Source organism: Cibotium barometz, chromosome 6 (genome assembly GCF_041138505.1).
Source record: "Cibotium barometz isolate CiBa-2024 chromosome 6, ASM4113850v1, whole genome shotgun sequence".
Lineage (NCBI taxonomy): Eukaryota > Viridiplantae > Streptophyta > Polypodiopsida > Cyatheales > Cibotiaceae > Cibotium > Cibotium barometz.
Window position 1 is genome coordinate 2,485,669 of NC_141051.1, and position 144,179 is coordinate 2,629,847.

The 144,179-nt window shown below is 42.2% G+C and overlaps 2 protein-coding genes across 2 annotated transcripts; one reads left to right on the forward strand and one right to left on the reverse strand.

The window, feature by feature from the left end:
* Positions 1-33,991: 33,991 nt before the first annotated feature.
* Positions 33,992-82,260, reverse strand: LOC147637342 (APO protein 2, chloroplastic-like). The gene is made up of 2 exons (XM_086799125.1): positions 81,664-82,260; positions 33,992-35,196 (listed from the first exon to the last, which is right to left on the reverse strand). The coding sequence occupies exons 1-2, from the start codon at positions 82,071-82,073 to the stop codon at positions 34,224-34,226; spliced, it is 1,383 nt and encodes a 460-aa protein (XP_086655251.1). The 5' UTR covers positions 82,074-82,260; the 3' UTR covers positions 33,992-34,223.
* A 50,775-nt stretch (positions 82,261-133,035) lies between these two features.
* Positions 133,036-134,148, forward strand: LOC147637343 (F-box/kelch-repeat protein At1g22040-like). Its single transcript, XM_086798851.1, has one exon. The coding sequence runs from the start codon at positions 133,241-133,243 to the stop codon at positions 134,096-134,098; it is 858 nt and encodes a 285-aa protein (XP_086654977.1). The 5' UTR covers positions 133,036-133,240; the 3' UTR covers positions 134,099-134,148.
* The last annotated feature ends 10,031 nt before the right edge of the window (positions 134,149-144,179 follow it).

Consider the following 144,179-nt stretch of genomic DNA (forward strand, 5'->3'; position numbering starts at 1 on the left):
TTTTATGATGCCCACAATATCTCTCAGTAGGCCATGTAGCCCTCAAGGGGGGATTGATGGGGAGTTGAGTCTCCATGAGCAACAAATGATGATGATGCCCATGGATATGATGATGATGATGCTATGATGATGATGGGGTATGGGAGAGGAATGTTTTTATGTCATGCTATTTTCTTTTCGCAATATAGAAGCTATGCTCCCTATGAGCGATGCTAATTTCTTTTATATACTGTAGAGCTATACTCCTTATGAGTTAAGCTTTTTCTTTCATGTAATGTTAGAAGCAAGGAAGGGCATTATGATATGCCATGATCAAGGAAGGGTGTTAGAAAAAGTGATCTATGTCATATCATAAACAAGGTCAAAGGGATGTGGATGAATATGGTGAAGGCTAGGAGTTATCCCACATGCAAAGGCAAAGCCCATATGGTACTTGGACCTATATAAAGGGTCATTTCAATGTAATGTGACACAACAATTCATTCTCAAGCACACAATCTCTTGGTCAAGTAAGTGCATCTTGTGTTGCTTTGTATTGCTTTTTGTCATTTGTTTATAATCATGTTTAGCATTATGTTTGAGCCTCCATAGGCTAGTCTAGCCCTAGATCCATGATTTCCAACAAGATTTACTCGTATATACTGCCAGTAAAGAGCTGCAGTTATACCCTCGGTATATACGGGTAGTCACGGTCCTTGGAATTATAAGGTAAATACTATCATGTCTAGGCCTCAAGCAAGTCAGGGACTCCATACAATTGCGGTACTTCCACATCTGAAGACCCAATTACCAAATTACGAATTTCAGTTTGAATAGCAAATTGTATGAATTTTATCACACAATTACAACCTTTTAGTGCCTCTTGATAAATTTTTGACATTTTTGGCTTCTTGGTTGATCCTCATTAGCCAAATAGCTCTGATACCAACTGTAAGATCCCTGTCCCCACCGTGCAATGGATTCGGGGTGCTAGCAGCGGAAGTAGCACATCTTGCGCGGAGCAAGGTCCCACACTCAGGGACTCACCCATGGATATCCGGACAGGTGTCTAATTCCTCGATTCTTCCAAACCGAACTCAAAAAAACTTCTCTTGCCCAGAAAGCACGTGCGATTCCACCAGGATAACTTTTCCCTAACATAGTCAAAAGCCTTAGCAAATTGAGCTCATCTGACCGAACCCATAAGTCCCATAGTCACATCAGGGAAAAAGACTGTACTTGGATCATAGAGATCAACGCTTTTTTCCTCATTTGAGAGGCACAGCCGTTGATTCTTTTCCATAGAATAATTTTTGTCTGGGATTTATTTCATCTTTCGAACTAAACAGAAATTGAGTCTCGATTTACGGATCCATCAGTCCAGCCTAACCCCATCCAGTCCCATGGGTTAGCCAACCGCCCAACCACTGTAGTGATGGGATCCAATTAGGAATTTGGTTAGGTTTTGTCCCGGGTACCAGGGAAAAGAGTTCCCAAGCCCCCTAGCTGGATGTTCATGCAAACATAAAACTAGTCACACCACTTACACACCCAATATGAAATTACCTTTTTCATAGATTGAGTCATCTTTAAAACAATCATTTCATGAACCCATAGTATCACTGATCACAATCCTCCAAAATATCCGGTTGAATCTTAATTTCCAATCATTCCTTCATCAGAGTATCTATGGCATCATTGGCAACCAGAACGCCTCACCACCTGTTCACTCAGGGGCCTTTTCAATAGTTCCTAGCTCATAGTACTCGGCAATATAATCACTTATAAAAATCAAGATGGAATCTCCGTTGAAGATCAGCAAGATCAACCAATAGATCCATATAAAAGAGCCATGGACTCATCCGTTGAGGACTAGCAAGGTCAATCAACCAGATCCATGCCCGGTTTTATAAAACAACTCTTACTCCTTGTTTCAATATCTTCCATGATGCACGTGTGGGTATCTTCGGCGACCCAGAGCCCGAGCACCGTATGGTCAGCATCCTCTAGGATCCTTCGCGCAGGTCACCTAGAGCTTCACTCATAGGCCGCTTCCTTGGTCCCTCATCCACCGTACCGAAAGCTCACCATTTAAATCGAACCGAGGCTAGTCAAGACCTCGGCCGACCTTGCTACGCGAGATGTCCTCCATTGACTCTCCGTACAACAGTTGCAACTTTATCAGGTAGGTCTTTCACGACCACATTCTCAAGATAGTCAAAATGCTTTCCCAACATTCTTGACATAAAACAGTCATTTACAAACAGATCACAAATACAGTTTCTATAATGAATTCACATCTTTCCAGTTTGTTCCACATCAATCCATATTACTTAACCCAAACCCAATTCATAAGTGTATCCATTCTTGACCAGATACATCATTTTCCATCCCATCTCATCAGATTCATTCACTTCACATAACATCCATTCCTATCTTTCTTAATTTACATTACGTCTCATCACATCCATTTCTCATTACTTCTCATTCGTTCACATATTATACTATTCATTTCACATTCTGATTCACTTGACATCTCGTCTCATCCATTCGTTCATATCAACTTCATATCCATTCACATTCATATTCGCATTCATATGTCCACATCCACATCCACATCCACATTCATATGTCCACATCCACATTCATACATCCACATCCATACATCCACATCCACATCCATACATCCATTTCCACATCCACATCCATACATCCATTTTCACATCCACATTCATACATCCATTTCCACATCCACATCCATACATCCATTTTCACATCCACATTCATACATTCACATCCACATTCATATTCACATTCATACATCCACATTCACATTCATACATCCACATCTACATCCACATCCACCTTCATATATTCACATCCCCATTCACATTCATACATTCATATCCACATTCACATTCATACATCCACATCTACATCCACATTCATACATCCGCATCCACATCCACATCCATACTTTCATTTTCACATCCATATTCATACATCCACATCTACATACACATTCATACATTCACATCCACATCCACATCTATATTTCCATTTCCACATCCACATTCATACATCCACATCCACAATCCATATCTATATCATTTCTTTCACATACATATAACAACATCCATTCTTTCATATACATACATCTCCATCTATTCATCGTTCATTTCCATCTATCTGATTCATTTCACATCCTCATATCTATTTATAGAATACAAGAGAATTCTCATTTTTGATATAAGATTTCTTTACGCTTCTATTTATGCATAAATTCTATTTTAAGGAGAATAACACTTTCGAAATAAAAATCAATCTTTTATGCATCTTCCTATGCATAAATTCATTTTAAATGAGAATGACACTTTTGAATTTTTTGGCAATCATCAACAAAGTTACATGTGCTTTTTAATAGTGGGGACACTAAGAGATGTTAATAATGGGAGAGAAGGATCCAGAGGAACGTAGACTTAATCATCAAAACAAGATGGTGATTCTCAATTCCTCATTTGATTCATTGAAGTGACATTCACCATTTGAAGTAATTGGCTTGTGATGATGTCCCTTTGTGTGGCGTAGGATTCTTGTCAAACGTTGTTGATGAGGACCTGATCCTGTCTTCTTCTGCCCATGTGCTTTTTATGTTTTTATGCATAATTAAGTACTCTTAGAAGCAGATTTTCATGAAGTACAAGAATTGAGTCATATAGACTCCTATTGAACTGCTATGTGTTGAAGTAGCCACTTGTTGGTGAGGATTGAAATAATTACGTCGACTTGTGAGGCTAATACAGATATCTTCAATAAGGATTAAAGATCATTGATTTGTGAAGATGGTGGCGTCGTTTGAAGAGGTTTGTAATTTGAAGAGAAATTCCAGGTGATGGGTTGTACCATTGACCAGGCTTTTGCCCACCATGGCCCCCCCATCTAAAGATGTACCTGGCAGTTGTTGACAGTGAGGCTTTGGTGCAAATGTTCTCCAGTGCATGAGTATGGATTCGTACTCACATGGAGCAGCTTCTACATTAATTTAGCCACAAAAGAATAGTAAGCGATAAGCTCAACAAATATATAGTGGCTATTGTGTGATATGGCTTAATTCGTGATGAGGCTTAAATGTGAAAGTGCAAGTTCTTAAGCCGTGAGATGGAACTCCATGAATTGTAATTCCGTGAGTTGATGAGGCTTAAATGTGAAAGTGCAAGTTCTTAAGCCGTGAGATGGAACTCCATGAATTGTAATTCCGTGATATGGAATTTTGTGAATTTGCAGCTTTTGACCTGGAGGTGTTTTTTTTATATCTTCTAGGTCATATGAGACTTGCAAGCAACAGCTTCTTGTGCGCTCATTTCTCACTACCAGAGGGCTGATAAGAGCATTGTTATTCTATTCTTAATGTGCTCCTAAGTCTCCGTGTTGATTCTTGAATTTGTTTGCTGAAATGATGTTGTGGCAATAGGGAAGACTGGTGATTATTTGCTTGAACAGACAAGCTCTTGTGTTGGTGCTAGATGCACGAGAGTGGTTGAGTGATTTTCTTGCTATTGCTTGGGATTCATTCTTGTCGAACTATAGGTGAAGTTGTTGGGGTTGAAGTCGGTGGTGAGGTTTTCTTCATAGTGTTCGATTTTGGCAACAATATGATGGAATTACCATCATAGTATTATCCTTGTTGTTGAAGTACATTCACATGCACCCATCTTTGATGAACACTGTAATTTGATTGTTGATGTGCTTGTTGGTGTTGAGGCTTTCTTCTTTGTGCAAGCTTAGGGGACTTTGTGATGCGCTTGGTAGGGACCCAAGCTTTGGTATTTGTTTGGTAGTACCCTTGTGCTTGCAGCAATGCTTTTGGTACCCACACTTGTTGCATTGGTGGAGTTCTTTGAGGAGCTCATATAGGCTTTTGTGGACAGTGTTGTGAGACCCTCGCCCCCTCCGTGATGCCTCCTCCAAGGGCACTGGGGTTGCGGAAGTAGTGTCAGCCTCTTGCAGTCGGGGTAGGGATCCACTTTCGGGGCCTCACCCACGGATATCCGGACAAGAGACTAGCTCAGCGGTTCCTCCGAAACCGAACCCGAAATTCCACCAGGGAAATCATCTAACGGGAGAATTGATCTAACGAGTGAAAGTCTTAACTATCCAAACTGATCCGACCAAACTCGAAAGTCACATGGTCAGATCAAAGAAGAGACTTGCACTTGGTCCATAGAATCATCGCTTTTTTCCTCCTTTAGCAAGGCACATCCGCGCCGCTGATTCCCTCCCACAGAACAAGGGCCTTCCTAGGACTTAATCTAACTAACGTAACTTAATCTGTAACTATTTGTATCGCAGGAATCCCCCAATCCAGCCTATGGGGTTAGCCAACCACCCAATCCCAATCGGCCCATGGGTTAGCCAACCGCCCAACCACTGTATTGGTGGGATTCTTTTATAAAAGTTTGGTTATGTTTTGCTCGGGTACCGAGGAAAAGAGTTCCCCTGCCCCCTAGCCGGCACTTCAAGCAAAATTTAAGGTAGGCATACCACTTATACACCCAATATGAAATTGCCATTATAATAGATTTGGCTGTATTTAAAACAATCTTTCAATGAAAATCATAGTATTACTTATCATAATCCTCCAAAATATTGAGTCCATTGTTTTACAAAATCTATCATCCGGACTCTCCAAAGACCATCTGGTCAACCAACGAGATCCAATATCAAATTTCAGTTCACAAAAGTAATTCTTCTCAGTTCATCCGTACATTCCTTAACGTATGCATGGGTGTCCTAGCAACCGCGAGCCCGTGCATCACCTGGTCAAAACCCTCTAGGATCCTACTTAGGTGTCCTAGCACTTCACTTAGGGACAGCTTCGTTGGTCCTCGCCCATCATATCGGAAGCGCACCACTCTTGCGATTAAAACTACAAGACAATCTTAATAGAGTGAAGGTAATTGTTAACCACTTTTTATCAAATCTTACATAAGGTATTTTTTGGATTACCAAGCATAACGTGTGTGTGTGTGTGTGTGTGTGTGTGTGTGTGTGTGTGTGTGCACGCGCGCGCGCTATAGGTGGTGAAATCCACTTCTTTGCTACCTATTCCCTTGTGCAGACTTGTGCCTAACCCTTCTATACAAAGAGTGTAGTTTAGGTACAAGAAGCTCGCAAGAGAATTTTATACAAATGGCTATGTTGCCAATAGATGCAGTATCATTTGCTCTATCTCCTCATCCCATAATCCTGTTAGAGAAGTGACTCAAGATGATGTTATTACATGGGATGACATCTAGAAATTGAAGAATGAGGAGTTCAAGAATATGATCAAAGGCATGTAGTGGGAATTCATGAGCAACAAGATGTATATGTGGGGTGATAATCATTGAGTTGTGGCATGGATGGAGGAGATTAATAAATGTGAGTCTACTTAAATTTACTACTTTTTGAATGCAGTCTTTTGTTTTATAAAACAGTTTTGGGACTAATTAGATTTGCACTATCTAATGGTAGCATTCAAGAATGTCGTATCAAGACATCCTTATGTTGATGTTATTCTTTTTGAATTCAATGAGGATAGCAAGGTGAGGTCCTCATAGTGATAGCTTGCTTAAATAGGTAAGAGAATATATACCTTAAGTCTCTTTGAATTTAGAATTTTTGATGTACTATGTTTCAATCTTTCAACATAAACTTAACTCGTATCTTGTGGAAAAAGTGCACCTCATTAGGGTGTTTGGGCTGGCAAACAAAGAAACAATTATGAAGCACACTAGAGAGATAAACAAGGCATGGATGGACAAGCATGCCTTCACACAAAAAAAAGGGCCGTTTTTGTGCCTAGCAGCTTAGTTGGTGACAAAACGCTCAGTCAGACCATCACCTCAATACTACACGTGTGAAGGCGGTAGGCTATAACCCCACCAGAGTAGCCATTTCCAAGATCAAGAAGATAAAGCGTAAAAGGATGGTTGATCACTACTGCAAAGAACTCGCAAGCACACAAGTTCACACAAGGGATGCATGAGTTTGAAGGTTGCAAAGTTGCATGCTGCAACAATTAACTCACAGCTAGTAATGTGAAGCCTAACATGGTTATAGTTCTTAGGAAGTAGTAGCCTTTGTGTTGAGGAGTTGCTATGTAGTGATCATGTAATGATTCTAGAAGTAATGCAGTAAACAAAGAGCAATGTTGCTATTCATTATGTCTATGTGTTACTATGTGTAATGTGTTGAATAAGAGTGCTATGTCTCTATTTTAATAAACATGTTGTGCACCTGAAAGAGAGTGAGAGAGTTACGTAGCGGAGTGAGAGAGCAGAGTGAGCATGTGTAAAGTTCTAAAGAGGAGCGGTGTTTTGAGTGTTCCCATGACCACTCTAGAGTTGGTGTTTGAATCCATAAGATCTAGTGGGTGGCTATACGCCTCCCCCCATGACATTGCCTGACTGGTCTATTACTTCTACCCACCGTCTTGCCATTTCGTGACAGGAAAATCGGCGAGAAACACCTAGTGACCTTGCTAGGGAAAACTCTACTGCAACTCCACTCTGGAAAAATTCCTACTAGAGGAAACTCTACTACGACTCCACGAGAAAACTTCCTACTGAGGAAACCTCTATCGTAACTAAGCTGTAAATCTCTCCTTTTTGGAAAATTGCGACGAAGTAGAAAAATCTCCACTGAGCAGCATTCTACACCTTCATGCAAAAAAAAACTTTGAAAAATAAAGTTCTAGTTCCAGTCAAACTAATCTTGCTAGAAATAGATCCCTAAAACAAGACTGTGGGGAGATGCCATAGCATAGAGGGGCTTTTTTGGGCAAGCTAGTGTGGAGAACCTTCCAACACACAACCCAACCAGCAAAAATGGAGTCAGGCATGCCTTCCGCATGATTGTGAACCTAAGGATAGAGAAAAGTAATGCCTTCCAAGAAACCCTCTAGGAAGCTTGCCTGGGAGTGTCTCGCACCATTCCAACCAGGAAGATAGTGCGAAAACTTCTACAACCCCACACGAGCAAGAGGGAGCATTAGATTTCAAGAACAATTTGGACCAAGAAAAGGAGTGCCAAGAGCTCAAAGTTGTGCACAATCTAGTCCAAGAAGCCCAAGAAGGGTGGAGCAATAAAACTAGGAAGAACAACCACAATAACAAAACCCCTAGAAAAGGTTCAAGGGAGCCATGGCATCATTAGCCAAAAATTTCCCGGTGTTCTTAGGAGAGAAAGGGGAAGATACAAATCTGCATGTAAGGAGGTTTGAGCAATACTAGAAAGTGGCCAAACCTTGGGATGTGGAAGAACTAGAGCTAAGTGAAACCTGCAGAGATGCTTTCATGAACACCTTCAAAGGCATACCCCATGGAGTGGGTGTCAAGATACCAAGACAACCATTTCCAGACTTATGAAGAGATCATGACTACTTTTTTGGGGAGATTCCGCAAGATAAAATCTACAACTCAACTCTATGTGATCAAAATGAGAGAACTTCGACAAGAAGACATGGATATAGAGGCCTATGAAACAAAACTATTGATCTTGAGGCAGAGAGTGGCAGAAAAAACTTGACCCTCAATGCAAATAGTTGCGGAATTGTTTGTCCAAGGGCTTAAGTTGGATATCCATGCACCATTCATAGGCAAAAACTAAAGAGGAGTTTGAGGAACTGGTCAAGCTGGACAAAATGTTAGAAAAAAGAAGCCAAGAAAGAAGACAAAAGAGGAAGCTAAAGAAAAGTGTGACAACTAAGGAGGATGATTCAAGTGACACCTCACATGACACTCCAATGGCAGTAAAGAAATGGAAGGACAAAAAGAAGAAAATCGCAAAGGAAAAAATGAGCCTCGGAGAACTTGTGCTGCAGGTGAAGCAGTTGATGCAAGAGATGAAAAAGAGAAAAAGCTCAAAATTCCGTAAAAATGTGTTCTGCAACAAGAAGACCACCTCAAGGAGGAATTCACAGTGCCACCAATGTGTACCATTTATAACATGTACAATCATAGTACATGGAATTGCACGTACAACATGAAAAATAGAGCTCCCATGGTGAACAGCATGGAAGGAGCGGCCCCAGGAATGGGGAGGTATGGGAGCGGGGGCCACAGAAATTACTCAAGAAGAAGAAGCCAACCAAGGACATGCTAGTGGATCTACAACCTTCACATGCTACTATTGTCAATAGCCTGGGCACACCAAGGAGGAATGTGCCATGAAGAAAAAACATGATGGAGAAAGATAGGTGGAATTAATGAAACTTTTAAAAAAAATCTGCTAAGTGCTAACATGATGTAGGGAGATGACATACAAATGGAGGTTCAAGATATCTTGGCAGTCACAATGGAAAAAGAAAATAAATCTGGTGTAGTAATAACTCTGCTAGATAATCCGAACTCACCCAAATCCCTCAAGAAGGCAGCTGTGGACTGGGAACAGTAAGAGAAGGTGAAGATCCAAACCACTAAGGAAATAAAAAGAAGGCAAGGTAAGCAAAAGGAGGGTGTATCATGCGAAGTCATCGCAAATCATTGGGAAGTAGGTAGAAATCTGCAGCACAAGATGCATGCAGAGCACAACAATGGAATCTACTTGGAAGAAAGCAATAAGGATGCTCATTGGTTGTAAACCAATGTAGTATCAATGCTATTAGATAGACAGGTTCTGTTGAGACAAGTGCTAGACTTATGTACAAGATTCAATGCTAAAATCTTGATGGCAAGCATTGAAGGACTAAGCAAGGAACTAAAGCACTGAAAAGAAGAAACCCCAATATGCAATAGAATGCAAGCTGAGGAACTCCTAGCATCCAGAGATGATGAAGTGGGCAAAGTCACAATCCAACTGAATAGCGTACTCATCCATGATGCAATACTGGATGATGGACCTAGAGTAAATGTCATTACTGAGGAAACTATAGTGGGATTGGGTCTCAAATGGGAGCCCATTCCATTCAACATAAGAATGGCAGATAATAGAATGGTTGTTCCTAAAAAGAATTGTCAAGAATGTCCAAATGAAAATCAAACAAGTAGACTTCAAGGTCAACCCTTGGTGGACATAACCAATGAAAACCACATCGGGACTTACGAGGTATTATTGGGAGGGCCCTGGTTGAGACATGGCAAAGTAAAGCAAGATTGGGGAAAAATAGAATCTCTATTAAAAAGGGGAAGCGGAAAGTCCATGTTGATCTTTCCAATATAAGGAGATCAGTAACACCTCCTCAAAGGCCAGTTCATGATGCAGAGACATTCAATATGTCAAAAGACTTCAATGATGATGATGAAGACAAAATACTCTGCGAACATCCCAACCTAGTGCTCTTGTACATGTTACATGTGGATGAAATGATGGGGCACTATGTAGAAGCAAAAGATGAAAGCGCGGAAGAAGCAACCAAAGAAATGAAGAAAAAAGTATTAGATTCCACAAAACTAGAGGGCTCAAAAAGAACAAAACTGAGCAAAACCATGCAAGAGAAAGCCTCGAAAGAGATTGAATGGGCCCGGAATCTGGAGCAAGAGGAAGAAATTCAAGAGATCTGTGATTGGATGCTGAAGCAAAAAGAGAACCAGAAGAAAAATGTTGCAAAAGTAAGCCTGGACACAAACTACAAGAGGTGAATGTGGGAGATGAAAAAGAAGAAAAGCCTGTAAAGATTAGTCTGGAACTAGAAGAAGAATTCAAGCAAGAGTTGGTGTCCTTACTAAAAGAATACCAAGATGTCTTTGCTTGGTCATATGAGGACATGGAGGGCATTGACCCTAAATTCTTCCAGCACAACATCAATTTAAGAGGAGGAGCCATACTAGTCAGACAACAGAGATACAGAATGAACCTAAATTATGCTAAACAAGTCAAAGAAGAAATTGACTGACTACTAGGAGTGGGTTTCATTGTGCGAGTAGAGAAAGCTGCTTGGATATCCCCAATCATGGTAGTTCCCAAAAATAACATAAAGATTAGAATCTGTGTGGACTACCACAAGCTAAATGCCGTAACTACCTCGGATCCCTTTCCACTCTCGTTTATAGACTCTTTGCTAGATGAGGTAGTTGGGAAGGAAATGTACTCATTTTTGGATGGATTCAATGGTACAACCAGGTAAAAGTGGTGCCAAAAGACATGGAGAAAACAACCTTTATCACTGAATGGGGTGTCTATCAAGATGTTTGTCTTGAAAAATGTGTTGCCACTTTTCAAAGAATGATGCAAGAGATCTTCTATGATTACCTGACATACTTCATGGATTTTGTAGATGACTTCAGTGTCTCTGGAGATAAGGCAAAGCACGTCTATTAAGCCAAGTGTGCTTTTCCAGTAAGATCAAGAACATTGTTAGGTCACATAGTATCAGCCTAGGCTTTTGGCCATAGATCATGTAGCTAAAGTGGAGACCATATCTAAAATGTCTCGTGCTCAGAATATTAAGCAAGTAGAGAGGTTCCTTGGTAAGGTTAAGTGGCATGCAAGATTTCTAAAATATTTAACACATATGGCTAACCCATTGTATGCGCTTACCAAGAAAGATACAAATTATGAATGGAATCCGGAGTGTCAAAAAGCATTCCAATGGCTAAAGAGAATGGTGTCAACTGCACTAGTAGTAACCACCCCAGACTAGACTGAAATGTTCCATGTGTATGTTGATGCTTCAGACAACGCAGTGGTGGGTAGTGCACTCATACAGGAGAAGCAAGAGTGGTATATGAAACCCATTCATTATGCTAGAAAAGCCCTCACAAGGGTGGAAAGGAACTACAACACAACAGAGCGGGAAGCTCTCTCAGTGATTTATGCTGTGAACAAGTTTTGGCACTACCTCTTGGGAAACAAGTTTGTTTTCCATGTGGACCACCAAGCACTGATTTATCTAGTGAACAAAGCCTTTCTTGTGGGGAAGATGGCAAGATGGATGCTTCTACTACAAGAGTTTGAGTTCACCATCTACCGACAAAAAAATATGATGGGCGGACTTTTTGTCCAGACTGGATTCAGGAGAACCTGCTCTAGATGGAGTGGATGACCAACTTCTAGATATCAACCTATTCATAGTAGCAGATGCAGAAGTGGGGGATCTATCTGCCGAGCTCAAGCTAGGTTCAAGAGCTCCACTGTAGCCGCTCGTCATCGCCATCCTCCCGCACTCGTTATCACCGCCACGAGGCAGTAATCTAATGGGTGATGCAACCTCTCTCACGAAGATTGTGTGGGATATTTGTGGGAGATGATCGTGTTGGTAGCCTAATCACTTGTGCAAGAGGGAGAGAGAGGAGAAAGAGGGAAGCATAAGAGAACAAGTGATTAGCACTAATCACTCCAAAACCCTAACCCTAAGCACACCACACATGCTATATTAGAGTTGCAAGAGAGAGGGAGAGAGAGAACACTCCATTTCTATTGTGCACAAATGGGAGAATTAGTTACAAAAACAAGAGAAATTGGATTTTATAGTTACAAGACTTTTCCCACTAGGCCACCCAAGAGTAAGTGACTTGGGGTGCCCAAAACATAGTTACAAGGCTTTTCTCTATGGATTGGCCAACTGACCAAGATCCTCTTGTCCGTCCTTTGAAGTTCAATACTTAGGAGTGTCTTTAGGGTGTTTCCCTCATCATCAAATGATAGGATTTATAATATATAGTGCCGGCCCCAATTCCATAAGTGTGCAAACATAATTGTCATAGGAATGTGTCAACCAATATGTGGTTAACATACACCCCTTCCTCAAGTTGATCATGTCCTCGTGATCGGTAAGAGGTTAGTGAGGCACGGGGGGAAGTGTCACACTTGTTGGTTGGTTATCATGTCTCTTCGAAAATAAGAGGGGGTGAGGGATTTAGTAAGACATAAAGAAGTTAGTGGAGTACCGTTAATTAAGTATCCAGCTAGTCGTATATGGGCTCTTATGAGTTTTCTTTTTTGTATGTACCCAGTAGTATCTTTATTTTATTTTTTGGTTTTTTCTTATTTTTGTCGCCTTTGCAACGGGACACCCTCATTAGAGGTGTCAGAGTACTTGAATGGGTAGACTAGCATGGAATACTTAATGACCAGTATCCAAGTGGGAGGTGGTATTATTAAGGAGGGGTTAGTAAAAAAGTGGTGTTAGTAAGCAAGTGGTGAGGGGGGAATTCGAGAGGGACAAGGAGGCAACATGCATGGAGACTGCTTATGCTCCAAGATGTTGTATGTCGATGGTGAGGTACATGAAGCTCAAGCATTTATGTCAAGACACCGTGATGGGTATATTGGCTCTTGTGGATGTTGACTCATCACGTTGCAGTGTTCTCTCTATTTCTTTTTGTGCTTTATCTTCTTCTGTCATTGGAGCTCTAGGATCTTGTGTTGATAGGAGTGGTAGTAGATGATGAGGATCCATACATGTGGAGCCGAAAAGAAGAAGTTAAGGATAGGATTGATTAGGAATGAAGCACAATTATTCGGGTGAAGCAGGATTTATGTCAAGACACCGTGATGGGTATATTGGCTCTTGTGGATGTTGACTCATCACGTTGCAGTGTTCTCTCTATTTCTTTTTGTGCTTTATCTTCTTCTGTCATTGGAGCTCTAGGATCTTGTGTTGATAGGAGTGGTAGTAGATGATGAGGATCCATACATGTGGAGCCGAAAAGAAGAAGTTAAGGATAGGATTGATTAGGAATGAAGCACAATTATTCGGGTGAAGCAGGAGTGAATAAGAAGATCCAGGCGATGGGTTGTACCATTGACCAGGCTGATAAAATGCAAGCAAAGTGATGAGCTATGGTGGATCAAATGCAAGAATCAACATAATAGCAAGTGATTAAATGATGATTAAGATGAGATTAGTAAGCAATTAATCTAATACGATAATGTAGGCATGGGTACTCAAAAACTAGCGTTTTTTGATTAGGCCAATGCCTCAATTTATAGATTTTACATCCACAAGATGCCAAGCATCTAATCCCACTGATTTCTCCTTGATTTTTGTGCCACCTCCCCTACATCTGGGGGCACCTTTTCCTAGAATCTTTCCACACTCCTATATTCACTCATGATACCTCTCTCATCAGTAGATTCCTCTCACCTTTTCACTGCTACCCACTTAATTACAGACTTGCTTTTACAGTCTCTTGCTAAGGGCTTGTTCCCGCACACACCCATTCACTTGTATATTTTAACACCTCCCCTCAAGTGAATAATCCTAGCACACCTGGACCCTATACCAAGTTTCCCTCTTACTTGGTAGCCTGCCGACCAGTGCCTCAAGTCCCTAACTCATAGTCCTTGGACACTCTCTCTCTCTCTCTATGTGTCCAAGGCTACTATAAGTGTCCGTGACCTTGACCAAAGTGCTCACACATACATCTACCACATGGCCTACATCATCGATGGCTTAGAGGTGGTTTTACTCTATTGGGGCAGGTTACATTGGGTTGTGGGGTTTCTCTCTCTTTCTCTCGCAGAAAAGATGTCCTGACTCCTCTTCCTTTAGGAGTCTCCATGAAGTTTGCCGATGTCGATCCTTCTTCATTGGGTTTGTTGTAGCAAGGGTTTGATTTTTTGCAAGCTTTATTTAGCGAGCTTTTTGGAGATAAGATAGTTTTATGCGAGCTTGTAAAAAAAATGATACATTTTGGTGAGCTTTTATATATAAGTATTTATGAAAGAGAAATAAATACATTCACATACATACATACATATATACATGTATATTCTCAAACACACCTACCTATCTACCTACCTACCTATACATACATATATACACACATTTGTACAATACATACATACATACATGCATGCATACTCCCAAGCATATACATACATACATATATACACACATTTGTACAATACATACATACATACATACATGCATGCATACATACCTACCTACCTACCTTCCTACATATAAACACACATTTTATGTCACAGAAACTTAAATATAAGCACAAACATACCTATCTATGTACCTTTCTTCCAATATTTATTTCAACACAAGTAAAATCAAGTATACCCGACTCATATTTTCTTACAACAACCACTCAAGATTGAGTAATCATGGACTGAAAAGTTAAATCGTGGGCAGTTTCTAGTCTACATAGCTATAAATGGTAAAAGAACCAACTAAATGGGGAGTTATGTTATAGTTACTATGATTGAATCCGACAAAAGATATTGAGGGACTCACACGAGCATCCAATTGCTTAAAAAGACCAACAGTAGTAGCCGTCGTTAGTATGACTAGTCGTTGTACAGACCAATGCAAAAGAGCTTTGGTCTCCCATTGACAATGGTGAAGTTCAATCATTTACCAGTTCAATCACCAAGAAGTGTAATCCTTATTAGGAGTTAATCACCCACAATCGGTCTAGCCTAATCATCCGATCGGAGATTCTAGGGATAAATTTTCAAGAACCTCCTGATACTCATTTTTACAATTTTCGAGATCTATGTGAGACCTACGGACCTCCTAAAGACCACTCATTCATAAAAACTTGAAAAATCCTTAAAAATCGTAAAAATATAAAACCTAAAAATATCAAAAAAAAATAAGGAAAATCATAAAAAGAACCTCACCAAGGGATTCTGGTGTTGGACCAAGTGCTTATGCATTTACATTTAGACCAAATCATTTTGTGACTTTATACTCAAACCTAACGTTGAGCATTGTCATACGCGCTAATGCTAGGGAGTGGAACAGGATCAAGAGTCATTCTAACCACCCTAGTAGCTCCAGATTCCATTTCCATTTTGGAAGTGGACCAAGAATCCTTTAGCAAAGGATACCAAATCAGAATTGTGGGCATGAGCTTGATCGAACAAGTTAGGAGCCAATCCAGCAACACTAGAACCAATGAAGCGTACATCTTTTAATGTTATGGCTTCCACACAACTAACCACACCCCAGTCTTCATTGATGCAAACGAAATACTCTTACACAGATGTCCAGAGATATCAATGTGCGAAATTGAGCTAAACCTCTAGAACAACCCATGACAAGCGGAATTGAACAACCCACGACAAGTGGTATTGTCAGCAAGAGGAAACCAAGAGTTCTATCTGGACTTCGACGACACGATGTATATCCCAACAACGGACATTGAAAAGATTAGACCCTTGGCTGGCCATGGCTGATGAGATAAAAGGCCCAAAAGATTGCAAGAAGCTACCAAAGAAAATAGAGTTGGTAAGGACTCATCTCCCTAATATCATTGATAAATTCTTCTTGAGAAGGCTTAAAGTTACAAGAAGATATATGGTTGGTACAACTCCTTTATTATAGCGTCGCAAGCTATCTACAATAAGGCTTTAGAGTACATGACAGTATACTCCATCCCAAAGCAAGACAAAAATATTGGGTTCAAATTTTCTTACAAAAAGATTGACTTCACATTTCCTTAACAAGCTTAAGTAGGCACAAACATGAGAGGCTTGATTAAAGCTTAAGTATAGGCACAAACATCCTTGCTTCGAGGATGTGATAGTATATTGCCCACTTCCTCTAGTGATAGTGTCGGTTGATGCATTACCATATCCTCATTCTTATGTAGTCCCAAAACTCGCAAGAAGACAAAATAGATATGCTTACATGCAACGTAAGACTTTCCTCTAGATTCTCTTTGCATGAAATCAGGACATGTACACCAAGGTTGTACCTTGATGTGTAAAAAATAGTCCTCTCCACTCTCACATGCCAAATGAAAAATAGAGTAGGGGGGCGACTGCATTGCACTCTCATTAAGGACTGTCGTTGTCATGGCCTCGGCACTACCAATCCTCTTTTCTGCTTCTTTGGAAATCCAATGCCTCCACTTGGTTGATCTCTTTGTATTATGTGTAGCAACATGTGGCCTCTTGTCACTTTCTTTGTTGCCCGCTGCTTGTGTGGACGTTTCTCCCACCACTGACACAAAAGGTTCTTCATGAGTAACATCTAACTTGAACCCTGCCTTTACTAATTTCTCTACCTCTTGGCTGGTTATGTTGGTCCCAACATCCACTTTCCACATATTTGGGTATGATGGCTTGTATATTATGTTTGGATCTACATGCCATGTGTGTGAGACATCTGAAGGACAAAACCACATCATTTGAGCCTTTGGCCCTCCCGTACCAGAATGTCGTCACTCTGAGTAGAAGCTAGGGGCAACAACTCCAATAGAGCTTCACTGTATGTATGAGTTGCACTTAAGTCTTCCATCAATACCTCCCAAACATTTGACTTTTGAGTTCAATGGGGTTCGTCTAATGGCCCACATTGTGCGTCCAACGGCCTCGTCCTTTACATGCATTTGTTCTCCGCTCATTGTGCCATAATGTTGTTTAGGCTCTTCATGTCCGACATCTTTGTTTCCTCCAATCATTGGACTTTTTGGTCCTCCCCTTGAAGCATGACTTGCTGTACTGTTTGTTCTAGATCTATCTCCAAAACTTACTCTTCTTGCTGTTCCCCGGTTTTGAACGATGTTTACTCTGCATGACATAACCTGGACGATGTGAGCATTGGTCTACTTCCGTTGTCCTCACCCTCTTCCATTGAATAGTCTCCTTATCTCCATGTAGAGGCCTTGATTCCTCATACATAGGAGTATTAGCTGTTTCATGGACCATGCGGTGGTGTCGGTCTTGACCTTGCTGCACCCTATCCAGCAACTTGCTCAAGCTTGGTCCCTCACCTTTGTGCTTCCCCATCTGATATGCATATTGCTTTGCACTTTGTAGAGCGTTTGCCATATCTGCAATGCACGCATCATACAAGCTAACCTTTTCCTTGTATCCTTCACCAGCAAGCCAACTCCCATGTGTACACTTTCAGATAAGTTTGTTCGAGGGGTTTGTGCTAAATCCACCGAGCTTAAGACCACCTGCACACAAGAGGTTTCATACATGAATTCACAAAATTGACTCCAATGCAAATACATCCATACAACATATCATTTCTACATAAAATTTCTCACCCTTGACATGAGGTCGTCCCAATGTGCTATTCGTACTTCCCACCAACTCATCCACGTATCCATTTTACTGATAGTTTTCCCTCATGAACATGTCCATTTCTCCACCACTCATGAATCTCTTTACTTTTTAAGAAAGCTGACTCCTTATTGGTTGCCAATCTCCATTCTTCACACAAATCAATATGGTGGTGTCGACTTTTAGCCTTCACGCATTGTTTAGCATGCTTCATCAAACTTTGTTTCCAATGGAATAAGCACGTTCGCTCCCTGTCCTCCATAATGTTGTGCGGACCCCAATTGAAAACGGTCCTAATTGCACACCAATTTGACCCTGCTTCATCAGCCACCACCATAAACCCATAGAAGTGTGCGAGTGCATAACCGCATTGCTCCATTGTGCTATTCAAATAGTACTTGGCTTTTTGTATCCTCCTCCTTCATTTCACATGTGGCAATTGTCAACAGCTCTTGAACACTATAGGAGTTTGGAGAGAGAGAGAGAGAGAGAGAGAGAGAGAGAGAGAGATGAGGTGTAATTATAAGATTACTAAATTAGAAACACTCAACATAGATAAAGATAGGCTTTAAATGTGCAACATACTAAAAGGAGTATCCATCATGAACATGAGAGCCATTAGTGTCTTACCTTGGTAATTGGTTGGGGTTTCTGAAACATGGAAAATTACTGACTTTAATCCTGATGCTCAATGGCTACATGAATCTTGCCTCTTTCTTCTTCAAAATCTTGGTGTAAGCAGTGTTGGAATTACCCACACACACACACACATACATGTATATCTATATACATGTATGTAATTAATTAATTAATTATATGTATATCTATATACATGTATATGTGTGTGTGTGTGTGTGTGTGTGTGTGTGTACATACACACATACATGTAGTGTGTGTGTGTGTGTGTACATACATACATGTATGTATGTATGTGCCTCTTGTCCTAGCCCTTTCTTGGCCTCTAGGATCTCTGTTAGCTGCCTTTGTAGGTTTTCCACTTGATCGGCTTATGCTCTCCTCAAGATTGTGCAGTTCTTCCTATAGTGGTTCTTGCTAGCTCCTCAATTCTTCTAGGACTTTGTGCTCTAAGAACATGCCACATCTTTTTTTCCTTATGATTGTTTGTAGTTTGGACATTTATTTGGGGACATTTGTCATACATTTATTCAAGTAATCTAATACTCCCTACATCCAGTCCAATTCTATGGTTGCCAAAAAACTAGATGGGCTTGGCACTATTGGGGCTGGTTTGGGCATGGTGGATCCAGCACAGTGGGGCCCATTAGTTGATGATGGGTGAATGTTTCTTTCCTAGAGGTTTCTTTGAATAGGGCCTCGAGATACGGCCCGCCGATCTTGGTTTTCGTCTCTTATCTGTCATTCAGCTCAAACTTTTTGCTACTCATATTCAGGGCAAAAGAGAGAGAGATGGCTCCAAGAAAAGTAGGAAAACAACAGGCAAAGACTAAGAAAAAGATATATGATGTGAATAGCCAAGATTCTACTGAGATTGTGTTTTAATATTTTTAGATATGTTTACTTGGGCTTGGTGTGTGTGTCTTACAGACAACAGGGGATACTCACTTAGATCTGGGCGTGTTTGTTTGACTCTTAGGGAGGAAGCTCAATCACGGACACCTGTGTCCTCACATGTATCTCCTCCTGTTAGAGAGGAAACAGAAGCGCATAATTCTCTTGTTCATGAGAGGAAGAAGCGCTTGTGTTGGAGAACAAAATGAGCTCACCTCCTCCAACTCACACGGAGATGCCTGAATCTAGTACTGGTCAAGGGGAGACCCATAGAAGGCTTCTTGGAAAATCTATTGAATTGGGATTGCTTGGTGATGTATTCACTAAGTTTTTTGTGCAACACAATTCCTCTACCCCATTGGTCCCTTTATGCAGGCTGATTCCAAATGAAGCCGTCCGTACAGTTTCTAGCCAACTTGAGGTGTTTCGTGATTCCTTTGACTGCCATGGCTATGTCAAAGCATCTCCTCCTTTTTTAGTTTCACTTACACGTCTCGGAAGCTCTATGTATCTCGCGGTCACACAAATAGACTTGCAAGAATGGGGACCATATTGGGTGGTACAACATGACAAATTTGAGGATGAAATCAGAGGAACTGAGTGGGAGGATCTCAGTGGTAAGAAGTTTCTTGTTTGGGATGGCAATCATCGTGTGAAGGCATGGATGTCTCAAGTGCGTGAACGTATGTTCTTTTGAATGCCATAGAGTGATTTTATGTAACATTAAAAGTAATATATTGTAATATCTTTATTTTGTTTTCTCTAGCTTGGTCTCATAGCCCCTCACGCCATGTCCGGGTCAAATGTCAATTTTTGGTTGTGGACAAGTAGCAAGAAGGAGAATTGCTATTGGCTTTGCGATCTCAAAATGAGTAAGTGATCTCTCTCTACTTAATTACGGACATTGTGAAGTCATTGTTAAGTTCTTGGCTCATTGTGACTCTTTACAATAGATTGGTGCGCACTAGTGTTACACCCACATTGTCACAAGATCTTCATGTTTCAACGATTTGGAATGGTAGACAAATCATCCATATTGGACTACCTTGGTGAAGACGTAAGGAGGTGGGCTTTAATGGAGCTTAGTTTGGAGCGACGAAGTGAAGAGCAATGGTACAATGCTCCAGCGCTACAATCTTGGCACAACTTGTGTGGAAGGTAGTGTTTGCATTTCCCATCTTTTATTAATAAACAGATTATCAATGTTTCTTAATCGTGTGAGTGATAATGAGTCCTTTTGCTATACATAGACATCGTTTGAAAATGCGGTGAAGCAAGCTATATCATTCATTGATAGACATGCCATGGGGTTGCAAGAATATGAGACAAAATGTGAGAAAGCCAGACGTGGTGTAGAGCAAACATTTCAAGATAGAGCATACAAGATGCTCATAATTGCAATGGTGATGCATTCTTTCAACTCGTATATAACTATGATTGGTCTAAGAAGGGATTGGTTGCTCTGACCAAAGAAAAGCTCTACACAGTCACCATATCTCAGATTTCAACTCAAAGGTATGTCACATGTCAATAAACCTCCCTTAACATAAACTAACCTTAACATCTAATCTCTTATGGCTTTGGTATGATGCTGAAATAGGAAGACAGAATTGCTTCAAATGCTTATGACCGGGAGGGCAAAGAACAAGGTAATTTCGGAGATGTTTGGGGATACCAAAAAGACGTTGCTGCATATGAAGAAAGAGTTGTATTGGGAAGAGCTAATAGGGGAGGCGGACTCTATTTTGGAGGGTTTATTAGTATATAATGATGTTATCTACGTCCCACCATTTATGCAATGGGGGTGCAAGAGGAGCGATCGAAACACATACCATGGGCCTTCCATGAGGTGTGGGCAAAGATTGGAAAAGTGAAGGAAGGTCAAAAGCAGCCTGAGGTGGAGAATGCCGCAAAGAGGGTTGTCTACAGGTATATATCTTCTAATGCCATTCTATTTTTGCAGAAAATACATATATGCATTAAAAAAAATATTTTAGTGCTGTTTGTTTTATTTTGGATATGTAGGTGGGTGCAGCTACTCATTGGCCAAGGTCTAATGGACGAAGAGACGGAAGCAATCAAAGAATGGGTAGATCCAAATTCCTCGAAAACAATGTACCCAAAGGAATGGGTTGAGAGGGGTTTCTGATTGGGAATATAAGAGATGTCCTTGGTGGTTGGACTATCCTCTAAATCATGTGCCTCCAAGTGAGGAGCTCCTAGACAAAGGTACTTTTTTGCTTTCTACTGAATTATATACATGTAAATGTAAATGTATATGTATATGTAAACCTTCCTACCTATATAAATACATACCTATACATACATATAAATATACATAAACTATCCATATGCATATACATATTAGATACATATACATACAGATATATACATATACAAATACATATGTAAACATATATGTACATATACATATGCATACATAAATACATACCTACATACATACACTAAATTATATAGTAAATTCCTACATACATACAAAGTTCATACATACATGTTACATTTAAGATTTGGCATGTTAGATTTTTTAAGAAACATTGTTAAGTTTTGAAGTTTATTTTGGGATTTTTTAGAAAATGCAAAGGAGATGCTGTCCAAATTTTTACAAATTTGTACATACATACATACATAGTTCATGTTACATTTAAGGTTTGGCATATCAAATTTTAAAGAAACGTTGTTAAGTTTTGATATATACATATCTACATACATATACATATAAATAGATACATATACCTACATACATATACATACACATACATATACATAGATACATACCTACATACATATACATATACATATGCATATACACATACATATAATCTATTTCTTGAAGAATTTAAGAATTGCCAATCTGAGCTTGAAAGAGAGCCCCCAACTCAAGAAGGCTCTAGAATACCTTCCCCGCAGCCAACAAACTTGACCCAGTCTCTAGTAGTTGGATCCTCGCGCGTGGGCCCAAAACCATCCACACCACTATCACGAGTGCCACAATCACACCAAGAGCATACACCTACATCGTCTCAAGTGCAACGTGAGAGGAGAACAAAGAGACATCTTGACATTATGCATGATGTTCAAGAGGTCAAGAGAGAGACCCTCCAGAGCATCTTCAAGAGGGGGAGGTGTCAGGAAAACATGACATCATGGATATGACTAGTAAGAGTACTTTCCATCGCAAATTTATTTTGAGAAGTGTGTGCTTTCGAAATGCATCTCATTTTTTGTCTTGTTTACTTGCAAGTGAGATGTTCTTCACACATATTGCTGAGTAGACGTCCACACTCTTTCGGAGGGCTCAGATAGGTAAAAAGAATAAGTTCACCATATAATTAGTTTTCCAAGTTATACTTACCAAAACCAAACATCATAAATCTTTTATGTAGTGTGGAAGAATTCTTGATGAAGATTCCCAAGGCTCTATCTCATAGAGGTGCTCCCTCAGATACAATGGCTTGCCTCGTATAGGCTGACTTTCCTATAGGTTTACAGGTTGTTGATGTAGATACAGATGGGTGTCCCTCATGGAATCAAGTTTCTTCATCATTGATACGTGCCACACTCAGTTTTGTTGGTTTGTTTGTGGTGGGATGATGAGGGTTGGTTTGTGTGTTTGAGTCTAATGGATCAACTTCCTAAAATATATTCCATGGGAAAGAAAGTTGGATTGGTCATGCATCGAACAATGACTGTTCATGTGGAATCAAGTTATTTGTATGAGAATGGAGAACGGGTAAGTCATAATCTCTCAAATATTTCCCTTTATGTATACATGTTATGTGGTATGGATATCCAACCATAATGTTTTCTCGTTATGGTAGGTGGATACATTGGTGCTTAGTATGTTCTATCGAGTAAATTGCCATGTCCCTATTATTGATCGTCCCGTGAGACTGGGCAAAATGTTTCGAAGAAGTTATTCAACGCTCAACAAAATTTCATTTTTGAGAAGAATAAGAAGCATCCATTCCAACGCACGATGGTCTTGGAGCGCTACATTTCGAGGTGGTGCAAAAAGATCTCCTATGTTCTTTAGGTGAGACAATTTTCATTCTGTTCATTTTCATAGCTACTTTTTCAAAATACTTAGATGCACGTTTATGATTGCATTTCATTGTAGGTGGCTAGTGGAGACCTTCTCAAGTGAAGGAGATGGTGTCTTGGACGTTTTTGCGGGATGTGGAGGCTTGGGACGTGCATGCCAAGAGTTAAAAAGGCACTATATGGGGATAGAAAATGACATGGAGGTAGCCAAAGCATGTCTGGGAGATTTCTCATTAGGTCGGGATGACACGTAGAAGAATGCTATAATTTGTGGATCAAAAGACTTTGTAATCGAGATTGTCATGGTTTGGAAGTTTAAAGATCGATATATACATTTTTTATCTTTAAAAGATTGTGTTATATATTTAAGTAAGTAAGAAAGTATGTATGTAATGTATGTATATATGTTAGTACTGCGTAGGTAGCTCTTGTATGTATGTATGTATGTGTATATGTACGAGGTGTATGAATTTAGGTAGATATATGTATATATATAATTATATCAATAAGTATGATGTGGATCAAAAGACTTTGTAATCGAGATTTTCATGGTTTGGAACTTTAAAGATCGGTATATACATTTTTTATCTTTAAAGGATTGTTTTTATATTTAAGTAAGAAAGTATGTATGTATGTATGTATGTATGTATGTAGGTAGCTCTTGCATGTATGTATGTATATGTATATTTTGTATGTGTATATGTATGAGGTGCATGAATTTAGATAGGTATATGTATATATGTAATTATGTCAATAAGTATGATGTGGATCAAAAGACTTTGTAATTAATATTTTTATGGACTAGATCTTTAAAAGACTGAAATTTATATTGTTGATCTTTCAAAGCTTGTTATTTATATGTAAGTAAGTTCTTGGTCCTTTACAAAGCTCATGGTAAGTTCATGGTCCTTTGCAAAGCTCGGCAAAAAAAGCTCGCAAAAAAAAAATCCCCCTTGTAGCAATCTCTAGCCATATGTCCTGGCTTCCCACAGTTGTGGCAACAAGTGAAGGTCCTTCCTCCTCCCCTGCCTCTTCCTCGTCCTCGTCCTCGTGAGAATCCTCCTCGGGTGTAGAATGCTCTCTCCTCTCCAGTTGTAGGGTCCAAGCCTTTCTTCTCTTTGACCTTGGTCTCTTGCTCATTGCATGCAACCTACTTGGCATGATGTCGAGCCTACTAAGCCATCTCATCTAGCCACATATAGCCCCACCCTAGTGTCCATATTAGACTTTATTAGGCATCCATGCTACTTTAGCGGCTTCTCCTCTCCTCATAAAGGACTCCTTACAATGTAAAGCCAACTAGAACCTACATAGTCAAACATGATGAGGGTGGAGCATGACTTACAAGAATAAATACATCTTTCCTTACAAAATGATGTGGCAATATTATAGTTGAGCTAATTATAACACTACATGTTAACCAAATTGATTAACATTGGGCATTTCAATGTAAGACAAAGTTTTAGTTTTATTCCTTGCTCTGTCCCACAAACACTATCAACGAAGTTGGGCATGTAAATTAATTTAGTGATAACTTGGAAGTTGAGCCCTCGAGCCCACCACAACTTCTCCCAAATGAATTTTTGTCTTCCTCCATTCATCTTCTATCATTTAGGCTTAAGCTCTAATGAAATTTTCAATTAATGTAAAAACCTCACCCTTTTGATTGGGGATAATTAAGCCATGTTTATGCATGGAAGGAACATAAGACCTTATTTCATGAAATTTCAAAAATGCTAGAACACAATGGAAGCTTTTATTACTTCTGCAATGCACCTCAATGAATACTAGAACACAATGGAAGCTTTGACATGCACCTCAACGAATCCACTTAATGAATAAAAGCACAATTTCTTTGAGTCATACACTTTGAAGAATCCATTAAATTTTTTTATCATTTACTAGAGAGCATGATCAAATTATATATTTTTGTCTATACATTCCTCTTTATAGTCCTACACATGCTATATTTGTTGTTTTTTATTTGCTTTATAATAAATAAATTTAGATAAAATTTGTATCCTTATCATTAGGAGAGAAACAAATTGCTCTTTGAAAATTGAAATAAAAGTATATGTTCCCAAACCTTTTAGAAGTAGTTGGTGATCAATAGATTGGCTAGAAAAAAAAGTTGATCAACTAGATGCATATGCAACAAAGAGGCCAAGAATGGCTTGGAAAGAGATTTCCCATGAGTTGCAAAACTTGTGGTAGAGGGATTATGTGTTGAGTTGAAGGTGAGAGTAGGAGTTTTGTGTGAGCCATCTTCTTTTTCTTTATTTTCTTGATTTTGATCAATGGGTGATGGAGGAAGGAAGCACAACCCTCTATGTGCTTAGGTTGAGGTCCTACAACCTCCCTAGGCACCAATTTCATCATCAATTGCTTCAATTTTGTCCAATTTTTTTTAATTATACTGGTTAAAAACTTTTAATTTTTGTAAAAATTCTTGACTTTTTTTAGAAACGTATAATTTTTACAAAAACTCATGATTTTTTTTATGTTTGATGCTTAATTGTTGACATTGTACCATCCTAAAACTATTCGGTCCCCGATAAGTGGTCTAGGGTCAAATTAAGCCCAAGAGGAAGGCAATAATCAAGACTAAGCAAGAAAAAATAGGCAAAACTGCTCCTTGAAATTCCAATCGTTGGAATGTAAAGTCCAATCGTTAGGTCTAGAGCCCAATTTCCAGGAAGAGGCAATCCAATGAAAGAGAAGAATTCTCATTCTATAGCCATAGACAATCAGAGAAGAAAGGATGAGGGAAAATAGTGCCATTCGAAGAAAGGACGAGGGAAAATAGTGCCATTCGAAGAGAGGAAACTTCTCCCAAAAGAACAAGGGTAACCACTCCCTTGGAGACTAAAGTATTAGCTCATTGATCTCGGGAAACCAAGAGACCATATAGTCTTGAACAAAGAGCTACAAGCCAACTAGCAGCAGCTAGTGGGATATTAGTAGTGGATACCCTATGATACATGTGGCCAATGTGCTCCCAAAACCCTTATCAAAATTGTCAGTTGGAGTACAACCTATGGGTACACAGAGGTACCTTCCTATGCATCTATATCTCCTAGCGGTGCTGAACCAAGATACGTAGCCTCGATGGCTCTAGAAACAACAAATGAGCCTACAGAACATAGAGTACGAGCTCATATTATTAACAAAATGAGAAGAGTGCTAGATGTCGATTAGACCGCAAGAGGAAACATGAGACAAACACAATCACAACCATTTGAGGATTATAACCTCACACATATCCAAGCTTGTGTCTAAGTTTGAAGGATTAGGGGATCCCTAGTCGCATTTAGACAAATCTACATGGCTGCTGAGAGGGTAATTGATCCTAGAACTAAGACCGATGCCTTTGGATTGACCTTAGAAGATAATGCATTGTTATGGTTTGAAATGCTAGAAGACTCACAAAAAGGGACCATGGATAATCTAGAGCTAGCATTTACCACCATGGGCTTCTCAAAGACTAGTGTCAAGCACAACTCTGACACAATTATATCAATTCCAGTAGCTTGAGCACGAGTCTCTGAGAGACCATATCAAAAGAGCTTAAGCATGAGTGCAGATGTCCTCCTAAGTAAAAACCAAGCCAAACTAGGTTGATTTCATTGTTCTTAGAGGGATTGAGAAGTGAACAATTGCATAATGCATTGTCTGCTCGAAGACACAAAATGCTAGTGGAATGTTACCTAGAAGGTATAGATTTTGACGATAACTTTACAGGTATCCCTTCCCTGGGGAGTAGAAGACTAGACTCTTTGGTAAAAAACAAAACCCAGTGTTAAAAGTCAAGACACTAGGAAAACAGAAGATCCCAAGGGCGTAGAGGACATTGCTAATGTAGTGTTGAAGCCTCTCCTAGGGAGGTGGGCCATCCACATTTAGCTCCGAGAGATGGGAAGTGACTTGGTGTGTTGTTTGCAAAAGCAACCACATAGTACATGAGTTCCCAAAAGTGTAGCGGACATTGCTAATGTAATGATCAAACAATTAGAAGAAGTGCAGAAAGCCTCTCCTAGGGATATGGGCCATCTATATTTAGCTCTCAGAGATGGAAAATGACTTGGTGTGTTGATTGCAGAAGCAACCACATGGTGCATGAGTGCCTAGTCTTGAAAGCAGCAAGAGGGAACCAGTGGTGCGGGTATCACGAAAGATATGGCAATCATAAATCATCTAACTGCTACCATGCATAATGAATAGTTAGAGTGATAGGAGTGCTTGCACTACCGGTAGCTCCATAGCCATTGGCTTTACTAGCCCCACCTACAACAAGTGGACCAAATGCTACTCATGTAGCAATGAATTCCATATTGGCAAGAAACCCATATAGAACATTGGATATTTCACCTCCGGTGTTACACCACCACGGCTATGTTGCTAGGAACCATGTCAATGAGGCTAGTAGATATGAAACACATAGCCGTGGTGTTTCACCACCACGGCTATGTTGCTAGGAACCATGTCAATGAGGCTAGTAGATATGAAACACATTTTGAATGAACCTTGTAGCATGTCAAAATTTTACGTAGCATGTCAAGTACTAACAAATTAACTCTACATATGTAATCTTGTGAGAGCTCCAAATCCACATCATAACACACCATTGTGCAATCCATTGTAGCTCCATTTGCCACTTGAACTTCATGCAAATTTACAATTTGTAGTTTAAGATGGCACATGGACTTCATATTAACAAACCTATGTGTATTCCCACTATTAACCAAAACTTGAGCCACCCTTCCATTAATGCATGCCTTGAGTCTCAAGGTACATGCACCCTTGTAACCATCATATAAGATACATAAAAATTGGTCTTCATGCATGGATCATCCTGAATACACGTAAGTGTGGGTAAGCCATTAATCACATGGCTTATACAAAGCACTATTGGGATCAAAAGGAAATTCCCCATCACGCTCATGATCATCATCCACAAAGTCTTTGCAATCATCAAACAATTCTCCATGCTTCTCATTGTCCTCTTCAATGACCTCGGAAAGCATTCCATGCTTTACAAGATTTAGCATGATCTTTATGTCACTTTTCATCACACTTGTAGCATAACCCTTTGCTACGTAATTCATTTATGCGGTTATCATTCACAAATTTGCTCTTGTTAGCACCATTGGAAGGCTTTCCAATACCATCATTAAGAGGCTTACATTTCCAAATTTGTAATTTATCTTTCCATAACTACCATAGATTTAGGAAACTTAGGCATGGTACAAGTAGAATTGGCATCCTTTGTGGACTTTTTATATGCATTAGAGGGCAAATCAGTCCGGTAATTACCTCTATTTGTCCATGTATGTGCATTTTTCTCCTCATATAATTTTGCCAATAACATGGCCTCTTTGAGGGTAGTTGACCTTTATGCTTTCACATTAGCCCCAATATTCATTCTCAACCCTTTGATGTATTTGACAAAATCTTAAAGTTCTCACCAAACCCATCAACATGTAGCATGATCTTCAAAAAATTGTGGGTATAGTTGTAGACACTACTTTGCCTTTGTTGCAAGTCATCTCAATCACACACTAGCTTAACCTTATGTAATTGAGAGACAAAGGCCTTTCTCTATCTTTGGAGGCATCGAAAGTTGTAATGTCATAGCCTTGATATTGTAGGCTCCTTTACCAAGCATGGGAATATCCCTCTAAATGCAAACTAGTAAAGTAAACTTTTGCTTTCTCACTTCTTGGATTCGTCTCAAAGTAGAAGTCCAATTTAATCACCCTCTCTTCAAATTAAGTGGTTTCACCATTGAACTTTTCCAAAACAGCTTTTTCCTTTACTCCTTTGAACACGTCTCTCCCATCATGTCCATTGTCCTCATGCAATCTATCATCATGTACACTATCCCCACGCAACATGACCAATGTAAATATGTCAAAATTTGGCGATCTAACGCTTTTTGGAAAGATCTTAGTACCTATTTTCCAAATATGTACTTCTTTTTTCTTTAATCTCAATTGCCTATATGCATATGTTTTGACTTTTAGAAAAAAGTCAATCGCTTCAAGCTGACCCATGAAAAGACATTAGAATTGGGAGATATATGGCTTGAATGAAAGCTCTTTAATGAGGCTTTAGACCATGTAAACCATAATTCAACCTCAAATCGCATAGATTTTGACTGGATTAGGGTTTTGTGACTGATCAAATATCTCTCGTTGACCTAGAATATTCGGTGTTCATTGATGAGGTTTGATGGCCCATCTTGTAGCTCTTGATGAATAGTGGGAATGTGTCATGACATACATGCCAAATGATGTCCACAACATCGTCGAATGCATAAAGCCTTCCCATGATGTGTCATCTTGCATACATGTGTCAAACATATGTCCAACCAATATGTCAACCTTCCATGCATGTGACCTTTTCAATGCCTATCTTCATGTGACCTCTTGAATGCCTATCTTCATGTGACCTCTTGAATGCGCATCTTTGGCTTCGTTCATGAGAGCATCAATACACATTCCCATGTGAACCAAGTATGTGCTAAGGATGAGTTTGGAGTTTAATGTTGATGATGAGGCTAATCTGTCTTCCTCTACATGTACTTCATCCTCCCACCACTACCTTTTCTAAGGCACTCTGTGTGGTAGTGGAATTCACTCCCTCTTGGCTTCTCTTCCACCTACCCTCACAACATACTAAATTATATGAACTTGGAATTGAAAGTTGCAACGTAGAGAGCTTGCGAATGAGGTTTATGGGAGAGTTCACTTACAATCTATAGCATGGACTCGTGCTTCCACCATTTTCATAATCCATATACATGGTTCTCCAATCCAATAACCACCATGGCATCAAAACATGTCAACCAAGAGATGTGCCCTTACCAAGGCATGTATGCTTGCTTGGAAAGGTAAAGAAATGCACAAGATTCTTCCCAATGCATTCAAGTGCTTCCAAATCCATCAAATGGCCTTCCACATGTCAAATGCTTGCAAAATATTCTCAATCTTATATGTATTATGGCAAGAAGTCACATGCAAAGCATCATCACACTCCCAGCGCTTCCAATTACTTTCCAAACACAAATGCTCACCCAATGTCATCATATGAAGTATCAAAATCTCCTCTCTGCTTGTATGTTTTTGGAATGGAACACCACGATTGAAGCTCAAAACAATTTGAAAGCAATGGTGCCCTAATGCTAGTCACAATATTATGCGTTCCACCGATTTGGGAATACTTGAATCTTACATGATAGATAGAAGAAGAGGAAGAATGCAAGGGTCTTAACAGCTTGTACCTCTAGCCACTCTTAGTAGAGCAACCCTCTCTTGTGGAGAGCTACGGTCCTCAACCTTGCCTTCCTCATTGTAATTACAAGGAAGCCTTGCAAATGGGTGGGGAGAAAAGAGGGAGAGAGCTATGGAAAGCTCAACCTCTACCTCAATGCCTTGGTGAGTGAGAGCATGGGGGAGAAGGAACACCGTTACAAGCATGATAATGAGTCATGACTAATCTTGCAAAATTCCTTTGATTAAGCAACCCTAGAATTAGGGTTTTCTCTCCAAAATACCATAGTTAAAAAGCTTTGCAAGAACCTCCAAACCTTTGCCTTATGCCTTAAGAAAGCATCAAATCAAGTAATAAATGGTTCAAATGTAGAAGGTGATTAGTTATTATAAGTATTTCAATTAGGGCTATTATATACTCTTTACCCCTTTTCATACTCACTTATTCTCTTAGCCCCCACATTTGGCCATGCCCATGAACCCTTTGGCCCATTATTTACAAGGTGTTGACCATCTTTACAAGGCATATGAATCGGCTACATTATAGTGACTATGACGAGGTACCACTCGAGTCTATATATGACAAGTTGCCACTCGAGTCTATATTATAATGACTATGGCAAGGTTCCACTCGAGTCAATATATGACTCTCCCATGTTTTCGCCCATGATACAATCCAAGGCACACTCCAAACATGCGTCCCACACCCCCCTCCAACCTCGCGAGAATTACACCCCCAACACATAACACACATGAATATTTCTTGAAAAGATCTGTTGTCAACTCACCCTTAAAGTAAGAATACATCTCTTTCTTGATCCTTACAATCTTTTTATCCCCGAATTTTGTGGGCATGTTTGGGTAGAATTTCATCAAATTGAAATCCTCATGTATAATCCTTTTTGAAATCAAGAGGACACCTTGTATTGTTTTATCCCTTGAAATTCCATGTATTACTTGCCTCCATATAAGTACTTTAGCCTTGTATGCTACCACTTTAGCATCTACATTTTTTGTTCTATATTTCACTACATTCTTCTATAAGTCCAAGTCAGTTAGAGATGCCATTACCATTCATTGCATTCCTTCACAATAGTCTCACCTTCTACCGTCAGTGGCTTTTGCCTTTTGTCATGGTGTTGTCGATCGTTGAAATCTTCTTCCTTTTTTCCTTCTTCACAATAATGGCATCTTTTTGTCCAATTGTGATTAATCTTAGCTTGTTTTATCCATGGTCTTTCTAACAACATGGGACAATCCCCTTCACCATTGTCCATTTTCAATTAGTGTAAAAGGATAAGCTTGCCACTTCAATCAATCTATTCACCGCATGGGTTTAAATCGAAGCTATGTTGTTCCTCTCCAATGTGATCTGTGAAAGACTAGAGTCTGCCATGTCCACTACTGTGGGAAAAAAAAAAGAGAGTAAAGTATCACGAATCAGAACAGGGCATAGAAGAATATCAGTCCGGAGAGCATTTGGGGCAACCACGAGGAAACCTTCCTTCAGCATTCCCATGTCAGAGTGGATGATCAACCTAGAAGCCGTGATGATTGACAAGAAGCCATGGAATCAACTGGCCACATCTAGGCTACTTGTTTTCCCTCGAAGACCTTGAGTGTTGCCATAATTTCGTCATCAATTGCAGGGGCTTGAGGAGATAGGATTAGGATTAGGGTAGCCGAAGAAAGCAACAAGGCATAAAAACTAGGAAATTACCCTTCCAAAAGGACCTTAACTCCCTTCTTACCATTGCTAGGCTAATGATATCAACGTCTTCTTGGTTTTTCTTCCTACCCAGAGATAGCTCTAAGCCAGACTAGTAAACTTTCAAAGAATCAGAGTTTCTTTGAGTGTCTGCTTGAGATGCTGACGTTTATGTTTGTCTTCTCAAAATGATCCTTGGTTGCCCAGAAGTTGACGGCATTGGTTTTAGTGAAAACTTGAAAGGCAAGTTTGCCACAGGGTGCTCAAACCCAAATATCCATTGACCACCCAACTGGTTCAAAACTTCTGTATCTTTTCTTAGACTGATGATTGATGTGCATATAGTTAAGGGAGAGAGGTTCAAAAACCGCTTTGATGCTGCCTTCAATAAGAATACAGCAATGTACTGACTAATACATGACACAATTCCAATCAATGAAAAAAATATGTACATGGCCATTCGAAGGAGAGATTCTGAGGTTCTTTTGACCCTTCTTAGGAGGGCCTTAGATTGTCCCTTCAGTCGCAAACTGAAGCCAAAAGTGGAGAACTAGAATGGAAATCGACATGTCAAACACCAGTAAGGCACACCTCCTGCGCATGGAACATTAAGATATGCCAAAGCTAACCACTTTCTTCTTTATTTTCAAATTTTAAAAAACTAAATAAAGCCATCATGCCTTGGCATATGTCGAAATGTTGACCTCCTCATAGATCTACAAGCACCTAACCATCCTTTGGGCATATGGCTCATTACTGTGTCAACCCCATCAGATAACAATTGGTCCTGGTGAATCACACTTCGTGCTACACCCCCTAATGCCTCCATGTGTTGAATGAATTCCACGAGCCCAATATGTGGCAGGATAGAAAAATTATGAATCTCTACTAATGGTGCTCCGCTCTACTAACAGGAAAATGGAGAATATCATTACTAATGGTGCTACTCCCTACTAATGGCAAGGTGGAGAATGTCATGAATTTTGCTACAAATGGTGCTCTACAAGCTAATTAGCTTGATTTCTCCACTTCAATGATCATGATAATGTTTGTGTTTTCAAACTTGACACCAAAAACTCACTCAATTCTCTTATTGATCTTCCAACCTGACTACTTGTGTACCAAACGCCGAGCCCTCATAGCTTTGAGAGAAGGTAAGTTGACTACAAAGAGAAGACATATCCTTACCATTTAAAAGGGAGCATTATTAGCAAATTTTCAGTCCATGAAACATTAAGGTCCAACATCACCTTTAAATACAATGCATGGTATGTCAGTAAACATCATAAAACTGCTACTTTTTCTCACAGTAGAATTCAAGAATTTAAAATATCCATACTACTAGCATGTCTCACGATACCCCTGATTAGCACTTTCATACACTACAATAGTGTGCATGAGCTTGCATCTTCAATCACCGCAATTGAGAAGTGCATTGCATGGACAACTTACCCTTCACTGACCCGTGGAGCTTAAATAACAAGCACCAACCAACCAAGCTTCATTAGTATACATTTGATGTAAGTCTCGAAAAATGCTCCAACCTTTACAATAAGAGTGCATTCTTGACCTTGCAGGAGTCCACTTACATAAATTCACTTCCTGATGCTCTTAGTGTAGACTACAATCGACATCATCATTTCATACCAACCCAAAGAGTATGTGCAGCTTAATGTGTAACTCGAGGGTTCACATACTCACACACTGTCCAGCTTTTTGCCTTACACGGCATTATAAATCTCGCTTATGTTTGGTATCGCCACATCAAGCCGCATCATTGGTTTGAACTCACTTGGCACCGCTGCTCCAGCCTGTACACACAGCTCAACTACCGCAGGAGTCTGCCCATAATACCTTCTCAATTCATTCTCCAAGCGTGGAGCCTGCAGATTTTGAACATGCCAGACATATTTTGGTGGGATCAGATCATCAATTGTTGCCTTTTGCCAGCCATGTTGCCCTGCTCGCCATTGATGCTTGAATGCTCCACACATCTTCACCTTGTGACCTCGGGGTCCAATATGCACTTCAGGACAGTATCCACATACCCTCACAGGATACTTGGTCATGAGCTTCTTTGCTCCATTCCTCACACTCTCCCAAACTTTTAAGGTCATTTCAGCCACATGCACAACCTCCTCAGAGCTCAAAGAAGTCATGTCAAGATCCGCCTCCATGAGTGCTGAAATGGCAGCAGTTTGTTCTAGATCTCTAAGCTTTGAAACATCTTCCTGGCTATGGTTCCCAGAGTCAATGTCATGGTCAGCCTTCTCTTCAACTGAGAAGGTTTCTCTATGCTCATCTTGGGCTTTTGAGACACCATTCTCTTTTGCATCAACATCTAAGAATCCTTCATCTTCATCTTCAAACTCAAAGAGAGAGACATCCTCTTCCACAAGCCTTCTACCGATTGCCTTCACTGGTCGGGTCCTCCGCAACGTAGGGTATTCGGGAAAATCCACTCCTGCCTGAATGCATAGCTCCACTAGAGCAGGTAATCTTGCCACATTAAGCCTTTCAGTATGTGACACTGTTCTCAACCTATCATAAAGATGGTATGTATCAAGCTGGGGTATGACATCATCAACATCTGCTGTGGTCCAAACATGCCGTGAGTGCCTTTTGCCAGAGTGCGGTCCATTACATGTGGCAATCCCATGCCCTACAGGGCCAACGTGTGTTTCTGAACAAAACCTGCAGAAGGATAAGGAAGCATGTTTTGATGAATAAATGCACAAAGTATATTGATGAGCAAAGGCTCCAAAATAATCTTACAGACAACAAAAACGTAGACTGCATGCACGCAGCAAAATGCACCACAAACCACACACACGCACACAAGCAATGGTATTCCAATAATCAATCCACCATGGCATTATTGTCCAAAGAGAATGCTATTAAAGATGAAGCTGAGTCATAAGAACATTTCACATGAAAGGGATTGTGCCTTTCTCTTCTTTTCTTCCCAAGAAAATCTACTTAAATAGTATAAAAAAGGTGTCTGTTAAAAAGTGGACTACAACTCTCTCAATGAAGTGAAAAAGGGGGACTCTCTCCATGGCTGGCCACTCTCAAAAAAAGGCTACATAGGGGGTTACGGGAGGAAGAGCCACTCTGAGGACCTATAGTACTAAACTAGACCCACCCATGAGTGGGGCCTCCCTACGATGTCGCCCCTGGCCATAGGTAGCGAAATTTGAACCCAAGGCCTCTTGCTTGAGACTTCAAAGGTCTAACCACTACTCATGGGGATGTGTGTAAACAGGGGCTGAAATACCCAAGGTCAATGTACCCAAAAATAACCCCTTCCAAAAAAAACTAAACTAGATCCCAGCCTCGTGAGGAAGGGGCCTGGTTCTGTTGGAAGTGTTCACACTTTGGTGGTGGAAATGTGTTTTGGAGTTAGGAATAAAGTTCTATGGGTGGTGCACTTAGGCACACACAAAAAAGGTTAGAACCTTAGTCTAGCACCTATAGGGTAAGTAGAATCTAGGTGTACACTTGATGTCGTGTCATGCGTGTCCCTTCTCGATTTCGAAACAGGCTGGGCACTGGCCGTTGCAAAAAGCTTTAGCGAACTTCAAAACAACTGCACTTTGCTGAAGCAAACTTCGAAACATCAAGTCGGCGGCCGGCCTGCTCACGACTCCCCACAACTAGTACTTTTTTTGCAAATCGCCACGTCACATTATTTCCCAAAAAGGGTCACGTATGTTTCAACCATACCATTCGTGTCATTACCAAACGTTTACAAACGTTTGCTTGAGAAAACATACACGTATGTTACAAACCATGTTCAAGACTAAGTCGCAAACTAGGTTTCATAGATGTAGCAACAGGTTTGTAGTCTCCAAGATTGAACCTCTTCAACAATGCCTCGATGTATTGTGTCTGTAGCATAACAATGCCATCATTACGTTGTCAGAACTCAATGCCCAAATAGTAGTGCAACGGGCCAAGATCTGACATTTCAAAAGACCTCTGTAAATCAACTATAAAAGCTGAAATATGATCATCATCAAGGCCTATGAGGTACATGAACTGTTGCAAAAACCTTGTGCAACCAAGAATGCATGTATCTTCTCATACCATGCTCTGGGAGCCTGTTTAAGACCATACAAAGCTTTTTTCAATCTACATACTTTTAATTTCTGTCACCAATTGGCCGACCATTTGGTCCATCTCCAGTTTTTGTGTCTCGTTCACTTGAGGCCAGTATTTTGCTGACATGGACGGGAGCCAGACTGGTGCCACCCGTGTGTTAGCAGGATCGTGTCGTATGGACGGGAGCCAGACCAATGCCACCCGTGTATGACCTGGACTGTGTTCGACCCATGGAACTGTCACGCCATGGAAGAGCCAGTATTCGTGCCGTGTTTTGCCTATGGGACTGTCACACCATAGGCATACTCGTGCCTGGAACTGTGTCTTACCTATGGGACTATCACTCCATAGGAAGACCAGGTTTTTATGTTTTTATGTCGTGCCAGTTTTGTGCCGACACATATTTTGTACTTGTTCCATGAACGGGAGATATGTCCATGTTACTATTTGCACATGCACACATATTTTGCATGTTTGAAATTGTTTTCGCATGACATGTATTTGTGTGTTTGCCTACTTGACGTGTTACTTGCTGAGCGGGGACGCCTGCCAGTGAGTCGTGAAGTCTGCTCTGTATTCTGACGAGTTTTGGTGCATGTGAACAGGTGGTAAGTATGTCGCACTTGTTGTTTTTAATATTTTATTCCTAACCTTTGTTTTATAAGGTTAAGTGTTCACATTCATTTAAAAGTGGGCACCCCTTTGGGCACCCACTTAGGGGCCAAGGTGGGGAGCCCCACTTTTAAGTGAGTGTGGGGGTGGGCATGGTCACCTACCCACACTAGCCCCCCACATGCATGCGTGGAAATCTCTAGTTGTAACTTCACTTTAATTTTATTAAAAAAAACCTCCCTCCTTCAAGCGTAAATCATCATCGCTTCCATCTTACGTGAGTACCGGCTACCATCTCTACAAGCGGCGCATGTACACCATTCTTGGCAGCTGTACGTTCTGCTCCTACAGGCGGCAGCAGACCTACAATACCCCAACGAGCTGTCTCTGGCGGCTGCTCCTACAGGCTGCGCTGCTTTTCTCCTCTGCTCTCAGACGTGGGCCACCTCCAACAGGCTGTGCACCTCATTTGCAGCAAGCTATGCCTAACCTTCAGCAGGCAGCCCACTACAAGTAGCTGCACAGGTTGTAGCCAGGGGGCAGTACACAGCAGCCAGGCGCTTCCTAGTGGCTGTTTCTCTCATCCTCTCAGGCGGCTGAGCCTTCATCAGGTGGTTGCGCCTACTCACAGTAGGCGACTACACATGCTTCTCTTTCCGCAGTTGTATTCTTCCCGTGGATGATTCAAATTATCCAAAGTCCACTTCTCCAACGTTTCCTCCTCCACAAGAAGGTTGCACATCCTCTCAACCGGCTACAAGAGGATCTCATATCTCCTGGGTGGCTTCAAATTCTACACAAACACCACAAGTATTGGTTCTCTATCAACCATCTACAAGTAAGTGACTTTCAGATTTAAGTAAAGTATTTTAAGTTTAAATCTGATAAGGGATTCATCCCGCTCGGCCAACACCCGTTCGGTGCCGGGTTGTCCAAGCTCTATTGGAGAACCTCGGTCCAAAGGTGCTGAGATCGGGAGAGCCAGGCGTTAGTACGAGAGCGCCTGTTTGTGCGTGGTCTCGGAACACCAGTGAGGCGCTCTCCGCGGAGTCCAGTGAAAGCACAGGACCGTAGAGATTGGACCACACTAGTGGTCGTACTGCTTCGAGCTTCTACATTGAAATTCGACTTCGAGCCTATTTGTTTGGTACTGTTTTCATATGTACATGGACATTATCTGGTTCTTGGAACCCATGGAGCACTGTATTCATTAAATACTCCCAATAAATATATCATATATTGAGGGGGGGTCGGCCCGTTCCGGCCCCAGTGCTGGTGTCCATCTTTCCCTTTCATTTCATTTAAATTTCAAGTTGTATTAAGTTGTCCATTTCAAATTTGTGGTTTTAAAGTTGTGCTATTAAGCGTGTGGGTGTCCAACGGAGTCTTTCCCACTTGACGGGATCGGTTTCATTGGTATCAGAGCACGGTTGTTTCCCTCTTCCTAGTGGGGAAACGAACCTGTGTACTGGACATCCCGCTTTTAGCAAACTTTAAACACAATGGACAGCCAAGGCAACCCTTTGGAAGTGCCAAATTCGAGGGGTCCATCTAGTGCCTCTCGTGGGTCTGATGCCCTGCGTGGTAGGCACAAGCCCCTTGAAAGGGTTCTTGATAGTGAATCAAAGGGTCAACTGTCTCCAGGAAAGACAGTTATGCTTGAACAAGAGCCTGATGCTATGAGGGCTGAAATGGAATATATGAGAAAACTTTTGCAGGCTCAAGAGCAAGAGTTAAAGTTTTTGCATGAAGATCCCCATCTGCAAAGTGCTATTGAAGCCAGGAAGGCTGATGCTATGGTAGATGTAACTTTTGAATCAATGGCTCGTGAAGTGGGCAAGAAACCAAGGGAGTTGGCACTTGCCTATCTCCTTCGCAAAGGTGATATCAAAGAGGGGGATGACGGAGAGCTGAAATTCAGAAATCCACCTCGTTTGAAGCATGGAGATCCCGCATCGCAGAGGCTGAAATCTTTTATGCAAAAGGAAGAGGTGACTGTCACCTCTCGACATGCATCTTCTCCCCAAGGCACTAAGCCTGATAGATATATGTATGCCAGTGCTCATGGAGGGCATGAAAGTCACATGCATGCAAGACATGTTTCTCATGGTGACAGGTCTACTTCCAGAAAAATTTTGCCTTCGGAGTTGTCTCATGGAGAGACCATGCCTTATGCAGGTAAGTCACATGCATCTGAGTTTCGAGTTCGTGGAGCACATGCCACCGTGCCCCATGAAGCTTCTATGACGGCCCATGGAGCCCATGCAGACAGGGCTGCCCCGTTGGATAAGGGGAAAAGAAAAAGAGAAGACCATGAGCCTCATGCCAGGAAGCTCAAGGAATTCAAAGTAGGTGATAAATCTGTCAAATTTGATGTCTTTCATGGTGAACATGATGCCTCTAAGGTGTTCGCATTTATAGCACAGTTCGACATTGCTTTTAGCGATGAGGATTTCACAGAAAAGTCAAAGGTGCGCCATGCTAGCATGTTTTTGAAAGGGACTGCTGCTCATTGGTGGATCACTGAAAAGATCACCAAGGATCCCATCTCTACTTGGAAGGAATTCAAGGATAGATTTTATGCTCAGTTCTTGCCACCCAATGCAGAGCAAACTCTCACTCAAAAGTGGGGTAGGTTGGAGCAAAAAGATAATGAGAGTGTGCAACAGTATGTTAACAAATTCTGGAAAGTGTTGCTGGAAGTGACTCCCTTCATGCAAATCACAGAGAATGAAAGAAGGAGGAAGTTTCGTTCTGGACTGCAACCAGCATATAGATCGGGTATTGAATTGCACCCAAAACATACGTTGCAACAACTCACAGCTTCTGCTCTTGCTACGGAGCAATTGGTGCTCAAGACCAAGCAAGATCAAGGAGGTTCCAAGGGGAAGGACAAGGCTGCCCCAAATCAGCAAAAAGGTGGACAGCCACTTAAAAAGAACTTCCGGGAGCCTTACAAGGGTGGTAAAGCTGAAAATAACACATCCAAAGAACAGGGTCCAAGAAAGAACAAATTCGGCTTAACTCCGGAGCAAAGAGAGCAATATGCCAAGGATGGAAAATGCTTTTCTTGTGGTAGCAAAGACCACATGTTTCGGCAATGCCCAGATCGCAAATCAAAGCACGAGGACAAGCACACCAAAGCTAATGTACATGCAGTTCCTGATGTGCAAGGAAATACAGGTCATGATGCAAAAGAGCGAATGGTTTGCAAGGCTTGGGGGCAAATCAAGGATCAGCCCGCACTCTTCATGTTTGATGACTGTGCAACTGACAATTTCATCTCTATGCAAATGGCAGCTGCATTGGGTATTAAGGTTGAAAACATGGGACCTCAGATTGAAGCCGAAGCTGCATTTATTGGTAAAGAGGTGCAGGTTACCCCTTTGATAGGGAAGTTGCGCATCCATATCCAGGGCTACCTTGACAATGAGCATTTCTTAGTTGCTCCACTGAATGGATGTGATGTATTGTTGGGCAAGCCGTGGCACCATAGGCTTGAGCCCCGCAAAGACTACAAGTCCAATATGATTTCTTTTATGCATAAAGGCCGCATGCATTTTATTGATGCTGGCAAAGAAGGGGATTCCATCCCAGTTGTATCACACATCCAAATTAATAAAGCAATGAAAAAGAGTCTTTCAGCGTACTTGGTTTTTGTTCGTGATAGTCTTGTGCCAAATCATCAAAATGTGGATGCTATGTCTAATGATAGGCTGAATTTTCTTAATGCATTCAACGATTATTTTGCTGACTCGTTGCCAGGTGAATTACCTCCCCAAAGGCCCGAAGATCATCGCATAGATCTTGTGCCAGGTAGTTCTCCACCTAACAAACCCGCATACCGAGTGAGTGCTCCACAACAAGAAGAAATCATGAAGCAAGTAAACGAGCTTTTAGAGAAAGGTTTGGTTCAACCCAATTCCTCACCTTACTGCTCTCCTGTGCTTCTTGTTCAAAAGAAGGACGGATCATTCCGTATGTGTGTGGACTATAGAGCTTTGAACAAGCTTACCATCAAGAATAGATTCCCAATTCCGCGTATTGATGATATCTTGGATAAGCTTGATGGCTCAGCTTGTTTTAGCAGACTTGATTTGAAGAGTGGTTATCACCAGATACGCGTGGTGTCACAAGATGTCCATAAGACTGCATTCAGGACAGCCTTCGGATTATATGAATTCTTGGTAATGCCTTTTGGTCTCACCAATGCTCCTGCCACTTTTAATCCTATGATGGATAGGATATTCCGACCCCATCGCAAGTTCACAGGAGTTTTCTTTGATGATATCTTGGTTTTCTCCAAGAATGAGCAGGAACACAGAACTCATTTGGTCACAGTGTTCGAAGAGTTGCGGAAGCATAAACTTTTCGTCAATGCCAAGAAAAGTGAGTTTTTCCTTTCAGAGATTCATTATTTGGGTCATATTGTATCCAAAGATGGAGTTACAATGGATCCTGCAAAGATCGAGACTATTCGGAATTGGCCCGAATTGCAAAACGTACATCAAGTACGTAGTTTTCTGGCATTATGTTCGTACTATAGGCGTTTCATAAGGCATTTTGCTATGATTGCCACTCCTCTACATGATCTCACAAAGAAGAAAACTGCTTTCAAATGGACTTCAAAGGAACAGGATGCTTTCTTGCAGCTCAAGCATGCGATCATATGTGGTCCAGTATTGATTGTTCCTGACTTGCACAAGTCATTCGTGGTTGAATGTGATGCTTGTGGTGATTGCATAGGAGCTGTCCTAAATCAGGAAGGGCATGCAGTTGCATACGAGAGCCGTCGTTTGCATGATGCCGAGCTTCATATGGATATCTATGAGAAAGAGCTCTTGGCTGTAATTCACGCCTTAAAGATTTGGAAACATTACCTTCTTGGGGCTGAATTTGTAGTCAAGACCGATCATCAAAGCTTGAGATACTTTCTATCTCAAACAAAGCTTTCAGAGAAGCAGATGAGAATGGCAAATTTTCTTTCCATGTTTCATTTTCAGATTGTGCATACTCCAGGAAAGAAAAATGTGGTGGCCGATGCACTATCTAGGAGGCCTTATGTTGCTGCAGTCTCAGTGGCCTCTCATGGAGATTTATCTGCTATGCGAGATTTGTATCATTTGGATGCTGATTTTTGCCATATATGGACTGATTTGATGGCTGGTCATTCACATGCCTCTTATGTTATCAACGAGGGTTATCTTATGAAGGATAATTGCCTATGTGTGGTGAAGGATTTGCGTCCAAAGGTTATGGACGAATGTCACGCTCCACCTTATGCTGGTCATAGAGGTATTATGCCTACTACTCGCATGATTCAGAGGTATTTCTTTTGGCCGAGCATGCGTAAAGACATTGAGGCTTATGTGCGTGCATGTATTACTTGCCAAAAGGTGAAATTTGACAGGCAAAAGCCTCCAGGTTTGCTTCAGCCATTGCCTATTCCCTCGCAACCTTGGGAAAGTATCACGATGGATTTTATTATGGATTTGCCTAGATCCCAGCATGGGAATGATGCTATTTGGACTATTGTGGGCAGGTTTAGCAAGCAAGCTCATTTCTTGCCCGTCAAGAAAACCATCAAAGCTGATCATATGGTAAAGCTTTTTCTTGCTAATATTTTCAAGCATCATGGTATGCCTAAATCCATTGTTGGGGATAGAGATCCCAGAACTACAAGCCTATTTTGGAGGGCTTTGTTTGATAAAATGGGTACTAAACTTGAGTTTTCATCAGCTTATCATCCCCAAACGGATGGCCAAAGTGAAGCTGCAAATTCAGCCGTGTTGGATTTGTTGAAGTGTTATGTGGCAGATCAAAAGAGTGCATGGGAGAAGTATCTTCCACTTGTTGAGTTTGCCTACAACAATATAATCCATGCTTCCACAGGAAAGGCTCCGTTTGAGATTATTTATGGCAGAGTGGTATTACCACCCATCCTTCGTACTAAGGATGAGATTTTTGCAGCTGATGAATATGTTCGTGACTTGGATGTTGCCTTTGGTCAGGTGCGGACAGCCATTGCAAGATCTCAGGATAAGCATAAAATGGCCGCTGACAAGCATAGAAGGGACATGGAAGTCAAAGAAGGTGATTGGGTATTGCTGAAATTTGAGAAGGCTAGGCTTCGGAAGAGGCCAGGACGAGAAGGATCGTATCCTAAGCTTTCTCCTCGCTATTATGGACCCTTCAAGGTGATTCACAAGATCAATGAAGTGTCCTACAGGCTTGCTTTACCTAGTCATTGGAAGATTCACAATGCTTTTCATGTGAGTCTATTTCGGAAATATGTGGGGCCACATCCTGATGAGCCTGTCACACAGAAGATCCGCCAGAAATTGAAGAGCTTGAGGAGATCCTCCAGCCAGAACAGATTGTTTTTCACAAGGACAGAAAGCTACCTGCAGGAAAGCTTTCCAAGAGATATCTTGTGAAGTTTAAGAATTATTTGCCTATTGATGCCAAGTGGGTAAATGAGGATTATTTTGCAGATTACCCACAGTTGTTGCAGGCATATCTTGAGGCTTTTCAGTTGAGGTCAACTCTTTAGAAGCCCGGGGGGATGTCACCGATTGGCCGACCATTTGGTCCATCTCCAGTTTTTGTGTCTCGTTCACTTGAGGCCAGGCCGGTGTCTCGTGTGAAGAGGCCAGTATTTTGCTGACATGGACGGGAGCCAAACTGGTGCCACCCGTGTGTTAGCAGGATGGTGTCGTATGGATGGGAGCCAGACCAATGCCACCCGTGTATGACCTGGACTGTGTTCGACCCATGGGACTGTCACGCCATGGAAGAGCCAGTATTCGTGCCGTGTTTTGCCTATGGGACTGTCACACCATAGGGAGACTCGTGCCTGGAACTGTGTCTTACCTATGGGACTGTCACTCCATAGGAAGACTAGGTTTTTATGTTTTTATGTCGTGCCAGTTTTGTGCCGACAGATATTTTGTACTTGTTCCATGAACGGGAGATATGTCCATGTTACTATTTGCACATGCACACATATTTTGCATGTTTGAAATTGTTTTCGCATGACATGTATTTGTGTGTTTGCCTGCTTGACGTGTTACTTACTGAGCGGGGACGCCTACCAGAGAGTCGTGAAGTCTGCTCTGTATTCTGACGAGTTTTGGTGCATGTGAACAGGTGGTAAGTATGTCGCACTTGTTGTTTTTAATATTTTATTCCTAACCTTTGTTTTATAAGGTTAAGTGTTCACATTCATTTAAAAGTGGACACCCCTTTGGGCACCCACTTAGGGGCCAAGGTGGGGAGCCCCACTTTTAAGTGAGTGTGGGGGTGGGCATGGTCACCTACCCACACTAGCCACCCACATGCATGCGTGGAAATCTCTAGTTGTAACTTCACTTTAATTTTATTAAAAAAAACCTCCCTCCTTCAAGCGTAAATCATCATCGCTTCCATCTTACGTGAGTACCGGCTACCATCTCTACAAGCGGCGCATGTACACCATTCTTGGCGGCTGTACGTTCTGCTCCTACAGGCGGCAGCAGACCTGCAGTACCCCAGCGAGTTGTCTTTGGCGGCTGCTCCTACAGGCTGCGCTGCTTTTCTCCTCTGCTCTCAGACGTGGGCCACCTCCAACAGGCTGTGCGCCTCATTTGCAGCAAGCTACGCCTAACCTTCAGCAGGCAGCCCACTACAGGTAGCTACGCAGGTTGTAGCCAGGGGGCAGTACACAGCAGCCAGGCGCTTCCTAGTGGCTATTTCTCTCATCCTCTCAGGCGGCTGAACCTTCATCAGGTGGTTGCGCCTACTCACAGCAGGCGACTACACATGCTTCTCTTTCCGCAGTTGTATTCTTCCCGTGGATGATTCAAATTATCCAAAGTCCACTTCTCCAACGTTTCCTCCTCCACAAGAAGGCTGCACATTCTCTCAACCAGCTACAAGAGGATCTCATATCTCCTGGGTGGCTTCAAATTCTACACAAACACCACAAGTATTGGTTCTCTATCAACCATCTACAGTAAGTGACTTTCAGATTTAAGTAAAGTATTTTAAGTTTAAATCTGATAAGGGATTCATCCCGCTCAGCCAACACCCGTTCGGTGCCGGGTTGTCCAAGCTCTATTGGAGAACCTCGGTCCAAAGGTGCTGAGATCGGGAGAGCCAGGCGTTAGTACGAGAGCGCCTGTTTGTGCGTGGTCTCGGAACACCAGTGAGGCGCTCTCCGCGGAGTCCAGTGAAAGCACAGGACCGTAGAGATTGGACCACACTAGTGGTCGTACTGCTTCGAACTTCTACATCGAAATTCGACTTCGAGCCTATTTGTTTGGTACTGTTTTCATATGTACATGGACATTATCTGGTTCTTGGAACCCATGGAGCATTGTATTCATTAAATACTCCCAATAAATATATCATATATTGAGGGGGGGGGTCGGCCCGTTCCGGCCCCAGTGCTGGTGTCCATCTTTCCATTTCATTTCATTTAAATTTCAAGTTGTATTAAGTTGTCCATTTCAAATTTGTGGTTTTAAAGTTGTGCTATTAAGCGTGTGGGTGTCCAACGGAGTCTTTTCCACTTGACGGGATCGGTTTCAATTTCTGACCTTAGTAAATAAAGCCACGAGGCTAAGATACATAGACCTCCTCATGCAAATTTCCATTCAAAAAAGTATTTTTGATATCCAATTAACGTACATTCCAACCTTTATGTGCTGCAAATGCAATGATACTCCGCATGGTAGTCGTACAATATGTGGGTGCAAAGTTCTCATCATAGTTAATGCCTTTTTCCTGTGCATAATTCTTTGCAACAAGCCTAGCTTTGTATCGCTCAACACTACCGTCCGCTCTAAGTTTGAGCTTGTAAACCCATTTCGTACCAATGGCCTTCTTGCAAGAGTCAAGTCTACCAAATCCCAGGTATCATTTTTGAGTATCAAATTGCATAGCACTCATCCAATTTTCAGATTCCTTTGCTTTATCAAAGTAGATACATTTCTCTTCATTACATAAACTGGCAATAAGAGCATGACCTGCGTAAACATGAGATACGTGATGAGAACTTGCACGTGTTCTGCTAGACAAAGGAGTGGCCAATTCGGTGTCATGTAGTGTTTGCACCAGCCATTTTGGCATACTTTTGACTCCTTGATTTTCCTTCTTTTCTCATCCACTGCATCATCCACATTTGCCTCATCAATAGGCTGATTTGTGGGTTGAAAAACATGTTGATTTTTAACGTGTGGACTGACTTTCAGCATTCTTTTGAGTACCCAAATGCTCTACATCAATGTGTCTTGCATTGAACAATGGAAGAAGAGTGTCGAATATGTCTTACGAACATACATTTTGCTGTTTTTTTACACGAAAGTACGGGTTGAATTGCATCTGCCACAAATACAACATCAATACTCTCACAAGAATTCGCTTGGTAGCAGGATGATAAAGACGGTAATCTTTACTTTCCGAGCTGCACTCCACAAAAATGCACTTAACAACCTTATCGTTAAGCTTGCTGCGAATTCTCTCAAGCACAAGTATATAAGCAAGACAACCAAAAATGCATAAATAAGCCACAGAGGACTTTCTGCCATTCCAAGCTTCAAAAGGCATAATTATATGCAAAGCCTTTGTAGGACAACTGTTCAAAACATATGTTGCACACATGACTACTTCTAGCCAAAAACCATAAGGTAACCAGTGTTGCAATGAAACGCGTTTCATTCCATCTGAATGAAACGAAACGTTTCATTGAAATGAAACGCATTTCTTTCATGCTGCCTGGGAAAACCTACGTTTTTCAACGTTTTCTATCCAGAGAGCACGTTTTTCAAAAAAAACGTCTAAAGGCGATTAGGAAATTGATTGAAGGAGCTCCTTCCTTGCACAAATCAGCTCCTACCAGCTCCTCCCGCACTTCCGAGGTTCCGTGCCTGCCAACTCTCAGGTTGGTTGTGCTGATTTGTGCTTTTTTTCTTCGATTTTGTTAAAAACACAGATTTTGAAATTTGGGGGTTTTCATGCCAGGGTGCCAGGGACACAAACGTGGAAACGCAATTTTTGCGGGGTTTGCTCAGGAGGGTCCATAATCCGTGTTAAGGCCCATTTCACAAGTTTAACCGAGGAAGGCATTTGTGCATGCAAACTTGTGCCTGCAAACATCAAAGCCGATCTACAAGAATGGAAAAGATAGCAACTGGCAGGACGCGATTGTGGGCCTGTGCTTGAGGATATTGGGGTTAGTGAGGATACATGTGAGGCATCAAAGAGAACACGGTTGGGTTTAGAGGAAGATGCACAGAGCCAAGCACGATTTGGGAGTGCTGGTAGTTCCACTCCCACGGCAACACGAACACCTTTGCCCGCAGCACCCAAAGCTGTCAGAATACGCAACGGAGATGATGACCAAATGTGGGAACACGAGCAAACGCAATGCAGAAAAACAACACGAGAGAGAGAGAGAGAGAGAGAGATAGAGGTGTGTAACTCTGCTCTATTGTCATGTGCATCAAAGATGCCATGGACATTCTCAGGTGCTGGTCCAGAAAAGGCAGCTAGATAAAGAGAATGAACCACATGGTGTTAGGATTTGAGCACAAGAGGACAAGTGTGGACTCAGAGCAAGGCCTGGAGGGCTTCTTGACAGTGCGTTAGAAGCAAGGATGGCTGGTCGGCTGAACCAGAGGACAAGGCAGCAGCCGGCGCATCCTGGGCAAGGGGAATATTCAGGTCAGGCAGCCCTGAAGGGGATTTATGGAAGGTGGACTAGCCGACCAGCAGTCGGCCAGTTGGCCAAGCCTTAGAGAAGTCCTATAAAAGGGACCATGTGCTCATCATTGTACTCATTCAGCCCTTTAGGGATTGAGTCCTTTAGGGTCCAAGTAGGGACCAGAATTTTGGTGTTTATCACCCTTTTATGAAGACAGCCTAGGGCTGTAGCAGAGTGCCCTTTTTGTACTGTATGAATATACTGAATTTCCAGCATCTCTCTCTCTCTCTACTCTCTCTCCATATCTGCGTTTTTGCATCAGCATGTTTTTAGGAGTGTTTAGGGCTGAAAGAAGACCCCCAGAGCTTCCGCGTGTTACATTGGGCCCAAGGCAATGAGCACAGAATCGGGAAGAGCTCCCAGGAGGTTTGTTGGTGGTGTTCCACAGAGCCAGAGGGGATGGCAGTCCTGTGAGCCAGATAGGTTCTTGGGCAACGGTCCCAAGGGAGGTTTATCCTCCAAGGGGTGATGTGAGAGTGCCAGACTCATTTCTCAAGGATGAAGACCAAGACAATGTTCAAAGTCAGGGCACGAATGGATTGTGGACTAGGTGGAACAGATGCATAGATCTTTTGTGAGTCTGAGTGGTTTTGGAGAACAGGCTGGGCTTTCAGAGAAAAGAGTTGCCAAGGGATGGATGGATGACAGAGGGACTTCGGGAAAAGATTTGGGATGATGACAGGCATCCAAGAACAAGTTGGAATCCCATCATCAAGTTTAGCAGAGGGGGATGTCATGTGCATCAAAGATGCCAAGGACATTCTCAAGTGCTAGTCCAGAAAAGGCAGCCAGATAAAGAGAATGAACCACATGGTGTTAGGATTTGAGCACAAGAGGACAAGTGTGGACTCAGAGCAAGGCCTGGAGGGCTTCTTGACAGTGCGTTAGAAGCAAGGATGGCTGGTCGGCTGAACCAGAGGACAAGGCAGCAGCCAGCGCATCCTGGGCAAGGGGAATATTCAGGTCGGGCAACGCTGAAGGGGATTTATGGAAGGTGGACTGGCCGACCAGCAGTCGGCCAATTGGCCAAGCCTTAGAGAAGTCCTATAAAAGGGACCATGTGCTCATCATTGTACTCATTCAGTCCTTTAGGGATTGAGTCCTTTACGGTCCAAGCAGGGACCAGAATTTTGGTGTTTATCACCCTTTTATGAAGACAGCCTAGGGCTGTAGCAGAGTGCCCTTTTTGTACTATATGAATATACTGAATTTCCAGCATCTCTCTCTCTCTCTACTCTCTCTCCATATCTGCGTTTTTGCATCAGCATGTTTCCAGGAGTGTTAGGGCTGAAAGAGACCCCCAGATCTTCCGCGTGTTGCATCTATATACACAAAGAAGATCCCGAATACAAGACACTAAGTGGCAAGGGCTGTGGGGCCATTTTATATGGCCCCCAAGTGGCAGTCGGCCAGCTCCAAAGGCAGCCGACTGGACCATATATCCCACGACCAGCAGAAATCACCAGTCGGCCAGATATCCCAAGTCGGCCAGCATCTGAAAAAGGTCCACGACCTGTCCAAGACAGTCGGCCAGCATCAGAGGTCCACCTGCCACCATAGGACTGCCCCCCAAGCCACAAAAAAAATGGGAAAAATACGGGGAGTGAGGAAAAATGAGAACAACACCTACAAGGGCGGGCACACCCACAACAAAGGCGGTGTCTCAATAAAGACAAGAGATGACTTCTAACACCCCCTCTCAGCTCCTGGCTGTGAAACCAACCACAGGGAGCTGGGGTGCCACCTGAGCAAATCCGGAGATAGCGACTTCGTGAAGAGGTCCACCGTACTGTCCTCCGTCGAACAGAACTCTAGCAAGATGTCATTAGCAACGATCTGTTCACAAACAAAGTGCCTCTGGATGACCGTGGGTTCCTTCAGTGGAAACCCAATCCTGCCATGCAACCTCACCACCGCACAAGCAGCATCACAAGCAACCCGGTACTCTGCCTCTGTCGACGACAAGGCAAAAGATGACTGCCTCTTACTGCTCCATAAAACTGCTCTTGGGCCTGAAGTAGATCTCCTCGTGTCTGGATCTCCTCCCCAATCTGAGTCACTCTAACCGTGGAGTCGGACTCCATCCATCAATCCCCCTCCTGTGTAAAAGAGTCCATGATCCTTCGCATGCCGCAGAAACCACAAGATACGCAATCCTCCCTCCCAAAGAGTCATCTGCAACCATGAGCTCAACTGCTTCATCAGGAATCTCCCATCCAATCTGATATTCATCAACCAAATCAATGAACCATTCTGCTTCCGAGTCAAAGAGGCATCACACTGCTCACAAGGATTAACACCTGTTACGGTGGAAAGCCAAATCCTGGAAACCTACTGAAGCCCATGCAAGGCCTTTTGAAACTTGTCAACCACCCCCTCTGAATCCGGAACCACAAAACCTGGAGAATCCACCTCCTTCTGCAAGTAATCAACTGCCACCTGCCTAGCTTTCCGAGAGGTCCCCGTGGAAAGAACATCCTTATCTACATGAGTTTCTTTGTCCCGAATACTAAGAGACATCAGAGCATAAGTTACCTGTTCAGTTTCCTCTGACTGACGAACACAAGAACCACCAACATCAGTACTGCCGTAGTTGTTCCCGTCCAACTGACGGTCCACCGGGAACGTGGGGAGTGTAGGAATCTTCACATGCCTCTCGGCCATCTCAAACAAATCTGCCATTGCGGGGATGTACTCTGAAAAAAGGGTGGGTGGGTGGAAACAAAGAAGAACTTACACCTGCAAGTGGCTGTCCAGCAAATCAGCCCGCCGTTCTCTTGCTTCTCCTCTTCCCAAACAGTCCAAAATAGTCTACCAATCAGCAACACAACAGTCCCCGTCTTGCTCACACAAATCCCAAGAAGTATCAAGAGCCTAGGGCTCTGATACCATGTCAGAATACGCAGCAGAGATGATGACCAAATCTGGGAACACGAGAGCAAACGCAATGCAAAAAAACAACACAAGAGAGAGAGAGATAGAGGCGTGTGACTCTGCTCTATATACACAAAGAAGATCCCAAATACAAGACACTAAGTGGCAAGGGCTGTGGGGCCATTTTATGTGGCCCCCAAGTGGCAGTCGGCCAGCTCCAAAGGCAGCTGACTGGACCATATATACCACGACTAGCAGAAATCACCAATCGGCCAAATATCCCAAGTCGGCCAGCATCTGAAAAAGGTCCACGACCTGTCCAAGACAATCGACCACCTCCACATAAACAGATGCAGTCGGCCAGCATCAGAGGTCCACCTGCCACCACAGGACTGCCCCCCAAGCCACAGAAAAAATGGAAAAAATATGGGGAGTGCGGAAAAATGAGAACAACACCTACAAGGGCGGGCACACCCACAACAGAGGCCCTGGTGTCTCAGTAAAGACAGGAGATGACTTCTAACAAAAGCCTCTCTAAAGAGAGCAAGCATTCAAGCAAGCATGCAAAAGTAGGCAATTAAAGATGCAACTAGGGAACTCACTAGGCTTTTCATCCAATGTGCTTTGTCTTTTCACATTGTGCGCACACCACGATGGAAAAAGGCCATGAGGGCAATCAGCCACATTGGATGCGAGTGGGAGGGACCCTCCTATGAGACCTTGCGCACTAAAGAGCTCAGAAGAGAGCAACAAGCAGTGGAGGTGGAGATGGAGCAATTAAAAGCCACTTGGGGCAAGTATGGTTGCACATTGTTATGTGACGGGTGGTCAGATATACGCAAGAGGAATGTGTACAATATTTTGGTGTCCTCTTGCAAGGGCACTATGTTTTTGCATGCCATTGATGCATCTATGCCTGGGATAGTGGTGACAGGAGCATTTATATGGTCACACTTCCGCGAGGCTACCATGGAGATAGGCCCACAAAACATAGTGCAAGTGGTCACTGATAATGGTAGCAACTGTCTCTCTATGGGACGGATGCTAGAGGATGAGTTCCCGCAGATTGTATGGAGTCCATGTGCATCCCATAGCCTAGACTTGCTCATTGAAGATCTTGCCAAGATTAGGTGGATTGCTGACATCTTTGACACTGCGCGTAGCTTGGTGAAGTTTGTTACCAAGAGGCCCAAGGTCTTGGCAATGTTTCGTGCCAATAGTGACCTTGAGCTTTTGAAGCCCTCACAAACCAAGTCTACATATATGTTCATTGTGGTTGAGAGGGTAGTGAGAGTCCGATAGGGACTCATGCGCACAGTGGTTAGTCGAGAGTGGATGAGCTCGGAGGACCATGAGCACTCAAAGGCAGTTGCTTTTGCACGCAGAGTGATGCAAGAAGATTGGTGGAAGCAGGCAGGGGCTTTATTGAGAGCTCTTCAACCATTCTATAGTGTTCTTCGCATCACTGACATGGAGGGCAGCACTCTTGGACTCTTGTACGAGTTCATTGACCAGATTGGAGAGGCTCTTAACCGATGCACTCTCTTGACAGATGAGAGGTACTAAACTTCCAAGTTCCAACTAGTTGCCTTCTTGTTGTAACTTGTAAGTAGTATCATACTATGATCTATCGTAGCCTATAGGAGTGAGCTAATATCTTTGATCATTCATGGCTAATTTTCAGGGTTGAGGACATTCAACGGGTTTGGAATGACCGGTGGGATTGGTTCCATAGACCAATCCACACGGTTGCCCACATATTGCACCCTCTCTCGCGTAGTGAGGCCCAGTATATTAATGAAGAGTTGGAAGATGGATGGCAAGATTACATTCAGAAATGGACAGGAGATGTGGAGCTCATGAGACGCTTGGAGGATGAGCGGCTAGTGTATCGGAATGCCAGCCACGCATTTGGTAGACAGACTGCATTCATGCGAGAGAGACAGCTTCACCTAGTCTCATGGTGGGAGAAGTATGGGACCAGTAGCCCTCACTTGGTGAGTACAACTCTAAAAGACAAGTCTGTTATTTACATAATACATTGATCAATGATGATTATACTTAGACTTTAGTACCCTGTACTTACAAAGTTTTTGTATTTTAATGGCAGAAACGCCTCGCCATTCGAGTCCTCTCACAGGATTGCAATTTGGGTTCTGCTGAGAGGAACTGGAGCACATGGGCCCTCTTCCATACAAAGAAGAGGAACAAGTTGTCTACTGCTCAGTTGGAGCAGTTGGTGTATTGCCATTGCAATCTCCGCCTAATTGAGCAGTCGGGCAATCCGATAGAGCCTCATCAGGTCAATGTCGATAAAATCGACATTGAGAAGATGAAAGATGTCCCAAAGATTCCTCACGAGGAGCGCGACATATATGCCATGTTGTATGAGGAGTTGATGGCACCTGCTCATGGCACACAAGCATCTACAGTAGCATTATCAGGAAGTGCTCGTACTAGTGCAGCAGCTGAGAAGAGTGCGGCAGCTGAGCCAACATTATCCTCTTCTGTGAGTGACATTGAGTCTACCAAGGAGAGTACTGATGAGGACATCGAGGATGTTGAGGATCGAGTGCCCAGTTGGCAGTGCCCACACTCCATATTGAGGACTCTAGTCTTTGGGGCTATCAAGCTCCTCTAGTTTACTATTTGTTATCATTCATGCATGATTGCATCTTTCAGGCTTCAGCATGCTTTACTTTGTGTATTTCAGACTTCAATTTACTTTTTTTGTATCAGCTCAGGATTCAAACTTTTTGTGATCACTTTGAGTACCATTATTGATGATCAAATCCAGATCTTGATTCTTGATGTTGCCAATTTATTTATGCCAGTTGGTCAGTGACTCAGTTGGGTGCCCACTGTAATTGGGCCACCCAGATTCTTTAGTTTTAGCTTGTAAACATGTTTTAATGTGTAAATGATGCATTTTAATATTGTTTTGTTGGGAAGGCAACATATTTTTAACATATTATAAATTTGTATATAAATTTTGAGGCCTGTACTGTCAGAATATGCAGCGGAAATGATAACCAAACTTGGGTAGACAAGAGCAAGTAGAATGCAAAAAATAGACAGCACAAGAAACACAAAGAGATAGGTGTGCAAACTCTTCTCTATACACAAGATCCCACAGAAAACTGAATGAGGAAGTGGTGGGGGCATGGGGCCTATTTATATGCCCCTATGAGAGCAGTCGGCCAGCACTGAAGGGGCTCCACGACTGTATGAGCAGTCGGCCAGCAACAAAAAGCTCCACGACTGCATACATCCAGTTGGCCAGCAGTCCAGAAGTCCACGAATGATGTGTGGGCAGTCGGCCAGCCACAAGACTTCACATGGGACAGTCGGCCAGCCCTAAAGTGCTCCTGCCAACCTCTGGCATCCCTCCCCACCACTGGAAAAAATGAAAAAAAATAGGAAAAAATACGGGGAGTGAGGAAAAATGATAAAACACCTTATAAAGGGCGGGCACACCCACAACAGAGGCCCTGGTGTATAAATATAGACAGGAGATGACTTCTAACAGTACCCCCCCCTTTTTGTATGAAACGTTTTTGAAACTTTTGGAAAATGAATGAAACGTTTATGAAACATGTTTCATGAAACGCATGGCAACTATAAAGGTAAACACCTGACTTTTGACCATACAACGTGCCATCTCCATGAAAGACCTATTTTTTGCGTTCAACTACACCGTTCAACTAAGGTGTATAGAGCACAATACATTGGTATTTTATCCCATGATCAACCATGTATGCATGAAACTCCTTAGGCATATACTCCCTCCCTCGATCAGTACGGTACCAATCTTACATGCAAAAACATTTTCAATCATAGCAACAAAGTACTTAAAGCACATAAAAACCTCTGATTTCTGTTTCAATGGATATACCCACGTATGTCTGGAATAATCATCAATGAATGTGATAAAATAGAGGTAGCTCCCAATAGATAATGTCCTCATAGAACCACATACATCACTATGTATAAGCTATAATTTTTGGATAACTCTATTTAACCATCTTTGAAAAATGATGCCCGCTGCATCTTTCCAAGAATACAGCCCTCACAAACATGTTTGATAGGGAATTCAAGATGTGGCAACTCAAAAGCAATGTCATGCTTATTGCGCAATGCCTAAGTTCAACTGACCGAAGCATGTATGCCACAGCTTAGTATCACCAATGCATTGCCTTTATGGTAGAGACTATACATGCAGCATGCTTTGGTCTTTCATAGGCATCTAGCCTCTAAATTCCATGAGACAAAGTACCAAAAGCAACAATTGTATTACCATCGTTGCGATCATGAGCAATACATCTGTCATCCACAAACTAAACCACTAAGCCAGCCTTAGTAATGGCAGAGATAGATAACAAGTTCTTCTTATCCCTGGTATATATAATACATCTGAGAGTGTGATTGTTCCACCATTTGCAGCAGTGAGAACAATTTTACCAACTCCTTTTACATGATATAAGTAGTTATTTGCACATGTAATAATGTTTTCTCTGGAAAAATTTAAAGTGATGAGAACAAACTGCGATGAGAAGTAATGTGCTTACTAGCATCACTATCAAAATACCAGACATGTATATCTGTAACAACCATGCATACATCCTTATGCAAAAGATCAATGAAACCGGCCTCTGGTAGAAACCAAAGTGCGGTAGACTAACAGTCGCCCTTCCACTTGTAGTCCAGATATAAAAACAAATTTAATTGGAGCTAGAGTGCCCCAAATCTGAAATGAAACCGACACCTGTTGGCCCCAAAGCTTGGCGCCCCTTTCGGTATTTCTTTATTCAAATTCAAAAAGATGTAAAGCTGAGTACAACAAAACCAGCCAAGAGAAATACACCTGTATGTCCAATCTGGCAGTCCACAAAACCTCTTAGCACAGAGGATTCACACACAGATCTGTGTCCCACAAAAGCAACACTCTGTGTTTCCCTCTGATCAGCCAAGATCATTCAACAGGGCAGCCTTGAGCACACATCTGGCATATCCCAAGTACATGGTTCCACAATTCAGCATAAACATACATTCACTGTCCAATCTCTGTTTCCACCCTTTCAATCTGCCATACCCCTCCTCTCACAAGGGGCAAGATAGCACAACTCTGCAGCAGACATAAGCCAATGGAAAGAAAGAAAGATGGACAAGTTCAGAGCTTACCAAATCAGCACGTGGTTTTGCACAGTTCGTACCAATCTGTACTTGACAACGACTGTCTGTACTCTTTCCCCTACAACCACCTAACTGTTGCACCAAATAAACTCTGATAAAATCCCACGTGCAGCTGGAGATACTACCTGCCTGTACTTGTCCGTACAGGACAGTAGAGTCTGGCTGTACCTGTCCGTACAAAACTGTACGGACTGTACCTGCTGACTGGACTCTGTTCGCCTGCGCCGCCTGAACCTGAAGATGTCCAGCAGACTGTTTCTGCTGTCGTACAGCAACGCCTGTACTGACTGTACGAAACTGCAGACAACTGCTCTGTCCGTACTGTTTTCAGCCTGCTGTCTGTACTTGCAAACGCCGCCTGAGCCAATAACCAATAGTACTGCAGCCGCCTGAACCAGCGCCGCTTGTACCTTCAGCAACTGTGCACTGTACCTGATGCCCGTACATAGCTATACAGCCTGGCTGTACGGCCTGTTTGATAGGGCAGTTTTGCATGCAGCCAAACACCAGCAGCAAGCATATGCAGTCGACCAGCCTTCTCCTCTTCTCCACACTTGTTTCTTGCACGAATCCCCAAAAGGAAGAGAGAGAGAGATGAGAGAGGCGTGTAACTCCAAAAGTGGAGTGGCCTCTCTCCAAAATTATCCTAGGGCCCAACTTTAATAAATATTAAAGTTCCCTAGGGCCACTTAGGCCTAGGGGCCACCCATGAATAAAACATTAAAATTCATTAATGTTCTGGTCCCCCTTCACACCTGAAGATGTGGACACACATCATTCTCTTTGTCCGGGCACCCCAAATGTGAATCATTTAATATTTTTTGCTCAGCAACCACCATGCGCACACTTGTGCTGTTCCATTTTCACAGGGTCATGACATACCCCCCTCTTGAAAAATGGCAAGCATCCTCGATTGCATTATGGTGATACAGCAAAATATCCAAAGTGAAATATACAATATGGCAAGATCAGCGTCCCAATCTCTCTAAGCCATGCACATGTAACATCATTCACTGCAAACCAATGGCGTAGTAGTAGTCCAAGTTGTATACCACTATGAACCATACACAACCACAACATCCAATGTGACTAGTACACATATATCATAGAAGTCCCATAAACAGATGTACTGTCAGCCATCAGTACCTTCGGGTGAGACAAAAACTGCACCAAGCGACCTCTAGATGTCATCTGAGCCTGTCTGTATCAAGGGAGTGGAGGTGCTACCCCCCTCTTGAGCATCAGGCAATGCTCCAGACCCATGCTCTGCTGAACCTGAATGAGCCATAACAAGAGTCGGCTCCAACTCAAAGCATCGAGATAAAGCTGCAAAACCTGAGGTGAATCTGTTAAGTCACCTTCCTCCATCCACTTCGCATCCATCGGTGAATAGTTCTTGAACTTCACAAGATAGCGACGGGAAACTTTACCTCGTACCTTTCTTTCCTTATGTGCCAGTATCTGCTCTGGAATAAGAACCTCATCAAGTTCCTCAACTTCCGGCTGAGCCTCATCTAATACATCCTCAGGCACATCCCCACGGAAAGGTCTAAGCAGACTCACGTGAAAAGCATTGTGAATCCTCCAGTGATCTGGTAGCTTCAAGCGATAGGCCACCTCACCAATCTTTTCCAATACCTGAAAAGGCCCATAATAACGCATGCTCAACTTAGGGAATAAGCGCTCTTTACCCTTCATCTTCTTGAGTCTAGCCTTTTCAAATCGCAAAAGAACCCAATCACCCAATGCAAACTCTAAAGCACATCTGTGACGGTCTGCGGCTTTCTTTTGCTTCTACTGAGTTTTCTGGAGTGCCAACTTAACTCTCCGATAAGCTTCATCCATGTTTTCCACATACTGATCAGCCTCAAAGATCTTATCCTTTGTATGCAAAATGGGTGGTACCTTCTTCCCTCCTTCCACAATCTCAAAAGGCGCCTTGCCCGTCAAGGTATGAACGGTGTTGTTATATGCAAACTCCACCAAAGGAAGATACTTTTCCCATTGTTGCTTGTGCTCTGACACATAACACTTAAGAAGATCTAACACTGTAGAGTTGGCCTCTTTCGATTGACCATCTGTTTGTGGATGAAATGATGATGAAAACTTGAGAGTTGTACCCATGTTGTCAAACAACCCTCTCCAGAATAAACTCGTCATCCGTGGATCACGGTCACTAATGATAGACGTAGGCAAGCCATGATACTTGAAGATGTTCGCCATGAACAACTTCACCATATGATCAACTTTGATCGTCTTACGCACGGGAATGAAATGAGCCTGCTTACTGAACCTGCATATGATAGTCCAAATGCCATCATGCCCGTTTGTGTCCGTGGAAGATCAAATATAAAATCCATGGCAATGCTCTCCCAAGGTCTATCTGGAATAGGTAAAGGCTGTAGTAACCCTGGTGTCTTTTGACCGTCAAACTTTACCTTCTGACATACGATGCATTGCCTTACAAAAGCATCAACATCTCTTCTCAAGGTTGGCCAATAAAAGAAAGTCTCCACTGCTTTTACCGTGGCGTCAATACCTCTATGACCTGCATACGGTGGAGCATGACTTTCAATCATAACCTTGAGTCGCAATGGCCTGGTAACACACAGTCTGCCATGCATCAATAAAAACCCATCTTTGAGAGTATAGTGCTCATGCCGCTGACCTTCAGATATCTGATCATATAACCTTTCAAAGTCCTCATCATGGGCATACTGCTCTTTCATTTCATCAAGCTCATGATGATAAGCAAGTGAAACTGCTGAGACCTGTGGCTTGCGTGACAAAGCATCTGCCACAACATTCTTTTTGCCTTCCACATGCACAATCTGGAAGTGAAACATAGACAAAAAGTTTGCCCATCGCATATGCTTCTCTGAAAGCTTAGTCTGCGTGAGGAAATAACGCAAGGTCTGATGATCTGTCTGCACAGTGAAATCAGCCCCAAGCAAATAGTGTTTCCATGTAGAAAGAGCATGAATTACAACCAACATCTCTTTCTCATAAACCTGTAAATGCTTCTCGGCATCTTGCAATATTCTACTCTCATAGGCTATCACATGTCCCTCCTGCATGAGAACTGCCCCAATGCTACTTCCACATGCATCACATTGGACAACAAAAGCCTTTCGGAGGTCCGGTAATACCAATACTGGATCCGAAGTAAGCTTTTCTTTAAGCTTTTTGAAGGCTGTAATTTCCCGATCAGCCCATCTAAACGGAGTTGCCTTCTTTGTTAAGGCATGAAGGGGCGAAGCAATTTCAGTAAAATACCGTATGTACCGTCTGAAATAGGAACACAATCCTAGAAAGCTGCGTACATCATGCACGGTCCTCAAATCTGGCCAATTAAGAATTGCTTCCACCTTCGCTGGATCCATACGAACTCCATTCTTAGACACAATATGCCCCAAGAAGTGTATCTCTTGCAAGAAAAACTCACTCTTCTTGCCATTAATAACCAGTCTATGGTTCCTGAGTTCTGTAAACACAATGGCCAAATGCCTTCTATGCTCCTCCTCAGTTTGTGAATGCACAATCATATCACCAAAGAATGTGCCCACAAACGCTCTATGAGGCCTGAAAATCCTGTCCATCATTCTGTTAAATGTGGCAGGTGCATTTGTCAATCCAAAGGGCATAACCAAAAACTCATACAATCCAAACGTGGTTCGAAATGCTATCTTATGCACATCCTCGGGTCTAATACGTATCTGATGATACCCGCTTTTCAAGTCAATGCGACTAAAGACTGTGGAGCCCTGTAAGCGGTTCAAAATGTCATCGATCCTCGGAATAGGGAATCGATTCTTGATGGTATTCTTGTTCAGCACCCTGTAATCAATACACATGCGCCAAGAACCATCCTTCTTTTGCACTAAGAGTACAGGTGAGCAAAAGGGTGATGAGCTAGGCTATATCAACCCTTTATTCAAAAGCTCCTGTACCTGACTCATAATTTCTTCATGTTGGGCTGCACTAACACGGTACGGCGGTCTATTTGGTGGAGTACTACCAGGAATTAGATCAATCGCATGATCTTCTCGCCGCTCCGGAGGAAGTTCCCCTGGCAAAGACTCGGAAAAACAATCTTGGAACCCACATAAGAAATGAGTCCTGTCCTTATCTAACGTAGACAAATTAGACTTAGACTCATCATCTTTTGCATCCTTTACATAAATCAAGTACGCGGAAAGATGCTTTTTCATTACTGATGAAATTGCCGAAGCTAATACAATAGGAACAGATTCCCCTTTAAGTTTTACATCCAAAACATGTTCTTTCTCTCTATGAGTCAAAGTGATCTTCCTATTGTATGTATCCACCACCGCATGTACTCTGTGGCACCATGGCATACCCAACAAAACATCACATCCATCAAGTGGCATGATGAAAAACTCTTCGTTGTCCACATAACCCTGCAAATGAAGCCTGAGCTTCCCAATGATAGGAGTGACGGGTTCTCCATACCCTCGACAAGCCATGTTAGCCTCATATAACGGCTCCATCTCCTCTGCACGAATCCCCAATCGGCCAGCCAAATCCGGTGAAATAAAGTTGGCTCTAGCACCTGTGTCAAAGAATATCAAGGCATTTTGATCTCTCACTTTGCCCCATGCCCTACATAGCTCTGTCTCTTCACCACCTGGCTGTTCCCCAACAAGATCAGGAACTAACCCTGCAGAAGGTTTTGGTTTCTTTGACTTGGGCTCTCCTTTATTGTCAGAGTCCTTTTGGGACTTTCTCTTGGGACAATTAAAAGACATATGTCCCTCTTCAGTACAGTCAAAACATTTCCGAGCATCCCTCAAAGCCTGTCTCTCCTCAGAAGTTCTCTTGGGCATTGGCAACTTCTTATACCGCGTCTCTGTAGACCCTTTTACATCACGCGAAGCATGCCCTGACTTTTCAGATTTCTTGCTCGAGTTCTTACTTCCTTTAAATCCAGATGAGACTCCAGTGAGTAACGCATTAGCTGTCATAGCATTCTCTATCATCTGTGACATGTTCGTTACTCGAGTCTTAATACAATAGTCACGCACTTCCTTGGGCAGCCCACAACAATACTTCTCTACCTGCTCAGACAAAGGCACTTCACGGTAAGAAGTAACTGGGAGTAAAGCTTCCCAAAACTTCTTGTTATAATCTTCAAGATTATCACACTTTGATGCATCCAGCTTGTGCCATGCTGTCATTACATCCACCTCAAAAGTAGATGTGAGCCATACGGAAGAGAACACCTGTTTAAATTGTACCCAAGTAGTTGGTGCTATGCCCTGTAGAAGAAGAGTAGACCACCACTGTAATGCATTGCCTTTGAGAAAAGTCGCAACTTTTCTCACTTTAGAGGACTCCGTGTAATTACCACCAGAAAAAGCAGCATTAAACTGCTGTAAAAAGGTAAGTGCTTTTAATTTATCTTTGGCCCCACTGCATATATCAAATTTCACAGCAACTCCCCCTTCCTTATAATCCTTCGCCTTACCCATAGGCGTTAGATTATCGTAAGGAAGTGGCTTCACAAGATTGCTACCCCCAGCATTCATGCCCATCATAGGGTCAACATTACCCATTTCCACACCTGGCATGCCATACATTCCAGCCATGTTTCCAAACATACCATTATGGTACCGGGCTGCATGCCACCATACATATTTGCTTGCATTCCAGGTTGCATGCCCCCAAACATGTTTCCTTGCATTCTGGACTGCATACCACCATACATATTCCCTTGCATACCAGGCTGAAAATTTGCTCCAAAAGTCCCTGGCATACCCATGCCTCCCTGAGGATAACCCCCAGTCATAGATTGGAACACCGAGCCACCACCAAAATAACCTGGATGCATAGTCTGTTGAGGAATAGATGGCTGTCCAAAGAAGGAACTCTGAGAGTTAGCACCAAAAGCATGCTGCACGTTCGGAAACTGTCCACAAGATGGATCCTGTGGAAAGGCAGCACTATGACCCTGAGGAAGGTTCTTAGAATGCACCTTCTTCTTCTTCTTTTCGGGCTCAGAACGGGATTTCATAAATTCAGCAAACTTCTCACTTTGTGTGAGCTGCATAAACACATCCATAACACCGGCCAAACGATTTTTAAACTGAGCATCATCTTCCTCTTTACTAGGCACATCTTCTGGTTGTGTTACATCCTCATATTGCTCATCATCTGCAGCCTGTTCTCCTGCAAGAATATCCTCAGATTCATTTCTCTCAGGAGAGATCTCTTGCTCTTCCTCTTCATGATAAAAATATTCGTCTTCTGTATCAGACATGTTGCTGAATTTTTCAGCGATGACTTTCCTCTAGTCAACCACAAGCTCACCCCCTTAAGAAAGTTGATGATAGGTCCCGGCAACGGAACCTTGAAACCGGCCTCTGGTAGAAACCAAAGTGCGGTAGACTAGCAGTCACCCTTCCACTTGTAGTCCAGATATAAAAACAAATTTAATTGGAGCTAGAGTGCCCCAAATCTGAAATGAAACCGACACCTGTTGGCCCCAAGGCTTGGCGCCCCTTTCGGTATTTCTTTATTCAAATTCAAAAAGATGTAAAGCTGAGTACAACAAAACCAGCCAAGAGAAATACACCTATATGTCCAATCTGGCAGCCCACAAAACCGCTTAGCACAGAGGATTCACACACAGATCTGTGTCCCACAAAAGCAACACTCTGTGTTTCCCTCTGATCAGCCAAGACCATTCAGCAGGGCAGCCTTGAGCACACATCTGGCATATCCCAAGTACATGGTTCCACAATTCAGCATAAACATACATTCACTGTCCAATCTCTGTTTCCACCCTTTCAATCTGCCATACCCCTCCTCTTACAAGGGGCCAGATAGCACAACTCTGCAGCACACATAAGCCAATGGAAAAAAGAAAGATGGACAAGTTCAGAGCTTACCAAATCAGCACGTGGTTTTGCACTCGTGGGACAGTTCGTACCAGTCTGTACTTGACAACGACTGTCTGTACTCTTTCCCTTGCAACCACCTGACTGTTGCACCAAATAAACTCTGATAAAATCCCATGTGCAGCTGGAGATACTACATGCCTGTACTTGTCCGTACAGGACAGTAGCGTCTAACTGTACCTATCCGTACAGAACTGTACGGACTGTACCTGCTGACTGGACTCTGTTCGCCTGCGCCGCCTGAACCTGAAGATGTCCAGCAGACTGTTTCTGCTGTCGTACAGCAGCGCCTGTACTGACTGTACGTAACTGCAGACAACTGTTCTGTCCGTACTATTTTCGGCCTGCTGTCTGTACCTGCAAACGCCGCCTGAGCCAATAGCCAATAGTACTGCAACCGCCTGAACCAGCGCCGCCTGTACCTTCAGCAACTGTGCACTATACCTGATGCCCGTACAGAGCTGTACGGCCTGTTTGATAGGGCAGTTTTGCATGCAGCCAAACACCAGCAATAAGCATATGCAGTCGACCAACCTTCTCCTCTTCTCCACACTTGTTTCTTGCACGAATCCCCAAAAGCAAGAGAGAGAGCCCCAAAAGCAAGAGAGAGAGAGAGATGAGAGAGGCGTGTAACTCCAAAAGTGGAGTGGCCTCTCTCCAAAATTATCCTAGGACCCAACTTTAATAAATATTAAAGTTCCCTAGGGCCACTTAGGCCTAGGGGCCACCCATGAATAAAACATTAAAATTCATTAATGTTCTGGTCCCCCTTCACACCTGAAGATGTCCACACATCATTCTCTTTGTCCAGGCACCCCAAATGTGAATCATTTAATATTTTTTGCTCAGCAACCACCATGCCCACACTTGTGCTGTTCCATTTTCACAGGGTCATGACAATCAAAACTGCATTACACAATGAAAGCCCAATCATCATGTGCATAGTTTACAGATTCTTTGTTTTTTGCATTAGATACTGACGTATCAGCTACAACCATACCTGAGTCTTTCTTTTTTCCCTTCTCCAACAACTTCCTGGACTCATTAATATAGTGACCAGGTTTCCTCCAATACTTGCATTTGGTCTTTTTCTTTGGCTTATCGCCTTTCTTGTCTGCAGGCTTGCCCAATGACTCTGATCTCTTGTACGCATGACAGGCTTGTATTGCCTCGATTGCTCTTCTTACAAGAGCACACAAACCAACTCCTCAAACTTCAAGGCATTTAGATTGCCTTTCATCACGAGTGTAATGATAGAAGTACAACTTTGATACAAGTCCGGCACGCATTAAAGACAGTAGACACTAATGAACTGTCAGTATATACTTCATTAACACTGGCCAACTGCTCCATAAAATCCTTGATTTTTATAAGAAAATTGTCCATGGAGTCTCCCTCATTCATATGCTCTGACTCTAATTGCCTGCGTAGATAAGCAACGCGTGCTTCATTACGTACTTGGTACAATGATGCAAGTGCATCCCAAGCATGTTTAGCAGTCCTCCATGACCGAATGTAAGTATGATACTGACAAAGCAAGCTATGCATGTCCCTGCGCATCTCTTCCATCCCACTTTGTTTGTTCCTGCGTAGGAGTTATGCTCATTGCTATCATGTGGTAATGTACCATGTGAACCTGAGTCCGTATCTACAGATGAACTGTCGGTATATGCTTCATCAACACTGGCTAACTGCTCCTTAAAATCCTTGATTTTTGTAAGAAAATTATCCATGGAGTCTCCCTCATTCATATGCTTTGACTCAAATCGCTTGCGTACATAAGCAACACGTGCTTCATTACGTACCTGATACAATGACGCAAGTGCATCCCAAGCATGTTTAGCAGTCCTACATGACCAAATGTGAGAAATAATACTCCTCTTGACTAACAAAGCAAGCAACACATGTGCTTGCGCATCTCTTCCATCCCACTTTGTTTGTTTTAGCGAGAAATTCAAGATGATCAAATACATCAAGGGTCTCAAACCAAACATTGGGATGGATGTAAGAGCACAAAGACCTTCCACTCTATAAGAAGCAATTATGTACAGAGAGATTGTCATGACCCTGTGTTTTTCTCTGGACAAGATGCAGGTGTGCACGGGGACATGGTGGACAATGTGAATGGCATCAGGTTGGAGTCAAAAAGGAAGCCCATGTGTGGACAACCGCAAGTGTGAAGAGGGCAAAAAGATTTTAACTTAAAAGGTTTCAGAAACCTTTAAAAATTATTATAAAGCCCTTCATTAAAGAAAAACGTGGCCCTTATGCTATTTTGGGGCCACGTGTGTGCTTTTCTGAAGAAGAGGGGCTGGTGGGCAGAATAGAGGCGCCTATCTCTTGATGAGCATGTGCTTTTTGGGAGAGAAAGTCCCGGCAACGGAACCTTGAAACCGGCCTCTGATAGAAAACCAGAGTGCGGTAGGAGCAATCACCCGTCCACTTGTAGTCTAGATGAGAAACAAAACACAGATTGGAGCTAGAGTGCCCAAATCTGAAAACACAGCGACACCTGTTGGCCCCAAAGCTTGGTGCCCCTTGCGGTATTTCTTTATTCAATTAAAATAATATGTATGGCTGAGTACAACACAAAAACCAGCCAAGAGTTTACACCTGTAAGTCCAATCTGACTGCCCACAAATCCTTCTCAGCACAGAGGATCTATGCACACAAATCTGTGTCCTCAAGCAACACACTGTGCCTCCCTCTGATCAGCCAAGTTCACAAAGCAGGCCAGCCATGGGCATACATCTGGCATAACTCAAGAGCATGATACATCTTCTCAGCTCAACATACATATGCTGTTCAATCCCTGTCTTAATCCCTTGTCAATCTGCCATACTCCTCCTCTCACAAGGAGCCAGATAACACATACCTGTAGCAGACATCAAGCAATAGAAAGAGAGATAGATGAACAGAGTCAAGGCTTACCAAGTTCAGCTCGTGAAACAGCACTGGAGGAAGCAACAGCACTAATCTGTGCCTGCAGGCACTTGAATCCACAATCCTGCTTCACACATGTGCTTGCACTTGCCTGTATCTTCCTCCTGATGCTCACTCCTATGCTGTCCTTGTAAAGTACAGATCTGAAAATCAGCACAGTACCCGTCTGTACCGCCTCGGGATACGTGCCAGGCGTTGTACTAGCATAAACAGCCTGCTGTCCACTTCTGTACCAGCCTGAATCAGCATACACAGGTCTGCATAGGTCTGTCCAGCACCCAGAAAAGCGCCGCCTGCACCTGTATGTGCTGTATCTGACTGCCCGTACAATGTACGGCAGTCGTACAGGGGTGTACTTGCTGGAAAACACACTACACAGCCTGAACAGAGCTTCTGCGCAGCCACCAGCAGCTGTCCTGTGCGCCGCCAGCAACAGAGGAGAAAGGGAGAGAGAGAGAGAGTGTCCAGTACTGGCCGTACAGTGCTGTACGGCTGGTTCCTTCAGAAAAACAGCAACAATCTGCAGCAAAACAGCCGCCTTCTCCCTTCTCTTGAGCTTTTCCACGATTGCACACAAGCGCATGAAGGGAGCTCCACTTTTGCTACACGACTCCCCAAAAAGGGAAGAGAGAGAGTGAAGAGAGAGAAAACTCCTTTCCAATTTAATCCCTAGGGCCCCAACTTAATAAGTTCCTAGGGCCACTAAGGCCTAGGGGCAAACTTCAATAAACATTCAAACTTAATGTTTTAATGTTCCCCCTTCACACCTAGGGATGTCCACACATCTTAAACACTGTCCGGGCACCCCCCATGTGAATCATAAAATATTCTGACTCTGCAACCACCATGCCCACACTTGTCCTGCTCCATTTTCACAGGGCCATGACATAGGCGTGAGGAATTTTCTGAAAAGAAGGCGCATACAGGCTGGGCTGATTGCAGGCGTGGGAGAGAAACATATGCACAGAACTGGCTGTTGGGCTGCGCTGAATTCCACACAGCCTGAACTTCACAGGCAGGCTTGCTTTTTGGGGAATTACATGGGCTGGTTGCTGTGCTGCAGAGAACACAGGCGCAGACTGAACCTTTCCCTTTCTTCTTGGCATTTGGAGGGCTGTTTGGCCTGCTGCGCAACAGTACACACAGGCGCCTTCTAGATCTCTCTCCTTTTCCTGTGTCTATAGCAAGAGACTGGCTGGCTACACTGCTGTCCATACAAGCAGAGCTGACATCAAAACGTGGATTGTAGGAGGGAGTGCAAGGCTGGACAGCAGGTCCACCTACAAGTGTTCTCTCTCTCTCTCTATCACGTCGAATCAGGTGCTGGACTGCAGGCGGCTGCAGGACAAGAGGACAAGACAATTCGGGGCTTTTCCTCGAGTCTTTTCTTCTTTGTGGAAAGCGACATAAAGACTGTAAGTCTCTCTTTCTTTGTGAGCAAGTGGGACTGCAGGTGATGTCTTTCGGAGTCTCTCTTTTCACTGGCTCAAGACTGTTATAGAGTGGTTCTCTCTAGCCCTTTGTGAGAGGAAGGGTTTGACAGTTCAGAGGGTGGAAACAGGACAATTTATGGGCTGTTTTTGTTTGGTTGCAAATTCAGCTATGTGCTTGGGTTTTTGGCTGCAAGTACAGGTCACTTGAATATGTTTCTTGGCATGGGAGTGATGCAAGCTCGCATGGCTGCGTGCTCATGGAGCAGATTGTTTTCTTCCTGCTAGAAAGGAACAGAGGGACCTACAGCTATGGGTATCTCTATGTTGCCAGATGTTTCATGAGGGAACATGTAACTAGATGTATGGAAACAGGACAGAAGCTTCAAAGGGAAACAGGCCTAAGGGTTTCATGTGGAAACAGGTCGTAGGTTTTCTCGAAGAGACATGTTTTTGGGTTTCTCCAGGAGATAGGTCACATGCAGGCAGAAGGTACAGGAGTGGACACATGTTTGGTACAGCCTTGCTACTGATAGGACAGGGGACAAGGAATCCATGACAGAGATGGATAGTACCCTTGGAAGGTAGAGAGGGTTTGTACAGGTGTGTCAACTGTATGGTATGCTGTGCTGTGATACGAGTTCTCTTTTGAGAGACAGTTTGGGAGTCTGTGTTGTGATGCAGAAGCACTGGATGTGTCAGGGTATGATGCTGTTCATAGTGTGAGAGGCTATGGATGGTTGTGGCAGCCTTGATCATGGGAGAAAGCTTCTGTATGCAGACTCAATGTGAGAGAGTCTTTCGATGTGAACAATGGCTGGATTTGTTTGTGGATGCCGAGTGGACAAGAAGCCAGATGCAGGTTCTTTGCAGGCTTCAAGGGTTCTACTGTGACGGCTGAGTTCCCAGCCTTATATTGTAATCAAAGCTCTTATAATCAATTAAAGAAATACCGCAAGGGGCGCCACTGCGATTTGGGGCCAATAGGTGTCCGTGTACTTTTTGCAAGAGCACTGTAGCTCCCCCCGTTTGTTTTCCTTTTCTAGGTCCTCAATGGTGTTGAAGTGTTTTATGTGCAAATGTTTGTTCCACCGCCCTTTGCTTTCTGAAGGCCGGTTTACAAGGTTCCGTTGCCGGGACACATCGTCGACTTTCTCAAGGAGGCGAGTCCGTGGTTGCTTTGGTCGGGACAATCGCCAACTTTCCTAAGGGGGCGAGCTCGTGGTTGTCTCATGAGAGTCACATCAAAAGCTTCAACATGAGGAAAGTGAAAAAGGAAGTGCAGGACACAGTACAGGATTTTGTGTCTTTGCCTATATGAGGTGAAGAGCAAGAGTTGAAGATGAAGCGCAGGAGAAAAGACACCAAGGACAAGAAGTAGTCAGCCAGGAACAAGAAGCAGTTGAAGTGTTATGGTGCAGGAGATGCGTTGAAGGCTATGGCTTTCGACAATTTGTCACCGGTGGTATCTTCATAGAGGCTTCATGGGTTCGGAAGACAGTTTCTTTCTATGTTTAGCAGTGGTGATCTACTATGCTTCATCGAGGACTTGTGCTTATCACTTGGGTGGAGTGCAAGCAGGTTTTGGGTGCCTGAGGATGTATCAGATGAGGCTCAGATGGAAGTGGAGGAACTTGACGAGGTTCTTATTCCTGAGCATATACTGGCACATAAGGAAAGAAAGGTACAGGGTAAGGTTTCCCGTCGCTATCCTGTGAAGTTCAAGAGCTGTTCACTGATGGATACAAAGTGGATGGAGGAGGTTCACTGATGGATGCGAAGTGGATGGAGGAGGGTGACTTAGCAGATTCACCTCAGGATTTGCAGCTTTATCTTGATGCCTATGAGTTGGAGTCGACTCTTGTTACGGCTCATTCAGGTTCAGCAGAGCATGGGTCTGGAGCATTACCTGATGCTCAAGAGGGGGGTAGCACCTCCGCTCCCTTGTTGTTACAGACAGGCTCATTTGTTATCTAGGAGTCGCTTGGTGACATCTTTGTATTCACCCGAAGGTACTGAGGCTGACAGTACATCTGCTTACGGGACTTCTATGATATTGTGTACTAGTCACAGGAGATGGTGGTTGAGTAAGGTTCACAGTCGCGCGCACCTGGAACTATAACTGCAACTATGGATAACTCTATGGAGGACATAAGTCTTGCGAGCAGTCCCTGAGTTGGTTTGGTTCATGGAAATATGGATCGAACTCTATTTGTGCATGTATGCATACACTTTTTGAGGTAGAGGTATTTTTGTATTCTGGTGCCATTGGATCCTGGTACCACTGAGAATACATTGGGAAATACTCTGCATTGTGTCGTGTGCTGCATGTATGTTGGTATGATACATCAAGTGCTTTATTATGTCATGGATGCACCACTGGGTGTAACTCCTGCGGGATGGCCATGAGAGACATATGTGGGAAAGTACTTAGTGGATGTAGTGTTTGAATGCATTGAGTGCTTGCATATGCTCATGTTTTACCTTCAGTCATGGGTCCTGCGGGATGCCCATGGGCGTAAGGCTTGCGAGCAGCCCTTAGACTGTTACTTTGGAGTAGGTAGAGCATTTTGAGGAGCATATTGTTTGCGAATGCATATGTGTGTCATATGTAGAATGATGCATGGTTTTGTTTTTGGCTAACACAGGTAACGTGTTTCCATTTTGTTTTAGACTTTTGCTATAGGTTCTGAAGGAACAAGCAAGAGGACAGTGTGGCTTATTGTGCAGGATGATTATTTTATCACCCAGATGCATTGGAGGGCCATTGTTTTTGCCATATGGGTGTTTTTGCTCATAAGATGCTTTACTGTGCCATTGAGTGCAATCGAGGACGCTTGCCATTTTTCAAGAGGGGGGTATGTCATGACCCTGTGTTTTTCTCTGGACAAGATGCAGGTGTGCACGGGGACATGGTGGACAGTGTGAATGGCATCAGGTTGGAGTCAAAAAGGAAGCCCATGTGTGGATAACCCCATGTGTGAAAGGGGGCAAAGAGATTTTAGCTTAAAAGGTTTAAAAACCTTCAAAAGTTTTAAAAAGCCCTTCATTAAAGATAATCGTGGCCCATATGCCAATTTGGGGCCACGTGTGCTTTTTGGAAAAAAGGAGGGGCTGGCAGGCAAGTAGGCGCCTAACTCTTGAGGAAACGTGTGTGCTTTTGGGAAAAGGAAGGCTGGCCGGCAGCATGGACTCCAAGGCGTGAGGAATTTTCTGAAAAGAAGGCGCATACAGGCTGGGCTGATTGCAGGCGTGGGAGAGAAACATATGCACAGAACTGGCTGTTGGGCTGCGCTGAATTCCACACAGCCTGAACTTCACAGGCAGGCTTGCTTTTTGGGGAATTACATGGGCTGGTTGCTGTGCTGCAGAGAACACAGGCGCAGACTGAACCTTTCCCTTTCTTCTTGGCATTTGGAGGGCTGTTTGGCCTGCTGCGCAACAGTACACACAGGCGCCTTCTAGATCTCTCTCCTTTTCCTGTGTCTATAGCAAGAGACTGGCTGGCTACACTGCTGTCCATACAAGCAGAGCTGACATCAAAACGTGGATTGTAGGAGGGAGTGCAAGGCTGGACAGCAGGTCCACCTACAAGTGTTCTCTCTCTCTCTCTATCACGTCGAATCAGGTGCTGGACTGCAGGCGGCTGCAGGACAAGAGGACAAGACAATTCGGGGCTTTTCCTCGAGTCTTTTCTTCCTTGTGGAAAGCGACATAAAGACTGTAAGTCTCTCTTTCTTTGTGAGCAAGTGGGACTGCAGGTGATGTCTTTCGGAGTCTCTCTTTTCACTGGCTCAAGACTGTTATAGAGTGGTTCTCTCTAGCCCTTTGTGAGAGGAAGGGTTTGACAGTTCAGAGGGTGGAAACAGGACAATTTATGGGCTGTTTTTGTTTGGTTGCAAATTCAGCTATGTGCTTGGGTTTTTGGCTGCAAGTACAGGTCACTTGAATATGTTTCTTGGCATGGGAGTGATGCAAGCTCGCATGGCTGCGTGCTCATGGAGCAGATTGTTTTCTTCCTGCTAGAAAGGAACAGAGGGACCTACAGCTATGGGTATCTCTATGTTGCCAGATGTTTCATGAGGGAACATGTAACTAGATGTATGGAAACAGGACAGAAGCTTCAAAGGGAAACAGGCCTAAGGGTTTCATGTGGAAACAGGTCGTAGCTTTTCTCGAAGAGACATGTTTTTGGGTTTCTCCAGGAGATAGGTCACATGCAGGCAGAAGGTACAGGAGTGGACACATGTTTGGTACAGCCTTGCTACTGATAGGACAGGGGACAAGGAATCCATGACAGAGATGGATAGTACCCTTGGAAGGTAGAGAGGGTTTGTACAGGTGTGTCAACTGTATGGTATGCTGTGCTGTGATACGAGTTCTCTTTTGAGAGACAGTTTGGGAGTCTGTGTTGTGATGCAGAAGCACTGGATGTGTCAGGGTATGATGCTGTTCATAGTGTGAGAGGCTATGGATGGTTGTGGCAGCCTTGATCATGGGAGAAAGCTTCTGTATGCAGACTCAATGTGAGAGAGTCTTTCGATGTGAACAATGGCTGGATTTGTTTGTGGATGCCGAGTGGACAAGAAGCCAGATGCAGGTTCTTTGCAGGCTTCAAGGGTTCTACTGTGACGGCTGAGTTCCCAGCCTTATATTGTAATCAAAGCTCTTATAATCAATTAAAGAAATACCGCAAGGGGCGCCACTGCGATTTGGGGCCAATAGGTGTCCGTGTACTTTTTGCAAGAGCACTGTAGCTCCCCCCGTTTGTTTTCCTTTTCTAGGTCCTCAATGGTGTTGAAGTGTTTTATGTGCAAATGTTTGTTCCACCGCCCTTTGCTTTCTGAAGGCCGGTTTACAGAGATCTACGAAAATAAATATGCATAAAGATGACTGGCAAAGTATGGAGGTAGGGCTGATTTAAATGCCCTGACTTTTGGAAAGTTTGCAAAGGATGCTTCATCAACTCCCACCATTCCTACTAGATATCCTACCGTCTACAATGGTGATTCATTTGGGCCAAACCCTTCTAAAGCTTCGAGTGGGGATGGAAAGCCAACCAATGGAGATGCAACCAATGGAGGTGTCAACAAAAGTAACTTCATGAAGGAAGACCGAATCAATGAGTTAAGAAACAAGGGCCTTTGCTATAAATGTGGGGAGAAGTGACATGAGGAACATTATAAGACATGCAAGTTTAGAAATGTCACTATCAATATGGTCTTATTCGAAGTCATTGAAGATGAACATGAAGAAGACAATGAGACCTTTCGTGATTGCAATGAGTTCATGTAAAGTGATGATGATCATGTACTAGACGGGGAGTTTCCTTTTGACTCTCGTGGTACTTTGCAAGAGCATTTGCAAGACTATGATGATGGAATGCCTATGTGTACTTTTGTTAGAGCAAGCATGAAGCCAACTTTGTGCACTTTATCTCATGACTCTTATGCCGGATGTAAGGGTACAACCACCTTAAGGTCAATGTCAATGGTAGAGTGACTCATGTCCTAGTGGATAGTGGAAGTATACATAGCTTTGTGAATGCAAGATCATTGTGCAGTCTTAAATTACAATCCATATCTTTGACAACTTCTCATGAAGTTCAAGTGGCAAAATGAGGCTACAATGGATTGCACAATGATGTGTCAAGAGGTGTGTTTGGAGCTTTCAAAAGAATCACATGCAAAGCTGATTTGCTTGTTCTTGATATGGGCCCATCAACATGGTTCTTGGATGTGATTGGCTCTCAAGTCTGAGACCCCTTCACTATGAATCTGAAGCAAGGTTTCATGCGGTTCATGCATGGTGAATGGAGTATCACATTGGTGGGAGTGAATGCATCAAAGCTTACTTTGATCAATGCCACTCAACTTAAGAGAGAGCTCAAGAAGGTGGGTTATGTATATGTGTTACAGCTTTGCAAGATGAAAGCAATGACTCCGATAAAAGGGAAATGCACAAGGGCATGCAAAAGTTGTTGGATGAGTATAAGGATGTATTCAACATGCCCAAATGTTTGCCACCAAAAAGGGAAATTGTTCATGGAATAGAGCTTGAGCCTAATGCTAAGATCGTCAACAAGCCACCATATAGATTATTCAAAGTGGAGAGAGATGAGGTGGTGAAATAAGTACAAGAATTGATGGATATGGAATGGGTGGAACCAAGTCAATCTCCTTTTACATCGCCGATGCTCCTTGTGAAGAAGAAGACTGGTACCTTTCGGATGTGTGTGGATTACCATGATGTGAATAAGACTTATATCAAGAATAGTATCCCATGTCTCGCATCGATAATCTTTTAGATGAGTTTAAGGGTGCCTGTTTCTTCACAAAGATTGACTTGAGGTCCGATTACCATCAAATAAAGATAAAAAGTGGTGATGAGTACAAGATGGCATTTAGAATCGAGAGGGGTCTTTATCACTATATGGTTATGCCGTTAGGACTATGCAATGCGCAAGCCACTTTTCAAGCCTTGATGAGAGAAGAGCACGTGGAGCATGTGAGTGTGGTTTTGGATGCTTTGTGTGCCAACCAATTGTATATCAAGGAATGCAAATATACATTCATGGCTAGTGAAGTGGAATACATTGGTCGTATTGTTGGCAAAGATGGCATAAGAGTGGATCCCAAGAGCCAATGAGGCGATAGCTCAACTAGTGAAGGTGCTTGCCTAGGACCAAGAGGTCCTAGGTTCAAAATGTTAGCAATATTCATCTCCTGGTTGTGTTCCCATTCGGTTGTGTTAGGAGCGCCCAACTTGTTCCCAAGCAACACCTATTTTATTCCTCAGTCGGCCCTTGGTTGCGGGTTGGCCACCCTTTCATATTCCCACCATTTCCGCACACGTGTATGGGAGCACTATATAAGTAGTGCCTCCCCCCTCCCCTCACTTACTCACAGTAGCCCTTTCAGGCTGATTCCTCCCTCTCGGGAGTATGTAGACATCACACCCTCACTTACAGAAACCACCCCATGCAAGGGCTGTCATTGTATTCTTCTTCGTCGTTATGCAGATCCTTCTCTCTTCTCTCTGTGCCATTGCTTGTTTCTTTCTTTCCGCTCTGCATTCTGACATGGTATCAGAGCCGGAGGTCTTGGTGTCCCTCGGGAGAAGACCCTAGCGAGATTCGTGAAGACGAAGGAGGAGTTCGTTTGCTTTTTTTTGGTGATGCTATTCGCATGGAAGAGGAGGTACTATTGCGTTAGTACCACGGATGGAGGGAACAGCCGGTGGAAATATCAAACAGCATGTTTGGCTATGTTTTTCCCCCCTTCCTTACTTCTTCACGCGCCTGCTGGTTGCTATTTTCGACTACAATTTTTGGACCTGATTGTGAAGCAAATTGGCAGGTTTGTTGGTAGAATGGACCAAGCAGTCGGGAGCCAATTCACAGATTGGTCTTACCATCCAGGGTTTAGGGGCATTGCCCCCAGACCCCCCAGGGGACTGCCACCCCCGGACCCCCTACTCTCAGGGGCTCCGCCCCTGAACCCCCGTGGCCAGTATAGCACTGATCAGAGCTCGAAGTATAGACCTTCATGCTGACGCAGGCTAGGTCTCGCAGTGATCGAAGCTGTTGTAGGTACTTGCTCAATGCAGTGACTGGTAAGGAGAGGGGTGCAGAGGTCGATATACATGATCCTCGGGTACCGATGAAGCAGCAGGTCGGAGCAACATTACGAAGGAGAAGAGTTTGACAATCGGGCTGATGTGACATGTTGAGCAGTTGGTTGGGAACTTGCCAGCTGTGGTGTGTCATTGTTAACACTAAAGAGCTTCATTATGCCACGTGGTTGGGTGACTCATGGGGTGTGTGAGCAGTAGTCCCACCACAGAAGGGCAGGTCATCGATACAGGTTCTGGAAGAGAGGTGCAAGTTTGTCGCCTAGACAAGTGGAAGGTTCGTACACCTAGGTGAGATTGACATGGAGCTTTCTTTTCAGAGGGGGCAGCACTTTCTTCGGAACGAGACATCCATAGAGATCCTCACCTTCAAAAGGAATGTTCATCTTGCAGAGAGTCTCTTGGGACCGATTAGTGAAGGTTTGTCAGATGTTGGCAATCGACAATCAGTGATCAACAAAACATGATCAAGATTGGCCAAGGATCGGCCACAAATCGGGAGATTGGCCAAGGATCGAAAGATCGGCCACAGATTGGCAGATCGGCCAAGGATCGAATGATTGGCCACGGATCGGCAGATCGAGATCAAGGATCGGCAAGGGACGAGCATATTAGGACCAACAGATCAGTAGATCGGTGATTGGCTAGTACAGTTTACCGTGAAGATTTGACTCTGGAGCAATGCAAGGCTTCAGAGGGGGATTTCAGATTCCACCATAGAGGTGCTCAATGGTCAAAAGCAGTGTAAGTCTTCTGAGTAGAAGGTTTGAGTACCAGGGTTGACGCAGATATGAGGATTTCAATGGTTGGTACTCATCAGTGTGCACTAGGAGCAGTTAAGTCTTTTAGGCAAGAGGCTCAAGAACCACAGAAACTGATGTGGGCCCCTCTTAATTCAGAGGGGGTTCGAAAGCGGTGCCAGAGGGGCCACTTTGAGTGGTCTGGTGTGACAGATTTGGGTTGGAGAAGTGGACATGTGGAGGTTCACCATCGCAATTTTGCTTGTGGAGCAACGTCTTGGAACAACATGGATTGGGTCCGAGGATTCAGATGTTCCAGCTCCTTGAGGACTTGTTCCACACCCAGGATCTGAGAGGGGGTGTTAGTAGTATTCATCTCCTGGTTGTGTTCCCATTCGGTTGTGTTAGGGGCGCCCAGCTTGTTCCCAGTCAACACATATTTTATCCCTTAGTCGGCCCTTGATTGTGGGTTGGCCACCCTTTCATATTCCCACCATTTCCTCTTCTATCAGAGTTGGGAGGTCGTGCATGTGTATGGAAGCACTAAATAAGTAGTGCCTGCCCCCTCCCCACTTACTCATAGTAGCCCTTTCAAGCCGAGTCCTCCCTCTTGGGAGTATGCAGACATCACGCACTCACTTACGGGAACCACCCCATGCAAGGGCTGTCATTGTATTCCTCTTTATCATTATGCAGATCCTTCTCTCTTCTCTCTATGCCATTGCCCTGTTTCTTTCTTTCCACTGTGCATTCTGACACAAACCCCCCCTTGGTACTTCCTCAGCGGCATCGCCTATGGGTGGATAATTAAGCATCTACGAGCGGGCACCTACGGGTGGTGAAAAATCCGTAACTATGGGAGGATCTTGAACCTAAGGCCAGTCGGGAAAAAAGAAACAAGTGGATTCCAAGAAAGTGAAGTGTGTGCAAAGTAGCCTATTCCGACCAATATAACTCGTAATCACTTTTGATCAATACTAATCATGTCTTGCTTAGTAAGCTTTCATGGAGACCTTCTCCCATGTCTTAGACTACATGTAAACGATGTCTACATGTCTCTAAACTCCATGTAAACAAGTCTCGCCTAGGATACCTTGGAGTCTATGTATCAAACTCGAAATGAAGCTTGAGTTGCCTATTTAAAGAGACAGTTAGATATTAGATATTATCTCAATGGATGAGGGTGACTCTATGACCGAGCACCTTAGAAAGGTAAAAGACTTAAGGGAGCAACTGCTGAACATTGATGAGGTAATCAAGACATGTAACTTGTCACAACCACTCTAAACTCACTACCTCCCTCTTATCTTGGTTTTCACACCTCTCTGAATCTCTCTAAGAGAGGAGATGCTAATCCTATTACCTTTGATGAGCTCGTGGGATTATTATTACAAGAGAAGCAAACTAGAGTTAATATGTCTGAACACTCAGGGTAGTGGTGATCGAGCATTCGTAGTTAAAGATAAGAGGCAAAATTAAGGTTGATTCAAGCTAGACATCTTCTCAGGAAGACTCGTTGACCAAAGACAATGCTTCTAAAGCCAAGAAAAAGGGAAATTGTCATTACTATCACAAGACTAGTCATTACATTGGTGAGTGCAAGAAGAGGATTGCCACTGAAAAAGAGTCTGGAAATACAGTGTTTGAAACCTCTGAGGAAAAGCACGAGCCAAATTCAGCCAGTTTTGTTGAACAAGATTGGACCTTTTAGCGATGTCTCTCAGTGCCTTGGATATTCAGCACATCACTTTGGAGGAGAGGCATACTCAGAAGCTTTAAGGTTGCATAAATCTTTGTACATACACACATTACCACTACACGGGGGATTGTTGGAAATGTTCACACTTTGGTAGTGGCAATGTGTTTTGTAGTGAGGAATAAAGTGCTAGGGGTGGTGCACTTAGGCACACACATAAAAGGTTAGAACCTTAGTCTAGCACCTCTAGGGTAGTAGACACCTAGGTGGACATTGTCTCATAAGTAGCCGCCCAAGAAGACACGTGGCAAAAAGTATATTTACTTGCTATGTAAATGATGTATGGAGCCGAAGGTTATAAAAAGGCCATAAACATATTGAATAAAGTATGCTTTGTCCACGACTCTAATTACTCCCCTCTAATCTCTTTGTTTAACCCTTAATCCCTACTTAATCTTGATTAAGTGTTAATATGTTGTTAATCCCTCTGTAGCTGATTTGTAAGCTCTCTCTGTCTCTTTCTCTTGGGCTTTAACCCTAACAAGCTCCAAGTGCAAAGAGAAGCTCCTCGATGTTGCTACATCCAATCCAAGTTACCTGTAAGGTGCTCCCAGCACCCATAGTGCGTGTTTGGACTGTTTAAAAGGAGCAAACGGTCTTCACCCCAGGGTGGCTTATCCACGTGGGTCTTTGGTGGAGTCTCAAGAGTCGTTAGGGCCAAAGGAGGCAAGGATAGTTATGATCCAAAAGTGAGTGAGTTAAAGTGCTAGACGGAGAGGACTTTTGTGGGCCAACACCCACCTTTTGAAGTAGATGCTCAAGTTGATCTCTTGGAAGCACCTTCACAAAAATATTTGCTACATTGTCCTCAAATGTCGCATGCACTCCGCAGTGTAGTGCATGGTGACAAGATGGCTCATCATCATCAGTGCAACATTGTAAAGTATTAGTACCCTTTAGGATGATATTTGTCGTACACCATGACCCCATCATCCATGGTAACCGTTGGTCCAGGATATGTCAGGCGCACGAGCTACGTAGGTCATTCCTCAGCCATAGTGAGTCAGTCAGTCAGTCAAGTCCCTTAACCCACTTGGAGAGAATCATTCATGCATATAGAGTCAATAGAAACCTTAGGGTTTGCATTAGAAAGCACTCTACATATTGCATATCATTCATCCATTGCACATAGACGATTGCAGAAGCCTTGAAATAGCATATGGTATTTTCAGGATATTTATTAGCATTTATCTGGCATTTTTTCCATATTTTCCAACATTTAATACCATTATCCATGATGAACGAGTCGTGTAGCAATTTATGCTACCTCAATATGCTTTGTCTAAGCATGGAATACTGTGGGTCCTTACCCATAGCTAACAAGCTTTGACTATCACACTTGACCTCATGCTTACAGGGCACATGTTTCTATGCCCAATGCATCCCCTTTTGTTCCCAAAATGATGCCAATTTATAGAGGTTGTTCCAATGGATGTGGACACAAGGAAACATGTTGAGATGCAGGATAATGTATCAAAGTCTGATGACTTCAAAGCCAACGATAAATCTATTAAGTTTGAGACATATCATGGAAAATATGATGCATCAAAGGCACTTGCTTTTATTGCCCAATTTTGATATCACCTTCATTGATGAGGATTTCACTTAGAAATCCATGATCCAGCATGTAAGCATATTCATGAAAGGCACTACTCCACATTGGTAGCTTACTAAGAAGCTCTCCCTAAATCCTGTTAGAACATGGAAAGAGTTTAGGCAAAGGTTTTATGCGCAATTCTTACCTCCCAATGCATTGAATGAGATAACAATGAAGCGGGATTGGGTGGAATAGAATGAAGGGGAAACAATGAAAACGCATATGTTCACAAGTACTTTTGGAGGTGTCTCCGTTTATGCATGTTCCAAAGGCAGAAACAAAGAAAAAGTTTCAATCGGGATTCCAACCCGTGTACAAAGCACGATTGCAAATGTATCCTAGTTACACCTTACAATAGCTAATCGCAGCCACCACTGCCACCGAGCAATTGGAGCTCGAGTTAAACCGATCCCACAAGGTTAACCTCTCATTCCAGGGCAAAGCGAGGGCTGTCCCAAACCTGCAAACTAGTAGACAGCCACCTAAAAGGGACCAAAACCAAGCCAAAAATGATGCAAAAGTCTACTAAGAAGCGTACCTACAAAGTGGCAAACTATGGTCTTACTCCTGAGCAAAAAGAGCAGTATATGTGGGAGGGCAAATGCTTTACTTGTGGAAGCATTGAGCATATCACAAAAGCATGCCCAAATATGAAGAAGCATGATAATGCGAATGCAGCGAAAGCCAATGTGCATATGGTTCCCGATGTGCAAGGGAATACATCACATCATGGCAAGGACAGGGTTGTATGCAAAGCTTGGGGACAGCTTAAGGATCAGCCCGCTTTGTTTATGTTTGATGATTATGCAACTGAGAACTTTATCTCTACACGAATGGCAACTACTTTGGGTATTAAAGTAGAGACCATGGGTCCTCAAACGGGGGCTGCCTTTGTTGGTAAAGAAGTGCAAGTCACGCCAATTATTGGCAAGTTGCGCATACACATTCAAGGCTATTTGGATCATGAGGCTACCCTTAGCCCTATACGAGAAAGATAGGCTAGATGTGACCCGACATGATGTGTTGAAGACCACGACCTTGGTTTTGCCGAGATTGACCGTGAGGCGTCTCTCATCACAAAACCTCTCAAGTGAATCCAAATGTCTCTACAATCTTTCTGTAGAGGCTAAGATCAAGACAATGTCATCTGCATACAATAAAATGAGCACCACTACCTCAGCGAGTCGTGAGCCTGTACCCCCAAATATGTCCACAAAGAGTGAAATATGATGAATAACAAACCAAATAGTGTGAGAGATAGTGAGCAGCTTTGTTTGACCTCAGTAGTGATGCAGACCCCAAGTGCTTGGTACTCTGCTAGTCACTATCTAATATAAAGCCACCACGCCCAACACCCCCCCCCCCCCCATATCATGTCCAGTGGAAACCACGTAACCTACAATCATCCCCAACAAACGTGACCAAGGCACATAGTCAAAGGTTTTGCAGAAATCCACAACTCAACAATATACATGCTATTTATGTGCACTCACCTCCTCTATTATGGCCCGCAGGGTAAAGATGTGATCAAGTGTGGAGTAGTTTCTCCTGAAGTATGCCTGCACCGATGTTGTGTCCAACCCTCTTTGCCAAGAAGCTGATATTGGACTCTAGTACTACCCCATAAATCTTGGCCATTGTATGGACAATCATCAAAGTCTTGTAATTATTTGCATCCATGGGGTCTCCTGCGTTATGGATCGAAACAATGGTGTTCATGGTCCAAGTGGGGGAAGCCTTCACAGAGGGCTATATTAAAGATTTCTACAAGAATGGGGACTAATAAAGGACGTCCATGTGCAAAATGTTCCACACATAGATCTTCATGATCTTCATGCGGCTTTAATACAGCCCTTCTGACATTTTTAGTGTTGAAGAGGATAGATGATGTGGTGCATAGGAGGATGTGTGACATGAGGTGTGGGCCGATCTAGGACATCATAAAGCTCGTGCATAGGATTCCTAATGAAGAGGATCAATGATGGGTGTAGGGGTTTTGTTTTTCCTCTAGAAGGTGCCATGCCTCTGTGGTATCCTCACTCAAAAAAGAGCTAGTATACCTCCTATTCGTGTTTACCTAGGAAAGCACGCTTCTTCCTGAGGGTCAAATGATGGAAGATTATTTGCATTTCACATGCCGAGATCAGCCTGTGTTCTCTTTCCCAGAGCAAGTGGTATCAGGGAAACTAGCAAGTTTGCTCCAATTTTTGCAAGAAACAATCCCTTAGAGAGAAAAAGAATTGAATGGAAATTTTCTAAGAATAACTGAGGAAAATGTAAGTGGGTAAAATGAGAAGAAATTTGAGGCCATTTAAAATTTGAAAATATGCTTAGGAAATGTTCGTTTGGGGGGAGACAGAACTGAGACTTACTTTACAGAATTAGAATGGAAGATGGCTTTTTTGAAATCCATCCACTTTATGCAAGAAATGATTGCTTCAGAAAAACGAAGGATGGTGTGGGTGGGGTAAAATGGATGGTAACAGCAGAGAATATGATTCTAAAAGAGGTGATAATTGCTTCAACAAAGAGAGACTGGGTGGAGGGAACTGAGGAAAAGAAAAACAAGACACATCTACTCTGAGGAAATGGAAAAAACAGTGAACGGGTACTTACTTGCAGACTTTGACAGGGACGACCTGCATGAGCTTGGGGACTAGCTGGATGAGGGAGGTCCGGGCGTGGAGGAGCTGATGGGCCACTGGGATGAGTTCCGGGATGAGGAGGCCGTTGTCGGGGGCCGGGAGGCGGCGAAGGGTGGGCTCCCCGCGCCGCAACTTGGTCAGGAAGCCACCCCTCCTGGGCGGCGTCACCCACGGCTTCTTCTTGTTCCTGGGCACCACGGGCGGAAGGTCCTGGTTCTGCGCTGTCCTCATATTCCCCACCCGCGCCCGCACAATGTAAATGTGGGTCAGATTCCGCCGCCGCCGCCCAGCACCGCCGCTCGAAGTATCCATGTTTATGCATAGCTTTGAAGAAAACGAACTCGAAAGCGTTCGCGCATTCGGATGAGCCCGCAGATCCATGAATTCGTAGACAATGGCTAGCTAGCTCAGCGAGTCATCAGTCATGTTAAAAATCATCGGACGCCCAGAGTCATGGTCAGTCTAGACTCGAGCGTCATATTATTAGGTTGCCCATCATTCGTGTAGCACGGGGAGACTCTCAGTCCATGAGCCATAGATGGGGACATCTTTCCCCTTTCGAATAAGGTCTCACCTGAGAAAGGGGCATCGTTCATGTAGCATGGCCGGAGGATGGATGGGGGAGACTCTCAGTCCATGAGGCATAGATGGGGACCATCTTTCCCCTTTCGCAAGGGTCTCAACTGAGAAAGGGTTGGGCTTAGATTGTGCGGGAATTGGGCTAATCCTTTGTAACCAACCTTAGTGTGAAACATCAATATTTTTAGAATTTTTTGATGCAAGTGTCTTTCCCACAATGGGGTGACACTAATTTGATGCAAGTGTCTTCGCCACAATGGGGGGGATACTGATCTTAGCACTAATTTATAACACGGTTGCAAACTACCTTTACAAGTGCTGTCCTGCTAGTAACACATGCATATACAATCTATTTTGGCCACTTGCAAGAACTCAAACTTAACACCTAAATTTGTTTACTAAGTTTTGAACAATCTTTATGTGAAAAGGATAAAATCTTTTGTTAAACCAATTATCACAAATTAAATGTAATTTTAAAAAAAGCGAATATGCCTTTCAAAGAAAAATATCAATGGCCCTGATCAAATTTAGTTGGCCATGGAGGTTTGACTAAAAACAATGGATTAAGTCACCACCCACCACCATTCTCCTATCAGATTTAGCCTATCTAAATGCTTCTCATTCCTTCCTCACGATTAAAAAATGTGCTTACTTCCCTACTCAGTGTGGTGGTTGCTTTTTGTAAACCAAGTCTCCCTTTTGTTGCCTATTGCCTCCTACCACTAGCCACCTCCATGCTTCTAACGTACTATGGAGTGTTATAGAATGCCTTGGAAAGCTAAGTCTTGGAACTTTCTTATTCTTCTCTCTCTTTTGCTCTCAATTTTGAATTAGATAACTCTTTCTCTGAAATTGAGTCAAGGTAAATTAATTAATTAAGATTAGAAATCATGCGTAATTATTAGGGTAATTAGAAAAAAATGTGTGGATAAATTATGCCCTGATCGGTTTTCTATTAATGTTATGCTGCTTGTGAGGATTTCTTTTATAGAGGTTCTTTGTTGTCCTTATGATTTCTTAATCATTAAGTATATTAAACATTTCTTTAAATATCTCTTATATGGTTTGTAGGAAGATTAGAGATTAATCAAGCTCTTCCTATTCCCCCAAAAAGAGTAGAGTAATTATTGTTGTAACTGCTATTTTATGATGTCGAGTTTATGAGTTAGTATGGTTATTAGGGTTAGGGTTTTGATTCTATTCCCCTAAAAAGAGAAGAGTAATTATTATTGTAATTGCTATTTTATGATGTTGAGTTTATGAGTTAGTATGGTTATTAGGGTTAGGGTTTTGATTCTATTCCCCCAAAAAGAGCAGAGTAATTATTGTTGTAATTGCTATTTTATGATGTTGAGTTTATGAGTTAGTATGGTTATTAGGGTTAGGGTTTTTGATTCTATTCTCCCAAAAAGAGTACAGTAATTTCTGTTATAATTACTATTTTATGATGTTGAGTTAATATGGTTATTAGGGCTAGGGTTTTGATTCTCCTTAAGTAGAAAAATGATGTTTTGCATTTATAAGTTGGGATTAAGCAAGGTTGGATAATCCTTGTAGATTGGGCACAACGCAATAAGCTATGGTTTCCCTATGACTCGTTTGCGTTGCATTTGCAAGTTGGGATTAAGCAGCAAGGTTATATATTGGGTATAGTGCAAGCTATAATTTCCCTATGATTTTACTATGAGAGAGGCAGGGAATTGTGAGAGTGAATGAGATTAAGGAGAGATTTCATTCCTTATCATGAAAGAGTTGGGTGTGCATGAGTAAAAAGGATTGTCTTCTCTTAAACTCAGGTATTGTGAGAGTCAAAGAGATTACAGAGAGCTTTCATTCCTTACTATGAAAAAGCTAGGTGTGATGAGTAAAAAGGATTGTCTTCTCTTAAACTTAGGTCTTGTTGTTCCTTCTTAGAGATAATTTACAAGCTATGGTGTTAAGAATATTGTTTAATCATATAAATTAAAGTGGAATAGCTACGTGGGTGAGTTGAAGAGGAATGAAAATGAATATGTGAAAGCACTACGAGAAGCTCTTTTTTTTCAACAGAATGCTAAAAAAGTTAAGATGGTTTCAAAATATTACAATAATGTCTTCATACAATTATTATCTCAAAGAATATGTATTAAGACTAATAAATGAGGATTAGAACTAGAGTTGGCCAACAAGATTGATGAGGGTAGCAAGAAAGTTTGCACTCATCATGGAAAGAGACAAGTCTAGGGCTCGACCAGCCTCGACTCAAGTCCTCCGATTTGGCTTGGGTGAGATACATGAAGCGGCCTGGGTGGTGAGATGGGCTCGTTGGTGAGAGGCCTCCTTGGTTGGGTCAACCCCATAGCCCATGGAGTAAAACAAGAATCAGGGAAGCGCGGTGGCCGACCTACTGGCCTATGGTTAGGTGGGTTGGATGAGTCTGGTGCTTTCTTTTTCCATATTAAAGATTGAAAGTTCTTGTAAGAACCTTGCATGAGCACGTTGTACAAAATATAGCATACTTGCAAAGTTGGTTTGATTTTCCCTACTTCGTTATATTTTATTATGTAATGAGAATGAATGGGAGAATCAATGCTACTAAGTTTTTGAAATTGTGTCCATGTGGGTTTTTATGCTATGTGTTAGCCCCATTTGACTCAATAATAGAATCTTTGGAACCCAAGTGGCGGCAACCCACGCATGCCAAGTGGTCATGGACCCAAGGGCAGGTGGTTCGTCGCCTCACAGGTGGTCTAAGAGCAGACCCATGGTCATAATGTTATTTCTTGGAAAAGAATGATGAGACTGAGAATATTGGTTGCTTATCTTTTAGGAAACATGGCTGAAAGACCAACTAATGTCTTTTTAGAAGCCGTCTATAATGAATGGTGGGTGAATGACATGCAAGCAAGGGACTACATCTACTCTATTTGATAGAATACAATAAAAATAGCAAATCAATCATGGCTCGCTTAAATTTGTGTGGTCTAGCCAAGACATGGCATGTCATACCAAACTTATCAATGAGAATAATCTTACCTGGGATCAAAATATAGGCCATTCTTAAAGAAAGTTATCGCCCTAATTGACTTCGAGTTAAAGAAGATGGATCCCTTTCTTGATTTTCAAAGAAGAGGCATACCTCTCGATGTGTATCATTCAAAGTTTATTTAACTTTCAAATTATGCACCTCCCATGACTAAGGCATAGTTATGAAGAAGAAGAAGAAGAGGTCCATGTTCATAAGAGTTTAGGAGACCCTTGACTTTATACCTCCTCCTTCTACTACTCAGCGTCCGGCCCCTTTAGTTAACTCTCGCTCAACCTTAGAAGAAATTGGGCTAACAAGATGTAGGTCATGCATGTTTGCTTACATAGCTAGACTCACACACACACACAATTCTCAAAGACAAGAACATAAGGGTGTAGAGTGTGAGATAGATTGGCAAGCTCAAAGAAGAGAGATAGAGCCCTCTACAAGTGCAAATGAGCAAGCAAACCTAAAACTGTGAATGAGGTTGCTTATGTAGTAGCTAACCCTACAGTCCTTGTTCACACCTAGATGGCCAAAGGGAAAAGCCCAATGGGACAAAAGTGCCCATGGCATAAGTACATGACCTCACACTGTAGTACTACCAAATATCTAACAAACCCCCATGTAGTACAAATGTGAGGTTTACAAAGATTGCTGATCAGTCTTTGAAAGGGAAAAGGCCCAAAGCTTTGCGTAAGGGCTCAAAATTTTCACGTGATAAGGATTTACTGAAAAGATCCAGCCACATTATCATGTGTACTGCAATAGATCAGATTGATCTCAAATTTATATCTCTTGCATGGAGTCTCTCTTTGACATCATGGTAATGCACTTCAATGTACTTACTCTTGGCATAAAAGATAAGATTCTTTGCAACTGCTATTGCACTCTGACTATTAGTGAGAATAGGAGTAGGTGTGTTTGAAGAGACACAAAGATCCTCCATCAACCATACACATTCAACTGTCAGAATGAATGTTGCTCTATATTCAGCTTCACAAGATGGTGTTACCACAATTGGTTATTTCTTTCTTAGCCATGATAGATATGCATGAATTTCCAAGAAAAAATATTTCTAGATGTGGATTGTCATATATCATGATCACCTACTCTATCAAAATCACCAAAGGCCTGCACTCCTAAATGACTCCCTTGGCATTACAGTACCTCAATTATGTCTATGATGCATGTTGCTTGAAATCGTGTCTTGAACCAACTGTTTAGACATTATATTCATGTGATAGATATGTGTTACTTGTTTGTCAAAGTCTATGAAGGTACCACATAGGTATATAAATTTCCACGTAGATGTCATCCACGAGGTGCATCACACAAAGGTAGCCGTCTGAGACCTTGACCCCTATGTGGGTGTGCTTTTGGCACGATTGGTGTTATGGATAAGAAAGGGATTGTCTCGTGTGTCTAGGTGTAGAACTAGACATATGTGGCCCTTAATACTAGTATAATATTGTGGTATCTTCTGGGATAGGTGATGACTGGTAGAAGTGGCTCCTAGAATAGTGGGATTTCAGATTGTGGTGGATGTGAGACATGGGGCTCCTCCATATGCTGGTCCACACAGAGAACTAGGAGTGATTGGCCTCAGTGATGCGTGCCATCCTGTCTGAGGATTATGATCGTGGTACAAGGAGATATATTATGATGATGCTGTGACACTATGATGCATTAATCAATGATATGTGGTTATGACTATTATCTGGATACATGAAACTTATGTATATTATGTGAAAATTTTAGTATGATGTTTAGTTTTCATAAAAAGAGAACTGTTTTTAGAGGAGTGCGTGTGTGAACTTTGTTAAGTGGTGTGCATGGCAGTCAAATGGTAATTTTATTTATATGTGTGTGTGAGTTCACATCAACTCCATAGGCCCAATTGGTTGAGCGTGAAAGGATAGACCATGGGATTGGATCGGGCTAGGCTGAGTCTATGGAGCTTGACTAAGTAGAAAAGGATCAACACTAGAAAGTGGGTGGTAGGGTAGACCCGAGCTTATAGGTACTTTCCAAAACAAAATAAAACTATATCTTAAAACGAGTTAACTCGTGGATAATAAATTAGATTAGAAGTTTTGAAAATGATAGAGAAGTTGTTTTCATAGTTAGGGGTTAGAACATCTTGTTGAGCCTCAGGGAGTTGCGCAATGTGAACTTCTTATGAGAATTATGAAGGGAAACACCTGGTGGAATCATACACATGTACAGATTATTCCAGTTAGGCCTTAGAGGGTTGTTAGTATAGCCAAGTGTTGGGACATTGTGATATGAGTCCTCGAGTGAGTCACTCTAGCCTTAGTAAAGTCTTTGCTACTAAACTATTGTATAGATAGAGGTGTAGGGGACTCACATCTAGTATCAAAGCCGACCTAGGTTAAAATTTGAGAATATAATCTTAGGATATAATTTCATCACATGATTCATGACCTAAAATTGAAACTTATATTATTTTATTAGGTTTCTCTTTTAGTTGGAGCAATAGATGATGAGGCCTTATCTATCAAGAGCCCCTGGTCTTTTGAATGAGGATAGCATGATAGCTTTCACCTTCAGAGACCATATGGAAGAGGAGGTGGAAGATTTGGGGGAGGTGGAAGATTCGGTCCATGGGGACCCTGCTTCTATTGCAATGGTCTAGGGCATAGACAAAATGACTACCCCATATTTCAATGCGATCAGCAGGAACTACAAGAGGCAAGGCCACCAAGGGAGGCGAACATAGCAGGAAATGATGTGGTTGTGAATATGGTAAAAATAGACCATGGGGCAGGAAAAGAAAAGCCACCAGAAGTGATGGCCGTGACAATATCACAAGGACTTGTTAAGCTGCCAAAACAGGCAAGAATGCCGAACCAGAGCAGAGATAGAAGCAAGAGCAGTGGGACAACATAGCAGACAGTTCGTGATCGGATCACCAAACTAGTGCAAAATGCACAAGGAGTGGTAAAGACCATATAGGAAAGCCCACACTTGGGAATTCTGAAGGGAATATGGACATGACAAACCTAATCAAGAAGGGAGAAGGGATTGCAATGGGAAAGAAGCTGGTTTGCAATGCGAGGGAAACCAGAGGAAATGTGCCTAAATGCCAATTGGGGCCAAGTACAACCTAGAGCAGTAGAAGTGTCTAGACAAAAGAAGAACATGAGGACATATGGAGGAAGGAATCCAGATAGGAATACTAACAAGAGGAAGTCAGGGACATGAAAGAGAAGAAAAGGAGAGAGAAAGAACGATGTATAGAAGTCAAGACACGCTAACGGATGAGGAGAAAAGTAGTAAAGAATATGACTTATGGGAGGATCTCAACAAGATGAAATTGAACATAACTCTGGATCAAATGCTGAACCTAGTTCCCAACTACAGATAGAAGTTATTGTAGTCCATAATACCAAATGAAACACTGGCACAAATGCCGTTGCAAGAACCAGAAAACCCAGTGGTGGCAGAATGTAGAAATGTGGAAACCATTCAAGACTGTGATACCTTTATTTCGAAAGTGACAATCAGGATCAGAGGTGAAACAATGATAAGAGTTATTATGGACGGAGGTTCAAGGGTAAACATAATATCAGATAGCCTGGTTAAAAAGCTAGGGATCACTAACATGTAGCCTGCTCCGTTTCAGATTCACATGGCTGACTAGAGAAGGGTCTGACCTATCGAGATAATCAAGGGAGAATAGATAGAGGTGGCACGATGCAGCTTCACTGCTGTGTTCATTGTTCTCAAGATGACATAGATAGCAAGTGCAGACCCCATGCTCCTAGGAAGGCCTTGGCTCTAGAGTGGAAGAATAAAGCATAACTGGGAGACGGACAAGATCACAATCAGAAGAGGCAAAAAGAAGGTCTGCACTTCAATGGCAGGAAAAGGTAGGCTAAGCCCTGGAAATCGACCAATGCATGCATAAGGTCTAAACTACCTAGAAGGGGTAGAAGATGATGAAGAAGAGAAGATCTTGAAGGAGAATCCAGATCTGCTTTCCGTATTTGAAGTGGACATAGAAAAAATTGTGCAAAGGTATGATCTGGAGGTCCTAGTAGCTCATCTTGAGGTGATAGGCAATGAGGAAAGCGCTCGTAAAGAGGAAGAGAACATTCATGATGATGTGGAAGAGCTACAAGCAAAATAGGAAAAAGCAATGATGGCTCTAAAATAGGAGGAAGCCGAGCTTAGGAAAATAAATATTAGAGTGTAGGAAGATGAGCTTGAGGAGGTGAAACTGGGTGATGATCAAGAACCCAAGACAGTTAGGATTAGTTCCACACTGAAGCAAGAATTCAGAGGGAGGCTCCTTGAATTCTTGAATTCCTATAAGGATGCCTTTGCTTGGAACTATTCTGACATGAAAGGGATTGATCCTAGTTTCTATCAGCACAAAATTAACTTGAAGAAAGATGCAACCCTAATCAGACAGAGCAGATATAGGATGAACCCAAACTATGCCAAGCAGGTAAAAGAGGAAATTGACAAATTGTTGAAGGTGGGCTTCATCTATCCCATGGATTGGGTGGAATGGCTATCGTCGAGAGTCATCATTCCAAAAAAGAATGGGAAGCTTAGGGTGTGCATCGACTACCGCAAGCTAAATGCTTCCACCATATTCGACCCATTCCCATTGCCCTTCATTGATTCCTTGCCAGATGCAATAGTGGGGCATGAAGCAGATTCTTTCTTGGATGGATTTAGTGGGTACAATCAGGTGCAAATGGCCCATGAAGATAAGGAAAAAATTGCCTTTTGTAACAAAATGGGGATCATTTGCCTCCAACATGATGACATTTGGGCTAAAAAATGCTCCTACTACATTCTGAAGGATGGTTTAGGAAATATTCTATGAATATCTGACCACTTTCATGAGGGTGTTTGTGGATGACTTCAACGTGTTTGGGAAGAAAGAGAAACACATTACACACCTCACAATGTGCCTGGAAAAGTGCAGGAGGGCCAGACTGAGCCTAAATCTAGCCAAATGTGCCTTCGCTATAACCAGTGGATCTTTCTTGGGTCACATAGTGTTTACAGAAGGACTGGCGGTGGATCTGGCCAAGATTGCTGTCATTGTAAAGCTGCAACCTCCCAAGAATGCCAAAGAGCTTACAAGGTTGCTGGGGCTAATCAAGTGGCACAATAGGTTCATGAGGTTCCTAGAGCTAATGTGGTAATGCCATTATACAACTTAATGATGAAGGATGCATAATATGTCTAGTTTGGATCTTGTCAAGAGGCATTCCAAAATCTGAAGAGGATAATGTTAACTGCGCGCCCATCCTGCATCAGCCCAACTATGACCTCGTGTTCCATGTGTTTGTCGACACCTCAGATGTGGCCACCGGCAGTGCCCTAATGTAGGAAGCACAGGAGGGATGGTACATACCAGTCTACTATGCAAGCAAAAGACTATCCATACCGGAAAAGAACTACTCCACCACAAGAGAAGGAGTCACTGGGAATGATCTACTCCATCAAGAAGTTTAGGCCCTACTTGTTGGGTAAGATGTTTGAGTTTCATGTAGATCATAAAGCTCTCCTGTACTTAATAAACAAACCAGACCTAACAGGAAAGTTGGCCAGAGATGGATGTTCTTGTTGCTGGAATTTGAGTTTAACATAAGGCACACCCCCGAGAACAAGTATGCAGTGTAGACTTCCTGTTACGATTAGAAACAGGAGAAGAACCATGTTGGAATTAGGGTTGTAGGAAAGCACACAAAGCTTGGAGAAGAAGAAGCAAGAATGCACACAACACAAAGTGTATTAGATTGTGTTAATGTACAAAGATAAGTTAGCCCTAGCAGGATGGGCGTATATACAAGCAGGGGGAAAAAACCTCCTAAAGAGGGAAAAAGTGCCCCGGCGGTCCTAAGTGTGTTCACACACATCACTGCCTATATATATGGCAACAAATCCCCCCTGGGAGTGATGGTGTGAACGAGAGCTGGCACTCATGTATAGGGGAGTGCCATGCCCGAAGTAGATCAATCCACAAAGGGGAGCAAGCCCAAAGCTTTGCGGAAAGCTTCGAACTTCTCACGAGGAAGCGCCTTTGTGAAAAGATCGGCGAGGTTGTCCTGTGTTGGCACATAGGCCACGCTGATCTCTCCTGCTGAGAGTCTCTCCCTGACATAGTGATAATGCACCTCAATGTGCTTTGTGCGAGCATGAAAAACCGGGTTTCTCGCAACTGCCAATGCGCTCTGACTGTCAGTGAAGATAGAGGTGGCAGACTCCTGTCCAACACCCAAGTCAGCCATAAGCCGTCTGAGCCACACACACTCAACCGTAGCTGTGAAAGCTGCCCTGTACTCAGCTTCACAACTAGAAGTGGCCACAGTAGGTTGCTTCTTGCTCAACCAAGATATGCATGAGCTACCGAGCATGAAACAAAAACCACTTGTGGACACTCTTGTGTCATAGCAACCAGCCCAATCTGAGTCCGAAAAAGCATGTAAATCTGGCGGCAACGATCCCCCCTTGGGATAAAACAACCCAAGATGTATGGTGCCACTCAAGTAGCGAAAGATGCGTTTAACTGCCTTCCAATGCTGAGACCCTGGGCTATGCATAAACCTGCTCACCTGTGAGACTGCAAACTGAATGTCCGGCCTCGTAATGCATACATAAATGAGGCAACCAACAGCTGTCTGATAGAGTGTGACATCAAAGTGATCTCCAGCATCATGAAGACTCAACTTCAAACCTGTCTCCATTGGAGTAGCAATAGGCTTGCAGTCTTCAAGGCCAAATCTCCGCAACAATGTCTCAATATACTTTGTCTGACACAAAGCAATACCTCCATCAGACTGCTTAAATTGTATCCCCAAATAATGATGCAAATGCCCCAAATCTGACATCTCAAAAGAGGCATTCAAATCAGCCTTAAAATCAGCAATATGACTTTCATTTGGTCCTGTGAGCAGCATGTCATCGACATAGAGAGCAATGATTAGATGTACACCATCCACATGTTTAACATACAAAGTGCTTTCTGTTGGACTATTTTGAAACCCGTGTGCTGTCAAATATGCATGTATCTTTTCATACCAAGCTCGTGGAGCTTGCTTTAAACCATATAAAGCCTTTTTCAACCTGCACACTTTGTTTTCCTGCCCTCTTTGAACAAAACCACGAGGCTGCGATACATACACCTCCTCATGCAAATCTCCATTCAAGAACGCAGTCTTTATGTCCAACTGATGTACATTCCAACCATTATGAGCTGCCAATGCACAAATGCTACGAATGGTAGTCATACGACAAGTGGGAGCAAAGGTCTCATCAAAATCAATGCCCTTTTCTTGAGCATAACCCTTTGCAACAAGTCTAGCCTTATAGCGATCAACACTACCATCTGGATTTCGTTTCAATTTAAAAACCCACTTACATCCAATGGCCTTTTTACCAAGAGGCAAATCACACAAAGACCATGTACCATTCTTCATTATAGCATCATATTCACTTTGCATTGCAGCCAACCAATTTTCTGAATTTTGTGCCTCATCAAATGAAAGAGGTTCTTCCTCTTCACACATACTAGACACAGCCAAAGCATAACAATCTGATGCATAAGAGGCATGCTGAAAACCTGAACGAGTACGACTAGTCATAGGTGCATCAATCTTACTATCACGCAAGGTTTGCACCAGCCATTTAGGCATACCTCTAGCCTGCTCATTTTCAGCCCTATCCTCATGAATTACATCTTGTAAATCTGCATCAGAAATAGGCTGATCTATGATGTCGTTTGAAATCTGCATAGGCTGAATATTTGCCTCATTAGGACTTACATTTGAATTCCCACCTGTAAAGAGAGGCAACAACGTATCAAATACATCTCGTGAGCTTACACCTGTCTCTTTGGTACATGATAACAAGGGCTGCACAGCATCTTCCACAAAAACAACATCTCGACTAATCAAGATACACTTTGACTGCGGATGATACAATCTGTAACCCTTGCTCTCAACACTGTAACCAACAAAAATGCATTTGACAGCCTTATCATCCAATTTTCTGCGTTGTTGCATAGGCACTAAAGCATAGGCCAAGCAACCAAAGACACGCAAGTGACCAATAGAAGGCTTCCTGCCATGCCAAGCTTCGTATGGAGTAATAGACTGCAAGGCCTTAGTGGGACACCTGTTGAGTACATATGCAGCACACATGACAGCCTCAAGCCAAAACGCATGTGGCAAAGCTTGGCTCTTAACCATACATCGTGCCATCTCCATAAGTGACCTGTTCTTCCTCTCAGCAACACCATTTTGCTGAGGGGTATACGGCACTGTACATTGGTGTTTTATCCCACGACTAGCCAGAAATGCATCAAACTCTTTAGACATGTACTCCCCCCCTCGATCAGTACGGAGGGTGCCCACAGTACAATTGGATACATTTTCAACCATAAGAAAAAACTGTTTGAAGCACAAAAACACTTCGGACTTTGCCTTCAGTGGATATACCCATGCATGCCTTGAGTAATCATCAATGAAAGTCACGAAGTACAAGTGTTTACCAAATGACGGAGTTTGCATAGGCCCACATACATCACTATGTACAAGCTGCAATTTGCGAGTGGCCCGCACAGAACCATCCTTTGGAAACGCAGAATGCTGCATTTTGCCTAAAATACAGCCTTCACAAACATGTTTCAATGGTGCCTCAAGAGGGGGCAATGAAGCAACCATATCAAATTTCTGCAAACGCAGCAAACTAGCAAAGTTCAGATGACCAAAACGAGCATGCCATAGTTTTGCATCTGAAACTGCCTTTTCATCAGAAACTGCATTTGCTGAATCTTCCACACACTTGTCATAAGAATTGAGCCTATACAGCCCACGAAACAAGGTGCCAGATACAATAATCGTATCACCAGAAGTCAAATCATGAACAGTACATCTGTCATCCACAAATTTGATTACAAATCCAAGTTTAGCAAGCGCAGAGACAGACAATAGATTCTTCTTTATCCCTGGCACATACAAAGCATCTGAAAGTGTGAAAGCGCTGCCATTTGCAGCAGTAAGCATAATTTTACCAATGCCCTTCACTGGGTAAGAAGCATTATTGGCACATGTGACAGTATTCCCATTAGGGACAGCCTCAAGAGAAGTGAACATATCACGATGCGAGGTAATGTGCTTTGTAGCACCACTGTCAAAATACCATACATGAGAGTCAACAGAAACTGCCAAACATGCATCATGTACAGATGGGTCATACTGGCAATATACGCTAAACGCCCATTCTGTATCCTGCACAACATTTGCAGAATCTGCATTTGTAGAAGCATCCGCTATTGTGGCTGCATTTGACTCTTTCTTCTTTGCCTCTTTAGCCTTTAGCTTAGGGAAATTCTTAATGACATGATCATTTGCCTTACAATAGTTGCACCTGGTCTTTTTCTTGCCTTTATCAAGAGCCTTCTCAGACTTATTGTTGCTACCTGTGGAAGGAGAAGAAGTTGCAGACCTACTAATAGGAGAAGAAACAGTGGAAGGGACTGCCTTGCCACTTCTTCTCTGCTGCTGGGCAGCAATAAATGCTTGATCAACTGCACGCTGCCTGGCCCTGTTTTGCCTGGACTGCGCTTCTTGCAAGAGCTTGTTGACTAAAGTATCATACTTGACAGCATCAGGTCTGTCCTCATTAAGAAGTCTCCACGTGGAAGCAAAAGTCTGATATGTCTCAGGTAAAGCATCAAGAACAGTCTGCACAAGAGAATGATCAGGAATAATCTCACCTGCAGAAATCAACTGTTCTTTGAGATCTTTAATCTCAGCAAGAAAAACATTCATGTCATCATCTTCTTGCATAATCTTCAATTCTAGCTCTTTACGCAGGTAAGCGATTTTTGCCTCGTTACGACCTGCATACAAACCAGCTAGAATATCCCAAGCCTGTTTTGCTGTTTTAGCTGAACGAATATGTGGGGTGATGTTACGTTTGACAGAAAGTGCAATCAAGGCATGAGCCTGCACATCTTTACCATCCCAACGAGCTTGTTCAGCAGTGGGTAAAACAGCAGCAACAGTAGAGCTGCTAGAACCTGCAACATCCTCAACAGATCCTACATCCACAGAACCTGGACGTACATCCGTACCCTGCACAATGTTCCACACTCCTTTTGCAACCAAAACATGCTGCATCATGTATGCCCAAAGTGGGTAGTTCTGTCTCCATCCAGTTTGTCTTCAGCAGACAACATGCGAAATACATCATTGCTGTTATCAGCCATGGCCACTGACTGAAACTGATGCAAAAGCTGCCTGTAATGAAGCAAAGACTGAACAAAAAACAACTCGTGCTATGTAGCACGGTCCACAATAGAATACGTATGCCTGTTTTGCAGAAAACTGCACTGTCGAAATTTCTGCAGAAAATGATGAAAACACCTGTGCAAAACTTGAAATGCAAAAACGGAGCCTGAAACGACCTCAGATGCAAATTCTGAGAACGCAAAGCCCTATGGGCATATTTGCAGAGTATAGGGACCTGGAAGCTATCATGAAAACTCACCTCAATCGGAGAACGTGAGTCGGAGGGTGCTGGCGGCGTAACCCTGGGAGCTGATGCCTGCTCTGATACCAATTGTTGGAATTAGGGTTGTAGGAAAGCACACAAAGCTTGGAGAAGAAGAAGCAAGAATGCACACAACACAAAGTGTATTAGATTGTGTTAATGTACAAAGATAAGTTAGCCCTAACAGGATGGGCGTATATACAAGCCGGGGGAAAAAACCTCCTAAAGAGGGAAAAAGTGCCCCGGCGGTCCTAAGTGTGTTCACACACATCACTGCCTATATATATGGCAACAAACCAGACGGGATGGAAGATGATTTCCTAGATGCACAACTTTTCCTCATAGAAGGAGAAAGGCCCAGACAGCTGGTATGTTGAAATACTACAATTCCTATCTGAACTGTCCTTTCTAGAGTATATGTCCAAAGACTAGAGAAAGAACCTGACTCTCCGGAGTAAGTTATTCATAGTAGTGACTGGGAAGCTATACAAAATGGACACCAGATTCTAAGGAGATGTGTCCCTGAGCACGAACATTAGGCTGTGTTAGCAGAAGCACATCAAGGTGTAAGCGACGGGCATTTTTCCAGAGAAATCACAAGACGAAAGTTATTCTAGGTAGGTTTGTGGTGCCAACTACATTAAAAGGCACACATAAGTTCTCAAAAGAGTGTGACATGCTAGAGGATGGGGCAACCAAGCGATGTAGACAAAATTCCCCATAATCCAATTCTGCCACTCAAACCATTCCAGAAGTGGGTCCAGACTTCATAAGCCCATTCAAACCAGCTGCTCAAAGGACATGAAACAAATGTATCTTGGTGGCCATTGATTATTGCACAAAATGGGTAGAGGCTAAGGCCCTTAGAGACTGCAAGGTGTCATCTGTAGCAAAGTTTCTTTATGAAACTATAATGACAAGATTCGGATGCCCTATAGAGATAGTGACTGATCAAGGGACTCACGTCATCAATGAAGTGATCAGGAAAATGACGGTGCAGCACATGATAATACACAAGAAGTCGACATTCTAATACCCACAAACTAATGGGCAAGCAGAGTCAACAACAAGATTCTCAAGGGAATCCTAATCAAGACAGTAAATGTGAACAGGAACGATTGGGACACAGGTAGTATGGGCATTTTGGACAGCTTATAAGAATGTAACAAGACTTACACCATTCAGTATGGTGTATGGACTAGAAGCAATAGTGCCCATGGAGGACCAACAAAAGAATTCAAGATCACAGGGATGCTAGATGAGGACCAACAAAAGCGTATGTGCTTTGTGGTAGAGATGATCAATCTCACCCACAAGCCATACTCCATGTCAAGAAAAGTGTAAGGAATGGTGAAGGTTGCAGAAGCAAAAACTAAAGTGGTGTGGGTGGAGGTTCTATATAACAACATCAAGGATCAGATTGGCAAGGTTAGCCACCCTAACATAAAGACAAAGATTGGCCCGTATATAACTGCATTGTTCAAAACACAGAAACTGGGCAAGAGGAAAAGGTGAAGAAGGAAAAATCAGACCACAAAAAAGAGCTTGGAGCATGAGGAGGAAACTGCTACAAAGCCCTAGGAAGAGGGGAAGGAAATAACCACGCTACAGGCAAGTGAATCCCTTCTAGAGACCGGATTAGGAGCAGGATCTCTCAGATGCAGGAACTAATTACGGTCCTATTGTGACTAACTCCCTTAGAATAGGCATATCGATGGCGCAACACGCTAGCATTGGCTTATCTTGTTGGGCACAATTGTATTAGTTGTGTCTCCTCCAGAGCCGACTAGGTGGTCCAGAACCACATGTGTCGGGTCTCGACCGGACATAGACATGAACTCTATTTGCATTTAGTGGAGTTGGCTAATGCCTTTAAATTGGTTCGACTCAAAGTGAAAGTGTCTAAGAGATGTGTGTTTGGGACATCATAGCATAGCGGAGGCTACACTCCAACCCACACACTTTGTCAATCCGTGAATGCAACCCGGTTAGCGCATAGAGGCTATCTCGAATGGGAGAAGATGAGTTAACCACACACTAATGACTTCTAGTCCTACTCAATCCTTCTTCAACACTCAAGCAATCAATCTAACATAATCAAAGCATCAAGATTAGGCTACACTTAAGCATAAAAATGCAACTTATGCAAGAATCTAACATGCAAAGAGCTATCACACAAGCCTCAACTACACATCATTTCATGCACAAGTTTCATCACATGCACTCTACAAATCAGATTTTAGCATCAAAACATCATTAAGAAATCTAGATTAGCAAGAGTGTAGACCATAACCTCATATCATTGAAAATGTAGAGAATAGAGAGTACAAGATTGAAGCATGAATGGAGATGGAGAGCCTTGGGAGAGCACTTGAGAAGGAGCTATGGAGCAAGCTCTCTCTATGAGCCTCTCAACCAAATGACCAAAGAGTTCCCCCTAGCTCTCAAATGGGCCACCTTTTATATAAAAATTCTAGAACTCCCAAAAGTTCCCATGTGGGATTATTGTCAAGCCCTCTCCCACATTCATCTACAGCTTGGAACTCTTTTCAAGAGCCCTAAGTGTCTTTTTTGTTGCATCCTTGTATTGATCTTCATTCGTCATGCAACACTCCCCCCTTCCTATTTTGCGCACGTCCTCGAGGGCGGTAGTAGCAAGAGCTGCAACAAAAAAACAATGGATACAAGTAAAGTCTTTTATTGAAAAAAAGAAAAGAAAAGAAAAGAAAAGAAAAACCAGCAATGATAATTTCACACGTGAGCATACAAGTGCAAGGCTGATTAAAGTTTTAATGAGTCCTAAAATAGGTGAGTAAAGACTAGTCAAAGTGAGACTTAAGTGGTAGATAGTGCTATGCAAAGGCAAGTGTGCTTTGTACACCGCCGGTTATGACCGCAGTCTCAATGTCCTACAAGTATGTAAGTTATTCCTAAGTGGCAAACCTACTCCTAAATATGAGCAAAGGTGATTGGAACTCTCTTTTTTTTTTCTTTTTTCTTTTGATGTGTGTGTAGAAGGTGATAAAGATTAAGGTTCCATCCCAAAGAGACCCAAGCAATGGCCAAGAGACCTCCGCCAAGAGAATCTAAAGACCGCTAAGTATCTCAAAGGCGACAGACCCTTTTTCTTTCTTTTATGACCTAAGGAGTACCCCATGAAGATGAGGGCATCGGTCTCGAGGGCCCATAGTGTACCCCAGAGTCCTACCAACATCTATCAAGGCGATAGATTCCTCAAAGGTCTTTTTCTGAAGCTTTTAGACATCAGTGTTCACCCCATGGAAACCAAGGCATCGGCCCCAAGGTGCTAAGACAACCCCAGGTCCTACCAAGCATTCCACATGGCTGTAGACACATCATATCTCAATTTACTTTGTATATATATATATATATATATATATTTAGGGTATAATTTTTATAAATTTTTATTACTCCTAGCACCTATAGCTCATATCTAAGAGGTAGCTACCACTAGGGATAACTAATATACCTTGAAAGCATAAGAACTTGGCATATTCCATTGGTATATATCCTACACTGTCTTTAGATAGAAATATCTTTTACTAAGTCTTCTAAAAGTCTAGAATTCAAACTTAAACCAGCCAACATTGTGTGAACATGCAAACCATATATTCGAAAGATAAGAGCACATAAAGAAATAAATATTAAGATTTGAATACACCTGTTGTAGTGCCCTGTTGATGTTGTTCGTTTGCATTGATGCATTGCTGATTTTGTACAGATTGCTCCTCCTTGATCTTTGTAGGCGTAGCATGTCTCCCCCCTTCCTAATTTGTGTGCACGGTAGGTGGACTATTGAGGCGTGTTTGATGCTCTTGTTTTAGCGAAGATCTCTGCAAAATTTTTATTAACAAACAAGAAAAGAGAAGAAAAGAATAAAATTTGCCATTGGTGCCAATCACCGAATATAGCCGAGGGGAAAAACCCAATGGGAGAAAAGTGCCCTGGCTTGTCGATCTTATTATGGAGTCACTGAGCTTACCCTTGCGCTGGTGGTGGATCCGTGTCCTCGTCTGCTAGAAAGATGGTATCAATTTCCTCAAGATGCAGGGACAACCCCTCACAAAAACCGGCCTCTGGAGAAGGTGGTAGAGGAAGGAGTGCTTCCTCACTAAAATATGGCATTGGTTCTATGGGAAGGTTAATCAGACAGTTTCGATTTTGGAACTGCGCAATATAGGTACTCATATTGATCCAATATTGACATGTTGAGGCTTGGGGAAGGAGGGCTTGCAAGATCGGTGGTTGCAAGTCATTTAAGCTTGTATCCCTCCATTGTTGTGCTTGAATCTCCTCAGGTAATCTACGTTGATTTGGTCCTCTCTTTGGTATTCTCACATTAAGAAGATTATGGCGTTGTGGTGTAATTCCCATAATTTTCTTCATTAAGCCCGTGTCATATCGTCTAAAGTAAGAGCGGCATATCCAACAAATATGTGAAGCTTCTTCTAATACGAGCCGTGCACACTCTTGACAATGTGGAAATGGGTGATGCTGTTGATAGAATAACGTGACAAAGTGATGCCCACAGCAATTTTCACCTAAGGGAGCATAGAAGTACCTAGAATGTGTTTGAAACGGAGGAGCACTATAACCCCCGTGATGATCAGGTCGAGTACTATCAGGGTCAATGCATGGTGGACATGTATCTCGCCAAATATCCACCAGGAGTTATCTGGACGTAGAACAATGAAATTTAGAACACTCATATCCATCATTACAACTCCAATCAAAAACAAGATTATCTCAAAAAGAACACATCTTCTAAAGGCATAAGGAACTACATTATTCAAACATTGATTTACCAAAGAGCTTTAATTGTAGTGTTAATGCCTTATCTTTAGTTTTTGGTATATCCTTTTTAAGAGGTGGAAACTTTAGCAATTGTCTTGGAATTTGAGCAAGATAAGAGGATTTAGGCATTGAAATGCTAGAATCTATGCTCAAATGAGACTCATTTGGACTTGTCACATAGGTACACAAGTTGATGGTTGAATTGTGTAACAAGGAGAAATCGGGACAACCGGTGTTTCATTACATGTTTTAGGAAGATCAACACTAGTAGATTTGTAGGTGCTATCACAGCCACCTTTCCTTTCTTGAAGAGTTTGTGTTGATTTCTGTTGCACCCACTGATATGGAAAATCAAGGGTGGCTTTTGGAATCTTTCTGAAACACTCTTTTACCCCTAGCAAAGCATGGCATTTTGGAAGCCAAATTGCTGTTGCACCCTCATAATAGCCTTGTGCTTTAAGAACATGTTTTGGGACCCATCGAGTAACAATCCGAGGTTTAGGCTTGGAAATGATGTGCTTCTTAAGAGGCTTAGCAACTGGACTAGATGGTACAAGTTTGTACGCATCTTTGGGTAGCCAAATTGATAATTCCTTCTTGCCTGGCCTTCTTTGAGCAGCAACTAGAGTAGTTGGAACATGCCAGCCATGGCCCTCACTTGAGTACTCATCAAGTATCCACATCATTTGTTTTAGAGCTTCAAGAGCAGATTTTGATTGTGGGTTGGGTAAGGTAGAAACATTACCCCTTTGACACGATAAAGCTCGTGGAGTAGCAGATCCCAAGATGCAATCAGAATCAATTTGCAACTTGTATTGTCTATTCTTCCAATCTAATGAGCAATTGGTAGCCCTTAACCACGATCTACCTAGAACAACCTCTACTACTGCCTTGGACTTACGTGCCACATAAAAGGGCACTGACATCTGGTGATCTTGAATGGTCATCATAATGACACATTTTCCCTCTATAGGGTTATCTTCTCCTGAGAAGCTTCGGAAGTCAACAAGAATTTGCACAAGTGGTGGTTGACCCAAGGCTATCCATGTGTTAAACGAGAGAACATTATAATCTGCACCAGAGTCAATTAAGGCAGAGATAAAGTAGGTAGTCTCATGAAGATGAAGGCACACTTGAATATTGAATGGATCGACATAAGGTTCATCAGTAGCCAACTGTATGGCCAACATAGAAGCTTTGCGACGCTCCTTGGCTTTTGCAACTCTAGCTTTAGCCTCCTCTTGAGCCTGACGTTTAAGTAGGTCAAGTGCTTCTTTCCGTGTTTGTGCAGCATGCATCTGTTGAAGCATGGCTTCAGTTAATGGTTCATTGTATTTCTTGAGATGACTTCCATTAATGAAGTTAGGCATTTGCTCACCTTCTAGTGTCTCTAAACGCACTGCACCACTTGGAGTAAGCTCATTAATCACAAACGGTCCTAGGCCACGTTTTTTGAGCTTTCTCTTATGCTTCTTAAGTGTGTACAAGAGCACACGGTCTCCTTTTTTGAATCGACCAGCTGTTACATTTCTATCATACCATTTCTTCTGTCTCCTCTTCTCGGCATACATCCCCATTACCGCCAATAAGCGGGTCTCATCAAGCTTTTCCAATTCGTCAATGCGTTGTGAAAGCTCATGACCAGTCCAATCCAATTGTTTAGCTACCCATAGAGTAGGTACAAGAAATTCAATGGGAAGAATTGCGTCTAGCCCAAAAGCAAGTTCAAATGGGGTTGTGCCCACAGATGTTTTATAGGCTGTCCTATATGCCCAAAGAACTGAGTGCAACTTTTGCTCCCAATCAGTCCTATGTCCCTCAACAATCTTTGTGAGTGCTGTGCAGAGAATCTTGTTAGTACTCTCGGCTTGTCCATTGGTCTGGGGATGATAGGGTGCAGAACGCTTGTGAATTACCATAAATTCTTGAAGCAAAAATTCTATGACTTCATTTACAAAGTGTACACCTTGATCACTAACGATCTCAATAGGTAAGCCATAGCGTGTAAACACATACTCATACAAGAACTTGGCTGTGGTTCTGGCATCATTTTTGACTGTTGCCTTTGCCTCAACCCATTTGGTCAAATAGTCAGTTGCGACTATAATATATTCAACATGCGTGTTACGAGTTGGAGGTTTAATGGGACCGACAAAATCAATACCCCATTTTGCAAAAGCACGTGTGCTTAACATAGGCCGCAATGGCATATTGTCCTTTGTGATGGGAGGTTTGGTCCTTTGACAATCGTCACAGCGTTTCACATATTCTTCGGCATCCATTTGTAAGGTTGGCCACCAAAGCCCAGACCACCTAATCAACTTAGCTGTGGTATTGCCCGAAAAATGTCCACCCCCAACACTTGCATGTGCATGAGTTAAGATTTTCAAATAGTCCGCTTCACATACACACATGCGTAAGTTGCCATCCTTGCCCCTCTTGTAGAGTTGGCCTTCTATCAGCATATAGTTTGCCGCTTCAATTTTAATAGCATGCTTTCGATGTTTAGGAATTTTTTGATCCGTATGACCATGCTGAAGATAGTCCACAATATACTTACTCCAACTTGGTGTAGTTGAAATTTGGAATAATGTGACATTATGAATTGGCTTCTGAATTTTACATGAAGCACAATTACGAACAAATGTTTCAGCATCTGCATGCATGGTAGGCCACCATTGCCTATCCTGAGATATACGTCGCACACAAGTAGTAGCTGATGCGTGGATTCCATCGATACCCGCATGTGCCCATTGCAAGATTTCCTCATATTGGTCGGGGTTAGGTATAAGCCGCAACACTCCATCATTACCCTGACGATATAATCTCCCTGAGATTAACTTGAATGGTCGCCATACGTCCACATTAGGACTCGCTAGTTGTATCTGTCCACTTGTCAAAATTTCTAAAATGGATTCAGACCATCTAGGAGCTGTCTCTACAAGGAAAAGTGTTGAATCTAACATATCATCATCCACACCCACAGGAGCTTCGCCAGAGGTGATTCGAGACAAATGATCTACCCTTAGATGAGTTGTTCCTTTTCGAACTGCAACTTCAAAATCAAACTCAAGAAGGATGATAAACCACCTCACAATCCTTCCAGTTGCACAAGGTTTATTCACCAAATATAGCAATGCTTGATGGTCCACAAAAAATATGAATTTGTTTGCCAAAAGGTAATGGCGAAACTTTTTCATTGCATATATCATGGACAAACCTTCTCTTTCTGTTGTGGTGTAATTCTTCTCAGCATTGTTCAACTGTCGACTAGCATATGAGATTGGGAAATCCTTATTATGTTCTCCCGATTGAGCCAAAATACATCCAATTGCAAAGTTTGAAGCATCAATATGGACATGAAAGATTTGGTTCCAATCTGGTGCCCGTAAGATGGGTGCCGTCACTAATGCTTGCTTTAACTTTTCAAAGGATTCCTCACACTCATCCGTCCAATTAAACTTTACAAGAAGAGCATATAATGGTCTGGCTAGGACAGCGTACATGTAGATGAATCTACGGTAATAGCCATAATGTCCCATGAATGTTTGTACCCCTTTAGGGTTGATAGGCCGAGGTAATGAGACAATGACATCAATTTTATCCATATCTGTTGAAATCCCATTGCGAGAAACAATATGGCCCAAAATTTTTCCTTGTCTTACCATGAATTTGCACTTGTCAGGATTCAAGCATATACGATAAAGTTGACACTTTTGAAACACAAGTCTCAGGTGTTCTATATGATCATCACGCTCTTGTGAGTGAACACATAAATCATCCATGAAGATCTCAAGAAATTTCCTAAGGTACTCCTTGAATACATGACTCATTAACCGCTAAAAAGTTGCTGGTGCATTTGTTAGACCAAATGGCATAACACGATAGGCAAAGATGCCATCTTCAGTAGCAAAGGCTGTCTTGTGTTGATCCTTTGGATCAATTGACACTTGATTGTACCCGGAGAATCCATCCAAGAAACTATATGCTTTTTTTCCTACAACTCGTTCCAGAACATGATTCGTGATTGGAAGTGGGTAATGATCACACACAGTAGCTGCATTTACCTTCTTGAGGTTTACACATACTCGACGTTTTCCATTTTTCTTGGGCACCACTACGATAGGGGAGACCCATTCTGTGTGTTCAATCTCATAGATAAATTTTGCCTCTAAGAGCTTGTCTATTTCTTCCTTTATCTTCCGTGCGAAGTTTTCATTGTAAGTATAAGGACGTTGCTTGGAGGGTTTTACATCCTCTCGCAATGGAATTGTATGCTGACATATGCTTGGACCAACTCCTTTGAGGTCTTTATAACTCCAAGCAAAAACATCGCGATACTCCTTTATTGTTTGTATTAATAACTTCTCCTCATCTAAGGACAAGTTTGTGGCAATCCACACATAGCGAGGCTCTTCTCCTGGCTTAGCAATATCAATCTTTTTTGCATCTTCTGGACCATCGTATGAAACCCCTGGCACGCTTGGTTTTTGTCGCATGGGCTGTTGAAGAACAATCTTCCGATCTTGAAGAGTGTACTGTGTGAAATTGGGAGGAACATTTAGACCTTGTTCTTGTCCACTTGAGTCTTCACTCATTGAAGACCATGCGGTTTTGAGCTCTCCTTTGCCATCTTGCATCGGATTTTTTTGTTCAACCGTTGTCTTTGCACTTCCCACACTCTTTTTTGAATCGGTTTTAGACTTGAGTTTTGGTTTTTGTTTCTTTGTTTTTTTACGATTTTTGCTAACAGTTGTTAGCTTTTCTCCCGCTTGGAATCCATCTGATCGTTTGACTTGGTCTTTGATACTGTCTTGTGCTTGGACATAGTATAGATATCCGTTCTTTCCTGAGAAGTGAGGTGGTGGTCGAGAGTTTTCACTCTTAGACTTCTCCTTTTCTTTTTGTAGTCTCTCACGTTGTTCCCGCTCATCTTGTGTACTGATTCTCTTATGGCTCTTACAACATTTACGTTTAGGTCGGCTTCGAGGGATCTCTACCTGAACCTCCCTTCCTCTCAAGAGTAGGCGTGCCTTTCCTAACTCATCCTCAGGGATTGTCACATCATTATTAAAATGAGAGTCCCAGCCATCTTCCTTATCAGCGTCATTAGCAGATTCGAGTGTCAAATCCTCCACTGAGACTTCCTCGACATGCATAGCTGTTGTGGATGTATCCCTATAGTACAAATCATCTAGAAGGGCACGTGGTTGTACCATTCGTATAGGAATAATATCATATCCATCTGAGTCACAAAATTGAATTGGCTTCGGTAAAGCACATGTCGATAATGTTGCAAGGACATGACTCCATTCTAATGGATCAATTAAATGCTCAGGGAAGGGTTGTGGAATGTATGCCTCGTTTGATACACTTCGACTACCCTTAAGTCTCTTAGTGTTGAAATCCCTACATGAGGCTCCACACATCCACAGATCTTCTCGCCCGTCTGACAATGTAACTCTTGAGTCCTCAGATGAAGCAGAATCAAACTCATCTATTGGAGACCTTGTTACATCACGATATGAGTGATTCCTTAGGTTGACCCTTGTGATGACAGAATCATGTCGGAGGTACAAATAATTGTATCCCCAATCTTGAATCATTTGAAATTGTCGCATGAATGGTCTACCCAATATCACTTCATAGTTTGGATGTTTTCCAAAATCCACTACTGCAAAGGTGTGCTCATATTCAATCCCACATGTGGTGACCAATATGTTCTCAAGCAGCCCAAGGGGATGTTCTAAGCTTCCATCTGCTAGCTGCAAGCGCATCCTGGTACTCCTAATAGCTGGTTTGTCCCACTTTTCCCAAATGGACCTTGTCACAATGCCCACTCCTGCACCACTATCAAGTATTGCAGTTGAAGCTACTTTTCGCACTTCTAATGGGAGTGTAGCATTTCCCTGATCGTCCTCACAAAATTTTCCTACTTTGTTGATAGGAACTGGCATTACATGCTTTGTCTCAGGGTGTATAGTACACTCATGGTGACCCTTTTGTAGCAATACCTGCTCTGACAAACATGTGGCAATATCATTCCACAACTCAGGTCGAATTTTTATCAAATCAAGCAAAGGTAAGGTACAAGCCACTGGTGCTGACAAAATAGCTTGCACCATACTCATATCCTTCTCCTTTGTCAACCTTTTATGCATGGAGGGTATCCTCAAGGTTTGAGAACAGTTCTCATATTCTCCCAGATATGATGGTAAGGTTTTCATTGTATGCTTACTTCTAGGAGAAACTATTATTTGAACTTCCTCCTGGATGCTTGGGCATTCAAAGTGGTTTTCCGTGCCCCTGGTAAAATCCACCTCAGAGAATGGAGGCGAACTAATAGAGGACATGTTCTCATTAACTTTCTCATGAACTGCGGCCCACATCTCATTTGCCATGTCCTCATTAGCATCAATAACTTCATCATTGCATGGGAAGACAAGGCTAGGTGGTGGCAGATTACCCCCTTTCAATTGGGTGTCAATTGGTGCAGACCTTTCGCTATGAGCTTGTGAAATGAGCTCACTTTTCATTTCCCGACTCGATGACACTTCTGGTATGGTTTCTAATGTTGGCTTAAGAGAGGTTGGGCCCCGAGGAATAGGTGGTGGTGGTCCCTCAAGTATTGACTGAGCTTCCCTAACGAGTTACTGATGTACAGCTAGATTGATCTTCTCCTCCCGAGGGTTTGGGTATTCTTGAAGCTTCTTGGGTAGCTCAGATAAAGCTGCAATGCGACTTCTATGAGCATCAATGATGGCATCCAGAGTCTCATTCACTTTATCCACAAAAACAGAACCCCCAGAACTATCCTCAGTCGTACTAGCCTCATCTTGTTTAGCACTAGGCCCAGGTTGAGGTTGATGTTCCTCATGCACTTCTTGGGATGTAAAAGTTTTATCCCTCATGTTTTGTTTAGAGGCTTCTTGAGAACTAGTGGATGCACTTTTAGTTCGCTTGTTTCGGTTCTTCTTCCTCCTAGTGGTCTTTTTTCTATTGGACTATAGGGTCTTGTCCACTAGATTTGTCTTTGCATCCCTAGTTCGAGGTGTCTCATCAGTTTGTATTTCGGTGTTTCGTGTCTGTGATCTAGTCATGACTCGAAGTGGCACGACATCCTCATTCTCAGATGAAGGTGGTGATGGAACTGCCCCTACAAGGTTGAGTGAGACCTTTGGTTGAGAGGTGCCTTCCTCATGTGGTTTCAGCAGACAATCTTTTGGGAAGTGTTCTACACAACACCCTAGACAATATCTTTCAATTGGTGGAAACTGTTGTACTGTTGTATTGGATCGAGATGCTTGCCTTGAGCGATGTGGACAATCACGAGCCCAATGGGGTTCTCCGCACTCATAACAGGGGCCCATTGGTTTGGCCTCTACTTTCCTTGGCTGCCATTGACCTAAGGGGCCTGGAGTCCTAGGTTGGTAGCCGCCTAGCAGCATTAAAGAGTTTTGTTCCCCTGGTTGAGTCTCCAGTGCTGGGCTTGGGTATGCGGGACTTTCAAAGATATTTTCTTTGGATGAATATGATACGTATTTCTCCTCCACATAGCCCGGGTTTACTAAGTCTCTACACATATTTGAATTGTCGTAGTCAACAACCCTCACAGGAGCAGTCCCTGGAGCAGGAGGTTGAGCACCAAGAACAGGTCGTGCTTGCTCTTGTGGCATAGGTGGCTTACGTTCAAAATTAGTATACTGTTGATACATTTGTGGAGCCACTCCACCCCTTGGCTGCTCACGTTCCTGTCTCATTCTCGCAATGCGAGTACATTCCTGTGTGGTGTGGGTAAAGTTCCAAGCACAGGCTTGGCACCACTTTTTTGTGGATTGGTTTGTGACTAGAGGAGAAAAGGTATTACATTCCTCTGTTTTATGGTTACCGCCACATGCTCCACAAAGATGAGGACCTGTAGGAAGTACACTCCTCATTCTCTGCTGCTGTTGTTGTGGCTGCATGGGTGGACGATAGGTCTGTCCCAATCTCCGTAGTACTAGGTTAGCTATCTGGTCTGGATTTACTAGCGCGTTAGATCCTGAACTTTGGTCATCACCCCACTGATCTCTAGGTTTCACCTCTGGGCCAGAACCATCTTGGAATTTGAAGTTATCGGTGAAATCCATAGCATCATGGCAACACTCATTGAAATTTATATGCTTCTTCGCATAGAGATGTGTATGCAGTGTCGAATTTTTGAGTCCTTTTAAGAAGAGAGAAATTAATCGACTTTGGGCGGGCTTCTCATCTTCTGGGCAACAATTAATGTACTGCTTCATTCTATTTACACAGTCTCTAACACTCTCATTCTCGCCTTGCTTGAAAGAGTAGATGTGTGCTACCGTGTCATGTTGTATTCCCATCAAGGAAAAAGCAGCAATGAATCTCTCTTCCAAAACTCGTAAAGAAGATTTGTCTGAAGCCTCTAATGCCTGAAACCAAGCCAGGGCTTTTCCCTCAAGAGTGAGTCCAAATCCTTCGATTTGAGTATGCTTATCGGCCACTTGCTCAGCTCGAACTGCTTGCCTAAATGCTGTTACATGGTCGTATGGATCTCCCGACCCTTCATACTTCTTTACCAGTTTCTAAAGAGTTGATGGCCTTACTTGTCTTGAATACTCATCATAGGGCCTACGGCCTCTCACTCTCAGTGGGAATTGCTCCTCTCTTTGGAAAGATGGTCCACATGCATCAAAACTTGGTGTGGGTACCCTATTACCAGCCTCACCAAACCCCTCCAAAGATCTTGTCACCCGCATTTCAGGAGGTGCATTTATGGGAGGCCGAGTTGGCTTCCCTCTCCTCCGCTTTCTGCCGACGCAGCCACTGCTACGCCTTCAGTGTTTATATAAAGGCCTCCATGCAGTTTCCTCTTCGGCTACTCTGCTGACGCCTTCTCTCCAGTCGCCGTCTGCAGGCTGCGCCCACTGCAGGCGCCCCCCAGTGCAGCACTCGATTCCTTCGCTTCCCACTTCACTCTGCCTCAGAGCCGCCGTCGTCTACTCCTTCGACCAGCTGCCTTGATGCGTTGGCGGGCCGTCTACTCCTTTCTACGCCGTCTACTCCTTCTACGCCGTCTTGATGCAGCCAATGTTGGCGTTTCTACCTTGTCATTATAAAAATATATATTTATATATATATATATATTTTTTAAAAAGCCACCTAGCAACTGGCTTTCAGCTGGCTGCCTCCACAACTGCAAGTATATATATATATATATATATATACATATATATATATATATTTATCTTTGCTGCGCTTGATGGAGATGCCTCCCCACACAATAACAACACAACAAAACAATAAAAGAAAGGCCGCCTCCAACACTCCCTATCTACCACTCGCCAACCCCGTCAAAGATGCAAAAACAGAAAGTGCATAAATCTGATTAATAGCGGGATTTCTCTACCGCATTGGGGTTTTAATTAATTTTGTTTTTTTTGCTTCTAATCAAAAAACCGAAAACACACAAGGCGCCCTTGAGATCACACACTCAATGCCCTTGCAAACTCTACTCTAATCTACCCTAATCCACGATTTTGCAATCAATGGAGCACTTAGTAAGAAGTAATGGTTAACACCCTTCACTAACTTAGGTGTGCGTTCCACGACAGCGGCGCCATTGTTTGGGACATCATAGCATAGCGGAGGCTACACTCCAACCCACACACTTTGTCAATCCGTGAATGCAACCCGGTTAGCGCATAGAGGCTATCCCGAATGGGAGAAGATGAGTTAACCACACACTAATGACTTCTAGTCCTACTCAATCCTTCTTCAACACTCAAGCAATCAATCTAACATAATCAAAGCATCAAGATTAGGCTACACTTAAGCATAAAAATGCAACTTATGCAAGAATCTAACATGCAAAGAGCTATCACACAAGCCTCAACTACACATCATTTCATGCACAAGCTTCATCACATGCACTCTACAAATCAGATTTTAGCATCAAAACATCATTAAGAAATCTAGATTAGCAAGAGTGTAGACCATAACCTCATATCATTGAAAATGTAGAGAATAGAGAGTACAAGATTGAAGCATGAATGGAGATGGAGAGCCTTGGGAGAGCACTTGAGAAGGAGCTATGGAGCAAGCTCTCTCTATGAGCCTCTCAACCAAATGACCAAAGAGTTCCCCCTAGCTCTCAAATGGGCCACCTTTTATACAAAAATTCTAGAACTCCCAAAAGTTCCCATGTGGGATTATTGTCAAGCCCTCTCCCACATTCATCTACAGCTTGGAACTCTTTTCAAGAGCCCTAAGTGTCTTTTTTGTTGCATCCTTGTATTGATCTTCATTCGTCATGCAACAATGTGGATAAACTCTAGTTGCACATTTAGTGGAGTTGGCTTATAATGCTCCTCATCACATTGAAGCATTCCTTTAAATTGGTTCGACCCACTAATCATAGTGAAAGTTTCTAAGAGATGTGGATGCTCTATTTCCATTTAGTGGAGTTGGCTTATAATGCTTCTCATCACATCGAAGCATTAGGATGAGTCCATTAAAGGCATTATATGGATAAGATTTCCTAATGCCGTTAAATTGGTTTGACCCACTAATCAAAGTGAAAGTGTGTAGATAGATACTAGATGAGATGAATTGTCAAATACAATCTATAAAGAAAGATATCACAAAGCTGCCTAGTGTACAGACATAGGAAATATGTTGATCTACAATCCAATAGGGAATTCAATAAGATGACATGGTTTTTCTTTGCATATGACCCAAGAGAAGTTCTCTTTCCTTGGGAAATTATAAGAAGTTATCACCTAGGTATTGTGGTCCATATGTGATTACATGGAAGAAGTGTATAAACAGATGCTGGATGAGATGCATCATCAAATACAATCTATAAAAAAAGATATCAAAGTTGTCCAAGATAAATAGAACCAATATGTTGATATGAAAAGATCCATCAGGGAATTCAAAGAAGGTAAAATGGTTTTTCTTCACGTATGACATAAGAGAAGTTCTCTCTCCTTGGGAAAGTATAAGACTCTCTCCTTGGGAAAGTATAAGAAGATATCTTCTAGGTATTGTGGACAATATGTGATTATATGGATGATTGGAGATCACCAAACTTATGAACTTCTTCTTCTTCTTCTCCCATATCTGAGAATCCACAATTTCTTCCATATTAGTATTCTAAATAAGTATACTTCAGATCCTAGTCACATTTTGGATGACGAGAAAATTGATTTTCCGGCTCAAGGCCAAGTAGAACTAGAACCAAAAGCGATGATGATGTCAGAGAAAAACCTCTTAGAAATAGGATTCTAAAAAAGTATCTAGTTAAGTGGAATTTTTCCCAACTAAAGATGCCACATTAGAGAGAGAGAAAGAATCGAGGAAGGGTTATCCCCAGTTTATGAGATGAGGACATCTCAAAAAGTTTCCTTTATGAGGCCTATCCGGACAGTTCATTAGTGTCTATTGTTCTCATCATAGCTTTATCGGTCAGATCTATACCAAGGTTTTGCATCCATGTTTAATCCTAATTCCCTTACATTTCAAGAGTTCTTTACAATAGGCTTGTAAGAAGAGAAACCCTGATAAAATTAAACTAGTATATGTGTGGGAGATAAGGCATTCATTTCCTGTCAAAAAGGTAAAGGTAAAGCCTTTTCTCAGGTTAGTTATAAGCCAAGGCCTCACTTGAGTCTACTCCTTAAGGAGGCATAATCACGTGCAAACAACTCCTTATATCTAGTGAAAGGATTAGTAAGATTGTGCTCACTATTTCAAATGGTGGGATAATCTCTCTCAAACGTCTTATTTGTTCCAGGCATTAAAATGAACTTGTTGTCAGTCTCTGTGCCATTACTAGGGTAGGCCTAGTGGTTAAATTTGTTGAGGTGTACAGTTCATGACCAGAGTTATGGAGACATCACTGTGGTATCCAGTACTCTAAGCTATGGGCTTTACAGGTTGGATATGTATGAGATATTGGCACATAATATTTGTTTAGTTACTACTACACACGCTATGAGTGACGTGGATGCCTACTTTGGTCACTTGAATATTGGCAGTTTATTGCACCTTAAAAGGCAAGAGATGGTGTTAGAGTTGCCAAAGCTTGAGGCCCTTATCAAACATGAATGTGAGGGGTGCATTTTGGGCAAGATGCAATGAACATCATTCCTAAAAGATGGATCAGTAAGGGCTGTCCAAAGATGGATCAGTAAGGGCTGTCCAAAAATTATAGCTTATTTATAGTGATGTATGTGGTCCTTTGAGGCGGGATATCTTTATTTTATGACTTTTATGTAGAGGTGTTATCTTTGTTGTGAGAACTCAATTCAGCCCGAGCTTTAATGTAAAAAATAGTAAAATGGATGCTCATATGACATCTTTGATACACTCCTACCTTTGTACGATTCTAGTAGGCAATCATATGTGGAGAAAATGAATGCTCAACAAGGTGCTACAAATCAGCCCATACTGGTTAAAAATCAGCTCAAATTTCAACCCATAGATGAGCCTAGTGACATCTTTGATACACTCCTACCTTTGTACAATTCTAGTGGGCAATCATATGTGGAGAAAATGAATGCTCAACAAGGTGCTACAAATCAGCCCATACTGGTTAAAAATCAGCTCAAATTTCAACCCATAGATGAGACAATTATGGATGATGCAGTGGATGAGGAAAGGACAACCATCTAAGAGTATGCCAGAATGGCTAGTGCAAACATTGTGGGGGATAGTAAAATAGCTACTAGCAGACACATGTAGGCTCGGTGAGCTCACTCATAAATATGTAGGTCTACTACATGAGATTATTAGGAGGGGTTTTTTAAACCAAGATTTTGAAAAGAATTTACAAAAATCTAATTACGTAGTAAGGGGTTTTAAATGGCATTTTGAAAAAAAAAACCCATAAGTTTATAAAGAAAAAGGGGTCATTTTACTAAGTCAAAACTCACAGAAAAGGGTATTTTTTAATACCCTTTAAACGCACGTTGTATGTAGGTCTTCCTAAAAGTACCCCTCCCCCCTGAGTGTGTAGATTCTCATCATGCATCTTATTCTCTTGTGGATCATGCTCTCATTGCCAGTATATAAAATGAAGAGGAACTTATTTTCTTTGAGGAAGCCCATGAAAGTGATAATTGGATGCAGGTCATACAAGATGAGTATGACTCAATTCTCAAAAATTCTACTTGGTATTATTTTGGAAGATTTGCCTTATGGTAAAAAGTCCATTAGTATGAGGTAAGGCCTGTTATAAAGGGTTATGCACAAAGAGAAGGGTGTAGATAATGATGAGACCTTTGCACCCACGTCTCGTATGACTACAATCAGGTGTATTATCACATTCGAGGCTGCACATTATGGTTGGATATCAAAACCGCCTTCTTTGAATGGTGATTTTCATAAGGAGATTTATGTATCTCAGCCTCGTGGTTTTATTGAGAAGGGACATGAGTCTAATGTATGCAGATTAAGAATAGCTTTATATGGCCTCATCAGTTGTGAAGGTCGCATATGAAACACATTTTTATAGTGATCAATCTTTGTGAGTGGCTTATAAATTATGAAGTAATTATATGTTGTCTCTCTAGCTTTGTAGCCTCTCACTAATGTCAATTCATTCTCTGTCTCATTCTCTCAATGCAAAAAACCGACCTCAATTTATGTGATGAAATAAATTATCTATAAAATGTCATTAACAATTGAAAAAACCCTTTTTAGGTATGTACATTTTTTCATAGAAAAATAAAACCTCTTATGTTGAATGCATGTGCTATCTTACATATATTCTTTATTGAGATGATGTATGAGGCCATGTTATAAATTGCTTAGCAAGATATACTTGCCCCAAAAAATATAAATTTTATGACTCCTAGGCTTGTAGGTTGATGGTAGTAGCGAGCATCCATGCGTCTGTAACCGTCTAGGCCGTAAATGTGCTTTGAATAGGGGTATACAATGTGTGAAAAATAAAATTCATTAATTGAATATCAATCTTGCACCTTTAACAAACCTGTAAAAAAAACCTTCTCTATACATATAACACAGAGAGAGAGAGAGAGAGAGAGAGAGAGAGAGAGAGAGAGAGAGAGAGAGTTAGAGAGAGAGAGAGAGAGAGTGCACACACACACACACACACACACACACAAAACACAACCACACATGGTAAGATTACTTCATAATGCAATAACTCTCTCTCTCTCTCTCTCTCTCTCTCTCTCTCTCTCTCTCTCTCTCACACACACACACACACACACACACACACACACACACACACACACACTCACACACACACACACACACACTTGTTAATCAAATTAAAAAATAGATTTAAAAAACTTTTAACATATTTTAAATTAAAGGTTACTTCATAATGCAATAACTCTCTCTTTCACCACGCCCAAATTGGCCGCATGAACAGTAAGCATATGTGTTGTGCACTCTCTCTCTCTCTCTCTCTCTCTCTCTCTCTCTCTCTCTCTCTCTCTCTCTCTCTCTCTCTCTCTCCCCAACCAAATCGAGCATGACATGCATGCAAGCAAGCACGACGACCAGAGTGGTCGCATGAACAGTAAGCACAACGTGCATACAAGCGTGCGCAACGCCCAGAGCAACCACATAAAAGCGGTCGCATGAACAGTAAGCACAATGTGCATAATGCTCAGAGCAACCGCATGAACAGTAAGATAGAGACTGGCCACATGAACAAAGAGCACGACAAAGATAGAGAAGGCCACCCACCAGACGAAATATTATTGACACACTGTCGTCGTCGGGAGGGCCAACCAACAGTAGGGCAGCACGATGGGAAATGCGTGGCCACACTACCCACCAGACCAAAAAGAGGGACATACCATCGGGAGGACGGTCTCCAATATCCTGTAGATAAACAAAAAAGGTATGTTAGAAACACACACACACACACACACACAGAGAAGGGGGGTAGCTCACCAAGCGTAGGGAACATGGGAGTCTCCAATACCCTGCACACAAAAAAAGAGTTAGAGAGAGAGAGAGAGAGAGAGAGAGAGAGAGAGTGCACAACACATATGCTTACTGTTCATGCGGCCAATTTGGGCGTGGTGAAAGAGAGAGTTATATTATGAAGTAACCTTTAATTTAAAATATGTTAAAAGTTTTTTAAATCTATTTTTTAATTCGATTAACAAGTGTGTGTGTGTGTGTGTGTGTGTGAGTGTGTGTGTGTGTGTGTGTGTGTGTGTGAGAGAGAGAGAGAGAGAGAGAGAGAGAGAGAGAGAGAGAGAGAGAGAGAGAGAGAGAGAGTTATTGCATTATGAAGTAATCTTACCATGTGTGGTTGTGTTTTGTGTGTGTGTGTGTGTGTGTGTGTGTGTGTGTGTGTGCACTTTTAAAAAAAAATTATTATCTATTATGAAATATGTTAAAATTTTTTAATAAATGATTTTTTAATTTGACTAGCAAGTGTGTGTGTGTGTGTTTGAGAGAGAGAGAGAGAGAGAGAGAGAGAGAGAGAGAGAGAGAGAGAGAGAGAGAGAGAGAGAGAGAGAGATTTTAGTGTGTGTGTTTGTGTTTGCGGTGTGATTGTGTGTGTGTGTGTGTGTGTGTGAGAGAGAGAGAGAGAGAGAGAGAGAGAGAGAGAGAGAGAGAGAGAGAGAAAGTATCATGTGTGTGTGTGTGAGAGAGAAAGTATCATGTGTGTGTGTGTGAGAAGAGAGAGAGAGTGAAAGTATCATGTGTGTGTGCGTGTGTGTGTGTGTGAGGGAGAGAGAGAGAGAGAGTGAGTGAGTGAAAGCATCATGTGAGAGAGAGAGAGAGAGAGAGAGAGTAAAAGGATCATGTGTGTGTGTGTGTGTGTGTGTGAGAGAGAGAGAGAGAGAGAGAGAGAGAGAGAGAGAGAGAGAGAGAGAGAGAGAGAGTGAAAGTACATGTGTGTGTGTGTGTGTGTGTGTGAGAGAGAGAGAGAGAGAGAGAGAGAGAGTGAAAGTACATGTGTGTGTGTGTGTGTGTGTGTGTGAGAGAGAGAGAGAGAGAGAGAGAGAGAGAGAGAGAGAGAGAGAGAGAGAGAGTGAAAGTACCATGTGTGTGTGTGTGTGTGAGAGAGAGAGAGAGAGAGAGAGTGAAATAGAGAGAGAGAGAGAGTTATTATCTTGCCATGTGTGTTTGTGTTTGGGGTGTGTATGTGTGTGTTAAGGGTGTGTGTGTGTGTTTGGGTGTTTTTTAATTATAATAGCACCACAAAGTATTCTCTAATTTGAAGTATGTTGAAAGTTTCTAAAAAAATATGTTTAGGTGTTTTTTAATTTGAATAGCAAGTGTGTGTGTGTGTGTGTGTGTGTGTGTGTGTGAGAGAGAGAGAGAGAGAGAGAGAGAGAGAGAGAGAGAGAGAGAGAGTTATTGCATTATCTTGCTATGTGAGTGGTTGTGTTTGGTGTGTGTGTGTGTGTGTGTGTGTGTGAGAGAGAGAGAGAGAGAGAGAGAGAGAGAGTATTTATATGTGTGTGTGTGTGTGTGAGAGAGAGAGAGAGAGATAGAGAGTGAAAGTACCATGTGTGTGTGTGTGTGAGAGAGAGAGAGAGAGAGAGAGAGAGAGAGTATTATGTGTGTGTGTGTGTGTGTGAGAGAGAGAGAGAGAGAGAGAGAGAGAGAGAGAGAGAGTATTATGTGTGTGTGTGTGTGTGTGTGAATTCTATAGGTTGGTTTCTTTGTTGGTCTTTTTGTCTTTATCTATTTGTGTGTCTATTGTATGGTTAACTTTTAATCTCATTGAGTGTGTTACCACGTTTAAACAATTTACAATATTGGTGTGCTTAGCTACATAAGCTATAAACATTCCATTTATTAGATTATTGCCTTTGAGATTGTAGAGAGAGTTCTAGCGAATAGTTGTTTTAACTTCAGAACGTTCTTAAAAAAGTTTAAAAAATTTATGATTTTGCCAATACATAAAATATAGAGAGACACTTATCTGTATCTCTATGATAGTTTTCTAGGAGGAATCTACATTTGTATAGGTAGGTTTCTAGGGTTGGTTATATGTTGGCAAAGATATGAAGAGAGATTTGTAGAGCCTTAAGATATTAATTTTGAATTTCAGCAAACGGAGATTCAGAATGATAACAACCACTCAAGAGATGTACTGGTTTGGCTGTGAAGGATTCTTCCAATGAAGAAGTAGCGTTGTCTACTCCACTGGAGTTGATGAATGTTTAAGCTGCAAAACACCTTGCTAGGTCAAGGTCTCCATCCGGACAACCAAACTCTAAACGTCTTCAAAATATTGTGGACATATGCGAGCGGTTTGAGAAAAATCAGGTTGCTTGCAAGGAGTACTTAGAAGCTCTTTGGGATGAGATCTGTGGAAGTGGTAGCCAAAGGGGAGATATGGTAAGAGACGAGTTGTCTCATCATCTCCACCGTGTCCTTAACAGTAATGGTCGGATGGAGGTTAACCAACTAGTCATGATTTCTTTAATGGAGAATATGCATGTTGAAATTGGGGAACATCAAGGAAGATGTAATGGGCAATGTAAAGAACAAGTGGATTCTCTAAAAGAGCAAGTACGTACTTTAGGCTTGGAGGTATTGAGTCTTAAGATATCTATTAATCAACTCAATGCTATTATGAAAAAGATGAGTTGTATGTTAGAAGCCCGGGTAGTTGCCTAGGGTTTTTGTGAGAGTAATGATGTTTTTACTCAAGGCACAAATTGTATTGCGACTTGCAGAATTGGCTCTCGCTTTTGGCTATATGTATGAATTTTTCATTTTCTCAAATTTAATACTTCTCTCTTATTTTGTTCTCTCGCACTTTTTTATTGTGTCTCAACTTCTATTTCCTCTCTCTGTCTCTTTGTCTCTCTTTGTATCTATCTACCTCTCTAATTGTATATGTTATTACCATTTATCTTTGTAAGAGATGGATTGTATATGTTATGCTCACTTATTCATCTAGGAAATGGTTTGTATACGTTATAATCATGTATGTATTAAAACTTCTCTAAGAATTACATTCTTATTGAGCTGAGTCTATTTGGAGCAGGGCCACATGTGTGATAATGACTGTTGAAGTAAAATATATGTTAGTGTTTGAAGTTAAGAATGTTTTAAAAGGAAGTTAGTATTTCCTATTTTGTGTTTTGAAGGAGATTTGAAGATGGTTAGGAGCCGTTTATACTTGAGTTTAAACCAAGTTCATCGGTGCGGAAGATGGGTAAACCTGACCTGTTTATTACCTTCACTTGCAATCCTAAGTGGGATGAAATAACCAATGCCTTACTGGCTGGTCAGGTTTCCCAAGATCGACCTGATCACTTGACAGCTCAGGTCTTTTATGAGAAACACAAGGACATGATGCACTTATTGGTTAAAAAAGTAATATTTGGAAAGGTGTTGGGATTTGTGTCTGTTATTGAATTTCAAAAAAGAGGCTTGCCACATGCACTTTTTTTCTCACTCGAGGCCGCTCCGAATGTCCGGGCACGATACTAAGCTGGTGATCATTCCAAAAACAGAAACCAAAAAAAATTTCCCATGCCCGGAAAACGGGGATGATTTCACCATTTTTTTTTTCTTACCAAATTTTTCTAACGAGGTCAAGATACTGAACTAACCTTCATCTGATTAAATCAGATAGAAGGGAAACTATTACAGACTTAACTTGAAGAAATCAAAGCTTTTTTCCTAATTGAATGAGGCACAGTCGTTGATCTATTCATTAGAGAAGTCTTCAGGCTTTTATTTAACTACTCGAGTTCTAAGCGTATTCCTATTAATCAATTTTAGTATTAAAACTCTACTGATTCCAGCCTAACCCCATCCGGCCCATGGGTTAGCCACCGCCCAACCATTGGAATTAGTAGAACTAGACAAGTACTCACCCACCCATAATTGAATGCCTTTCTTAACTTTTGCTTTAGAATACAGATACACACACACTCCTCTTTAAACTTTAACTTTTAAAACAATCCATTGACAAACAATTATTGGTTACAGATGTCATAACTTAAAATTTCCATTCAATCCTTGTTTCTCACAAAATAATATCATTCTGGACTCTTCGTTGAGACCAGCAGGTCAGCAACAAGATCCAGTATAACAGATTACAATAATTTTCTCGTATAATCAAAATATTCCCAATATGCATCTTTCTATGCATAGAAATTAATTCTAATGAAAATAACACTTTTATAATAAAGATATTTCTAATATGCATTTTTCTATGCATAGAATAAAAATAACACTTTTCGAATACACAAGCGGTGGGGATTACTCTTTTTGAATAATAAAAAGATAAAACTTCACCAAATTTAAGAAAATTTTGCCATAACCTCCTTTGTATGGCTGACCATTTTTTAAATTTTTCACTCTTAAATTTACTAGAAATTATGCAAGATGATTTAAATCATTCTAATCTAATCAATTTTCACTTTATTAAGAGTAAACAATATGAAAAGTTTAATTTCATCAATTTGATTACACATCTAGGATAAAGAAAGGCTGAATTCAATAATGAAGAGAAGGGGGAAAGCCTTTCCATCAAGGCATAACATCCATTTTCATTTTAAAGAAAGCAAAAATCAGAAAACCATAAAATAGAGTAAGAAAAAGTAGAATTTCTAACTTACTAGGAGTTTTGTGAGCTTTCCTTTGGCTTGATGGTTTGAGGGATCTACTCTTGTTTGCAACAAGAGTGGCCACCAATTCTTTTGAAGAGGAAATGGTCAAAAACAAATGAATTATCAATGAATTCGCTGTTTTTAGCTTTGGGGAGGAGTAGAGTAACAGAGTATAAAACACTATTAACCATTTACAAAGGGGTAGGCTTCCTTTATAGGAAAAAGTGAGTCTCTAACCAAGCAAACTGATTCTAGAATTTTCCAGATCAGTTTGGTCAATTTTTGACCATTTTTAGGTCAGTTTAGCTTACTTTTTAGATCTAGTTAAAGCAGGAGAGAGGAGAGATGAAAATATCTCATTATTTGTGAGTTTAAAACTCAACCACACATGTGAAATAGGCGCCTCTTTCATGAGGGGAATTCCCCACACTGAGGTGTCAAAAATGCATCATTTCTTCTAAATATCTCTTCTTTTTTAACTAATAACCTTGTCCTTAGTCAACTCTTCATCTTATGTGAGCATTTACTCATTTTTGAGATTACAATAATTTTCTTTTATTTTTCCATTTATCTCCTCCCTACATTTGGATTAATCTAATTGGTCCATAGAAACCTTAATTCAAAAATTTCAGAAAATATAGACCCTTAGGCTAAGGTCCTTTTTACTTGATTTTAATTTATTCCAATTGCACATTGAAAATTTCTTTTTGAATATTTGTTTTAGGGGAAACCATTTTAGACACTAGGAGGATTTTTATATCAAAAAATATCTGAATTTTAAATTATCTCTCTAGATATTTTCTCTCTCTAGGCCAAATTAGGGTAAAACATGATCTTTTTTTTATTTCAAAGAGGGGAATAATTATAAGATCAGAAGGGGAGGTTCTTACACCTGCACACCTTAAAAGCCGGAGGGAGGAATCTTACATCCTACCCCACTTAAAAAATGCGAGATGTCCTCATCTCGCAAAATTAGAGGAGAACTCTTTTCCTTAAGATCCAATTGATTCTAGGGTTCCTTATAGTCTGGTGAACCCAACAGAATCCTCGGATAAAGATCCCTTATATAAATCTCATCATCAGATAATAATTCACTCAGATTGTAACATTCAATCCTTATCACAATAATGGTCCATTAGACCAAAATTTCTATGTGAACAGTCCTTCATGGAAATTTTCAATTAAACAGATTTTTAATTTGACATCCCTTAACTTGATCCATTGGGTCAAGTGTTAACAGTAGCAATCTGCCAGCACAATCCACTAATCTCATAGTGATTTGCTGTAGTCATTAACGTCATTCCAGCTACGAACATCATCACAGGGACTCGTCCCATTCATCCTCATTGTGGTTTTGCTTAGTTTATTACATTTCAACCAAAATTCAAGAATCTTCATTTTTCAATCAGAATCCAAATCAACTCATCAGTTCTCAACCAGAATTTAAAATCATATCAACCACATTCAAATTCATCGTCTGGCTTATAATTTCAAGTCTTAGATTTACTCGTATATACTGCTAGTAATAAAGAGCTGCAGTTATACCCTCGGTATATACGGGTAGTCACGGTCCTTGGAACTATAAGGTAAATACCATCATGTCTAGGCCTCAAGCAAGTCAGGGATTCCATACAATTGTGGTACTTCCATCTGAAGACCCAATTACCAATTTACGAATTTCAGTTTGAATATCAAATTGTATGAATTTTATCACACAATTACAACCTTTTACTGCTTCTTCATAAATTTTTGACATTTTTGGCTTCTCGGTTGATCCTTATTAGCCAATTCGCTCTGATACTAGCTGTACGGTTCCTATCCCCACCGCGTAACGAATTCAGGGGTGCTAGCAACGGAAGTAGCACTTCTTGCGCGGGGCAGGGTCCCACACTCGGGGCCTCACCCACACGGATATCCGGACAACAGACTAATCGATCGGTTCTTCCAAAATCAAACCCAGAAAAACTTCCCTTGCCCGGAAAGCACTTTGTCGAAAGCCGCATAAATATGCATTGATTATGCTTATGTTATTATACTATTGCAATCTTAGAGATTATTTTACAACAAATGGCGTGGGAAATGAAATATTGATTAATAAGAGAATTTTCTTCAAAATTAAGAAATATTGCAAGGTTGTTATACAAAATTTGGCATGCCCATAGTAAGGAAATTGTAAAAAGAGAGTGATGAAGTGGCCTGAAAATGTGAGATGAATTATAAAAAGAGGATAAACTTAACAAAGGAACCTTTTTCTTTTTCTCTTTTTTACTACTTCAATGTTGCCATAATATCATAAGGAGATCAACTTGGTGTACACACAAGTTTATTTAATAGGTAGAACATCATGTCAATGCTTTAAATAATTAGAAGAACATGAAGAAGCTAGACCAACATGAACATACAATCTTTTCCAAAAATCAAAAGGTGGTACTACAACCAATGACTTGAGTAAAAAAAAGAATATTCGTAAAGTTAGAGGTGTCTCCTATTTTTTGAGAGAGAGAGAGAGAGAGAGAGAGAGAGAGAGAGAGAGAGAGAGAGAGAGAGAGACCTTAGACCTACAACTTTCTAAGTGGAAAAGGAGAGGCTACGAGAAATCCAATGTCTATATGAAATAGAAAATTATTGACAATGCAACAACGACCCTGTATGTGATTCAAAAAGTGTCCTTAAGCCGATCGTGTGTTAGTGCACCAGTTAGAATGGAGTTCAAGAGTCCCCAAGTTGTGGGTTCGAATCTCCTTTATGCGAGCGATGGCACTTGTGTGTGTCGGTGATAACATGTGTACTTTCTACTTTTAAGCCAAGGTCCAAAAAGAAAAGGAAAAAGAAAAAGTGTCCTTAGATTCATTTTTTAAGATTGAAAGTTGAAAAAGTCTAGTTTTAAAAAATCATCAAATTTAAAAATGCACAAAAGTCATATAGAATCTTCAAGGTTGGTTTGGTACTTTACTAGCAATAGTGTAAGAAAAGAACCGTTCTTTAGTATATTTTTCATAGTTCAATTTGAAAAAGCCGACCAAAACCATTGCTTCCCTTAAAATCAATGGCTAAGTCATTGATAAATTTAGGTATAAAGCTAGTTGATGTGTAACGAAAAACTAGCCGAGGTAAAGACCTCTCCTTTTTTCCCCTTAGTGGGGGGAAAATGTTGTTTCCTAACACTAACTAGCACAATAGGATAAGGACATAATATATTGGCCTCACCCACTTACACATGGCTCCTCACTCACATTTGAACTAAAAAAAAGGTTGCATTAATGAGCCAAAAATTTGAGGTGGCATTTTTCGATTGGCTAAAGAGGGCTTGAACAAAGTGATTTGATGCTGATTTGTGACATGAATGTTAAGTTGAGAGACTTTTTCCTTAGAGAAGTTCATTTTTTTTTAAAATTGTATTCATCATGAAGAGACAAACCCATTTGTATATTCTAGTTTTCAATTGCATTGGAATAGTAGGCTTTTCCCATGGAATTGCATTGGAATTTGGAATAGTAGGCTTTTCCCATGGAGCCACTTTTTGTAGTCAATGTTCAATGCTCATTTAATTCAGATCTTCCTATCGCAAGGACAAGAAAACTCAAGTGCGCCCATTTTGGCACAGTTTAGTTCTTCCTTTGGGGAGGAGGAGAAGGGGGATGTGCTAAGTTATAAGACCGCAATTAAATGCATTTTTTGCATGGCTGACTGCAGTCTATAGCATGGGAAAAGGATGTAACCTAATTCCCCCATGCCCCACCCAATTCGAAAAAGGACAATTATCAAAAGTTCCGTTACGGTGGCTCTCTTCCTATTGGTTGAAAGCCTTTCTCTCTCTAGAGAAAAAAGGCCCAAAGTTGAGTCCAAAATTCGCCTAATGCCTGTGAAGTTTTCATGAGTAAAATGACCCCTTTTTCTTTATGGACTTACAGGGTTTTTTTCAAAATCAATTTTAAAAACCCCTTCTGTAAATGTATTTTTGTAAATTTACCTTTAAATTTTGAATTAAAAAACCCCTCCATGTGAATTCACACGTTATACTTACATATTTTTAGGTGAACCCCCCCAAGAAACCTCTAGAGTACACAAACTTCTTATGGACAGTGAAACATGCTGAGAATGTCACACACTATGTGTGGAAAGATGCACAAGGACTTGTAGTATTGGTGGCAAATCATTTTGCTGATGTCTATGCCTAGAGAGGTGAAACATTCCGTAACGTTAAGCAGCATCTGAGATTATGCTTCCCACACATAATGCATTGCTTTGCAAGGTGGATTGGCCAATAAGAATACAACATAGATTTTAACTTTTTGAATGGAAAGTCCTACTTCTTTAAAAATCTGCAATCTTTTTGGTGGAAGCTACCATATTATGATATGTCTGGGGGATGACTTGTACAAGATGGCATTCAACTAGCTTGAGACTTTTATTGTTCTACCAAAGTTCCATGAGCAGTCACAACAGCTGATGATTTGCACACCTTCCTCTCATGACATCTATTGGGGTGTTGCTCTATAAATGGCTACATGCAAAAGACCGGCTGGCAAAAGCAAGGCACACCCCGTGGGGCAAGTCACATGATATATCTCAAGATCGTAATTTGCATTTCTATCCAGACAAATTAAACAGGGAGAAAAGATTATGTCTTGGGGAGAAAGACAACAAAGGAATGAAAAGACAATCGCACACGTGGAGGACGCACACAAGAATCTCAGCCATGTCAAGAAATAGAACAAAGAAATGAACAAGGTAATCGCACACATGGAGGACGCACACAAGAACATCAACCATGTCAATATAGGAGACCTTGTATGATGTGGCAAAAGATGCACCCACCCCATTAGGTGTAGTTGAAACTTCATGGCCTCTGTATATGCATTAGATTAGTTGCATGGAAACTTTATGGCTGAAAGCTTGTATGTATTGGACTAGGTGTACAAAAACTTCATGGGTTGAAGGCCTCTATGTATTGGACTTGTTTTGCAGTTGTATTGAAATTGGATGGCTGAAAGCCTATAACTAATGTATTGGTTAGGTTTCACAACTATAATAAAATATGTGTTATAATATCTTCTACTCATGGATATATAATGCAATGTTTGTTTCTTTAAATTAATTGTACTAAGTGCATACTTGAATTTCATACTTATGCCTATCTTTTAGGGTAGAAGAAGAACATAATTATACAATTAGCAATTTTGATAATCTATAAAATAGTACGGCCCCTCAAACTTAAAATCAAGCAGATGTACACATGCAGATAATCTATAAAATAGTACGGCCCCTCAAACTTAAAATAGTACGGCCCCTCAAGCAGATGTACACATGCAGGGCCATGTCTGATGGATACTGCATTATTATGTTGTTGCATTACATGTGGGAGAGGTAGGGAAACTTTGAGAGTACTGTGTATGTAGCCAACCGAAACTAGAGTTGGGATGCACATTGTGGATGAAATAATAGTGAATCTAGACTATATACTTGCCCATAGATTTATAAGATAGGAAGATTTCATTGAAAGAGCCATTTTGTATGGATTCAAGCTATGTAGAGCTACTTGTAATTGGTCCATAGTTTCATAATATAATTTACATTCTCACTAAATGTTTAAAACTAACAATGATAGCCTTGTGTATACCCTTCAGCACTCCACGAGTCTCTCAAAGCAATAAATACAAACTGTACACAATATTTTAAAGTAAAATGTATAAAGTATTTCAAAGTAATAAAAGATAACTGATCACATTAGATAATCATCACATCACTCAAAAAACTTCAAAGCTATCTCAGTTTCATCAATGTTTCAAATAGTCAAGTAAACAAAGAAAGTGATAGCTCCAAGGGCATGCTATTGTAAATAGCTTCCTCTACCTTGGGTGACAGCTTATAGACATTATTCTTACATGGTATTGGCTCCATGTGGAACTTAATTTCCCTCACCAGGTGTGAGTATATTAGAGCAATGCCTTTTGTATCACAGATGCTATGCTCACGATTCTCTTTTTTGCGGTACCAGTACCCACATAGGAGTTTGCATTAATAACATTTCTCCAATGGTCCCTTTTGCACCTTGCTTTTTTGATGCTTAGACACAATGCATTTTAGTAAGTATAAATCATTATTTTCATCATTGCCTTCTCAACATTCATTGTAAAGTTGTCTCCTATGCATAAAGCATCATGATGGCTTGCATACATTGGCTCCTCAATGCCCTCTTTGTCACTTGAGGTATCTAATGGCTCCTCATCATTGAAAGGAATCAAGGTATGGTACTGCGAGGGTACTGCCAACTCTCCACATAATCTTTATTCTTGTATCTTTGCCCATAGTCCGTGCACATACATAAATCACAGAAGCAAGATAGGCTTTTGGATCTCAAAGCACATGAATCTATTCTTGAGTATCCATTCACATAGTGCATTCACTATAAAGTTGTCTCCTATGCATAACTTAAATGGATTGCATACATGGAGCAATACTTGGCTCCCCACTCCATCTCCTTTCCCCATTGCACCAATGATCAATGGGTGCCTGTTGAGCTGCTTAAGTACTTCAACAATATGCCCGCACCTACATCCAGCGCCTTGAACGCTTCATCGACATCTGCATCCCCACAGGAGCTTCAATAAGCAGGAGGTGAAGAGGTTGGGGAAGGGAAATTTAGGAACTAGGTTCCTCTCATGGCTCGCCACTTTTGTGTTCCTCATCAGCGAGATGAGGATTTGGATTCGGAGGTAGAGATGCCTGCATTGCAGTTGGCAGGGTATTTGAGGGATGACAAGGAAGTGAAGGCAGTAGGAATGAGTGCTAGTGTGGAAGAGAAGTTTGCATCAGAGCACTTTCCAGAAGGTGCACAATCTGCAGCTGAACAGCCCACTGTAGTAGAAGATACGGGGCCATCGTCCCCACACGAGGAGAGCAAGGTGCTGCCAAAGCTTGAGATCACCATTGTGGTGGAAGGTGAAGAATACTTATTTCTTCATGACCTTGAAAAGGCAGCTGGCTTGAGAATGGATGAATGCTTGGGCATTATATGCACGCGATGTGAGGTGGACCTTGATACGTCCAACCTCGGTCCTCACCTAGATAGTGTTATATTACCCCTTGGAGAATCTATCGCAGAGACAGTTGCTTTGGTCAAGGAAACTGTGGTTGAGACCACGGAGCAAGCCCTAGTTTCGAAGGAGGAATTCACAACCTCACAAGACAAGCTAGAGGCTGAAAAGGATTCCCTTGCTGCTGCTGGAGTGATGGAGGAGACCAAAGCACCAAAAAAGGATGAGACTAAGTCCTCGATTGACCTCTCCGCCCCCACCACCAGCACTGTGGCAAAAGAAGACATTGAGCAAGAGGTAATATCGACCTTTTACAACTTAGAAACATTTGTAATTATGTATAGGAAAATATTTTAATTTTTACTTTAATTGCAGAGAGTGGTTGAAATTGACGCATTTGCTGGGAGAGGCGGTGGCAGCAGAGACCAGGCCAAGGTCCATGGACATGATGCTGCATTGGCGCACTATCTTGGTCGACTTCTTGTGGATGGTATCACCATTATCCACACGGACTACACACCTCAATCTGCCTTCACTCTCTTCTTTTTGAAAGCCCTCTCTAAGTTGCTCTCTGTAGCCTCTATGGCAGCATAGAGCACCAAATGTATAGTTTTGATTTGCCTTCGATGTTTTTGGTTCTGGATTTAGGGGTAAGCTTCTTGCTTGTATAGGTATAGCCAAAAGCATAGGCATAGAGGATCCTCAAGAAATAGCCCAATCACTCCTTGAGCACACTCTGCCCAATAACAAGAGAAGGAAGCTCAATATTGTAAGAAAGCTTTTGTAAAGATGATGTATCACTTCTTATTATGAATACAATACAATTTTTGCAAACTTATTTTCATCAAGTATATCATTGTTTTTTCTAGTTTGTACCATCAATGTTTTTGTGAATACATCAGAAATGACCCTGGGAGCCTGGGGGAGCAATGCCAGAACAGTGCAAATTTTGAGCCTGCACCGCTGCTACTGTAGAGCCCAAATTTGCACTGTTTTGGCACAGCTTCCCTAGCCCTTCAGGAGCAATTCTAATGCATTGGATGACAAATAATGTATTTTTACACATGATTAAAGGTATTTTTATCTTGTAAATTACTATTTCTCATAATCAATGTACTCAACTTCATTATAAATGCATCAGAAATGATTCTGAGTGGCTGCGGGAGCAGTGCCAGAATAGTGTGAATTTTGAGCCTACACCACTGCTGCAGAGCCCAAATTCGCACTGTTCTGGCATAGCTTCCCCAGTCCTGCAGGAGCAATTCTGATGCATTGGATGATAAACAATGTAATTTTACACATGATTAAAGCTATTTTTATCCTATAAACTATTGTTTCTCATAATTAGTGTACTCAACTTCATTATAAATGCATCAGAAATGATCCTGAGTGGCGAGTGCTTGGACCACTACTTAAAGGATAGAAAAATGCTTGAGTTTTCAAAAGTACCTGCATAGTGGACACCTCCTCCTTCATCTCTGCAACAACAGACGTCACAGCACGAGAAGCCACTGAGACCACCCTCTCCAGCACTCCTATCTTAGCTTCCTTCTTCGGAATGAGAGCTTCATTTTCTAGGGGAGATGCTTTTAATATCTCCATGTCTGCTCTAAGTCTCTCCATCTCTACTATAATCGGGGCATAGGCCGAATAGGTGCCTTCGTTGCATAGCCACAAATCCCTCTTCTCTGCTACGACCAATTTAGGAGAACCAACCTTTGCTTCAGCAATATGGGCCTGCCCATCAAGATCTTCAGCAATTCTACCTAACCATTCTATGTATAGGGGTTGGGATGCAACCTCAGTCGGTTTTGCAGGGTGATTAGACACTGTCAAGGCGTAGGAGTCAACAGCATGCTCTGTTTGTCCATATAAGACAGAAACACCGTAATCGGACATGAACTTGCTCACTTTGCGATTCAAACCTCCCCGTTGAGCCTTCACATTCTCCAAGACCATACCACCCACCACAGCCCATGCAATCTTGTGACTTTCGGGTTGAGCTTTAGTAGCTGCACAATTCTCAAAGGCAAACCCCGTAGCAAACTTTGTCATTAGTTCCCCATTAGAGGGGCAGCCTAGTACACTTTCTGATACAAAAGACGGCAAGCGTCGTATAGGTGATCCTGCACCATATGCAGGAAGACCTTTGTCTTCTTCTTTTCGGGAACTTTGAAGACAGTTAGCCACTCCTCAGGTGGCAAATCCTCGACAGTAAGGTCTTTGGGCAGCTTGCCCTCCATGCTCAAGCCGTACTCAGCATGCAACTCAGCTCTGCTGAGTAGCAAAAACGGGAGAGCTTGGGGTACTCAGATGACGCTGTCAATAAGAGAACAAGCAAAAACGGGAGAGCTTGGGGTACTCAGATGACGCTGTCAATAAGAGAACAAGCAAACGTTAGTTCTCAAGGGGAGCATGCATTGACAGGGAAACAATGTGCAAACAAAAGCCAATGGAGGAGATGTGTAAGAAGGATATGTGCATGCAGCAGACATGGAAGAGGAGCACAATACCTTTCCGAGCGGACTTTTTGTTGGGGGGCCGCATGTTGTCTGGGAAGCTTCACCTTGCTCTGGCATCGGTGAAGGGGTCTGCACGACTGAGTCAGCATCCACAAAAGGTCTCTTGCACCTCCTAGGGGGGGTGTTCTTCTTGGGGGTGGGATCACTCATCTCTGCGTACACGGCTGTGAAACGGTGAGACCGTGAGTAATGCGAGGCAGCAGAGGGATCAATGGGCAGGAAGCTCGCTTGGTGAGAGGGAATGCAGGAACGGAGCAGAGGGAGAAGAGGAGTAGAGGGAGAAGGGGGGGGCGCGCGATAGGCCAAATCAATGCATGCTTTAAAGAGGGTGGCCCAATCCTTGCATGCTTTAATTTTATGATGGCCCACTATTTTCCATATTACTAATTTTAAAAACACTAAACTTCCCTCCTTTTAGGGGCTATTGGTGGTACCACCAAAAGGTGGAAAAAGTGGTACCACCTATACATGCTTTTACCCAAATAGAAAAATCCTAGGGTTAGTACTTTCTGAATGCAATTTACAAATCCAGCCCATAACAAAGAGGCTTACTTTGAAATAGCTCTCAGCTGGATTGAGAGTCAATCACTGATTGAAGCCAACTCAATCGATTAATTAAAGTATAATATTCAATTCTTAAAAGTGTAAGCATGATAAGATAAAAAATTCAACTTTTACTTACTTTTTACTTGTTCACATGTTCTTGGTGATAATTTAGCCTTAATAAAGATCTTATGTTGCGTGCTCATGTAATTTTTACTCTATGGCCCATCTACCATCATGGCCTACAAATAAGCCAATAAGATCACTTAATAATCTCCTCACAAGTGTTTTTGTGGTGAACTCTCATAACAAGTAATTTTTTTATCAACTTTGTTGAAAGCCGCATAAATATGCATTGATTATGCTTATGTTATTATACTATTGCAATCTTAGAGATTATTTTACAACAAATGGCGTGGGAAATGAAATATTGATTGATAAGAGAATTTTCTTCAAAATTAAGAAATATTGCAAGGTTGTTATACAAAATTTGGCATGCCCATAGTAAGGAAATTATAAATAAAGAGAGTGATGAAGTGGTCTGAAAATGTGAGATGAATTATAAAAAGAGGATAAACTTAACAAAGGAACCTTTTTCTTTTTCTCTTTTTTACTACTTCAATGTTGCCATAATATCATAAGGAGATCAACTTGGTGTACACACAAGTTTATTTTATAGGTAGAACATCATGTCAATGCTTTAAATAATTAGAAGAAGATGAAGAAGCTAGACCAACATGAACATACAATCTTTTCCAAAAATCAAAAGGTGGTACTACAACCAATGACTTGAGTAAAAAAAAGAATATTCGTAAAGTTAGAGGCGTCTCCTTTTTTTCTTTTTTTCTTTTTGAGAGAGAGAGAGAGAGAGAGAGAGAGAGAGAGAGAGAGAGAGAGAGAGAGAGACCTTAGACCTACAACTTTCTAAGTGGAAAAGGAGAGGCTACGAGAAATCCAATGTCTATATGAAATAGAAAATTATTGACAATGCAACAACGGCCCTGCATGTGATTCAAAAAGTGTCCTTAAGCCGATCGTGTGTTAGTGCAGCGGTTAGAATGGAGTTTAAGAGTCCCCAAGTTGTGGGTTCGAATCTCCTTTATGCGAGCGATGGCACTTGTGTGTGTCGGTGATAACATGTGTACTTTCTACTTTTAAGCCAAGGTCCAAAAAGAAAAGGAAAAAGAAAAAGTGTCCTTAGATTCATTTTTTAATATTGAAAGTTGAAAAAGTCTAGTTTTAAAAAATCATCAAATTTAAAAATGCACAAAAGTCATATAGAATCTTCAAGGTTGGTTGGTACTTTACTAGCAATAGTGTAAGAAAAGATATATTTTTCACAGTTCAATTTGAAAAAGCCGACCAAAACCATTGCTTCCCTTAAAATCAATGGCTAAGTCATTGATAAATTTAGGTATAAAGCTAGTTGATGTGTAACGAAAAACTAGCCGAGGTAAAGACCTCTCCTTTTCTCCCCTAGTGGGGGGAAAATGTTGTTTCCTAACACTAACTAGCACAATAGGATAAGGACATAATATATTGGCCTCACCCACTTACACATGGCTCCTCACCCACATTTGAACTAAAAAAAAGGTTGCATTTAATGAGCCAAAAATTTGAGGTGGCATTTTTCGATTGGCTAAAGAGGGCTTGAACGAAGTGATTTGATGCTGATTTGTGACATGAATGTTAAGTTGAGAGACTTTTTCCTTAGAGTTGTTCATTTTTTTAAAATTGTATTCATCATGAAGAGACAAACCCATTTGTATATTCTAGTTTTCAATTGCATTGGAATAGTACGCTTTTCCCATGGAATTGCATTGGAATTTGGAATAGTAGGCTTTTCCCATGGAGCCACTTTTTGTAGTCAATGTTCAATGCTCATTTAATTCAGATCTTCCTATCGCAAGGACAAGAAAACTCAAGTGCGCCCATTTTGGCACAGTTTAGTTCTTCCTTTGGGGGAGGAGGAGAAGGGGGATGTGCTAAGTTATAAGACCGCAATTAAATGCATTTTTGCATGGCTGACTACAGTCTATAGCATGGGAAAAGCATGTAACCTAATTCCCCCATGCCCCACCCAATTCGAAAAAGGACAATGAATATTATTTGCTATTTTCATGCTATTCCTTTGATGCTTTGTAGTAATTGGAGTCTCTTTTGCATTCAGGCAAGAAGAACATTGTTGAGACAATTTGAGTTGATGCTTTGTCGATTTAGGCAAGAAGAACATTGTTGAGACAATTTGAGTTGATGCTTTGCAAATCGACAGGCTTGAGAGAGAGCCTATATTTAAGGTCTAGGGAAATCCCTAAACTTGGCCTCTTTTTCCCCCTTTTTAAAAAAAAAGGGGGGGGGGCAATAAAAATATACACTGCCATCCAAAAAACGGTGGTGTACGTTATACGTTATATAGTAGCAAGTTACAAAGTCGACGAGTGACATGGCCATACCGACATACGCCCAGGTGGCAGTGACCAGCGTGCCAAGTGTGGACATGGCCATACCGACATACGCCCAGGTGGCAATGACCAGCGTGCCAAGCCAGGTTGGGCAAAGTTTTCAATGGCAGTTGCGTCGATCATCCCACGTCTGCAGACCGCGCTTTCAAAGCGTAACTGGTGAGCTGTGAATTCAATGCATCTTGTGATGTGCGCACTGTGCACCAGAGACTCCATCGTACAACAAGGTTAAAAGGGCGCTTTCAAAAAAAAATTTCAATATTACTGTTGAGGACGTTCTTTGTGTGTTGCCATACAATTTTATAATGGTACTGATCCTGAAAGTCTACAGTCTATGACCGGCCGAGCTGTGGCAAGAGGCCCCATCTTAAGAGAGGTGATCATAACTTTAAGTGAACTTAAGTAGCTTCAATGCAGAGCGCCAAGGCAATAGCTGCAGTGGTTGTGTGGAGATGAGTACCACCACCATCACCACCATTACAACTGTGGAGGACATTCCTGATGAGCTTTTGCAAGCTTGTTTTGCTAGACTGCCCCTCAGGTGCCTTGGTAGAGTGAAGGCGGTTTCCAAGAGGTGGTTTAGGCTCTCAGACGCTCGTTGCCTTTACCAGCTTAGAAAAACACTCGGCTTCACAGAACGATGGGCTTACATCCTCAAGAGCAAATACGAGCAAGGTTGCTACTCAGGCTTGCAGATTACAGGTGGAGAGATGATTAATGATGATAAGATTAACATTAACGACGCACTAAGCTTTGGGAGGCCTTTAACCGTGCTCAAAGGCCCCCCTCGGCTCCAATTTGCTGCCACCGCTGGTGGCGATGGCCGGCTCCTCTACGTCTTGGGCGGGCGGTCGCCGTTGATCTGCAAGAGGCCGGACACGTGGGTGGTATTCCGCCGTGTAGATGTGTACGACCCCATCATCAACTCGTGGTATCAGGCGAAGCCCATGAACGCTGCAAGATATGCATTTGCCTTGGGTTCTTTTATCCACGGTAATGAGCCCCGATTAATTGCCGCCGGAGGTTATGATGAAAACGGCCTTGCAATGCATTCTGCTGAAATTTACAACGCAAGATTAGATCAATGGGAGACTATCCCTTGCATGCAAACATTACGCGGGGCTTGCAAGGGAGAGTTCGCGCGCGGCAAATTCTACGTCAAAATGGCCAACAATGGCCCCTACGCTTTCGAAGCCTACGACCCGTCTCTCCGCTGCTGGAGCTCTCTGTGCTCGCCCCATGAAACATTCCCCTTGTGCATCCACAAGCTCTCCTTTACCGGCCCTCGGGCCATCACTTTTGACTTGTAATACCGCCCCAAAGCTTGATAAGCAATAATTATGATGATTATTATCTTTAAGATTTGCATCTTTTGCGCCGAGCGTGATATAGAAAACTTCACAACTTCGTCCTCGTGAGTACATTGTGTCGAGTTCATATGGCTCGTGACCAATAATTCAAGCTGTCCTATGAAAATATCCATACGCGTTCTCTTTATCTCTTTTTGTTCTCTTATCTTCTTTCAAGGTGGCAAAGCGTGTAAAGTGAGAGAGAGATTGATCTATTGATTTATGTATGATCTGCACATAGGGCCCAAGCTGTGAGAGAGAGTGGCAGAGCGTGTAGAGTGAGAGAAAGATTTGATTGATTGATTTATGTATGATCCACACATATAGCACAATCTGAGAGAGAGAGAGAGAGAGAGAGAGAGAGAGAGAGAGAGACTTTTTTTGGATGGCCAGTTGGTTCATGTGGTTCCGTGGAAGCCTATGGCAGAGTACCAAGATATGTTGCGCCAAGCTTGCCCAGTTTGGGTTGAAGTGAAACAATTCCCACCAATGTTTTGGCGTGTTTTACCAAGTCTCATGCGAGGTATCGGTGATGTCTTGGTGGTGCCTCGAATGACATCTAGAAACCGAAATCGTCTATGCATGTTGTGGAATACTGGGAGACCTAGGCCGACACATTTGCGTGTCAATATGGCTGGGCTGCAACCTTTAATGTATGAATTGAGGTGGGATACATTTGCTGGCCACTGTTTCAAATGTGGTGAGATGGGCCACTTTGTCTCAGAATGTCCTAAGAAAGAACAAGTTGCTGTTACAAAGGATATCCTTGATGGGCAGTTGCCCGTGGAAGATGAGCATGATGCTCCTTCACATGATGCCCAACACATGGATGTACATGTGGATGTTCAGAATGAGGTTGAGCAGCCATGGGTGGAAGTACGTGGTAAAAAGACACGATTTGTTGCCCCACGGGGGGATTTCTCAGATGCTGTTTGGCGGGGGCCTTTGCGTACTCATCAGGGGCCCTTACATACATATGCTCGTTGCCCTTTGGGTTCAGGTGCCCAGCAACAGACCAGGATTGAGAGGCCGGGAGGCCAACTTTCTCAGGGTACAGGGCCTCTTGGGGTGGATAGAGTAGAACGCTATCCTATTAGAAATCGCCTAACAAAAGAAGCACAACAACAATTGCCTCTTGTGTTTGGTTCGAAGGGTGAGGTCATCTCGCCATGGGATGGTCATTACCCTTTGACACGTGCTCGGGAACTCCAAGGGCAATCTGAGATCACAAATACCATGTCTAAAAATGCAATGCTTCAAAAGGTTCGTGATTTGGCAGATTGTCCTGGGCCTAGTACACGGCCTCGTTGATTCCTTTTCTGGGAAGGCTTATGAAAATTGTACAATGGAATGTAAAGGGCATTTCTTCGCGCCAAAAGCAGTTCAGGCTTTGGCGTACAACTTTTTGTCATGGTTGGGATGTTTTGTGTGCAGTTGAACATAAGCAGCATAAGTTGGCTGGCAAAGCCTATGTATATAAGGGATTTCATGTTTTCTACAGCGGACATCCTGCTTCGCAGTCAGGTGTTATGTTTGCTGTTCGTTCGCAGTTTCAGCCTTCTCTTGTGATTCAAGATGTTCATGGAAGATTTCTAGTGATACAGATTGTTTGGGATGATACGCCTTTATGGTTGTTAGGGGTGTATGCTCCAAATAATGCTCGTGCACGCCGTTTGCTGTGGAATGACTTGTGTGCTCTTTCAATCTCTCATCCTGGCTTTGTGATGGGGGACTTTAATATGTGTGTCTCCAGGGAGCAAGCCACGTCGCCTCATTCTGTAATGGATGGCCCGGAGAGAAAGGCGTGGGAAGCTTTTGCAGCAAGGTCGCTAAAACAAGACATGTGGTCTTGGTTGCATTCAGATGAAAGGGGTTACACTTATGCCTCACAACAGTTTCGGGGCACTTATGCTAGATTGGATAGGATGTATATTTTACATCAAGATCTCTTTTTGCCAGAGGTTCTTACTATGATGGTTGATCAGCAAAACAGGTTTTGTCAGATCATTGGCCGCTTGTGTTTGAAATGGTCTATCATCTTGTGGATGCATATAAAGGCTTGTTGGGACGCTTGCCTTTGCGCTTAAATCACACTTTTTTGGAGCATGAAGTTTTTGATGTTTATATGCGTCAGTTGATACGACATTTCTCCACAAGAGTGTCCATGGCTGATTATCATGCTTGGCCAGTGTTCCTTACCAACACTCGAAAATTAGCACGGCATTATGGTCTTGCTAATGCCTCTATACAAAAACAGCATGTGGCCCTCCTTGAGTCGCTTTTAAAGGGCTTGCAGGCATTCATGTTTACTGACTCTATGGATGCTGAAGTTGCGGATGCCATAGAATGGCTGAAAAAGGAGCTATCTAGGGTGCAGGAAGCACAATATGTTCGCTTTAAACTACTTGCACGTCTTGATGCTTTGCGGGATGCTAACTGTCAATCTCATCGCTTCTATGATAAGTTGCATCAAAAACATATGCGTGAGAATATTGTTAGGCTGATGGATGCCAAAGGCAACCTTGTTACTCAACCTTTTGAGGTTATTCAGCATTGCATCAGGTTTTATGAAGATTTGCTTGCCCCTCGAGAGGATGTCTCACCGGCTGTCCTGGCTGCAAGGGAGTCACTGTTTGCTGAAGTACGATATCAAGTTGACCCTGATGTGGCGGTTCAGCTTGATGCTCCTGTTACTCAAGGGGAAGTGGAAGCTGTTCTCTCCAAACTTCCCATGGGAAAGAGCCCTGGTTGGGATGGTTTGACAAATGAGTTTTTCCGAAAATATGCTGATCAGCTTGCAGAGCCTTTGACGCTTATTTGTCAAAGGGTTTGGGATGAGGGATATATGCCTGCCGATTGGAAGTTGGGCATACTTCGTTTGTTGCCCAAAGTCCCTTCGCCTACTTCTTTGGCTCAATGGCGCCCGATCTCACTTATGGGTATTATGTATAAAATCTTTACAAAGATTTTTGCCAATCGCTTGCAGAAGGTGCTTCCTACTCTTGTTCATCCATATCAATATGGATTTGTGCATGGCAGGAATATTTTGCATAATATTCTTAATGTTCAAATTGGAGTGGATTATGCCAAGGCAAAGAAGCAAGAGATTGTAATGGTGCAGCTGGATCTTGAAAAAGCTTTTGATCATGTCAGCTGGTCTTTCCTTTCTCAGTTAATGACAGCCATGGGCTTTGGTCCCAAAATGGCTAATTTGGTGCATTTACTTGGCTCTGGCTCTATCACGCGGATTATGCTCAATGGAGGACTTTCGGATGGTATTTCTCTCACCCGTTCTCTCCGGCAGGGCTGTCCTCTTAGCCCTCTTTTCTTTGCCATTGCCACTCATCCTATGTTATCTCGCCTAGATGCTATGGCATCGCATGGTGAAGTGGTTGGTTTGCATCTCCCTCATGGCAAGCAATTGGTTGCTCAAGCCCTTGCGGATGATACTTTTATGTTTCTCAGGGCCGAAAAAGCCAATATAGATCGAGCAATGGAAGCTTGGAATAATTTTGCATTGGCTTCTGGGCTGAAAATAAATTCATCAAAATCAGCCCTCATTGTATGCACGGAATTTGATCTTGAGGCATTAGGGTGGCAAGGCCGTGTGGTGCATACAAGAGACATTGTTCGTCATCTTGGATATCCGGTGGGTGTGGATGTGGACCCCCGAGCGCTTCTTGCTTGGATTTCTGCTCGGATCTCAGATAAATTTGTGTATTGGAAAGCTCAAGGGTGGCCTATGCATGTGAGGGTTAAGGTAGCTCAGGTTATTATGCTCAGCATGATTTCCTATTTTTTACCTTTGCTACCTTGGACGCACAAATCTCTCATCCGTTTGGTTGCTCCCATTCGGTTTATGCTGTGGAAGAGGCAAGGAAATATTATGGGTCAAACATGGATAGCTTGGAATCACATTACGACGCCCAAAAGAATGGGTGGGGCTGCTTTACTGGATGTCCGCTTGCATATGGTGGCGCGTAGGTGGGCGCTTTTTCAGGATATGTGCTTGCAAGAGCAGCCTTGGGTTTTCATGGCTCGTGACTTGATTGAGTTGGAGGGATTGTCACATGGGCGGACACGTGTGCAGGCTTCATGGTGGGACATTGTGAATGCGGCTCATCCTGTCCGTATTCGCTCATCACACATTTTATCGCATATTCTCCTTTCTTGGCATGAAGTTCTACTGTTGGCTCGGTGGGATCCTGGTCATGAAAGACTACTTTTGAACTCTTTGCAGTTCGAAACATTTGTGGAGTCGCGTGTCATTGTTTGGCCAGACAGAGATGCTTCACGCATACGACTCAACCGCATGGTTAGGCTAGGCTTGGTTAGAATCCGAGATGCTGTGATACCTGGTCGTGACACGCCATATTCATTTCGTCGTATTCGGCAGCACTTTAGGGTTCCTCGGACATTTCAGCCACTATGGGTTGACATCATGCATGCAGTTGAGCCTTTTACTCCATTGCCTCGGCCATCTGCAGATCAGCCTTGGCTTGATTGGGCACTATGTAAATCTGGTGACTTGATATCACTCTCAGCTAACCAGGTCTATCATAAGCTTGTATCAGAGAAAGATTGGGTTTCAGCCAAGGCCAATAAGGTGTGGGGATTGCACAAGTCTAAATCATGGTGGCAGAAAACTCTTATGCGTGGTTGGCAGTCTAAACTCCCTTACCAAGGTAAGGTTTTCATTTGGAGGATGTTGGTGGGAGGGTTACCTACACGGGATCAGCTGAGCCGTCGTAAAATTACAGTGGCCTCTTGCTTCTTCTGCACGACATGCACTGAAACAGTTATGCATCTGTTCATGAGTTGTCCAGTGGCCCGTCAGATTTGGTCTTTTGTCTCTCGCGTTTGGGAGGCAGTAGAGAGGTCTACTGTTTCGGCTCATCAGTGGATATTTGGGATTTGTCCTCAAGTCATTACTTCAGACAGCCACCTTGTGATATTCCATTTCCTTAGATGGACAGGACTTTGGCATATTTGGACTACACGGAATGGGTTCATTTTTGATTCCTTGTCTGGAATACATGGGCACATTCTACGTATCCGCGGTTTGCTGCTTTGGCAGTTTTCTTCTCTTCTCTCAGCTCAGCTACTGGATGTAGATGTTATTTCCTTATGGTCTACGGCGGCTCGGCTGGCTCATCTTTGATGCTTCTATCTGGGATGCTTATTTGGCTAGGAGGCTTTCTTATTAGTGTACAGGTTTGCATGGTCACGATCCTTTAGAGGATCTTTTGTGGGGGTTTTGTTTGGGGCCATAGGTTCTGTGTGAGCCATGTGGCTGATGTACATTTTACATATAATATAAAACACCATTTCACGAAAAAAAGAGAGAGAGAGAGAGAGAGTGTGTGTCAGTGAGTCTGACTTTAAATGTATTAGGTGGGTGTAGTAGAAGGGACTTTGAAGTTTGATCTCACATTAAATATCTTTTCATTTATTTACAAAGTTTCTATATTAGCAATGTACTATCATATAATGCCTAAGCTGACTTAGAGAGGAATAGTTCTTGGGGGTGTCAAACACTGCTCTATGAGATGCATCATCCCTACTTTTTCAAATGTGGCAAAGTAACTTCTCTTCCCTCTAAAGAACCTCATCTTGTGATACTTAAGCGTTGCTGGGTAATACTTAACCTCTCCATGTATGTATGCATGTACATGCAAATGACCATGCTAGTCTTGTACCTCTCAAACAAACTGTACATGCAAATGACCATGCTAGTCTTGTACCTCTCAAACAAACTGCATGTAGGAACTATCCTTGATCTTCAAGTTTACACATCCTAGTACAAGCTTACTTATACAAGTACATGCAAATGACCATGCTAATCTTGTACTTTGTACCTCTCACACAAACTTCATGTGGGCACTTCGAGCTTAATATCAAGAAAAAAACTAAGGGCTATTTTTAGCCCAAAGGCTATTTTAGAGGGGTCTTTAATATTATTGGGTTGTTTCATCAAAATTTTTTAAAGAAAAAACCGTCCAAAATTTTCTTGCTTTTAGTGGTTGCTTGAGACTAGTTTGCCAGAAGTGCACTACATACTACCATATGAAATAGAAAATTTCAAGGATTCGCCCAAGTTTCTAAAGTTTTAGGTTCATATAAAAAAATATTTGCCAACCCATCTATACTTATACTATTTTACTGGTGTCTTATTTTTTAACCCTAGAGGTTATGCATCCTGGTACAAGCTTACTTACATGTTAGGATTGCAATTTCCTATAGAATGAATACATTTTATGGTGATCAAGCTCCAATTATAACCAAGCTATAACTCAGTGTATTGAGCCCACCTTGTTTCAATCTAGATCTCGAGGTTGACGCAGGTGGTATGAGAGCCTAGCATCAAAATCAAAGCTAGAGATTTAGTTCCTTGAGATACGTTGGCTTGCAAAGCTTTGATGAGATCCTTTTCTTTTCTAGTGTAGGAGAAAAAGAGAGTGAGGAAGGCCCTTCTGTTGGATCCCCATTTCTCCTAAACGAGAAGAAGGGTGGAGATTGCAATGGCTATGGTGAAAACAAAGCACCGAGGAAAAAAGGACGAGAGCACATTTTGGACGTGTGGCAAAAATCTGTCCACCCCAAAACTTTTTACACTTGCACTTAATCCAAAAGACCCCCTCCAAAATATACCTTAATTAGTTACTACAAGGTACAAAACGTGCAGCTTAACTAAATCTCTAATAAGGAATCGTTGTAGCACCATTGTTCCCAATCCCCACCCTGTTACCCCAGCCTGTTGGTGTTTGCGTGGCGTTGATTTATTTAATCATAATTCAGAAACACTTTAACACTAATCATAATTAAACTAATTCAAAGGTTGTAGGCCATTAACCTGTGTAACCCTCCCGGGCTTCGTCCTCTTATTAACACATGAATCTAACACAATTCTCATACATCTCTCTCTCTCTCTCTAGCGTTACATCTTTGTTTCGCTGTAATCTCTTTACAACCCTGTGCTTGAGCTAGGCTGTGCAAAAACATGTCGGCTCTTAATTCTAAAGAAACAGACATCATACAAAAAAAATCTTGCATAGATCTATGGCACAGGAAGAAGTAGAAGACGCCAAATTTTAAGTGATAAAGAGGAAAATGGGTTTGTTGTACACAAAGTCCCTAACGATGAAGCAATGGAAAACGTAGCAGAAAACCCTAAAAAATGGCGATGGTGCCCATTGAAAAACCCTCCACAAGGACCCGAATCACTACAGCAATTATATGCACTAGAAGAAGGTGCGGCCTGATATGAGTTCACAGCCAACCGAGAAGCAGAATCCTCAATCGTAGAAGACGAAGGAGATACTGCAGGAAGTCCGGCCAGCCTCCCTCTGCGCCATTATTCAAACACGCAACTCCAAGAATACGTTTATGCACTAAAACTCGGGCTTAAATGACACGGGCCCTCCCTGTCATTGAAGAGAAAAATCACCAAGTAACCGAGCGCTGTGAAGGTTCAGAGAGAACCAAAGTAAAAGAGGAAAGCTTGGTTAGAAGCTTAGAGCCTGGGTAGCTGCGTACAGGGCACTAGAGTGAAGGAGATAACACAATTAACAAAAGAAGTGTATGTAACTGCAAGCTGGATTTGATTTACAGGTGTGAGGCTCTCTCAATATACAGCGTAAGTGGTTACAAACTGTTATAACTAATTGGAATGGGCAATTAGCGCACGCTGGTTTAATGCATGTGATGTGTGTATACACGCGGTGCGAGAAAGTCGATTGCGAACTGTCACCATGTATTGCCACTGTTTTGTGGAAGAGGACGTGGAACGGATCATCGAAGAAGACTCTGCAGGGCATGCCGAGCGCGAGCTTCGCTCGTCCGGTCGCGCTCGAGATGTCGATGAAGAGGGGCATGGATGTCGGCGTTGAGGATGAGCGTAAAGCGGTCCTCGCATGATCGGAAACAAACAGGAAGTGAGAACCCAAGATACTAGCAAATGATAGCATCAAGAGATGCAGAATGGCAGACCAGCTTACCTTTGGAAGGGTGAAGAGTTGGGTTGAAGTTGCTGTCGGCGGCACAGCAGAATAAGTTGAGGGTAATGGTGATGCCAAAACAAAGACTGTGTAGAGGGTTGTAGTAAATGCGAGTGCTCCTTTGAATGGCAGCACGGCCAAACCTTGTGTGTGGACAAGGCAGGACATTGTAGAGGCTTCAAACAGGGCTGCTTGGACAAAGTGGGGCTTCTGGAAATCTATAACTGGCTGCTCTACAGGAGAAAACAACGGTTTGTTATGCTCGAGCATAGGAGCCAAGGGTGCAGGGATGTGCCCTGACTTGATGGCACTTAAACAGAACATCATAGCTCGCTTTGAAAAGGGGTGTGAGGCATGTCTGCTGTGAGGCCTTGTGGGCTACCTATGGTAGGAAGTCCAATAGTTGTTGGAGCAAAGGGGCATTGTCAGAAGTGACCAAGGGCAGGCTGAAAATTCCCCATCTACAGTTGAACCAAAGAATTGTGGGTCCACTGCAAGAGAATGAGAACATAGCCGTGCAAACTAGAGAGAGATGGAAGTGAGAGAGGGGCCATGGGCGAATTTACGATTTGGCGGGGTTTACGCGGCTATATGCGCGGATATATGCACGTCTATACTGATATAGACGCGCTCTATTAAAAAAAATTTCGAATAATCCCGTGTCGACGCCACAACTATTTTCGTTTCCTCTCTGCTCCCTCTGCTGATGTACCTCTTCCTCATGATGGCTGTACCTCACCCTTTGTCCTCTCCTCCCAAGTCTCCTCCCAAGGACGATCTCTATCCCACTTGTCTCTCCCACCTCTTCATATATTCATGGTTTTTGAATGGTATGTTTAGAATTAGGATTTTTGATTGGCATTCTCCTCACTCTCTCTTTCTCTCTCTCTCATGCATAAGCTTCTTATGTTTAAAATTTTTGAATGGTGTTCTCTTCTCTATCTCTCTCTCTTTAAGAGGCCTCTCATGCATAAGCCTCTTATGCATAAGAGGCTTATACTAAACCTCCTTATGCATAAGGCTTAAACCTCTTTGTGTCTCCATGCTATTCACACTTTTAGGGTTTTGTATTACTAATTCTTTTCTCAACTTTTTGTTTTGTTTTGTAGGTCTTATAATCCTCTCTTTTAACTTGGCCAAAAAGAGGTAAATGCTTTTCTCTCTTTCCTCTCTTTTCGATTTTATATGTATGTATTAGGTTCTTAGGGTCTTTGTATGTATGCATTACTAATCCTTTCCTCACCCTTTTGTTAGTTTTGTAGGTCTTCTAATCTTCTCTTTCAACATCACCAAAAAAAGGTAACTGCTTTCCTATCTTTCCTCTCTTTCCTATCTTTTTATTCTCTCTTTCCTCTATTTTTATCTACCAAAAAGAGGGGTTTTGTTTTGTAGGTCCTCTATGCATTGTGAGGTCCCCGCCCGCCCGCCCGCCCACCCGCCCGCTCTGGGGCTCTTGCTGCCGGCGGAAGCGGCGTCGGCCTTCCGCGCGGGGCGGGGGTCCTGCATACTCGGGGCCGTGCCCGCAGATGTCCGGGACGAGAGGCTAGCCCGGGGGGCGGTCCCTCCGAGATCGGCGGGCCCGGAAGACACGGGCGATTCCGCCAGAAAGGTGAAAAATCTTTTAACTAGGAGATTACTCTAACGAGTCAAGTCTTGACTAAATTAAACTGACCTGACCAAGCCTCAAGTCACATGGTCAGATCGAGAAGAGACTTGCACTTGGTCCATAGAATCACCGCTTTTTTTTCTCATTTTTGAGGCACAGCTGATGATCCCTTCCCACAGAAGAACAAGGTCTTCTCAGGATTTAAACTGATTAACGTAACTAATCGTATCTAGTTGTTTCTCAGGAATCCTCCAATCCAACCTAACCCCATCCGGCCCATGGGTTAGCTAACCACCCGACCCCACTGAATTGGTGAGATTATCTTATAAAGATTTGATTGGGTTTTTGCCCGGGTACCGAGGAAAAGAGTTTCCAAGCCCCCTAGCCGGCGATTCATACAAAAATCAAATAGGCACACCACATACACACCCAATATGAA

What these genes read in the sequence shown, in the direction of transcription:
- LOC147637342 (XM_086799125.1), bottom strand. Translation starts at nt 82,073, where the DNA reads ATGGATCTGCGGGCTCATCCGAATGCGCGAACGCTTTCGAGTTCGTTT. An exon ending in GTCCCTGTCAAAGTCTGCAA is followed by an intron (nt 35,197 to 81,663) that starts GTAAGTACCCGT and finishes ATCCTTCTGCAG; the next exon opens with GTTTTGTTCAGAAACACACG.
- LOC147637343 (XM_086798851.1), top strand. Translation starts at nt 133,241, where the DNA reads ATGAGTACCACCACCATCACCACCATTACAACTGTGGAGGACATTCCT.